The 109,586-nt window shown below is 39.3% G+C and overlaps 2 protein-coding genes across 9 annotated transcripts; one reads left to right on the top strand and one right to left on the bottom strand.

Annotated features, from left to right (window-relative positions):
• Positions 1-4,411: 4,411 nt before the first annotated feature.
• Positions 4,412-13,373, top strand: PRKAB1 (protein kinase AMP-activated non-catalytic subunit beta 1). The gene is made up of 9 exons (XM_032199256.1): positions 4,412-4,460; positions 4,689-4,741; positions 5,582-5,756; positions 6,609-6,775; positions 8,210-8,303; positions 9,285-9,399; positions 10,656-10,789; positions 11,273-11,341; positions 11,424-13,373. Exons 3-9 carry the CDS (start codon positions 5,592-5,594, stop codon positions 11,499-11,501), a joined length of 822 nt encoding a protein of 273 aa, XP_032055147.1. The 5' UTR covers positions 4,412-4,460; positions 4,689-4,741; positions 5,582-5,591; the 3' UTR covers positions 11,502-13,373.
• A 2,547-nt stretch (positions 13,374-15,920) lies between these two features.
• Positions 15,921-88,916, bottom strand: CIT (citron rho-interacting serine/threonine kinase). 8 transcript variants are annotated; one of them, XM_032199346.1, is made up of 47 exons: positions 88,821-88,916; positions 87,919-88,060; positions 86,555-86,730; positions 85,113-85,214; positions 84,763-84,905; positions 83,622-83,715; positions 82,219-82,422; positions 80,874-81,027; positions 73,499-73,679; positions 65,959-66,064; positions 64,938-65,081; positions 63,498-63,617; positions 59,898-60,068; positions 59,574-59,627; positions 58,887-58,940; positions 57,582-57,722; positions 57,122-57,247; positions 54,140-54,235; positions 52,218-52,334; positions 51,672-51,781; positions 48,561-48,735; positions 47,030-47,227; positions 44,791-44,844; positions 36,712-36,909; positions 36,044-36,237; positions 35,433-35,568; positions 34,124-34,228; positions 32,613-32,753; positions 32,324-32,431; positions 31,470-31,587; positions 31,062-31,226; positions 29,842-29,979; positions 29,388-29,568; positions 29,090-29,181; positions 28,706-28,810; positions 27,672-27,841; positions 26,625-26,705; positions 26,280-26,415; positions 24,743-24,882; positions 23,789-23,881; positions 21,385-21,493; positions 21,132-21,260; positions 20,326-20,406; positions 19,628-19,706; positions 19,327-19,506; positions 18,416-18,719; positions 15,921-17,920 (listed from the first exon to the last, which is right to left on the bottom strand). In XM_032199346.1, exons 1-47 carry the CDS (start codon positions 88,914-88,916, stop codon positions 17,897-17,899), a joined length of 6,165 nt encoding a protein of 2,054 aa, XP_032055237.1. In that variant the 3' UTR covers positions 15,921-17,896. The 8 variants fall into 8 exon arrangements, with proteins under 8 accessions (XP_032055237.1, XP_032055236.1, XP_032055235.1 ...); XM_032199345.1 differs by having other exon boundaries at positions 18,416-18,749; positions 26,613-26,705; XM_032199344.1 differs by having other exon boundaries at positions 31,470-31,632.
• Between the last annotated feature and the right edge of the window lie 20,670 nt (positions 88,917-109,586).

Here is a 109,586-nt window from a genome sequence, read left to right on the forward strand (position 1 = left end):
TGCAGGACAGTCTGTGTGGCTTCTGCCTAACCTACAGCTCTTCTGAGACTGAGCCCTCAGTCTTTCATAGGCAGTACCTTCAGGCTGAAACACTATTTAAAAGTTGGCTTTCTGTTACTATCCTCCCATCTCCTACCTCATTCTTAATTAGTAGGTCACTGAAGGTGTGCAGTGCTGTGTTGGAGTAGAGGAGTTGAGAAGGGATGCGGTGGGCTGTCTATGAGTGATTTTTTATGTGCACTCACTATTTTCCGTTTCCCAAGCACAACGGCATGTTCTGCACGCACAGCAACGGCATGCACTCCTGAAATGTGAGTGAGCCTTTAAGGAGGCCGCCCGACTTCCTCTGCATCACTCCCTGGCAACCTGGCGAAATGGGCTAAATTCAGAAGTGACATAAATGGAGGAGCGCAGTAGGAGACGGATCTTTCAGCCACTATAAGGGTGTAAGAACAAACTTGGGAGCCCAGGGTAAGAAGGAAGATTATAGTAAGAATTTTAATGGGGAGGTTTCTGCAGTTTAATTTTTCCTGTCTTGAACTCCAGGATAAGTTCTGCTGCTGCTACCAACTAACTGACTTGTCTCTATGGCACAGAAGCTAAGAGAAGCACCTGCTCATATATCCTTTTTAATGCAGTCTGTGTCATGTCTGAATTTGATCTACCAGCTCATGACTGAGGATAGCTCTTCAGTTTTTGTCATATCAAGCTGCAGAGCTGAGTGAGCTTCCACTTAGCTTGCTGCTACGTCTCTTTGGCTAAGTAAGCTTGTGTCATGTCAAGGGAAAAGAACTTTGCCAGATACCAACAGATTCATCAGGACTTTAAACTGCACAGTTTAAACAGTTTTAACTGACTTGGCTATTACACTTTTTTCAACACATACTCTGGTGTAAGAGGAAGGGACACTCCACTGAAATTAAGGGATGCACAGCAGCTTGAGGGGTATTGGTCAGCTGTAGCAGCCTCATGCACTTACATCTCAACCAGTGTGTGATGTCAGCTTAATTGCCTTTTGATTTAACTAACTCCAGTAGATAACCCAACCCAAACAGGGAAACTGGGATTTTGACCTAGAGCACAGGCTGGTGAGTGCTATCCCTTCACAAGGGCTAGCACAGGAGTTCAGCTTTGACTTTTTGTGCCTACAAGGCTATTGTCTTCACCCCATTTAATCAAAGACACATGTACCCATAATACAGTTCTCTCCTGACATAATTTCCATTCTTTTTTGGCCCTTATTTTCTTTAAAAATTAGTTATCTGATGAAGACAGATGATAAGTTACAGCTTTAGAGGGTAGAGTGACTCAGTGGTAAAGGTGACACTTCACTTGACTCCTCAGCCTGTACTGCATGGAAAGTGCTCTGTCATGACTCTTAGATCTTAGGCAAAGTCTGCCAAGTCTCACAAGTTTATGAGCCAACAACCAAAATCCCTTAAAATTAATTTATGTCTATGTCTGTGTGAGTTTTAATAGGCCATGTCTAGTTCATATTTATTAAAGAAAGTAGATGTGAGTAAGGGAAGAAGGAGCTGACCATTCTGTGTGGCCAGTGATATGATAACACAAAGACCACCTAACTCCTAATATCCTGCAGGTGTTTTACAAGTATCTCCTGTTAGAATGTCACTGCCATATGCAGTGGTATAGCACAGTCATGACACCTGAGAAAGCATTCATTGTTTTATGGTTTTATGGAAGAACTGAAAGTGGACTGAGCTCTTTTTTTTTTTCCAAGTGAATTTCTTCTTTAAAATTATTAAGTTACATTTTCCTCTGATTTTTTTTTATTACCTTGAAGCTGTCATTTGCAATTTAAACTCTCGTTGTGATTCACTGTGCAATTTCCATAATACCACTCTTTTCCTGAGCAGACAACCATAAATCTTAGGGTATTCAAATTGTCGTTGTGATCAATAATACCAAAGTAATTTTGTATTTGTTTTCTGTGATGTCTAAATTTAAAGTTTACTTAAGATGAGTACTCGTTTCCTGGAAATGTGGGTAGTTAACACAAGCTGGGTCCTGAATATGCCAGAACAAAATAATTTTCAGTTCTTTATTTGTATTTAACTAAAAGATATTGCAGTAGTCACTCTGCCTAGCGTCATCTCTATTTGGCTGATGGAAAGCTAATAGCTAAAGGCAAAAGTGATTAAGAGTCTTCTCAAAAGTTATGCTCACAGTTAGCGTTAGAAGCAAGAAAGTTTTTTTTTGTTTGTTTAATTCTTCTCAGTGAAAGTACTGTGTCTCGAAAATATGTCAGTTTAGAAAACCAAAGTTTGTTAGTTGTTAACAGTTGTAATAGTAAACGATTTCAGTAGCAAGTGACACCTCTGACTTTCTCACTAGGGAAGTTAACCAGAAACCTTGTTTGTGATGCAAGAAATAAAGAAGTTTTGATGGAAGAATGTGAACCCGTTCCCCATCTGACAGTAACAAAAGGAAGGTTAAGACAGGTATGTTAAGGGGCAGGAGTAGAAAAGGTGTTTCGTAGTCTTCGTTTGGGATGTGGAGACAGACATGTCCTGGGTGAAGTGGCAGAAGGGGAGTTTTTCTGACCTTCAGGTTACAGATCATGGAAGGAGGCAAAAAATCACAGATGCTATTACAGGGAGAAGCAAAACTCCTGTGTTCCAGAAAATCAGTGGGCAGATGATCTTTGCTGGGCCATCATGGCATGTCTTCAGCTAATCTCTTGCTTCCTACGTCTCCTTTATGAACAGCTGTAAGGGAATTGGGCTCCCACTTAAGCTGATAGGAGAAAACAATACTCAAGTGCTTGTGAGGACCATACATACAGACATGATGATTTACTGGGCAGCCACCCATGTAAGACTGATTGTTTATGGTATAAAGACAGCCAGCCCTCATAATTCGTGGGGACCAGGCACTTAACAAAAAGTTACAGGCTGGTTCCTCCAGGACTGTGCTGCTCCCACCTGTCCCAGCTGTGGCAGTGCAGGAAGACAATCAGTTGGAGAAAGCAGTCATGGGGATAAGGCAGGGAGAAGGCAGCAACATTGAAGCCCAGTTACCAAGAGGCTGAGAAGCCTGTGCCCATTGCCTCTGTCCTGTCCACAGTAACTCCCAAAGGTTTTGGCGTGTAGCACACCACGAGGTGGTTCCTCACTGTGTGGGGAGGAACCATGATATTTTAATACCAAGACTTTAAACTGAGTGATGCTTGGACCTACCATAAACCACTTAATGACAGCCTCATGAGCTATTAGCAGTCCCTATCCAGAGTTCATTACTGGTCTATGCTCATTACACATAACAGAAACCATTGCAGAGTAGAGAATGGGCCCTAACAGGAATGTACCTTTAGGTACAATGATTCTGTCTGGCTGTTGTGCGGGTCATTGCGATGGTCCCGCTGGCAAGTGGTGTGCAGGACAAGGCAGCATGTGGTGCATCTCCAGCCTGCGCCACAGCCAGCTCTGCAGACACTACCAGCACAGGCAGAGGCATGGGTGTTAGTGCCGGCCAAAAAAGAACCGGGGAAACAAAACAATCAGGTTTGCAGACAAAGAATTTAAGAGTGCTAAGCTGTGTTAAATATCAAAATAACAACAGCTGCATTTTATAGCAGTGTAACTGTTCTGCAGGAGCTAGGCAAGAGCTGCCCACACACATTCCCCTCTCAGCCCCTCTGACAGGCTGTCCCGTGCCGAGGTATTCCACCCATGAATGACAAATTAGCAGCAGCTGTTCCTCAAAACATGCTGCAGGAGCCAGTCCTCAGGGCAGCACACGGTGAATCCGTGAATCCGTCTGTCCCGGCAGAATTCCTCCCACCACACCACAGCGTGCCACTAGGACATGCTCTGAGTTGGTACCAAACCTTCTGTCTGTTTGCAGGTTGCATCGACTGGGTAAGGAAAAACAAACCAAAAATCAAAAAACCAGAACAGCACCACCAACAAAAGCAATTCCCTTGTGACGAGAACTACCAACCCGGCAACTTACAGCCCTCGCAGCTTCGTGCCTGTCACAAAAGTAGAAAAAAGACAGCAGCAGCAGATGGAGAGCCCAGGGTAACAGGAGATAGTGCAGTTGGGAGTGCTTAGAGAAGCACATTAGAGAAACGCACACGTATAATTTAATTTGGGAAACATTTATCAGTTCGGGACTTTGCGGGACGCAGAGCCGGGTGCTGTTGCTTTATGCTCCTTGTCGCGTTCACACGGCCGGCTCTCGCTCCGGATTCACCCGGAGCAGCAGCAGCGCCTTTCCCCTAGCTCAGCGCCCCGGGGCTCGCTCCCCCCCCATCCCTAAAACCCCGTGGTGGAGACTGAGGGGGAAAAAAACAGCCCCAGGAGGCCGGCACAGAGCCGGGGGCAGGGGCCGGGGCCTGCAGGGCCCGGCAGCTCCGCGGGGCGGCAGCGGGGACGGGGCCGGGGACGCGGAAGCGGAAGCGAGGGCGGCGGGGCCGAGGCCGGGCCGGGAGGGCGGTGGGTGCCGGGGGCGCCTCTGGGTGCTGGGGGGGGCGGGGGGCTCCGGGGGGACCCTGCTGCTCGTCCCGGGGGCCGTGGGGGGGTCCCGGGTAGGGGCAGCCCCCTCCGGCGCCGTTGGCAGGAGCAGCGGCGTGCGCCCAGCGGTGGGCACGCTCCCCCGTGGTGGTGGTGGTGTTGTTTTTACAGCGCCAGGTGAATCCTTTGCTGCTTTGTTTGCTTCCCCAGGTCCCGCACGCCGAGACTGGTCTCAGAGTAGGACCGGGCTGAGATCTCTGCAGGTAAAAGTCAGGCACCGTCTGAAATAGGAGGCTACGGGGGCAGTGGCCTGTGTACGTACACGCATCCCGTGTGCTCTGCACAAGGCCCATGGCTCCTCATGGCCCCCTGGGACATCTCCCAGTCACTGCCCTGCAGCCGAATGCATCCTCTCAGTAGGATGGGCCGTGTGAATGCAGGGGGCAGAGAGCACCCACTGTTACCCCTCTCCCTGCTGGGGGGCTGCACAGGCTCTGGAGCCGGAGGGTTTGGGCTCTGGAGCAGGAGGATTTGTCACACTGCCCGCACAGCAGGCCCTGGCTGTCCCAGAGAAGAGTGGAGACTGGAGGCAGCCTCATTAGTGGGGCCGTGCCAGCTGTGCTTCCTGACCCCAGTCAGCTGCTGTAATGATCCTTCAGCAGGTCACCACCAGAGCTAACTTTTTATTTTCTACTGAAGTCACATTTTTAACAGGCCGCTTTTGAAGCACTCTGACAGTTAAGTTCTGCTGATGTTTTGACTGATGTAGTAGAACATTGTATGTATGGGTGTTTCAAAAGACAGAACAAGTACTCAGCTTGTGAAGGCAGAATACGAGTGCTGCAGTGACAGATACCTGCCTGCCGAGCTTTTAGAGTGGCTGAATCTTGCAGGGATATTAGGATATTGAATTGTAACACAATTCAAGGGTAGTTAAAAGTCATCATTTACTGTCAGTGTTCTGAGATGCAAGTACATTGGATTAATGGAGGTTCTTAGACTTTAACTCAGAACCCAGGACTACTGATGATCCTGCTTTCCTGCCTAATGGTGTTCTGGCTTCAAAAGTACATGTGTCAATCTGGCTTTTCTTGCTCTTTTAGATCCTTAAAAATGGGGAACACAAGCAGCGAGCGAGCTGGACTGGAGCGTCATGGGCATAAAGCATCCCGAGGTGATAACTCAGGAGGAGCCATCAGTACAAAAGAAGGTGATAGACCAAAAATCTTAATGGATAGTCCTGAAGACACAGACTTGTTCCATTCAGAGGAAATGAAGGTATGGCTGGTTCTTGCCTTCTGACATTACTTGCTTGGGCACCCTGTCCAGCTGTAATGCCACACAGCTGTTAGCAATCTACAGTTATTCTGTGACTGAATTTATACACAAAATGGACTGCTTCCCTCACTTCCCACACTAAGGAAAAATATACCATTGATATTCAAACAGATAAAATGTGTAATGTCTTGTTTTTCAGCAAGAATTAATTGTAAAAAAAAAAAAAAAAAATTAAATGTCTCCGCTTTTGCCCAGCTAACTACAGTGACCCATATTCCTTCAAATCCTTAATGGTCTTGCAGCCACCCACAATGTTTAATCTATTATTTTCCTTATTAAAAGATCTGTTAACTGCCTTTTTGCTCATTATTAGGTGACTGGTAGAAACTTCTTGCTGTGCAACGTGTTTCATGAGAATATCTAACAATAAATTACACTGTTAGATTTTTACTGTTGTACAAAGCCGTGTCCTGTAAACAACTTGTAACCTTTCTGGATCCAACTACAAATGTTGTGCCTACCACGTTTGTGCAATCTAAATACTTCTTAAGTGTATTTCTTCTTAATTATATTTCTTTCATCTCTCTTTTTAACCTAAGTTAGGCTTCAGAGAGAAGGGCTATTTTGCCTTCCACTCTTTCAGTAAATTTGGAAAGCTTTAACAGCTTTGAAAAATCCTTGCAAATGAACAGTATCTAGAAATGCCCACTTTCTAATGTTCTTCTGACGAAAGCTACATTAAACTTATACCTTAGAGAATCATGCCTAAGTGCAAAAATATGTATAGTGAAATATCGGCTGTCGAAGGCTGCCAAGAAGGAATTCATATTGATTAAAATGTTGTGCTTGTAGGCTCCACTGGAGAAAGAGGAATTCCTAGCTTGGCAACAAGATCTGGAAGTGAGTGATAAAACCCCTACTCAAGCTCGACCAACAGTCTTTCGCTGGACTGGAGGAGGGAAAGAAGTTTATTTATCTGGGTCCTTCAATAACTGGAGTAAAATTCCTTTGACAAGGAGGTAATAAACTTCTTTTGCAGTATCAGTGATACTCCCTGAGGATGGGGAATGCTTACAGAAGTGAGAAAGATAGTCAGCTGATAGATTGGTATAGCGCTCGGATATGGATCAGCATAGTGCTTACCACTTTGCAGCTTCTCTCTTCAAGCTCTTGGTGAGAATCTGAGTTTCTCTTCATTTTTTGACTTTTGGATGGCTGGGAATGACAGTTGGGTTGTGTATCAATTTTAAGGAGAGGTCTGTTATCCATTTGCTATGTTTAAATGACCCAAAACAGTTCTTGCTGCACAGAGTCTGCTGTCTGGGACGGACTTGGGCTATATAAAATGAGGCTTCTTTTAAGCATAGTGTCTCTCATGGCACATATACTTTCTTGTCGTATGATTGGTTTTTGTCCAGCTTTGTGACAGTTTGCTCTCCTGCCATTTTCTGAAGTTTCTCATCTCAGTGGGTGTCTGCTTGCACTGTAATTGTTGCAGAAGTGTCTTAATCTTAGGAAACTTGAGGGAGGAGCATGGTGGCCTGATGAAATAAATGGTATTGGATGGGGAAAAAAAGGGTACTGTAGCAGTATTACAGTCATTCTCTAAGTAGAAAGCCTAGGAGATGGGAAATAGTGAAATCAATCTGGAAGAAGGCCAAAAACAGATCTTTACAAAATCTGAAAAAAGCAGGTTCATCTCTTGTCAGGTTACATACTGTGGGGAAGGAGATACCTGAACCTCTTTAAAGGCTGAATAAAATATGTGTTACAGAATCAAATATGCTGAAGTAGAAGAGTTCATTGTGCTCCTTACTTGAACAGGAGTAAAGAGAAATACTGGCACTGCATGGCTTGTTTGAATTGCTCACATAACTTCAACTGCTTCTCAGCTTCTTTGAGATGCCTATAAAGAATCCTGAAGAATCAGGAAGTTCACAGCACAAGAGTATGAAAATTGCTACGCAGCAGCTATTCTAACCCCAAATACCTCAGAAGTACTGAGTTGCTGCTTTCATCTTCCAGTTGCTGTTCATTTCATTTCTGAAATGCAGTTTGTGATGACAAATACGGAAAGACAAGGCAATATAAGTAAGCTGATCTTGTTCCCTTAACAGGAGACTGGCAGATAAAATGAACAAGTAACACAAAGTAACAAGTAACAAAGGTGTGAGAATGACTTTAAAAAAGGCCAGTGCTAATAATTCCTGGATTTCAGGAATGTGGATGCTAATTTTGAATGTGTTGTCACAGAATAAATTATTATTATTAACATTAACTCTAGTTTGAGTATTTACCTTAGATTTTATCAGAGTCTCTTAAACGTGGTGTTGCCTTTTTAAGTTTTCACATATTAAGGAGATTTGTATTCTGTGTTACAATGTTTGTCATAGTTTATACATTGATGCAATATTCAGAGTATTTTAGGAGAGGCTGTTTGTTTTAAATTCCAGTCACAACAACTTTGTGGCAATCCTGGACCTGCCAGAGGGAGAGCACCAATACAAGTTCTTTGTGGATGGGCAGTGGACACACGATCCTTCAGAGGTAATGCTTTCTTCAATTTGCTATATTTAATCATTGGGGCATCTGAAGAGGAGAAACTGAGGGGTTTCTGCACCAGTAGCTGGTCTTTTCAGAGAGGAGGCATTTATTAACAGAAACGGATTGTTTAAGCTGCTGAGATAGCTCTGATCCCTGCTGGCCTAGATGGTGGTGTCAGACTGACAGCCTCAAAGGACAGGAGATTTTGTAACAAATGGGTGACAAGGTCTCTTGGGTCTTCATTTTTAAGAGATTGTGAGCTGATCTTGTCTGGTCCTAAATCATCCTTTAAAGCACTATAGCACTGCTGACAGCCCAAATCCCCATGCTACACTTGCTGTCTGTGCCAGAAAGTTGATTTTGCTGGTCTAGAATTTTCCATCGTCCAGTAATTGTGCCAGTTGTGCCAAAACTTACCAGGTCATTTCCTCCTCCTCTGCTATAAAACGAGTGTTAACCCTGTCCCACCCAGCAGTCCCTACCTGCCTCAGAACTAATGCACAGCTGGTTGCTGTCTTCTTGCTGCTTTGGCAAACCTTGCAGAATTTACCTTACAGTAAAATTAGTTCCTAGAACCCTCTGCGCTGGACTCTAGTCCTAGCTTTAGCAGTACACCTGCAATACCAACCATACCAGACACCAGCCTGGCTCTGAAAGGCCTGCAGAAACTAAAAGTAAAGCCTAGCTCCTTCTGTCCTCACTGTTAGCTTTAGCCCAAACCTAACCCTTGCCTTGTCTATAGCCAAAGAATTTCTCAATGTCACGTGGACCTAGCAAGTTCAACTGACATGAGTCCCTGTCTGGTTCTAAGTCCTGCACCTGGCCCTTAACCCAACACTGAGCACTAGTGAGCTCCTAATCTGGTACCAGCCTATTTTAAAAGCAAAATACTTCTTTCTTGTTAATGCTGATTGCATAGTTTTGAGAATTCTAATAGCCCTGCAAGCTTTTTTATTCTGACTTTTGTATCCTGTTTCTTCCCAGCCAGTAGTAACCAGCCAGCTAGGTACTGTCAACAACATCATCCAGGTGAAGAAAACTGACTTTGAAGTATTCGATGCTTTGATGGTGGACTCCCAGAAATGTTCAGACATGTCTGGTATGAGCAGTACAAAATAGTAATTTTATATCACACTTCTTAGAGCTGTTAAAACTTCTGTCTTCCTTTATGTCTGGAGTTAAAGCTCCAGTATAGATTAATCTCCCCTTTTGTCAGGCCCTTTGGACACAAAGAAAGAATGTGGAATGCACAAAAGGCGCCTCTGACAGAGCACTACAGCTCATAGTAGATGTGATTGAGGAGGAAATCATGTGTGCTTAATAGTTGTTTTCCTGTGAAATGTGAAATGACTGTTTTTAGCATGCTCGGTACTGCATCAGTCTGTACATTACAACATCAAACTGATGTTGACAGCCTATATTGTTCCCAGTAACATCTTGTTCTGCTAAGGAGATGAGCTGAGGAGGTTACAAATTGTGTGTCAATAGGAAGAAATTCGGTACATCTTAGTAATGCTACTATGGGCTGAGGAATATCTCGTATCCTATCAGTTTAGTATAAGTGATCCATATCTTAGATCAGAACACTATGAAAAAGTTACTTTAGTCTGATGATTCAGGTTCTGGTATAACAGAAGAGAGGTAAGATTGAGCTTAATCATCTCTGAAATCAACCTTGCCAGCTATCCTTTGTAGGCCTTTGTAGGGATAGAGACTGTGACTATTCAGTGTTCAGATCTGTCCTTTGGGCCTGAGGCAGAAGATGCTTTTGGCTTGTTTTTGCTGTATACCACTTTGCCCTGGACAAAGCCTTTTTGGAGAAAGTGTAACTTGTGAGACTTGGGCAGTACAAGAATCCAGGAGATTCTAGAACTTGAAGCCCTATCATGCCCCTGCACCTCCCACACGTTGTAAAAGCCTTTCATTATTTTGCTTTAAATTCTGAAAAGCGCTTTCCATTAAGCTGTCCCTGCACTGCAGTAACACTTACCTTTTACATGTGCGTTCCTTTGTGTTTGATACTTCCCTTGCAGGTAACGTTGTGGCTCAATGCTTAATATTAAGTGTTTGCTGCAGAAGTGACAGGCAGAGTTGACAGTGAAGGTCTGGAGTGCAGTAGGCACTTAGAACTCAGCCTCCCAAATCTGCACAGCTACTCTCAGACAGGCTTTGGTCATCTTGTTGGACAGCGACTGATCCTGTTTTATTGCATCAACTGCTGCAGCTCATGTATTTACATGCCATTGATTTATTTTGGTCACGTGTTCCTGGATGTGCAAATCCACTTCGTACCTGTAATGAGCAGATATTCTTACAGAGTATTTTAAGAGTAAATATTTAACATCTCTCTGGCAGAGTTGTCGAGTTCACCTCCAGGACCTTACCACCAGGAGCCCTATGTTTGTAAGGCAGAGGAGCGCTTTAAGTCTCCACCCATTCTTCCTCCACACCTACTGCAGGTCATCCTGAATAAGGACACAGGCATTTCTGTAAGTACATCAGTCTGTTTTTCTGAATAAGGGCTTTGAGGGTGTGAACACATGGGGAAAAATCTGGAAGACTGAAGGAAAAGCCTTACAGTGGTTGCCGTGTTTGTAAGTTTCATATTATATTAAAACCAGGTGGATCCATCTGAAGTAACTTATCTTTCTACTTGACTTAAGAGAACTGGATTGTTGTTTTATGCCATCAAACCCTAATCTTCCTACTGCAACACTACTTAAATGTCACGAGCACGTAAGAAGTAACTGAAATCTGTTTCATGATGGCAGTGAGGATGCAGAGGGTTTCACCCTGGAGGGATCTTGTATCGTTCTGAAACTTTGGTTTTTTTTGATGGACTGTGTGCAAGAAGCAGTATGATGCATTTGACCGTGTGGCTAGTTGCAGATGGTGTTTATCACCCATCAGCTCTGACAAGTAAGCTGTGAGTTCTGTTATTTTCACACTGTCTCACTTTCTCTTTTTTCCAGTGCGATCCTGCTTTACTCCCTGAACCCAACCATGTCATGCTGAACCACCTCTACGCACTTTCTATCAAGGTGAGAGGCCAGGACACATACTTCACACTAGCAGGTTTTAGATAATTATATAATATGCTCACTTGTTTTCAATCTCCTGTAGGATGGAGTGATGGTGCTTAGTGCTACGCATCGTTACAAGAAGAAATACGTGACTACTTTGCTGTACAAGCCAATATGAACATCGTAGTACTTTGTGACCAAGTAATCTGGGCCAGTGCAGTCTCAGAAAAAAAAAATGCTTCTCTTACCAAATGTATTCCTGCTCTGTGCTGTAGCAAATGAACTCTAATTTCATATTGTTTCTGAGACTTCCAGGTTCTCCTATATTTGCCTTATTTTCCCAGTCCCACCTTGGATGTTCTTGGAGACGGCAGCTCCATGGCAACGAGACTGATGGCAAAGGTGTCACTGCCCATTGTCAATTCAGTTGAAAAACACACTGATTCAATAAGGCTGAGAAATGTGAGGGCAGCAACAGATTAAGGACCTTCAGAGAGCCAGATTATAGGAAATAAACAAGCCAGCCCAAAGTCTAGAGAGTTCAGGATTCTTGTGGAATCTTATCTGAGCTCAACATCAGCAAAGGCAAGCCCATGACTGCTTTCATAACTTATGTGCATCAAAGCCACAATTATTTCAGTAGCAAGTTTCACACTTGTATGGCTGAAATAAGGGTGAGGAGTGATGATTATTTTGTAGCGTCTTTTCTAGGGAAAATCATTGACACAATCACCTGCACGTTCCTTTTTATTTTACAGTAGATTGGGGTGCTCTCTTTCTACTGTGAATAGCTCTGTAGTTTTTCTCTTCGTGAGAACTGAAATATAACTTTTCCCCTGTGGAATTTCTGTAATTGAAACAATTTCAGTTGTTTTTACTGGCTGGGTTTTTGTGTAAATCATAAATGTGTCTTGCAGTAATCTACTTTTGTAACCACTTTCCCTTGCTGTCTGATAAATTCCTCAAGCTGGGCTAGGTAGCTGTAATGAAATCAGGAGATTCCATTTAAGGATTAGTACTTCAGTAACAGCTGCTGTCAGCTGACTCAGAGGTGACTGCAAGTTACCTGCATCCCAGCGGCCAACCTCCCGCTGTGAGTGGCTGTGATGTGCTGGATGCAGCAGCACTGCACCTCCCATACCCAGGGCTGGAGCTGGGCCTCCTTGGCAGCAGCACGGACCACAGGTGTAAAACCCCTGGTGCTTCCAAAGCCAGGGCTGTGGTAAGTGCTGCAAAGTTTATTCTATTTTCTCAGTGATTATAGTAATGTAATGTCAGGTTGCCCGTATGCGGTATTCAGAGCCTGCTTAATCCCCAAAGAAATGCAACACTAATGCAAAACTTCCTGCTCGTGTGCCTCGGGCCTGCCTGGAGAACCCACCTCAGGAGCTGACCTGCTGGGTCTGCTCCTGATCAGGGCTGGTGCCTGTGCCAATGACAGGCAGCCCCAGTCCCAAGGGGGAAGAGCACGTGGAACAAAGCAGGAGGGACAGAAGCTGCAGCAGCCAGCATTCAGCAGAACCACAGGGGAGGGTGGTTTGGCATCCTCCTGTCTGTTCACCAGCCTTGTTGCAATACTCTGAGTCGCTCAGTAGATCTGGGTCTAGTGCAATGGTTTTCTTGGAAAACTTTCTTCATTCTGTGCTTTTTATGGAATTGCTTTTGTTTTCAGCCTCTTTAGAACCAAATAAAACATTTTCAAGAAAAGTGGATGATGCTGTTATTAGCCTTCCCATTTCTGGTGACCTTAGCTTCCTTGTGTTGTTACTTGTTACAAGTGGTGCTTGGCTGATTGGCATTTCTATGCCTTGGTAGACTGGGCAAGCTTTTTGTCCAGGGATGCAGCTTGGTCATTTGCAGTTACTGAGTTGCTGATGGATGTGTTAGTGTGTATTTGTGATGCAATGTTTACAGTTTGATGATTTGTTACAGGCTGCAGTGATCAGGTAAGAAAAAAAAAATAAATTGATCTTGGCCTTAAGCCTTGCTAGTTTTGTTAAAGTGACCCATGTTGTAAGCAAACTGCTGTTCTGAGCCTTTCTCCTGGGCAGTGAGTAATGCAGGGGGGCTGGGGCTTGTGGTGTCAGAGGCACACCAGGTACAGCATTGGAGTCAGCTGTGCAATGGAACAGCCTGCACCCTCTGTAAGTTTATTAACATCAGACAATACTAAGTCTGGGACGAGGCTGGGGGTTGCATGAGCAGAGCTGCTAGAAGTGTATGCTGTAGTCTGCCTGAGTGTAGAGGGGCTGTTGAGCTCAAGCTAGTTAGGTCAGTGCTTAAAAACAAACAAACAAAAAAACCAACATTGAAAGAACAGCAAAGGGCAATGGCAAGCAGGTCAGAAAATTCCAGTTAACTAATTTTAACAGGATCGCCTTTTGTTGAAATGTAAGCTCAGTCAAAACTGCCATTTTGCTATATGCATGACAGCAGTATTTCTGGCCATAGTTTCATTAGTTCTTGCTAACCTTTGTGGATTTTTTTTCCTAATTACATATCTGCATGACTCACTCCAGGCTTTTCATCAGTGCTGAGATGATGGAACGACAGGACAGAGCCAAACGTTTTATAGAAAACTGCTTCATTTTTTAAATGTACAGCTTATAGCAAGCTCTCAGAAGGCAAAGGGTACTTATGACATGGGGTACACCTGGCAGTGTTTTATTGCCCCTCCCTTCACACTCTCCCTTCCCCCCCAAAAAAAAGTTTGCTTGTGCCCTTCAGAGCCCAAGGTGAAGGGCCCCATTTTTTTTTTTTGGCCAAGCAATCCAGCCCAGCCCACCAGGGGCTTGCAAGAGTGATAATTCTGTCAGCACATCCAGCTGTGCTTGTTCTGGGTGGGTGAGCACAGCTGCCCAAAGGCTGGGGGCCAATGGGGGGGAGGTCTCCCTCCCAACCCCAAGGAACAGGGTGGTGATGTGTTGTCCTCCAGCACCTGCAGCTTCACCAGACCTCTCCCAGGAGCCACAGCCTTCCTCCAGGTGAGCCCCTGACACACCTCAGCCCCCCAAAATCCCTTCTTCCTCAGCAGGAGGACTGAGGATTCAGTCCCAAGGTAAGCAGAGGTAAGTGGTGGTGGGGTGGTTTCTTTTTGAAGGTGGTGAGGGGCGAGTTGTCTGCCTGACAGGTGAATGAATTGGCTGATCACACATACAGTCCCTTATTATAACGGCATGAATCAAATCCCTCCAAAGGCAAAAGCTGGATGAAGAGTTGGATTTATTAGCTCGCTTACATTCCCCACCCACCTCTCACAGTCTGTGCTGTTATGTTTATTCTTGGCTGTTGCTAGGAGAGCACTTTTTTTTTTTTTAAGGTAGATGCAGAGCCTTTTGTTACTCTCATTCTGGGACTCTGGAGTAAGCCATTACATTCTATAAATAACAGGAACTCTCTTCCCCCAGCCCCCCACCCCCCTAAATTTCAGCATGACATGGGGTGGTCGTGCTGAAGTGGATTTGTGCAGGGTTCTTGATAATCAAAAGGCTCAATAAGTAATTTTTTTTTTACTCCACCAGTTTCTGGATTATTTTAGTTTTGTTACAATTCTGATCATGCATCATAGGACTGCAACAATGAGCTTTAAATAAGTATTCTTTGTGCACAGTAAAATAGAAATAAAGGAACATTTAACAAGTTAGCATTTCATCATATACATCAGATAGTAGGCACAATAGATAAATCAAGCAGCTTGGTTTTTATGTAGAGCATTTTCATGAAGAATGTCATGTAGACCAAAATGTAATAGGAGCTATTAGTAACCCTCCCACACACCCTCCAACAAGCCCTTTATTGGGGGTAAGGGGGTGGCTATGTGCACAAAACCAAAAACACTGAACAGTAGGAGGACAAATTAAGTTACTGTAGGCAGCAGTGTGAATATTAAAAACCTCTTCCTGTGAAAGAATACTTCAGACCCTGTAAAAACTGGTTCAGTTAAAAATAGATGTATTTACATTTAAGTCTGATCTAGCAAGTTTTCCCAGCAGGTGTAAGTTAAGATGTACAGCAACTCTGCAGGTTGTACTCAATCTGAATTAGATTTGTGAATGTTTCTTTTTTTAAAAAGTTGCAGCTATTAGGCCTTAAAGCACCAGCATAATACAGCAGTGGGATGAGTAACTATCTGTCCCCTTTGCTACCAGTACTCTGCTGGGATAAATCCCAAAACCTGTCATTAGATCACACTATTGTTAATTAAGATGTTTTTTTTTTTTCCAGCTCAAAATGCATGGGTCATTTAGCAGGGCCACATTCTTTTTCCATATACTCACACGTGTCTTACCTCTACCCACATCGCCAGTTAAGTACGTGAGGGCAGAATTTAGCTGTAGGTGTTCGCAGCTGACTGCTGCTAGAGTAAAAGAGTTGGAGAGATCCCTCTGGTTTAGTTCGTATGAACATGCTTTGCCTTTGTGAAGCCACTTATGCTACTAGTTCAGGGCATAACGACTATTAAAATGCTAAATAGTCACGGTTAGCTCTTTGGTAAGCTCTGACGCCTATAGATTACACAGCCTCGAATGCTGGGTGCAATATTGGGATGGCTACGGGTTTCTCTGTATAGAAGGAAGCGTTCATTTCACCATGCCAGTCAAGATAGTTATTTGTTTTATTTGGTTATTGTTCAACAACAAAGTTCAATACTTTCCAGATGGAGCTTTGAACTGTCCCTCTAGTTCCCTCCCTTATCAATAATAAAAAGGTAATGAAGAAAATTCCTGTACTTTTAGATACCTAAAACCTCATTTATGCTAACAAGCTTCAGTTGCAATTTAATGTTACAATATTTCTTCATGGGAGCTAGGAGGATTGAGCTGAGGCCCCTCCAGTGTCTGAAGATGGCTGTCCACAACCACCATTAAAACAAAAAAGCTAGTGTTGAAAAACACACAGTTTACAATAAAAAAGTAGAAACCAATTCAATTCCCTTTTGTTACGAATATAAAGTTTCTTGTAAATATGTACAGTCCTTTGAGCTATTTCTATAGCAGGAAGCATTTCACAAACAAGACACAAGATATACACTTTCAGGACTCAACAAGCCCGTTTCTGAGGTCTTGAAGATCTTCCATGAGATGCAAAGATTTAAAGACTGATCTCAGTGACCTTTCAAAATATTCAGACCAGAAGACAAAACTTTCAGCAAGTTTCCTGCCATATCATCTGACCTAAAACAACCCAACAGACAAGAGAACAGAATACAATATTCATGAAACCTGCCAAAGGACACTGACAAGGCATTTGACTTCTTAGGGATTTTTAGAACAGGTTAGCACGGGCTTGCAAGGGACTAGCAGAAGTTTAAGAGGGTGGCCAAGGGAAGATTGGATGCAGTTTTGCTCTTTCCAGTTGTAAAGAACATGGTTGTTCACTTCGAATGTTGCTATTGCAGACTGAATGGTCAAAAATCTGCTTTGAAAATCTTTTGCTCTCTGCTTCATGTTCACAGCAAAAGAGAATAGAAAGCAATAAATGGCTCGAGGTTAGATACGCAGAAGCGAAGGCGAAGGTGTGTTCAGTAACCGCTAAAGCTGTTCATTGTGAGTATCCTCTTGTGCCGTGACATTTGGTGCTTATTGTACGGCAAGTTACAGCTCACAGGGACGAGCCAGCTCTGGGCTGCTCCTCTCCCTGGGGAACGTGGGCTCCTCGTGGGCTTTGAGACGGGGCTGTGGTGTAATTTCTGAAAGGACCATGTTTAATGCTGAGAGGAGAACACAACTGTGACTGTAATTCTTGTCATAGAATAAGGCTTGTTAACTCTTCATTGCCAAATTTCCAGAGTAATTAACGATTATTTTGCAGCGTAATCTAGAGGTTTCAGTTAATTTACAAGTGAGGTACAATACACTACTCAGCAAAGCAACCTAAAAGGAGAGAGCAGCCAGTGATGGTGCAGCAGCATGCAGTGAACTGTCATGCAGAAGACCTGGATAAAGTCTTAACACCCCAGTAGCTTATAGATAATGCACTTTGTCTTGGGGTAGGGCACGTGGGATCACTTAAAGCGGGGTTCTTCCCTCCCCAGAGCTGCTCTAGAGCAAGTTTAGTGAGAACAAAATAACTCTCAGAAGTGGCAGGTGAACAGACTACAGAAGTAATTTTTTTGTGTTCTGTAAAGAATATCCAATCACACCTACTGAACGACCTTGGCCCTTCTGTTTCCAGGCCACCAGGAATTCCCAGCACATCTCAGAACTATGATCAATTATCTGGTAAGGGGTGCTAACCACATTGAAGATCTGGGGTGGGACTCTAGTCCCATTTAATTTCCTTGATGAAGCACTAGGGACTAAAGTGAATACAAAAAGTTCATGAACTGCTTGAAAGAGTAACAGTAGTACAAAGTGCAAAAACAGGAGTGCAGGAAGGTGCAGAGAAATTAACTGAGATGCGAACAATCTTCAGAAGCGTCACATCTCCTGATGCGGAGCTAGCTTTGGCCCAGAAATGCTGTTTGGTAACTGGGCAGCAGACATGGAGTGCATATACTCAGTATATTTCCTTTTTTCTTTTTTTTTTTTTTTTTCCTGCAGGTCAAGATGAATAACTTTGTCTAGCTGAGACTTACACTGAAGACTGGTCCCAGACCTGGCAGGGAAATAAAATGACAGTTAACGTTGCACATATTTTCCTCGTATACGCACAGGTGCCAGAAGCAGTACATCATCTAACTACTGCTCAGCAAGTGCTGCATGCCTACTTGCTTCTAGGTGGCATCATTCTTAAACCACTGACAACAGCAAGCAACAGCACCACCCTGATCACAGCAGGCTCCCACATTCATTTCTCCAGAAACAACCTCCCCCTCAAGTCCTCAGTAACTCAATTGATGTTAGTAAATGCACCTGCACTTTCACATCTGAAGGACTTCAGCCTGTCCCAGGGTCAAGCTGCTTTTGCAATTACAGAACTAGCACACAGGAGGGTGTTCACAGTGCCAGTGAGTTGCACAACTTGTGTGTATGTTTTGACAGAAATGAAGTGGGGTGAAATTTGATTTGCTCTTATGCTTTACAGTCACCAGCCCTTCTGAAGTCCATGTCTTTTCACAAGAACAGAAAAGTTTCCGAGCTCCTGACTTACCTTGTTGACTTGAGCAAGAGGAGTTCTGGCACCACTCACGGGCATTCGTCCTCGGCTGCTCTCGTCAAACAGTCTTCCAGGGGACCTTTCTCTGCGGGTGCTCAGAAGCCGGCCTGGAGATTTCTCCCTCTCCAGTGGTCGCCCAGGTGACTTGTCCCTCCGCAGCTCTGTCCTTCCCTCGCGGTACCGATGTGGTGTGCTTGGTTCTCGAGGGTGGCTTGGACCTTCCGGTGGTCCTGGGCTTGATGCAACCCGCTTGGTTATGTGCTCGTTGTATGTGGGCGGACCTCTCTTGTTAGGGCTACTGTCATTCAAAAATAATGGACGCGAACAGCTGAGCGACAAAAACCTCACGTTAAATTTTCTTTTAGCAAAAATAAAGCTTTATCCTAACAGCCAGCAGTGTTTATGTGAAAAATCATCAGACCTCCTTAGGCCAAGCTGAAAAGTGCAAAGAAGTTTTGATGGCTGAGCATTCCTTACATTAGCGACACTGGTAGGGTGCCTTAATAAATTGCTACTGCCTTAATAAATTGCTAATTGCTAGACATCCATGCTCTTTTAAGAGGAAGAGGTCTTGATTTAGAGATTCTTAAAGTCAATTTTTAGTGTCACATCAGTATCATCTAAGGTCACCAAGTTTTGAAGTCACAGTGGACCAACATTAACAGCTGAAGATCGCAAAACATCTTTTACTGTATCTCTTTTTTGTAGAAGAGATTACCCACATGCTCCTACAGAGTTAATGTTTCTTAGTGCTCTGGATTCTAAAAGACGAGTGACTCCAGACCTTGTTCCATTCCAGAATTACAATAACTCCAAGAATGGAAGGAGGCCAAACATTTGGGGGTAAAAGCTCTCTGGAGTGAGTTTGCTTACACAAGGACCATAACACATTGACTTTTTCATACCTGCGTGTAGCAGAAGATCCTCTGTGATGCTCATTGTTGGTCTCCTTCACCAGATTGCCCTTACAGCAAATCACTCTTAATTTGTCTTGGTAGGAGGAGGCCAAGTAGATAGCTCCAGATGAAATTGCAGGCCCTAGGTACCGTGGATTTGGTATCTCCAAGTGGGCTCGTGCAGGAGTTCTGTGTAAAATTGCAGAAAAAAGTCTTTACAATGACAATTGCCTGCACATTTTCCTGGGCAGTACAAATACATGTATTCTTCAGCACATACTGTTCAAAATAATGAAAAAAAACTACTTACCCTAGAGACGCTCGTGCCTGAATCTCTATCACTTCAAGGGAATTGAAGTGGGTCACAAAGAGATAGGGCTCCCTGTAGGCTGAAAGAACATCATAGAAACGAGTAAAACACAATGTAAAATTCTCTATTAAAAACTTCTAAAAAGCATCAGTGAACACAACAGAGCCCTGCAGCCCATTGGAGAAAAAACAGGAAAACTAGGTTTCCTGTAATAAGACAGATAATATTACTAAACAGAGAGAGAGAAGCTTAGAGAATTGCTCTGAAACTACCTGCATCCCAATAATTTTACTAACTGAAGTATTATGAATTAGGCATTAAATTGTGCTATTAACTGCACAAAATCCATTACATAGAACGAAAGGCCTGAAGGATCCGCACTGGAATGATGTATTCTTGACTATTTCAGAAACTTTCAAGCATCATTAAAAAATCCACTAGCCAGTTTAGTCACTGACAGACTAGGAACATTAAGGAAATACATCATTTAGGTTTATTTTTCCCTAATTGTTTACACCTCAAGTGGTCTGCCATTAGGATTTATTCTAATCTTAAATCATGTGAAAATTTCCATAGCTTCTGGGAGCACTGGGAGAGGGAGGAAGAAAACTGCTTAGAGTGAAGAATGCCTTTCCCACGGGAGTGTTTTCTTCTTTCAGTTATGTCTGTAATCCAAGCGAATGTCCCTCTGCACCTACCAAAAGCTAAAGGTAAGCGATTCCATTTCAGGTCATCTGTCCTACTGCGTCTTCCATAGGAATCCACAAAGACCCCGAACTCTGCCAAGAAAAGTCGTGTTATGTCATAAGCAAGTGCCTGGATATTGACTCACAGTGAGGTGCTCGCTGTCTTGCATGTCCTACAGTGCCTTGACATTGCATTGTCTAGATTTAGGAGAACTTGCAGTACCAAAAGGTACTTAACTTCTAGGTCTCTTTATACCAATTAAGGTAAGGTCATTATTTCATCTGTTTTTACAGCTGGGAACACTATGAGATTCCTACTGTAACTCGCTCAGAATTGCTGCTACTGGGCTTTTGAAGATTTTCTGTGCGTTTCCAGGACACTATGCTAGAGAGCCAATAAAAGCAGCTATATGAAAAAACAACACACCCTCTTTTTATCAGCACAAGAAAATTAAAAGGTCTCGTCTATATATATGGAAATCAGACAAGAATTCCAAAGCTTGAAAACCCCCTAGTGTTTTATCAGGCTGATCAAACACCTGTCTGCACTGAACACTGACTACAATCCCTTCTTTTCTGGGCACAGAAGACTATTTGTGGTAACTGATCCACAGGCACAGAGAACTTTTAAGTCAGAATCAAGCTGATCAAAAGTGCTTCAGCAGACTGGATCAGGAACAGTTATTGTAGCATCAACATCCTGTGCATCTTACTGTTTAAATCATGGGAAGTAAACTGTTCAGCTTTCTATTCCAACAGTACCTTCTGACAGTTCACAAACCAAGAGCAGGTGTAGTACAATCATACAACACACTTACCATGGAAACACAGCAGATATTCCTCCCTCTGCCCCGTTGGGTTCACCTGGATGATACTGACTGGGAAACTGTTGGTGGATGCAGCAAACACAGCAGAGGCCAAAGTATGATCATTTTTATCCAGAAACTCTGCAAAGAGAATGGGAAAACCAGCTTGATCAGCACATTTTTCTCCCCCCCAAAGCAGTACTTCCGTCTCCACCAAAAGAATCTGTGGAGCCATTTGGTACATTCCTTAGGAAATGCCTCCTACCCTCCAGCGTATACTGTTTCATCTCAATTTCATAGAACTTGTTGGTTCCAATGATGATGCTGTAAGTGGTCAAATGTATGCAGCTGCAAGGCTCTGAGGTTTCAATCTCCTGGAGAAGAGGAAAGTATAGACCAATATTAGTTCCCTGTAATTCTTTACAGCTATTAATTATTCTGGAAGATTATACATTGCCACAATTACAAAACAGAGAGTCAGCAACCCCAAAGTCATTAACCATCTCTCAAAAACATGGAAAAGTAATCGTTAGAAGGACATGTTTTTATTTTGTTGCAAGTGACATTTGCTTGAATATAGAATTGTAGGTCAGCTCAACTCCGGGTGCTAACCTTACTGAGAAACTCTTCCTTTTTTTAAAGATACACCATCCTGGAAGACATTCTGCTGTGTAGCTCAGTTTTCTGTAGCAGCAGGGAGTGGCTTGCTGCTTATTTATAGTAGACCACAGCCACACCAACAACTGCACATCTGAACAGTGTGTCTGGAGATGACATATGAGCAGGACTGAGCAGTTAAGAGTTGAATCAGAGAGACGTCACTGTGAAGTATATCAGCTAAATTTGCCCCAGCTCTTCAATAGCTGTGCTAAAACAATCACTTCCTAGCCTGGAAGTCACTAGCATTCAGAGCAGCTGCTAGAAAGGCAGACAGAAGATTCTAAAACAACTGCAGTAGGATTGACCCAATCAAGTCCCAGACTCTTAAAAGGAACAAAACTCTTGTCAGTAGTCATGCCCACCACTGTGATTTGCCCAACAGAAAGAATCAACTCAGTAATGCATCTCTGCTGTGAGCATGGATAAGAAATTAGCTCAATGGCTCATTAACGACGATGACAAACATACACAGCCTTCCTTCCTTGTACTAAGTAACACAGTACATTGTCCACCAAGATTTGTATTATGACTGAATACCTAGGAAAGCTCTGCAGACTAGACTGACGACACAGACTCTAAGATCTTCTGAGGATAAGGCTCCTTGCATAACCCACATTTGCTCCCCAAGCTGCTTCAATTAATCCATAACAGTCCCTGATGGAAAGGTCTCAGAAAACAGAATCCCTTCATGAAAGTTGCTGTTCTCCATTCTACAGTAATGTGTGGCTACTGCCACATTCATTGGGATTTCATTGGATCACAGAATTGGTATGTTTATGAATTAGGATGTTCTAACATCTGTACGTTCCAGCCCAGCATTTTATCCAGAAACCTTATAGCAATCATTTTGATTTGCCTCCATCCTAAGCTGTAAAGATCACTTCAAATACTTCTCTCCAGAGTCAGGCATTTGATCTAGACTTCTTTAATCTCTACTGTCTATTGTTTACCCTAGTTTATCTAGAAATTTAGTTGGCAGCACAGAAGAGTATATTCTGGGCTTTCTGCCATCTTGTTAGGATCTAAATTAAGTTGTCTGGATCAGTGAAGATAAGGAAAACCTGCCTTCTAAAGCACGCCTTTGCACATTCTTCCTGTAAGCCCTTGTCAAGGCACTCCGCACCATGGAGAAGCTGAATGGCAGCACCAGCAGAGTGGTGGCTGTGCATCTTCAGAGTTTCCTGTCGGCTTGTACTCCATTGTAAGCAGGACTCAATATCTGCTACAAAGCTTGTACATGTTCCAAGTTTGCTGGTATCCTCATTGTCTGTGCCAAGATTTTCTCCAGCAAATGTATATTAACTTCCCAGGAGGCCAGCACGAAGAATGCGTGCCTGCAACTGGTAGTCTGAAGGAGTTGCAGTGGATCTGCTTTTCATATCCACAGTTGGCAGAATGAAGCAATACAGGTGCCAGTACCACGCAGTACCAGTGGTGCAGGCAGACATGGTTCCACACACAGGAGGTGTGCACACAGGTATATAAGGTCTGGATCTTACTGCCTTGTTGGCTGGCCAGGAGAAAGGACACGTATATCAGGGCAAGTATAGCAAACAGCTGCCTGTCCTGTGATGGGATAATACCAAATGCACTTTGATTTCCCTCGGAACAGTAAACAAATTCAGATACCCATTACTTCTTTAATTGCAAAGAAGAGAGGTCATTTGTTGAGGATTTCTCCAAAGGCAATAAAGGTGAAAAAACACTGCTGGATAACTAAGAAGAAAGCCTTTCTTGGGTAAACAGGAGTACAATTACAGCTGTATCCAGTATCTCAAAAAATCCCAATTCCCTGTTCTGCATCTCTCCAAATATGCCAACCCTTGGTGTAGGAACTTGCTGCCTGCTTTCTTTGTAGCCTGTACACATTGCAGTTTGCTATCATTTTAGCTGGAAAGCAAATGTCCTTATGGATGCACAAAAAGTTTAAGGTTTCACTCCAGAGCAAAGCAAAGTCTTAGTGCAGGGTGTCAATTGCCTTAGCTACTGAAGAGCATTACTAAGCTTACCTTTCTGATGCAGAACTTGTTCAAGCTCTCGTTATATCGCAGAACAACCACTTTATTGGGCATGGCTGCACAGATACAAAGACCATTCTCCACCTGTAGGGAAGTTTACAGGCAAGGTTTAGGGTGGTAATGGAGTAAATTCTAATGCTGAGTGTATGGAACAGATCCAAATCTCTCTCAACACAAAAAGAAGTTTGCAGAGTAGTAAGGTAGTTATTGCTAAGTGGTGAAATACTGAAAAGCCTCTTCAAACTCAAAAGAGAATGTGAATTTGAACTGCTTCTATCATTTCTTTTATACTTGAAACAAGTTAATAAAAATCAGAAGCTTTTCCACAGAAAAATGTTTCATTAAAAGGAATAAAAACTGACACAGGTTAGGTTTAATTTTACCCCCTCAAGCTGTTATCTTAAACATCTCTTTGAACTGAATGATGTTTAGTTTGTTATCAAAGTAGTCTGCAGAATTAATTGTTAATGAGTTTTTTTTTTTTTTAATACTGTGGCTAGATGTTCCATAATGAAACTGGGAATTAGCAGAAATATCAAACGTTGTCAACTGACACAAGCAGATAAATAAATTTGCTAACCTGGAAACTGTTACATGACATTCAAGAACAAATAGCAGATGAATTTCACTAAGTATAAATCTTAAAATTGAAGTCAACTGTGAGGAGGCATGCTGTGCTTTGCTGGATTTATTATTATGTAGAAGTTTAGGATATACCATCATGCCATCCTGACTGAATTTATTTGTATTTGTAGTAGATCCTCCAAACTGGCTCCAGCTCAGTCTCTTTTCCACCTGTATTTGTTTTATTTCAAGGAAAATATTTTAAAACAGGAATACAGACCCTGGATTTGTTGCCAGTGAAATAAAGATGCTGATTTGATTAATATTAAACTCGGTACAGACTAAAGGGTGGTCTGGGAACAGGAGAGAACTCTATCCTACCTTGCCAGCAGCAAAAAGGTGACATCCTTTGACAGCCTCAAAGACATTTGGTGAGATATCAGGCTGGGCTGGGAGGTGAGACTGGGCTAGCGATTGCTTCACTTTTTTTACATCCACCAAACACAGAGCCCTTTCTTCTCCTGCAGACAAAAGCAGTTACATTTTGTCAAGGGAAAGCTCCCTGTTCTCTACAGGTCTGTTCTGTTACCTAAGCAGCAGCTTATCATTACGGGCTGTTACCACAGTAACAGCCACAATGTACCATGTACAATTCATTTAATATAATTCTTATTAAAAGTGAAACAGAAAACTTAACAAAAAAAACAAACCACCACACAACCAGCAGTAAATCCACAGGGATAACAACCATAGATTATTAATGTTGCTAAGGTCTGGTAGAACATCATTAATAATGACCTCATTAGGACACTATCCAAAATTAGCCAGGAAGTTTTCTTTTATTCTTTAGAACTTCTTAAAGCGAAAGGTTCGTTAACCTTTCTGTGCCAACATAAGTTGCAATGTGTTTCCAAGTGCTCCAACAAACTGCATTACAGACCAAGCCTGATTTCTCACAAGCAGCCTAGGGACTCAGGAACACAGCCTTCTCCTAAAAGACAGAATGCTAGTGTTCCTTTCATAAGGCAATCTTAAACAAGCACAAGTCCCCATTTTGTTACATGTACTAGCATTTAGAGCAAGAAAGGTTGAAAGTTGTTGTCAGCCTTAGGCCACAGAGATCATATGATGGTCCTCAGTTTGTTAACTGTGTTAAGACAACGGTAGGCACAGATTAGGAAGGAGTGTGCTCAGTAGCCAGATTGACACTTTTTAAGCATGCATTGGACTGTTTGCTCTAAGACGGAGTCAGAGACCCTTCTCCAGCCTCCATCACTTTCTGTGGAGCCCCAGTGAGGAGACGAACACTCCAGGCAGGTTCTGATCCTCCTTTACTGCAGCTGCTCTGCAGTGTCTCCTCCTGCTGTATAGCAGGGGAAGAAGGAACAGGCTGATTTTCTTTCTGGACTGCAAAGGGCTCAGAATGGCTACCCAGTTCCATCTGATTTCAGCCTAGCTGAATTACCTAGCTGCTCCACCCACATGCCTATGAAAGTCATATAAAAGGAGAAAATGTAACAAAACAGGTAACTGCAGCTCAAATCCACGGACACCATGAGTGCTAAGATAACAAAGAAAACAGGGACACTTTTTGGAACTAAAACCAATGAAGACTGACCTCTTTACAAACCAAAGCTGGAAACATTTTGTCTCTGTTCCTCACTCCCTCAGCTTTGGAAATCGAGAAATCACTTTCTGTCACTTGAAGGGTTAACTAAGCCTTCAATCAGATATTCATTTACATCAGACAATGCTGCGTTAAGCACAGTAATTGATTCCTGATGATATGCTGATTTAAATAAATACATAGATAAAAAATCTGTAATTAATCTAAAGGAAGGGCAGTGAGTTTCCTCCTACCAATACACAGTTACCACAAAGTTACTGCAGGCATATATGGCAGCAGATAGCCCCCTACCTGCTATCATGAGTAGCTTCTCCAGATCCTTGATGAGGTGAATTTGGAAGACAGCACCCACTCCTGGGATGTGCGTTAAGGAATTCTTTAATACATTCAGGGCATAGAGACCTTCCTCTGCACCCACAAGTACTACCTGCAGTGACAACAAGAAAAAGAGAAAAATAGCACATGTGGTAAACAAGAAATGCTCCAAGAGCAAGCTTGAATAATTTCATTTACCAGTGAAGAGGAAAAAAACAAACCAATAACAAAGTATACAATTGCACACACAGATGTTAAGTTACAATTTTCATGAAAGAACAATAAAATATTCAGTAAGGTTCAACTGACCATTGTCATTACCTGGTCACTAAATGGCATTGTGCAATTTATATCCAAACGGTCTTCACCTTCTAGCTTTAGCAGGGAGTTTCCAAGCAATTTCTGCAAATGACAGAAAGAATTTTTTTTTGTTGAGTTCATCTTGATCTCTTTCTCTACAAGTATTTGAACAACGTAAAATCGTTATTTCAGATGGGAGAAAAGTTTAGCTTTCTCAGAAAAGGAAATCTGTACTAAAAGTTGCAGGGTTTCCTCCTACAAAAGAATTAGTATACTTTCATCTAGAGGAAATACAATTAGAATTAACCTGAACTCAGACAGAACCCATTGTTGTCCCTATCCTTTCCATTTCCCTCCACCTCCTGTAATGGAGCAGTGACATTTTTTGAGAAGGATTAAAAAAAAAGCCCAAATGTCAGTGGGAGCTTATATATTTTCTCAGAGATGGAAGAAATGTTAGCATGAGAGATGATTTCCCCCTCATCAGATGTTCACTACTTCCAGAGCTATCATTTTAACATATAATGCCATAGAATCAATTCTCCCTTTATCAGAAAATAAGGAGTTATCAGTACAACAATGTTAAAAAAGGCTATCCAGATACAAAACAACTCAATTTAACCTCTTATTCTAATCAGAAATAAAACTAAAAGTAAAAAACAAACACACAGTTCCCCCCTCAAGAAACAAAAGGAAAACCCATCTCCCTAAGAATGGAAGAAGGAGCTTTTTGGTTTTTATTTTTTTCTTTCAAGGTTTGCTCATTCCATGTGGTACATTAGATTTAAACCACATCCTAATTGTTGTTTCTTCCTTCTGTTTGCTGGAATTAGAGATCGTTTTGGGGTCCTCTTATTATATGCCCCAAGTCTAATGAAAGCTATTGTAATATAAAACTTCAGTCTCACAAGGAACTAGTTCCTGTTACTCATACCGTCCATCTCAAGGCAGAAATAACTTACCTTCAGTTAAACCTCAGTGTGTCAAATACCAAAAAAAAAAAGTAATTTTCAAACACTCTGCTCCCTCCCAGAATATTTTATTATTAAAAGAAACTTTTATACTCACAGCATCAGCCTCAGCTTTTTCTCTGGAAACTCTCCCACCTGCCACTATTGATTCCAGTGCTGTGACCCAGCGCTGTTTGTCAGGGAAGCTGGGTGCTAACAGGTAGAGTGTTCTACCAGGCCAGCAAGTGGTGTGTGGATGAGACTCCAATTTTAGGATATATGGCACATCTGAGATGTTGTATAGATAGAATAAGACTTAGATTAGTTTTCAGAATATTGTCAGTGGACTTATATCAACACCTTTCAGCGTCATTGGAAAGAAGTTGTATTTAGCAGGATGTGTTACCATGGCAATTTATACATAGGTTTCTCCTTTACAGGTCCTGCATAGGCTAGCCACTTAAAGCTAAGTATTAGACAGAGGTATGCAAACCATACGTACAAGGCTGTCTCTAATAAATAAGAATCATTTCTTGTCTTTTATTCAGAAAAGAAACTTAATGGGAAAGAAGTACAAAACCAGGCACTCAACTAAAGTTTTCCCTGTACTGTTCAAGAAAAATCTGTAAAAATTGCTTGTGGAAACCTTTGTTTTTAACAGTCTGTATCCTTTAATGTTGAAGTCAAGACATACATAATCTTTTCATCAGTTCTATTGAATACATACAAATCAAAACATTAACATTTTTTAATAATGAGATTGTATATACACCCCACAGTGTTTCTAAGTTAATAACTTTTTGGTTAGAGTACAATGGTGGCATGAATTACAAAATTTCACAGTTTATAGCGAGCACTGAGCAAAGAAATTTGAAATAAATCAAGTATGCCTTTAAGTATGTTACAAAATACTAATATTTACTTCCATTTGGCTTGATGGTTATCTTATTCACAGCTCAAGTACCATGACAGAAGCAACCGCCTGTGTATCTAGATGACTGACCTATTCACCTAATTCAGAGAGAGGTAACCTCATAATTGCACAGTTACAAAATGAAAGTTAAAGAGAGAAAAATCTGTTCAGCCAAACAGAATGCCAACTGATGTCAAGCCAGATGAAATCCATTTGACCTCACGTACATAGATTCTCACCTGTCTTTGCTGTATTGGTAAGTTCAGTAGCTCCTACAGCTCCATGAACAGTTACATCACCATCAGGAAGGCAGAGCTCAAATTCTTCCAGAGGCCTCTGTCCAGCTGCAGAGAGAATGGGGAGACGGACTAAGAAGAGCAAATCAGTGAGAAACTACCTGTGATAGCAAAATGAAGCGCATACACCCTGGATATTTCCCAGCTGGATTGTAGTGACATACCAGCCAATAAAACCATTACGGATCTAAAAAAAAAAATCAACTATGTTGCTTTATTACAAAGGATTAACTTAATTAGGAATAGCCACAGCAAACAATCTTTAGGCCTCTCCAAACAATATATGAATATTGCAAGAAAAATTGTTCTTCCTAGAAATGCTGTTACCTTCTCTTGCTTCTGCATCATAAATGAGCACTTTTGTTCCTTCCAGGACAATATACTTCCTGTCCCAGCCCTGCTGCCCACGTTTATTATTCCTGAAGAAAATAAGCACAAAACCACATTGGATTTTCTATCTGGATTATGAACAAAACAAACATGCAAATTGTAGGAAGAGATTTCAGTAACAGTAAGAAACTGTAATGGGCATGTACCAATTATCACCTCACAAGAGCCAGGATAATATATAAAGCTTTTCCAAATGTTTCAGCACCTGATATGGCACCAAGATTCATGTTTATACCTTGGCACTTTCATCCACCCTTCAAGACGTAGACTGCTGCTTGGCTCCTTCAGCTGCAGACCGGGAGAATTCATTTTATCCCGGCAGAATGCTTCAGAAAAGTGTGTGGCATATTCTGCTGGCAGTCCACAAGTAGCTGGCAAGCAAGTTGAGCATTTTGGGTGACACATCACCTGGCATTCTGACAGAAGGACGGAGAAAAACTTATGTAAAATGACAAAAAAAAGCACGGCACAGTTGCTTCAACTTCTAATGCACAACCCCCAGCTTTTATAAGAATTTCCTTCTACTCTAAACCATCTGATGTTTTCTAATGTAGAATGTTTGCACCAAGAAGTTTCAAAATTTTCATGCTTGGTCATTTATTCAACTTTCACTGAAATTCTATTCTAGACAGCTTATCCTTTTTCATTCTACTGCCATGTTACACTCTGCACACACGCTCTGCTCTTACCAAGACATTTAGATGCTTGCCGTCCAAAGTGCACAGTATCCAGACATACTGCACATTTCGTTGCTCTCATATTTAGCCCCACATTAAAACGATGTGGGATATTGTGATGCATTCGCTCTTTCAGGCGCCGACTGTACTCTAAAAGGGACAAAATCTATGATCAGGATGCAAACTGTAACAAGCATGAAAATTATAGTAAGTTTGGGCATTTTAAAGTCAAAGGAATTAAAAAGTGATTGAATATCCCTATCAAAGCCCCAATTAAAATAGACCCTGTCTATTTTTCTTTGCAATCTGCAAATCTTAAACTACATCTCCACCTCAGTAACTACCTTATACAGGTGCACAGAATGTGCCACTTGAGAGCAGACTATAGAGCTGAAACTGCTACTGTTTGGTGTAGCAAGATTATGCCAATCAATCCAGCTGAATTTCAAGTCTGCACTTAACTGCAATTCTTACAATGTGCTAGACTAATCATAGTTTTGCTTATAGCTAACAAACCCTTCAGCACCTATACTTTTGTAGTCAATATACAGCAGGCCTTTTCCATACAGCCTTCATACAAACCATCGGTGCCAGCATATCTAAAAGCATACCTAAAATCCCTGTTAGTGGATCTATTCTGTATTTTTGATCGTTAAGGAACAAAGTTAATCCTTCAAGGCATGCTCTTTTACTGAATAACATGATTCTATTTCCTGACCATGATCTGCCACGGAAGACATCTTCCTATGCTGATGCTATCCATCCTTACAGCACCCTGTGCCTCCCCAGTATCTGTGATGGTGGGACCTACTTGTGCTTTTGGCTTTTCCATTTTCTTCTAAAGACTGGAGGTTGTAGCTCAGAGTCTCTAGGTTTGACACTCATTCCTGAATACCAGTTAAGAATAAAAGAGCAGAGCCCTTAATCCCTTTACTTTTTCTGATGACCCTCTCCCCTCCATCCTTAGTAATATGGAAGGGTATCCCCTTCTTCTAGCTAATAGGGTGTCAATATCTTTGACCTGGTAACTTCCATTTATGCCTAACCCAAGTCTTCTCCTATTACCAAAAATCTTGATTGAATCTTTCTGCTCAGCAGAACAAATCTGTATGCAGCTTAGATAAGTAAAAACCTTAATTGCTAAGGAAACAGCCATAAATCCTTTTGATCAATGCACAGAATAGTACAGAAAACATACTCGTTTGAAAACCAGAAGTTCACCAAGGACCTACCTTCTGGTGTGGAAGATTCCTTCCTGCGACTGGAGGGTGGAGCTAGCAGACTGATTGGAGTAGGCTGATGCTCTGGTGAGCGGACTATGGCAGACATGATGATCTGCTGCCTGGCTGTGGCTGGAGTGGATGGATGAGGGTGGTCTGATATTTTCCGATGAGCAGCTACAGATGAGATAAATATCACTGATCAACATAACCAATATGAAGCACTAGTTCACAGCAGTGGTTCTGTGCAACCATTCAATGGTTACAACCAGCAGAAAACCGTGTAGCCTTACTGCATCTTCACAGCAGTAGGTAAGACTTAAACAACACATTACTGCTCTAGCGGCATACAATTAAAGGCATGTTTTCAGACCAAAAATGTGCGTCTCCTCCAGATTCACCTTTTCTGCTAACTCCTACCTTCTTCACGAGCAGATCTGAGCTCAATGCGTGTTTTCTGTAGAGCCTCCTCCAGCTCAGCAGAACGAGCTTTCTCCTTCTCCAGTGCCACTTTCAGCTCATTGTATTGCAGGGGAACCTGTGTGGGTAAAGAAGGGTCCTCTTTCCGCCGACTAAACAGGCCCTAGCAACAGAAACACACAGACAACTCCTAACTCCTAGTAAGAGATGGCTTAAACTAGGCAAAGTGAAACTAGCTAGTGGCAGTCCGGCCAGAGGGCCTAATGGTAATTCTGATATAAGTACGGATGAATTTTTATCTCATACTGGCACTGGAGAAAAAGTGTTGCGATATGGATTAATTTAAAGAGGGACAAACATTACCTGTTAGTACTCACACCTTGAGTTTCCGAAAGCATCTAGACAGAGGATCTCAAAATATGTGGTTAAAATTAATTTAAATTCAAAATGACAGAACTGCTTATGACACAGATGTGACAAGCCATGTCACCTAACTAATCAATCCTATGCTACAAGACAACCACTCTAGATACAAAATATGTTCATACACACGTACATACTGTTATAAAAAAGAAAAAAGCATGATAAAATTAAATTAAAACTCTGTATTCTACAGCCTCATTGATGTGTAGCTACTGGATTGTAACCTAAGTATTGTGGGAATAACAAAATACCAGAAAGGCCATGTGAAAGACATTCTGCCTTGTAAAGCTTGTGCTCAGTGACTCGAATACTTAGATGAGGACACATTTGTGTTGCACAAAGAAAGATAAAACAGAATATTTTGAATACACAGCACATAACTAATCACAAAGCCATCATTTAACTCCATGCCTCAAACCTTTTTCACCCACCTTTTTCTTTTTTGCCGGTTGGTCCATCTTTGCCTGCAGGAAATCAATGAGTTTGGTTTGCTGAGAAATAGTGCCCTCCATTTTCACTTTTTCATGGGAATAGAGAACCTGTGAAATAAACAAATACGTAAGCAATTTCATCCTAACAGTAGAAACAAATAGACAACTCAATAGAATGAAGTTAAAAATAGTGTATTAGGAAGTGTCACACAGAAACAGTAAGCCACATGCCCAAAGTCCACATTAAATAGGAAGCACAGAGTCCTGCCCACTGTTTCCTCACCCTCACCTGAATGTTTTCCAGCTGATATTCCAGATCACTTCTTTCAGTCTTCAGAAGATCTGCTCGATCTAGAGCCTCCTGTAGTCCTTGAGTTAGGCGGAAGATGTGATTCTTTTGCAGATCCATTTGCTGCTGCAGCTTTGCCTGCTGTTAGTAGGAAAACAAAGGCCAGTGTTTGTTTGTTTTTTTAAAAAAAGTTATTGCATATTAACATTCCTAGTAAATTAAGCATATTGTACAACTTGAAACCAAACCGACACTTTTTTTTTTTAAAAAAGCTAAAAAGCTACAATATTCCAATTTTCCTTCCCTTCAAAGTGCAATATGACTATTTCCATGTAGTGTATTGACATTAATTCATAGCAACAGAATTTCTTTCAACTATGTGTTCAAGCTAATTGCTTTTTAAGCACTTTAAAATTTTGTAATTATTAATTGTACTGCACACACATGAAGTAATTTGCATGCCGTTTCTCAAGTCCTTTATGCAATCACCAAAAGCCATCTCAGCTGTTCCTAGTAAAAACGATCTTTCCTATAAACCAGGATAAACTCCTGACTCTATTCGCATGAGATGAGGAAATTTAAGTCCAAAAGTTTACATCTTTGTCTCCAAACAACAACAGAAAAGAGCACATGATACAACTACTCCTAAGTAGTTTTCTTGATGAGAAAATCTCATCCCAGGTATGAAAATCATCAATGCTGAGATATTATTAAGAGCCAGAAATTTTTCACTGCAATTCATAACAGAATTATCAACTCTATGGTAACTTGTCTGTGCCCCAGGTACATCAACGGGCTCTAACTGCCCTGTGTAGCCTGCAACCACCTTTCCTCCAAAATCTTCCTCTACAAACTCTTCCCCCACTACCTAGGTTTTGGCCTGCATTCAACATCTCTCTGATACGGTGCAGGTGTGTAACCTTGGATCAGACCTCTGTGAACCCAGCTGAATTATGAAAAAAAGAGCCATGAAAAGCCTCACCTGTGGCCTCCACCCCCATGCACCCTCAGCACATTGGCTCCAGAGCTCGTTTTGAGCTATGGTCTTTGCCCTTGCTGCATCAGAACTATGGTGTATGAATGCTGTGCCTGGGCATGGACACTGCCTTGCAGAGGTGACCTAGGATGTACCTTGTCACTACAGGCTTCTCTGATGACCATCAGGGAACCAGCTTAACCCAGTTACTGTCACCAGACCTGATCTGGTCTTCTTGTGCAGGTACTGTGGGACTGTGCCTACGGGCTGCAAAGTCCCTGTCCCTGCCCACCTTGCTGGCAGCTCTTGGCTCCCAGCTCACCTTTCCTTGTGCAGCAGTTCACCTTTACCGCTCCCTGCTGCAGCCATCCATTTTGCAAAGTCTTAAGTAAAAACAAAGCCCCTATCTTCATTAATTCTCCACAGTCGTATATGAGAAGAACAGATATGTAATAACTGCTATCCACACAACTTTCTCCCTTCTTCCCCACACTATGGAGCCTTCTTTAGTTATAACTTGAATTTACAAGGTTACCTCTTCCAGAAGCCTCTGCTTGAGCTCCCTTTCTGTCTCAAGCTTCTGTTGTAAACTGCGTGCATTCATCTCCAACATAGCATGCTTCTTCTCCAGGTCATTGAGCTAGGCAGGTGGGATAGATGATCAGGACAAGGCTAATAAACAATGCTTCACAATCTTAAAATCCAACTTCACAAAACATACACAAAAGAGAAATGGTACAACTACCGTTTACTTACTATAATGGGCTGTGGGGGGACAACAATTTGGTATGTTACTGCTCAAATTAAAAATGTGGACATCAAGTTATTGACAGAATGCATTGTACGCTCCTGGCACAGGTTGTTTTTACCTTCAATTTTTCTCAAAATGGGCACAAGTACAGACTGGGAGATGAGTGGCTGGAGAGCAGCGCTGCAGAAAGAGATCTGGGGTGGGGGTTGGTTGCAGGAGGCTCAGTGTGAGAGGACAAACTGTATTTTGGGGTGCATCACACACAGCACAGCCAGCCAGGCAAAAGAGATGATTATCCCACTATACTTAGCATTGGTGCGGCCTCACCTGGAGGTACTGTGTGAAGTTTTGGGCTCCACAATAAAAGTGTGTGTGTGTGTATGTATATATATATGATTATTTTTAATTTATAAATATAAATAATAATATATATACACATGTATATATAAATATAAAAAAAATACTTGACTGCATCCAGAGGAGGGCAACAAAGTTAGTAAAAGGGCTGGAAGGCATATCCTATGAGGAGAGCCTGAGGACACTTGGTTTGTCTAGAATGAAGAAAAGTAGGCCAAGAAGCGACCTCATTGCTGTCTGCAACTTCCTGTGCAAAGGAAGAAGAGAGGGAGGTGCTCTTCTCCCTGCAAACCGACGACAGGATGTGCAGGAGTGGCACAAAGCTGTACAAGGGGAGGTTCAGACTGCATGTTAGAAAAAAATTCGTTACCATGTGGGTCATCGTGCACTGGAACAGGCTTCCGAGCAAGGTGGTTGATGTCCCATGCCTGCCAGTGGGCAAGAGGCATTTGGATAATGCCCTCAGTGATATGCTTTAACTTTAGGTTAGCCCTGAAGTGGTCAGGCAGTCAGATTGAATGATCTTTGTAGGTCCTTTCCAACTGAATTAATCTATTGTAAAATGAAATCCCAAGTCTTTGGCTTGAAGACAGAATTCTATCCTATTGACCTCCTATCTTTAATCTGCCCCAGCATCTTGAAAAAGCTGCTCAAGACCACATTTCTAGAAGTAACATCTCAATAAAAGACAAATATCTCAGCTAATAATAAAAGTCTCAGGCTGGAAGTTACTTACCTTATCAGAAAGGCTCTCAGCTTTGAGTTTTTGTTCCTTTAGTGCTTGCTGGAGGGCTAGAATCTCTGCCTTGTGTTCTTTGACAGCTAGTTCTACCACCTGGCGAGATTCAGTAATACGCTGATCTGCTCGCACTCTGCATTAAAATGGAAAACACTGTTACCTAACTCCTTTCTGGGTTTGACCTCTTCCTAGCATGCAGTGGCATCAATAACTTTCAGGGATTTGCCTCAAATTCAAGATGTTGCTTTATAAAGCCTGTTTGTTGCGACACTTATATAACCCTGTTCCTGCCCCTGCTAGAAAAGCAGCCTGAAGACCCCACAGTAACAGTTTGGAGCAAGGATTAATTTTCCATATAACAAAGTAGAAGTAAAAGAAAAGCAAGACTTTTATAAATTGCAATGATAAATACCATTCCCCTTGAATTGCTCACTTGTAAAGAAACAAAAGGAATAATATTACTGGTGAATGACTATTAACTAGTATACCATTTTTAGAACTACCTCACAAGAATTTATATTTAGTTCCAACTCCCATATCCTATTCTAAAAATGCTTTGTAGAAGCTCATACAAGTTAATAAAAACGTGCAATAGAGAGAGAAAAGACCTGCTCTGTTTCTCAGTATCCAGCATCCTCTGCAACTCTCTGACACGACATTCAAACTGAGACTTCTCATCCCCTAGAACGTTTCTCCATGCTTCCCACTGACGCTCTTTCTCCAAGAGTTCATCATTCAGGGCCTCCAAGTCCATTACTTGCTCTTCCAGCATTGTACATGTTGTCTTCAAGGCCTCCATAGTCTAAAAATAAATCCTCCTATCAATTCTCACATCCCACATCAAGCATGCACTTTAAGCTTCAGCCTTACCATTTAACTTACAGTACATGCAAATTGGCAGCAAACATTAGCTGGTAAATCACAACCCATTTATTTCAAGGCTTCCATACATTTACTTGTGATTGCCTTTAATGTCATTTCTATCACATTATGAAGATTTTGGAATTGCCAGGGTCACAAACTTAAAACAAATAATTCTAAGTTACAATAACCTCACAGTGCTAAGCATCTAAATAAAATTGCATAAAAAAAACAAAGGGAAATAACAAAAAATTTCAATTCATTCAAGTACATGGGGAAGGAAGGCTTAAACAATAATCGGTCCAATCGCCCCTAGAGGCATATTCATTCCCTGCAGGCTTTCAGATTTAAAAGAATTTTTAGCATTTCAGATAATCATCTAGCTCGACTGTGATTCCAGATTTATGTTGCTTACTTGTTTCTGACTGGTAAGCTGCATCTCTCTCTCCGTGATCTCTCGACGGAGATGGTCAACTTCACTTCGCAACTGGACAACCTCATCATTGGCCCCTGAGGCCTCATCAAGTTGTTTGGACAAGAAGAAATTCTGATTGTTCAGTTCTGCATTGTCTTCACTGAGCTGGTTCAGCTGCTCTTCCAAATCTGTTATCACCTAGAAATAAAAATAAATTGGATTATATGTCAGTGAGTACAGCTTTATAGAAAAAGTGTTCTCCTCTTGCAGAACCATTTATTGCTCAGCAAGCAGACAATACAAGATGCTTTCTTTTGCAGATTTACACGCAGGCTATATTATAATGGCAGATTTTATGCATGGGAGTGTACTTAGATTAGGAATAGCTTTGTTTCTTACGCAAAATGCTGTGAATTATTTTTGATTGGGTTTACAGTATAAATATGCTCCAATGCAATTTAAACGTGACAGTTCTCTCTCAAATAATAAAGTATTGTGTTGGGAGTCAGGAGTTCTGGTTGTATTCTCAGATCTCCTGCTGACTCAGTGTGCCTCTGCCAAAGCAACTCATCTTTTTTGCCTCAATTTCCCCTTAAGTGAAATGAGGCTAACGTTTCTCATAGAGACTTTTGAAGCATGATATTTAAGAAAACTGAGTAAGAGGTGCAATAAAGGCAGTATAATCTGATGAATCTTCCTAGAAATGTTGTTTAGATTACTATAAGTAGCACTATATATAGCCAGAAAAAGTGGAAAAATGCAAGAAATATTTTATCCAAGCGACATCAGCATAGGATATATGAAGAAAGAAAAAAACACGGCAGCACAACAGACTAATAGAAAATCAGTGAAAAGCAAAACCTCAACAAGCACAATAGCCTTGCCTTTAATGAAGTGCAACCATCCATTTGTTAAATCAGAATAGCATTAAACTATGATGCTTTAAACCACATTCCCCTTCATTTTAAAGACAAATACAAACAACAGCGGGCCCTTTTTACAATCCCTTTTCATTTTTATGAATGAAAGGCCATAAACACTGGATGGATGAATACCTGTACCTCTGCCTAACTGAAAAGCAATGTCATCACAACAGAAGGGAAAGGATCCTCAGAATAATCTTGAAAACAGCTTAATAAATAGAATTTCAGAAACAATTAACATTCAACTAAATCTGTTCAAGAGGCATTTTTGCCTAGATGTCAAAGAAAAGTGAATAATATACTTCATTAAATGGGACAAACTAAAATCCCAGAACACAGTTGGCCACACATTCAAATTTAAATGTTCCAATTTCCTACACAAGCCAAGCACTTAAATATATAAAGCAGTAGAGCATAGCACATACGTCTCTTCTCAGCTATCTGGAAAGATGACAACCATTTCGTTTTGAAGAATCTGTAACACATATATTGGCTGCCTTTTACCATGCCTCTCCTAGATCTAAATTAACGTCATTTGATTTTTAAACTGTTGGCAGAAAAAGTCCAACTGCCATTACTCCCCGCTGGGTGAAGGGGAGATTCCCATGTGTTGGGTCAAATCAAAGTGATTCATAATCTAAAATACAACATTGCTGATGAAAATCTGATCATGTGGTTGTTCCTTGAGCAGTCTTACTGTTCAAAATATGCATTTTATTCTGTATCATGCATCAAGTTTTTGAAGAACCCAGACTGTATCATAAGGATGTCTTAGTGTCGTATTGCTGTAGGGATAAAAGCTTGCAAATATACTTAAACAAAATGCTTGCTTTTCCAGTGTTTTACCTACCATTTTTACAAATGACATTGTAATTTCTACTAGCTGCCAGATCAGATAATCTGTTTCTTTTTCTTCTATTTTTATTTTATGTTTAATTACACCACGTATCTTGGGAATTTTACGGAACCTGTTATACAGCTAAGGTTTCTTCCACTTTCATTGCATAAACTAATGCAAGTACTTTCTATAAAGCATATTAAGCTATTTTTGAAATAGAAGAAAGTAGAGATGGGATGGAAACAAAATGAATAAGGTGGCATGCAGATCTAATACTTCAAACTACTTGACTCATATTTAAAATTAGCTGTATTTCAAGTCAGTTTTATCCCTTTAGGACTGGAAGCTAAGCTCCCATTGACCTTTATTCTAAGTTCTAAGATTCTGACTTCTTTCTCTAGACATAACTGAAATTAAACCACCCGGTATTTCACTGTTACATTTAATCTAGTAGGATATTTCTGGAAAATTTCAGACAAAGAACTAAGCAATTAAGAAGGAAGGGTTCCAGAAGTAGTAATGTGATCATCTCTCTTGAAGATTTTCCTAACTGTTTATTTATCAAAAATTCCTAAATGGCTTGTCTTAAATTCCAAATATATTATAACCTATGTAACGTAATCTAGATAGATAAACTGTATTTATTTATTTTAAAGAGAGATAATTGGTTCTTCTCAGTATAATATCCATTTTTTTCATGTAGAAAGGGAAAATTTATTGACTAAATTTAAAAAACCTATCTATTGATATATATAACCCGATAAGGTTACAGAATTTATAAATACTGTAAAGCCTAAATGGTGACAGGTAATAGTGTCACAGGAAAATGGGGCAAGGTGTGATGTAAATGACTGTCCTATGAACCAAGAAGGAAGAAAACAGATCAGGAAAACACATGTGATAGTAGATATCATCTTAGGCATACATACACACAAACTATACCAGAATCCTGTAACTGAAGAGAGTCAATAGTTTTAGGTATTTTTCTTTTTAGTTAAGGAAATCCCCAGGCAAAACAAACAAACAAACAAAAACCTGAGCTATGCTGGATTTAAATTTGTAAGTATATTAAAGGAAAGCCTACAAGGAAACACTATTATATCCACTGTTATAACCTTCTGAAATTACAAAAGTCTTCAAATTTAAAACAACTAAATACTTGAAAACTTCGAAAAGCACTTCCAGGCAGTACAGGCAGCCTTATCTGTGGCACTGTATCACCTCTCACAAAGCCACTGAAATTTTCTCCTCAATCTATGAACATCTTCATCACAGCAAATACAGAAGATTGTGATTATAATCTAACTGGACCACGCTAATCTTGACAGACTGTTCAATACATGCTACATCTAAGCACACAATTTATCTTTTCTAAGCACACAATTTATCTTTATATTGGTATAGAAGATGGTATCTCATTCTTAAATATTATGGAGCATCCCAAGCATAACAACTCTTCAGCAAAGTGATTATATTCAGCACAATTCCCTCCCCACTGCATGGTATCAGAGAGGCAGTGTTTTCTATATTGTGAGATTACACAGAGGTATTATATCTGGCGCAAAAAACTTCTCCAGCCAGAGATCACAAATTAAATTGTATAGCAGTCAGCAGTTCAGGACTGTGAAGATTACGTTTGTATATCAGACACAATGTACAAAATTTAATCCACACGCTCCATGTGTCAAAACCACAGGCAAAATAATGAGGGAAAGAAAGAAAGGAAGCAGTTCTAGAATACTCCCAACTACAGTTCGCAACCTTCTCCAAAACCTTATTCAGATCCTTCAGGAAGATGTCTCAGTTCTCAGATGCTACTGACAAATGTGCAGGAAAACGTTAGGACACACCAAGGTTAACTGCTTCAGAATGCCATCAGCAGTACGTTCTCTGGGGTTTAATTCAATCTTTAGTACAATCTTAATTCAGAACTTCTAAACTAATGCATAGTTTTACCCTACCCATTTCCACTCCCCCCACCATCACTGAGCTTTACCAGAAAGTTAGCTGTCAGAAGGAAGAAAAAAGAAAAAGCCATCTCTCACCCCTAAATTATCATGAGGAGAATGTGGAGCAGGCACCAGCTTCACTTCGTCTTAACCTATTTGCATTTGGACCTGAGATACCAAGCTGTTCTAGCTGAAAATTACCGAGCCTCTTCATGACCACAGCCACAGATGCAGACTTGTATGCAGACAAGCTTGTGTGTCTTCCTGTATGATGGATATTTAATAATCAACTCCTTGCTTTTGTCCTCTTCCCATAATCAGAGAACTTCTGCGACTTGAAACATACCTTACACTGTGAGAGATCTCAGTCTCCAAAAATACAACACAGCTTAGCTTGGGGGACATCGCTCATTAGGAGCTGCAAAGCAGGAGGACACTGCATGGTCTGGGTTCCCTTCCTTCCCACAACAATTCAGTCTTAAAACATACACTCCTGTACTCCTCAATCCTAGTCCTCAGAAGATTAGCTGCCTCTTCTAACCATGAACCTGTCCTCAAAGCATGATGATGTTGTCCATAAAGAAGGCCCCATTAACACCACAGCAACACCCTAAAAGTCTCAGACTTTTTGTTAGATACAAAAACTACAACGCTCCATTTTTGCCTATAAGAAGCAGCTGTCATAACATTTTCTGTGAAATTAAAATCAGGAACAACCCCTCCCAACCAACAGCTAATAACGTAAATATACATACGTGAGTGCATGTATGTATGTGTGTGGATATTCTTGTTTGTTTGTTTGTTTTTCAAATTTAACTAAGCCATATAAAACTTTTTGCCTGGGTATTAGCCTTGTTACAGTGGGCAAGATCTCTTCACTCCAAGAGATAATTTAGCAAAGTATGTAACATGCCTGAATATAATTTTGGAAGTTCTCAAGAATATGTAAAGATTTTTTCCTGTATGCCAGCTAATTGAGCCAATGTGGGTCAGGATCTCATACTCAAGTCAGAAGGACTTCGTGCATGACTAAAGTGGTATGTGTGCCTAAGGCTTGTTGTAGTTTTAATGCCCCACTATCCCATCTCATAGACAAGTGCAGAATCAAGCATCTCAATGCTTATGATAGCAACACAAGACAATCACAAAGGAACCTCAGGGAGGGGAGATAAACCTTACTTTAATGGTGAAATCTTGAATAAATGGAAGTGCACTATCCAATTAGTACTAAAAATGGCATTCTCCTTTCTAGAGTAAAAGCAATAGCCTATACCTGAAAAAAAATAAAGATTCAGGCAGTGGATTCCTGGAACAGCAATAGTATTTTATACTAAGCTGATTGTAAATACTTTATGAGATAAATTTTCTTCTATTTTTTTATAGACATTGCCACTTCCTTACTGAATGTTTTCTTTTTGAAAGAATTCTATGATTACTTAGATAACTTAGTATCATTTTTAACATCAAATGTGCTGATGATCCAACAACAAGCCATAATTAAAATCCAGATGGAAACAACTGACAGAAATGTAAATCTTCCTATTTAAGAAAATGTATTTTATTTCAAGTGTTCTTGCTGATTGCCAGGGAAATAACTTGAATTTTAAAACTCAAATAGATCATATGGTTAATATTTTTGATAGAACAATTCTTTAAAGGTAGGGAACTAGTCCTTCACCCCCTCAACAGATTTGCTGGATAAACTATAATTGTGAGAAGATCATGATAAAATATCACTCTTCATGTGTAGCCATGTGCATCTGTATGTGTGTAGAGCAGGTGCTACAATTTGCAATCTTTATTGTAATTATGTATCTTATTATTTTTTGCACAACTGAGGTCTTTGTACAAGAAAGCAAAAGCTTTTTTTTTTTTGACCTCAACAGTAAAAAAAAAAAAAAAAAAAAAAGATATGTTACAAGATAAAACAATGCAAAGCTTCAAAGCAATTAAATATGAACTCAGAAAGACGTAAGAAATTAAGACCAACAATATAGAAATGGTCTTTATGTACACACCACAAAAGACAGCAAATTTAAAAATAGGAGAACCTAAAAGAGTATTGACTTGGGTCAGAGGCCTCAGCAAAAGAAAGGACAGAAGTGCAATTGGAGTACAAGGAAAGCAGATGCACATTTGAGGTGTGAGCCTCCTCTATAACTGGAAGCTGTGACCTTTGTAAAGCTAGAGTACAGAAGTAGAGTATTTTTATTTATCTTTCGAACACTAAGAAAAATATCAAAGTACTGCAGTCATTCAATGATGTACTTTTTTCCCTCTCTAATCTTATTTTCATTTTTTCTTATGCTGTCCTGGGTTACTTAATAAGATTAACTAAAAATTTATTCCATACCAGAATTCCATACCAAAAATTAATTCCATACCATACTAAGTTTGCCAGAATAGCTCAAGGAGTTTGTTTCACCTCAAAATGGATGTATTTTAAAAACTTGCTAAAAGAATAAACCTACTCATTGCTATGCTGCATAAGTAGCATCATATTACAATTATTCTCTTGAAGTGCTATTTTAAAACGAGTATATATTCTAACCACCTTCCATTAGAATCAAATGGTCACCACGAAGAGAAACCTGCATCATATCGGTCACTATTCAATTAAAATAAGGTTGAAATATCTGGTGAAGACACCATAATAAACGTTACCTGATCCCTCACTGTCAACAGAAGGCTGTCCTATCATTTATCTCAATGGCCCCACTGTAAAGAGGATGGACAGCTAGAACTACAACAGAGAAAGTTTCTATCCATGGTCAATTAAATTATACATACATTCTCCCAGGCTGGAAAGAGAATGTATGATGAGCATGTATTATTCATGTAGGAACTGTTTCATTAATTTCTTATTGATGAAGATGTTTTCTGATGCCTGATCCCACTTATCCCACTAAAGGGCATACAATGCACAACATTTAAAATCTTTTCATGCAGAACATTCAAAGCTCTTGACATTCTTGTAATCCTATGGGTCACTCCTCTCTGCTGGAGATTGCTCGCCACACTTATGGAGCCAAAATCCTACAACAGTGAGATAATGAGTTACAACCTCTGAAAGGCAGCCTACCACGCAGCGAAAAGAAGGTACAGATTTTCCACGCAACTGATTTTTGCCTGCATGCAGATCACATAAGTATTTTCATAGAAAGCTGTCATTCTTTACAAAGGCCAAGACAGAACAAAAGAACAGAAAAAATAGCTATGGATGTAGGATACACGACAACACATATGGAACCAAAATATCAACTTGAGCAAGTGAAGAGGACTACAAAAAGCAAAGTTTCTTTTGCAGACTTTCTTTTAGATGGAGGTTAATACATTTTGGTGAGCTCTACTTCCTCATTCCTTCAACAGAATATAGTGATATTCTATTAACAGAAGAGAAGTTAAGCACTGCTTAGTGCTGAAGAGTAACTGAGGGGAACAGAATAACTCTTAAAAGATATTTTTGAAAGATGAAAACTTAACCGTTAGATACTTATTTAATCCTTTATTTAGTCCTACAGCATAAAAAAAATAATAGGTTTGAGGAAATTACTGGAAGTGGGGAAACAATCGAGATAAAAAAACAGCAGTTAAGCCTTGCTTACAGGGTGGTGTAAGGAGAAAAAGCCTAAGGAGATCAGCAACCAATGCTGATCCAGAAGACTCAACACTTCTGCAGTTCATGTCATTGGAAGTCAGATGTTCTCATCAAGCATCATAAGCAAGTTTGATGATAGTGGTAATCTGCAGGAATACCTACTAATACACAAAGCCTAGGACATCTCTCCTGGACTGATGAAATGAATACAAAAACACATCAAAAGATCTCAAGCAATATAAGGTGCAAATTAAGATCCTAGAGTCCTTTCTGCTCTTTGAGCAGATGACCACATGTCATTGCATCATCTGGAACCATAAATTTTCTTGTCTCTTCAAACAGGCTTGAAATCCTCCTTAAAACCCAGAGTAGCATAAATGCTCTCCCATTCACTCTGGCCTAGATCTACAATGCAGCTCAGGATTTGGACAGGTAGATCTTTCCTTCTCCTTGAGAGTAGAAAAAATCTTTACCTACAATCGCTTTTGCAGCTGCTACACCATTCTTATTAGCTGCACTGCAATGAGATATTTTAATTTTCTTTCTTCTCCAAAAAGAAGAATAGTATTAATTTCATAATCCAAATAAAACCTCACAAGTGAGGTTTACCTAAAGCCTAAAAGGAATCAAATCCAATCACTATCTCCTACTAACACCTTGAAGACAGGAGTCCACATTAGTAACTAATGTCATCAAGGAGTAAATCAGTAAATTGTTTAGTTCCTTATCCTTAATTTCAAAATAATTCAATGATCTGTATTTAATACTCACTGTGCAGCTATTACGAAGGGCTTCAAATTTACGCTGGATTTCATCTCTATGTGCCTAAAGGAGGTAAGAAGTTAATCATCAATTTTTCATACATTAGAATTAGAATCCAACAGCTGTTGCTAAACAAACTGCAGAACAATCTACCAGCAAGCAAAGTTTGGAAGGCAGATGCTGCACACTATGAAAGCACTCTGTAGTGGCAAAGAACTGATTAGCAAAAGTCACATCCTACTTAATCAAATGCTCCTAATTCTGAACTGCTTTAGGAAAATGTACAAACTCAGGAGCTGAATTATATAAAAAGTTCCATCATAAATGGTCACCTGATGATATATAGATTCCATGTTAAGTTTGTACATTCATGAGTTGCTTTTACTTCCATACCCAGATCATTGTTTTGTATAAAATAAATACCGCATACAATTTAATGCTTGCAAAGAAAAACTACAATGAAGCATTATGCAAGCTATCCCAAACAGCTCTGCCAATCTACCTGAATCCTACCATGAAGTACCATTTAATCCTAAACCTCTCTAAGCAGCAGTGGTGAAACACAATAATCAATTCTTTGGAACACAGCATCCAAAGCACTGAAAAGGGCAAATGCTTATTTTAAAGAAAGCAGTATTGCATGCACCATTTTACCTCCTCATTTACAAGCAAAGCATGACAAAGCAAAAGTTCTTGTTTCAGCCTCATGGCCCCTCTCAAAATTAATTTAGACTAACAAAGTGATTTAACAAGTGTAAAATATCATATGCTATCTGAAACCTTAACAAATGAAAGGTCAGTGCACTAGCTCTAGTGCACCAGCTACCTTTCTTTATTCAGAACATTTTTGTTAGAGCCAAGAGACTAAACAGGACAAACTCTTTAGCAGAAATCAAATATGAGAGCTAAAAAATTACCTTACCACAATGTGAAAAATAAAAAAGTATATACAAAAATTCCATATCAGAAATTCTCCAAGCCCACTGAACTCGACTATCTTACAACAGCTGGTCCAAAAGCACTACTATTTTGCCTAATTAGCAGAAGCAGTAACTGCGTGAACACAGGTCATATACATTCATCTGTTTCACTGGTAGCATAGGGTAAAGACATCAAGCACATCATTATCCTGTTAGCAGTGATATTAGCAGTTATGCAAAGCTTTCAGCTGGGAGGAAGATGACCTCAATTTTGAGCAGGAAGAAACCGATGCCAGCCATGTTCTGTTCAGTTTCTCTTACGGCCTGGTATTGCTGCCGTGCTTTCCCAGCACATACCTGCTTAAGAACAGCTCTGCATAATACCCCCATTCACCCACTGAAAGCATCAATCTAATAGAAGCACTATCTCAGCAAAGCCTACTATCCCTTCTAAAAAACAGCAATGGCAGAAATATCCAGAATAATAGTTCTTTTATCAAATATCACTGCAGCAAGAGAATGCACATTTTCAACACTTCAAAATAACTGGATTCAGAGGTCATTGAAGGCTGCTTCTTCAATGAGGGTTAGCTGTCAGTCGAAGTAGCAGGTCATACACTTCTCTCCTCTCTCTCCCCCCACTGCCCTGAGAATCCTTTCTGAAGAAAATATTTCTTAGAATCAAGCACTGTGAAAGCATCTTTTTGTATTCAAGAGACAGCAACCAGCAGCATATAATTTAGAATTTTGTTTCCTGGGAGGGAAAGAGGGGGAAGGAAGGAATTTCTTTTATCCTTTATAGCATTCACACACCCCACCAGAGACTGTAGGATACAGGTGACAATTTTTAATGAAATAAAATTAGTGTGGAATAAAATTAGGGTGTTGTTACCATTATTTTCATAGGATTTATTTTTTTTTTCCAAAGCAAGTATAAAGCAGGTTAACTCGTAGAAAGAAATCATCAAATCATTTATGATCATCAAGTACCTTCAAACTTGTGATAAATTATTTAAATAAGTAAATAAAAGAGCAGAACTCTGTCAATAACAACTTCATATGCAACTTTTACCTCATCACAAATCAGTAACGCACTTGCAAAGAGTCAAGCAGTTTTGGCACCAATCAACCACTAATAGGAAGCACACATGGTTAACGATAATAAGAGAAAGTTTGACATTTTAGCCATTCCTGCCTCTATTAACACAAGGCATAATTCATGTCTTCTTCTGAAAATTAAAAAAATTATATAGTAAAAATTGATATTTAACTTCATTATGAAATGTGCACCTAAATAATTCTAATCGAGTGCCAATTTCAGGGCTCACCGTGAGAGCTTGAATCTCTTCCTCTGCCTCAGCTGTAGTCTCTTCTAGTTCAGTTTTGGCTTCACGGAGCTGATTCTCCAGGGCTGTCCGTGCAGCCTGCAGCCCAGTAATTTGAGATTCCCGCTCCTGGAGCGTCAGCTGCAATTCTGTCAACTGCCTTTTGAGTTCCAGCTTTTGTTCTTCATGCTCTAGACCAACCTGAAGAATGCAAAAGCAGCATCCAGATATAAGTTACTAACAAAGAAAATACAAGCAATGTAATCTCATTTCAAACCTCACTTTAGGATGACATTGCCATTTCTATCCCAAAATCACATCTTCACAGATTGCTTAAGTGACTGAGAAGTCAAGGATGCAGCATTGCCTACTGCCTAATAAAAATAACTTGTTTGCTTTGGAAAAGATCAAAAACAATATGGCATTTTTAAATGAAAATATGGGCACAAGAACAGCTCCAGCTGTGACTCAAATATCACATATTATATGTTGATATAAAAAGCAGAAAAGCTGAAGTGGTTTGTGATGATCTTTCTTCACTGAAGTTATTTTATTTAAGAATCTTTAGGCATAAACATCAATAGTAATCTTTATGTGCATGTAGACATTTAGATTCTTTTTGAAGAAACCAACCAAATCCCCTTGCTCTGGGTTTTCTTGAGGCATCCTCAGTGATAAACATGTCATTTCCAGAAATGGATAAGAAATGAAAAAGCAGCAGAACAGATCTCAGTGCTCAAAATCAATTCCAAACCTTAATACCTTCTTCAGGCTGTTTGCTATCCCTTGTGAATCTGTCTGTTGTGCTGCAGATGCAAGACAAGACCAACAGAAATCTTACAGTGGTCCCAACCAAATTTCCAGCCAAACAAGGACACATGTTAGTCATCCAACCCTCTTAGCTAAAGGCAAAATTTCAGTCTTAGCTGAAAATTAGTGAAGTGAGACTGGAGAAGGTAAAAAGAAGACCTGAAGTGGATCCAAACTAGTTGATACAAAACTAAAAACCTAAAAATAAAGCAAAGCTCACAATTTATTTAAAAATAAATAAACTTTTTCATATTACTGTTATTTTTCTCAAAAACTTTTGCAAAATGTGCATGAAGCAATACAACTCCTGTGTTCTTATAGCACTTCTGTAGTGCCGTTTGATTTCTATTCTGTAGATTCTTTAAGTAAAGCTTTATTTCTCTACCCCATTACCACTCTAGCTAGAAAACATTATAAGGACATTGTACAAAAAAATTATACTCTGAGATAGCAAGATGATCTAAAAGCTTAATACTTATTCTAATGAGCAATCTTTTTTATTTTGTTATTATTTTTTTATTGAAAATTGTAATGAAAATTAAAAAAATAATAACCTCTGGGGGGAACATACTGCTAGACTATAATAAATAATTACATCTTAAAACAGCATTTTTAAGATACATAGAACTACGACAGCTTATTTCTACCTGTTACTATAATAGTCCAAATGGGTTACATTAAAGCAAATGGGATACATTGGGAAGGATTAAACCCAAGCCTTCACCTCTCGTAGCCTAGTCTCTAACTCCAGCAGGCGGTTCTTGTCAGTGTGATCTTGGTGACTCATCTTCTCCAATTGTTCCTCTAACTTTCGATTCTGGGCCTCTAACTTTCCAGCTTGTGTTTCCAAGTAGAACTTCTGTTGCCTGAGCTCTGAAATCATCTCCTCCTGGGCTTTCCTGACAGGAGAAAAACACAAGTGACAAACATGAAATGTCCTTAAAATATGTCCTTTCACTGGAGTGAAGTCGGGAAGAACACACCACAAGCTCCCTATTAAGTAGAACAGTTAGTTAATAGTCTAAATTCTACACCCTTGTACTCTATTACCATCTAACTCTATTACCATCTGCAAAACATCTACATACTAGTGGATTCATTGACATATGCCCAGAGCACAAATATTTCATATTTGCAAGTTGCACAGAAAAATAAGTTCTACATGTGGTTGTCTACAACAGTATTTAAGCTGTACTTAATTGCTTTCATTTCACCAATTTCTTGTTATGTATTTTCCTACGCAGGAAAAATAAATGCTAAGAATAGTTGTTTTCACATTATATATTTCCATGAGATAAGGAAATCCTATGGTTCACTTTTTTTTTTTTTTTTGGAGGGGTGTTTAGTTTGTTTGTTCTTTAAAGCTGTAATGGACCCAGAACAAGTTCTAAACTTGACCTATATTGAAGCAAAGCTTTGTTGTCTCTGATCAAAGTCTCCATCTATAAAGTGAATGAAAATAATTACTTGTGTGCATAAGAATTTTGAGAGCTGGCAATATCTGCTAAAAGCAGCAATTAGAATTTGAAATGCATATCCTCATGCATAACAAACAAACAAAAAACACCCCTACGTTATTTACAACTCCTGGAAACATTTTATCATGCATTGGAAAATTCTGCCTCAGGGTGCTTTCTATTTAGAAATCTCACAAAGCTTTACATATATTAATGAATTAATATTTTAAGAAGTTCACTGTGAGATAAACTGTTATTAATCCAATTCCAGAGAAATTATGTGGGTTGCCCAAGATCAAATAGGAAGACTTAACAAAAGTAAAAATGGAACTTGTCTTCTGACTCACATTTTTGTGCTTTGCACACAAAATCCTAGTCACTTTTTTTTTCTCCCCGTTTTCTCTTTTTTCTTTTTATTTATCTCTACAGACTATTGGCAGCAAGAGCTGTCAATCACAGTTATTTTGCTTTCTACTGGTTCCTGGGCTGCCTGCTCAGGTACTCAGATACTGGAAGAACAAAAGCTAACCAAGTTCCACAAGCCTTTGAAAGGTTTAATCACTAGTTCATCTCTTCAAACATGCTCAGATTAGTTGTAGCTTTTGTAGATTCAAAATGAAGTCCAACAGATTTATACATATTCACCACCACAATTCATAAAATAAGAAGAAACTCACTAGCTATCTGCATATATAAACATGGGCATAATAAAGCATTTTTTTCTTAAAATGACGTTGATTCTGTAATATTACCTACCAATCCTGCAAAATTAAGTTATTTGACAATATTTCTTACCATAAACTATTCAGCCTTTTTTTAAAGCATTATTATATTTTTTTCTTGTTATCTATTCATCTCAAGGAAAGTGTCCTGCTATCAGAGGACGCATCTATCTCAGCTGAGTTCTTACACTCATTTCAGCAGCGATGACTACTTTGCATATGCTTCCCAGGTACATGTTGAGATACTGCTTGTGTTTTATTTCAGGCTGAAGGTGAGTTATGGCTTTTGCCACCTCAACAGATTTCCTGGGTGATTAACTAGAAGTCATCTGGAGCATAAAGCAACTCAGTTAATTTTTTCAGTTACTTCTGTGGATATTTTTGGCTGTTCAAGCCAGAATAACTTGCCAGATATTTGAAATATAACAAAAATTGGAGCCACTACAAATCTGGAGGCATAATCAGCCCTGAAAAGATCAAAAACAAAACAATTCTGCGCCAAAATTCAATCTTGCTTGATTCTATTCAATATTATAAGTGAATCTGTCCAAGAGCTGCCCACAGAGATACTGCCTAACATTGCATCCAGCAGTTGATGGACACTGAAAACATTTATGCAGACAGCCAAACGTGATGAATCTTTTAACTCAGTAAGAGCATATACTACTTTAGCCCTATCTTGCAAGGCATATCGAACAATCTGTGCTTCTTCCTGTACTTCAAGTAGAATGTCTATATCATTTAGGAAGGAAAAGCATTTTAAAGACAATAAAGAAACTGAACTAAAATGAACAGCAAAATGAAGTTCAAATAGACAGGAAGACACAAAAGAGAAAAGGTCCAAGACTTCCTCTGTGTTAATAAACAAGAAAAATTCACCACAAGAATAATTGCTGATGACACAGCAACACAAGATGACATTAGAGTTTGTCCAGTAGTATCCCCTAAAATACTGAACTATTACACTGGTCATTGATGAGGAGAACTAAAGAGAGGCTCAAGTTGAGAGAACAACAAATATACTCGAGTACTAGCTGAGTTATGTAGAAAAACTGAATTGAAACATCATTCTGAAGTTGAAGCTGAGATATCTCCTGTTCCACATTATTTCTGCCCATTGCAGTAAAAAAGATCTCACTCTTTCAAACAGCAATTCAAAAACATACAGGAAAACTCTTGGCTTAAAATCCAGTTTTCATTTTGTTTTCTCAGCCATTGGGTGGGACAGAATGTTTACAATGAAAGGTATGTAATGTTTTCAATTTCAACACTGAGTAACTTCCACAAGAACCGAGGAAAATATAAATATATTAACAATATGCATGTTAAATAAGAATATATGCTTCTATAGAGGTTAGATATTTAATGTATTGGTATTCATTTAATGTTTGGTAAACCTGCATAAAGCACCAACCTCAAGAAAGGCTCCAAAGTAGACACTGTAATACAAATCAGTTTTGCTTGTCACATTTCGGAAAACACAAAATAAGCAGAGAACCAAAGCTATTTGGAGAACAAGCACATTTTCTGCATTACAGGAAAACAAGCAAGGAAGTGCAACAAGCCTGTAACAAAGAATAACTTTAACATTTTGAGAACAGATCTCACTGAGAAATGTTCAGTAGTGACCAATATGATAGCGGTTGCTGTACTTACATGTTCCTCTGGGTAAAAAGGCTGCTATTTGCTGCCAGTTTATTGGCCTCAGACAATTCCACTATTCTTTGCTCCAGTGACCTAATCTTTGAATCCATTGCATTGATCATCTGAAACAGAGCAACATGCCTTTGAGACTGCACAATGGAAGTGATTTTAAAAGCAATGTTTAAAAACAAAGAAGTCTCAGAATTTCCAGAAACAAAAATAAAAGAATATTGATCAAATGACCAAGAAAAATAGTATCACATATACAATTACTGGAGCTGTTTGGTGCTGCTTTCCACTGCTTAAATATTAGGGAAAAACAATCATTAGGTCAGTGCACAAAATGAGTGGTATACAGCAACTTATGCAGCCATTTTCAGAAAGTATTCTTGAAGATTCCTTGTAATAAAATCAACATCTTTAAAATAGCTTTTAATCAGTACATTTCCTTCAAGACAGGAATAATGAGAAACCTCTAACAAGATTATCTTGCTTAGAAATCACAGCCTCAAAAAGCTACTCTTCAAACACTTTGATTTCCAATTCAACTACACATACCGCCTTCTGTTCAGCCAGGACTTTACATTTCTCACGTGCTTCTTCTTCATGTCTTCTGAGCATATTCTCAAGTGCTTCCTTATCAGCAAGATCTTTCTTCATCTGATTTTCCAAAACCTAAATGAAGATACTTATTTTATCTAAATTATATCCATTTCACTGGGCAGAGGGCAAGCAGAGAGAAAATCATCAAGAAAGACAGACTTTTTAAGGAATTCATCACATCTCAAGCAACATTAGACCCAGGAAGCGATGGCATGAAACCCTGGAACAGCAAATTCCAAAAAAGAATGCTCCCTCAGTTACCTCTGATGACTGAATTTAATGATGGTGTTTTTTGAAGACATGAGACAATAAATAATAATAATAACAACAACAATAATAATAATAATGTATAATCTATGCTCAAGAAATATTCCAGAGTACTGCAACAGAAAACAAATAAAAAAACCCGTATCCCAGTGTATAAGGCAGAGGAGGTAAAGAATTGTGCATCCTTTGGTTGCCCTAACAACATGGCTCAAAAGTGATTTTTAAGTTCTGTAAATATGCATGAGAACGTAACTGAGACCCCACGAATTCTTCAGGTCAGAGACACCAAAGAGGTAAGATTTCTTTTTGTGACACAAACATCTGTCATTAGGAACAGGACTAAAGTAAATTAACTGTCTTCTTATCTTCCTTTTTTTTTTTTTTTTTTTTTTTTAAGGTATGTGTGTTCTGTACACAAGTCCAGAATTTTAAATTGGTTGTTAAACTGAATGTCATTTCCTTCAAGGACAGTTTTCAAAGGCACAAAGAACTATTATGGACATGGCTCTTATTAGAGCTTGCTTCATCAGTATCTCTCAGGATACTCTTTAATGTCCCAGTCATAAACATTCAATGTCTTGAAATTCTTTCGTCTAGCTTCCTGATCTACTAAACCCTATATCGTATGATTCCATAAATCACCATCTCTCTGTCTCTTTTTCTTTTAACTTTTTTCCCAAGCCCTATCTTGTTCTCCAGTTTTTATGTCAGCACTTCTCCTTTACCCAAGATCTACTTCTGCTTCCTCCTGCTTTCTGTCAGCCTCCTCTCATTACTGAACAGACATGCTCTGATCTGCCAGGAAATCTTTCTTTTTTTTTGTTTTCCCATCATGTTTCTCCCACAGGAATTCCTTCTTTCCTCTTAAATACTACATCCTCACATATTTAAGCTAAAATGTAAAAGTAAAGTCCTAGGTAAAGGTAATAGAGAAAAATTGCTGAAAATAGATTATGTTTAGTAGAAACAAAGATCCTTACAAAATGCATTTACTGGCTGACGCACTGTAGATTCTATAGAAAAATCCTTAACTACAGCACATACTCCCATTTCCCAATTTGTTTTTCCTAGTTTTAGATCGTGTCTATAATTCTATTTCTAACTGTATGTTAAAGTCTTATGCTACCCTGGAAAAGACAAAAACAAAGTGGGTGGTTTCGCTCGCTTCTTGGCAGATGTTACAGCTCCATGAAGATGGAAATTCAGAAACGCTCTATTATTTACTGAATTTAAAACTTGCAGGTAGGCTGTATGAATACTCTTAAATAAATCAGAAAATCATCAGTAGGAACTGAAATCTTTTTCAGGATGATAGATCCAACACCATTAAGAAAGAATTATTTAGTCAGCAATGAACAAGTTACAATCAGCAACTGGTCTCTGTAATTCTGATTTCAAATGTCACCTGTTTTAATACAATGTTAAAAACAGATGAGGTATAATAACGTGGACTAGAAGAAAAACTCACTCATTTTTCACTATTCTCTCTGAAGATTTCAGCAGCAGTAAGCAAGAAGGCAACTCATAAGACAAAGAAAAGCCTAAAGGCAACAGTTTTTCCCTGAACCCATTCTAACCACAAAAGCTTGTAGGAAGATAAGATATTTTACTTTGAGTTTTTCTTCATAGAATTGCTCCTTTTGTTTCAGCTGCAACTCCAGATGTTGTGCTGCAATCTGAGCCTCGCGATGCTTTTCTTCCAGCTCCTAAAAGTAGCAGAGATTCATATTCAGACAAAGAAATAGGTGTTGTGCGTATGGGTTGCACAGGTAGTGCATATTTGTTGTCATTTTTAAGACTCCCCACTATGAAAATCTCTGGACCATGGCTGTCAGTGAAATGACGTAAGAGCAGTATGTGATCAGTTTTAAGCCTTGCATTATTGCTGCTGACCCATCCACTGCAGAGCCAACACACTGCTGAAGACAATGTTTTCTACTTCCATAATAAGAATTTGTTTCCCAGTAGCTTATTCCCAAAGACAGGCCAAGCATGTTTAATGAAAACAAGTGGTTATAAACACTTTATAGCCGCAGTGGCATCACAGGAAGTTCAGACCTATTTTTATCAAGGTCTCTCACTTGTTTTCTCACAGAAGGACTCAATAACGGGGTATTGCTGTCTCTGCTTTTCATTCTATATTCATAGAGTGGGAATAGTATTTACTTTGCCACATTTCTCAGATGAGTGTTGTCAGAATAACTGTTTATAAATTACTTGGAAAATGAGAAGTACAGGATGCAATATACATAGTAGATGGTACCAGAGTATTTTTAACCTCTTTACCTCATAGCTGATAGTTTTAGCTGTGCACAGTAAGGACTTCGATAATTCTGCATCTCCAAAATTAGCTGTTTTAGTACGAGGAACATTCTGCTGTCTGCATATATTATTGGGGATTTATCTATAAACACCTTTCAACATGACACCTCACAAAAGCTGAGCTTAGAGCTTTATGCTCCTTCATTTTCATATTTGCCATCCTAACAATTTCTTCAGTACAACATGCAGATCCAGGTCTGTCATTCACGACCACTGGGCTGACTGTTGCACAGACAAGTTCAGTTTTTGGGATGCATCCAGGTCTCCTGCCTACCCCCACTACTGCACAGCACAGGAAAATTTCCTGATATTTCTACTTGAGCATTTTCCATATTTTCTCTCTTCCCTCTCTCATCTTGAAAACATACTAAGACTTCCTCGCTCCAGTATTTGCAGTAGACCTCTTTTTCCAGAAGTGAAAATCAAAAAGGAAGTTCACCAAAAGTAGGTCATCTACAGTGCCTGGTACCCGACACTTCTGCAAGGAATGGAGATTGCTGCTTTTTGCAATTGAAATATGTCTCCCAGCAACAAGAAGGACAATTCACCTCCTCCAGAAGCCCACACGTTTCAGGTCCTGGCATAGAATCAGACAACCAGATCAGCAGCAGCTTCAAAGCTACCAGCATCAGACTGCTCATATTGTAGAAGATTCACCAGCTTCTGAAGTGGCACTTAACAGCCAGTGTGGGCTTAAAAGGTAATCTCTAACCGTTCCAGTTCTCACTGTTCTCTATGTAGCTGTAACTTTCAATTGTTATTAGCATCATAGCCATGATCTACTCTTTCAAGTAGTATCTTCCCTAACTTATTTCTTACTTCTTATTTAATTCTCTACAGACAAATCAGCAAGTCTTCTAAAATACCACTAAAGGAGTAGTACACAAAACCAATCCAACTTATTCAACAATTTCTACCTTATTCTATACAATTCTATTTAATTGTATTCTGTATTGCCAGCTCCTTTGCTATCTTTCTGTCCTTTCTATACCAAGAAATGTCAAAAGTGTTTGAGGAGATCAACTTGAGGGAATGAAGAGGGCAGAAGCGGAGAAAAGAAAGGTATTACCCATGGCTCCCAAATCCGAGATGCAAGGGACTAGGAAAGACTATCCAACATTCTGTCAGAAGTCCATTGAAACTGTCTATGAGAACTGCTAAACATATCCCATGGAGTAAAACAATTAGTTAGGTATTTCTGCATTTCCTTCTGGATTTCCCTCCACAGAAAACATAATTGAAACCAAGGAACAATCCCCATATATACAAAAGAGGCTTATGAAACTATTTGAAGTTTTTCACTATTTCTAAACGTAAAGTTGTCTCTGTGCCCATAGTCTCCTACTTAGCATGCACTGATGTTATCAAAACAGTTTGAAAGAAACTCCCCCACCAAAGATCTGATTCTACGTTTTCTTGAGACCCTTCAGATATTCTGATGCTAAAGTTTGCCTGTGCAGCTATTACTCAGAACATGCATGGGTCATGCTTGTCCAAACATGGTTCTTTTTTATATTTCCATTTGGCCTTCCTCAGGTCTGTCTATGCTCAGAATTACTACCAAGAAAAAGTAATACCTTTTTGTCCTTATCATATTAGCAACACAGAAAGAAATGGAAATCAATGTAATTGCTCCAAGATTATGCTTCCTCTCCCAGGGAAGCAAAAGTATTAGAGACACCATCCGTTTGGTTCACTGTAGACTCAGGTACCAACTGACTATAAAGTCTTAATAGGTTTAACAAGGAGAGAAACAAGAAATTGCCAACAAAGCTGTGGAAACGGATTCCTGACAAATATTATCTTTGGAGAAGAACAGTTTAGATGACTTATTTCTTTCCGCTACAAGCTATAAGCACTTCAGGTAGACTTGACCACTAAAATCCTTTTGCAATTTAGTTTAAAATCTAGATATCAATGCTTTTATTATTCCAGTGTCCTGTACAGTATCCTGTTCTGAAACAAAACATTAGGTAATTAATTAAAATACTGATAAGTTGACTTTTAAGTGCTTCTACTTAGACAATTAGAATTTCATAGTCTTAAGATTACAGGTACAGGAGTTAGATTGTAACTAAAGGCGCAAACAGAATTTGCAAACTTAAGGTTTAACAGTATTATTGTATACAAAAGCAATCCCTTTACCCTTTATTCAACAATTTCCACTTTATTCAATGTGATTCTATGTCTTCTCTTCCATTTTTACTCTTTTTTTTTTTTTTTTTTTTACCAGCTTTTAACCTTCATCTTTCATTTTCACCTCTGCTCACCAGAATTTTTTCTGCCATCTGTTGAATCTGTTGAGATTTAGTCTGAATATCTTCCTTTAGACGGTTTTCTCTTCGTTCCACAGTCTCTAATCTCTTCACTTGATTCTCCAGAGAATGGCGCCGCTCCTGCAGAGCAATTATTAACTGTTATTTAGGCTAACCAACTTTGCATTACCACAGAGCAATGAGCGGTCTTTTATATTTGAAAACCTCATCATGGCTCAAATCCCTCATCCTAACCACAAGTCCTTATTGGCTCCTCACTGAAAATGAAATCAACCTCAGTAAGTTTTCCTCAAATTAAATAATTAAAACTTTAATTAATTAAAAATGGATTAATGTCTAACGTCTCTTTCTTGTTAAGAGTTACAGGAATACAAGTTGTTTACAGTCATCCAGATGAGGGTTCCCAGACACATCCCAGGAACTAATTTATACTAGCTAGATATTCTCCATTCACCTCTGCTTCAAGCAATTTCTTCTTCATGCTTTCATTAGAATCCTCCCGATTTTGCAGTTTCTCTAACTCCTTCTCAGCTCTCTCCTTTGCTTGACGGATATTCTGGAGAAGTTCTGTTGCCTCTGAGCTAGCCTTCACAGCCTAGGTCCAATTTAAAGAAAAAAAAATTTAAGAAACACACACATACAAAAATTTGTAACCTCAAGATGGTCAATGTACTGTCCAAAATTGCTACGGAACTTTGACCTAGCAGTCTAAAATTAAGACAGCCTACAAACGTTCAGGAACCCAAATTCTAATTTCTGTTAGCTAATTCTTTTCTGTTTCATAAAAAACAGAAAATCCAGATCTACACATTTGTCTTGCTGTACTGCAATTTCTAGTTTTCACTGTGTATTATGAAGTGTGCCCCTAAATTCAGCTCAAGTTTTTGCAAAGGGCTCACAAAATATTCCTGCTAAAACATTAGGAAAATAACCTTTTGGCCTCCTGATAATTGATAATAGAATTAATTAAAAGAGAAAAAGAGGATAAAACAAGTCCACGTTGAAATATTAAAAATAAAATTTCTAAATAGTTTTGACTGTCTGTTCATATCTCAGACCTTTGGAAATGGTCCACTAACCCTTGGAAATGCCCTTTCTGAGCAGCTGTCAAGGTGAGGATAAAGTTCTCTCGGTGGATTGTTATGACAACCTTTTTCTTTTCTGATAAAAGATCCCCCAAAAAAGCATAAGATCTAGAACAAACAGGTTCTCACATTGTTCTCAGTGACTGACTGACCACAATTGCAAACATTATATTTAATGTACTTCCTTCAGCTTGTATCATTGATGTATTTTAATTCTGTTGTGAAGCCTTATAATTCAACCATTTTACCATAAATAACTTAACTGGAAAATGATTTTGCAATTAAAAGAGACTTTGCTGGGACACTAAATCAAATCCAACTTTTTTTTTTTTTTTACACTAGTGAGATAAAAAGATTTGTCTTCAGAAGCATGGGGCCAGTGCATTGCATACAACACACCCAAACTGGCCTTTCTAATTAGAATTTCTCTACACTACTCCAGTTCTGACTCAGCTTCATTTGTAAAAATAAACACTGTTGACATGTCTCAAGAACCAAAAGCATATCGAGAACACCAATGATTTCAGATACCAGCTCCCACCCCCTTTTCCTTATCATCCCCCATGCTATGACTAATTCTATTTTTGAGGATAAAACAAAGTGCATCCCTCCTCTGCATTAAGGTTTCACTGGAAAATCTCGTGGAAAATTCACTGTCACCACCCAGACATTACCTTTGTCAGCTTTTCCTGCAGCTCCTGGATTTTGGCCTGCTGCTCTGTGTTGATCTACAGTTAAATAGAAAGAAGTGGGGTGAGGGGGAGGGAACGAGGACGGGAAAGGCAAGTGGTAAAACCAAACAGAGAAAATTCTCTCGACTTATGATACCTTATTTATTTTAGTTCACTTTTTAAAAATCTTTGTTTCTCCCTATAAATTCCAATGCCCAAAACATCCCTTCGCAAATCCGCTCCCATTTTATTAACCTCTAGTTGTTTTCATATTTTTGTCACCAACTAGATTGTTCAATGTGACAGGCTATACTCAGCGTTATTTTTATTTTTGATTTTCTATTTTATTTTTTTTTTCTATTTCTATTTATTTTCTATTCATGAACAAAACTCTTATGTATCACAACGACAAATTCAGATTAAACATAATGGCCTGTCTTTGCCTTACTTGAGAGCACAACCCATCAAGCACAGGACACCAGAAAGGAGCTTTATATCAAATCAGTAATAATAATGAGCCACACCAAGAACAAAAACTCCAGAAAAAAAGGGGCTGTGGGTGTGTGTGCAGGGATAGCGGGGGGAGGATGTGAGGCTGTGAATGCCACTGGCTAATCAAAGACATTCTTCGTTTCTGTGCATAGTACAAAAGACCCAGGAAGCAAACTCCAGGACATTAAAGTAGCATACCTTCTCTAATTTGCAATACAACTCTCCTGCTTCATTTTTTCCTTGATCTTTAACCTGTAACTTAAATATAAAATATATAAAAGTCTCAGGAAAAGTTTTAGTGCCCTGGTTTTCTATCCAGGCATCACCTCATGCAAATTAAACACAAGCAGTTACACAAAGCATTAATTATGCTGTTTCAAGAGTAGAACCGAAAGACTTTCTGTATTAGTTGTGCAATGCCACACTAATCTTTAGAGAACTCGCATACAACTTGTGTGTGTAAAATAACACTAGAAAAGCAAGCAAGCATCAACCCCCCTCTCCCATGAAGCCTTAAACTACCTTTTGCAATTTGTTGTGACATTCAGTAGCTTTACGTTTAAATTCTTCAGCTGCCATTCGGGACTCTCTTAACTCCGACTCATAAAGATCACTACGCCTGCGAGCTGAAATCAGATCCTCTTCTAATTGATTCATCATCAGCCTCATTTCTTCTACTTGAGCTTGATATTCCTGTGGTTGTGGCAGAAGGGTAGGAAAAGGCATTGCATTTTATAGGCAACAGAAAATATATGGAACTGCACATCACAGAATGTACTATTTGCCTGATTGCAAACAAGAAGTCCATATAAAAACATGTAGAAGAAAAAGAAAAGTGTTAAATAAAACAATGAGAGCTAAATAAAAATAGTCATCGTGTTCTGGTTTGAGTCTTTCCATTTTCAAGCTAATACATCATAGAAGTTAAAAACACTGCCTTTTTGTGAGTGGCTTCACTATAGAAACACATACATATATCTTCATAAAAGTGATTAAAATTATTTATATTTCTGATCTGTGAAACAGAAACGTGCCCTTGAGTTGATGTCTCTACTAAAGGCACAGATACTCCCTCAAGATATATTTTCCTCAGGCTAATAACATGATAATTACCACAGATCTGCAGTGTTCGGATAAAAGAAAACAGGAGAAGCAGAGGAGTAGCAAGTATACTGTAGCTCCTAGCCATAAGTTATTTTCTCTTGACAGAGTTAAAGAGGAATGCATTGTTCTGTATGGGAAACAACCTAACTCAAATACTAAGAATTGTCTAAAAGATAATAAGTAAATAAATAAACACACATTTCCCATAGAAGGCATTTGTCTATATAGACAAAAATAATGATTTGCCATGCAGCACACTGCAAGAAAGGGCATTTGGATGGGGAAGGTGTGAGAAGAACGTTTGAACTGATCATCTCAGTTGCGACTGGGTACTCAAACTGACATGAGCTCATAAGATTTCTTCTTATGTCTTCATTGGAAACACAAGTCCAGTAAGTATACATTTTTATAAAACGACTGTATGCAAAAAGTATTTTTACAAAGCTAAGAACAAGTAGAAAATAAGCATATCAGGAGTTGGGGAAAAAAAAAAAGATTTTGAAGAACTGACAGTGGGGGAGTCCATCTTTCTTTCTATTTTAATATCTTACAATATTCCTGACTACCCCCATATTCAAAAGACTAATTGTCTCGTGACAAACTCAAGTTTGTCATCACTCCTTCCAGACAGCCAGCTGCCTTCAGATAGACGAGTGATTGCTTGAACACTGACCCTAATGTCAGCCTGTGATTCTCTAGCAACACAAGGACCTTACACTGCTGTTTAAAGAAGTTAGGCCTTTAACAGACAGCTTTACTGACCATTAAAGGGAGCGTGGCAGAAGGGAGTCTTAGGGTTCTAATCCCCAAACTGGCTCTGATTCACAAGGCAAACAGGAATTCTCTCTTTCCAGGCAGTCTCCCTATGGATGATCTTATTTTCTTGCTGGAAGCAATTAGAGCCTTTTTATATTAAATGAGCTCAAATACATTAGCTCAAAATTTGCTTCACACAATTACATTTGTGAATGAAAGAAGCAGAATAGCTTGAAGGAATACATGGTCTGCTCAGAAATCATTATTTGTGAAGACTCTTCCTAAAATACTCAACTTTTATATCATCAAACACTTGACCAAAGAATTACAAGTATGACTACAGTTGCCAATGTGAAAATTAGTGTTTGGGAAGTCAGGAAAACGGAAAGAGGAAAGCAGAGATAATAAGTAATATTTCAGTTTTTCTTGCTTCTTGATGTTTTCAAGACCATCTGTGAATAAATCTCATGGCCAGCTCAGAAAAACAGGCTACTTCACTCATTGAAGACAAAACGATACCTCTTGAATATGCATTTGTCTCAGTTTTAAAACCACAATAATGTATTTAAGCACTTACTAATGGACAGGCAAGGCTTAGGGCAACTACCTGAACCAAAACGAGTCACAGTAGCTACATATGAATGAGCAGACCATATGAATAGACCTTTCTAAAACTATAAAGGTTCTGACACGTTGTAAGTCGATCCATTTGTTCAGGTCTTCACCATGTAATGACCAGTTAACGCTGAGTTAAAAATAAATAAATAAATAAATAAATAGCCACAACACTCTTCAAGTATTCCAGTGAAGTTGAACCTACTGTCCTGCCCTGAAAATACCAAATGCTTAATTACTGCTTTTGAAGGTTCTGATATGCTCTGAGTTTTACTGGTTCTCAAGAGCTTGGGGTTTTCAACAGCAAAACTCTAAGGGACTCATCTATTTCACCTCCTATTTCCCCCAACATAAAAATAACGATCCATGTCTTTACTGGCCAAGATCCACCTGCCGTTATGAGTCAGCAAAAACATTTCTGCATATCTTGTTGTGGTGTTATTGCACACAGGTTTCAGATAGCTCACAAGATCCCCCAGATATGAAAGTCTACAACATATTACAGATCCATTTGTTGACCTAAGCAGCATTTTTATGTCATTATGAATCTTCACGAGATAAGTTAAAAGATTCTGGGACAAAATATTTGATTAAAAAGTACTTGCATTAGACTCATTTAACAAAGAAAAAAATATACTGCTCAACAAGCTATTGATATTTATGATTACCAAAAACCTTCAACATTTCAACATTTAAAGCAATTTTGCTAATGAAGCACCAGAACACAGAGTGATGAATTTAGATCCCTTGTATTACATAAAACAACCATCCAGAAGAATGCTGTAGAAGTCTTTGGAGGCCTGCTCCATCCAGCGGGTTGTTTTTGCATTTCATTACTTTTTACATAAGTGTTGCTCCTATCTGGAGAATTATTACCAAGGTTTCTGGGCTTCCTTGTCTCAAACCCTATGAAATTATTCTGTTAACATTTGTAAAGCGCTTTGAAGATGAAACCCAGCAGATAATTGCAAGAATTGTTTGAACTCCATAGCAAATTTCAATTTCGTTTTCTTAATATAATGTGTTAATTCACAAAACTGAATGGGTTCTGTCTTGTAGATTATTTTTAATCCTAAAAGTGTCCACGTCTGTCACCATATTTTCATTTAATTTTGACATTTTCTTCTTTATGAACAACACTACGGATTAATGAATTTTCACCCTTCTTCTGGTGGGATAAAATTATGAACACCTTTGCAAATGAATAGAGTTATGAAAGGCACAGTTAGACACCACAGATGCTATTTTGAAAGACTACTAATTAAGCATTTTAAATGGCCGGATAAGGAAAAAAATTCAAAGCTAGTTCAGTGCTTTCCAAGGTTACGATTTATGAAATCTATTGTTTTGAAATCTATACAGCTTGACCATTTAAAGCTGACAGTTCATTTCTAATGCAGCATACTAGTAAAGCATTTCAGCTTTCTCCTGAACTGCCTTTACAAAGTACCTTCAGGTTCAGGAAGAGAAAAACTGGAGGTTTAGAGTGTGTGCTTTCTTAAGTAGCTTCCCATTTTGTTTAAAACACATAGACTGGGAATCATTGCAGTCCACCAACATTCAATGCAATCCTGACAACAGAGCTAGAATGTGCCAAGAGTGCATATTTGTAGATAGCCACTCTGCTCCCCAAAGAAGCAGGTATACCTGTTCTTTGATCTCTTGCAGTTTTCGGCTCTGCTCTCTGATATCATGAAGTAGCTGTAGTGCCTTATCATCTTCCTGAGACACCTCCATCCGTGCCTGTTCCAGGCTTCGCTTTAAGCTCTGCAGAAAGTGAAATGTTCAAAATACAGTATTTTTTTTCAGATGGCTGTATAATAAAGACTTTTAACTATGAAAATTCCTCTTTGACCATAGAGAAGCGTTAAAAAAAGGCAGCAATGATGGAACCATAAAAAAATCGTGGCCAGCGTGTCTTTTATCTGGATAGAAGCAGCCCGTTTTATAAACAGCGTTTACTACACTGAAATCTTAGTTCAAATCTCTACTTCCTCACATCAGTTTAGAGACAGAAACCAAACAGAGATCATAAAAGGCATCTATTATTGACAGCATTTATCCATCTTTTATCCAGAACTATTAATTCACAACCTAGATACAATTCATCTTCATGTTACTAACAACCTTGTCCATTTTTCTTGTTACTGTTAAGTGAGTTAAATCCTTTAAATCATCGTTAAACTTTCACAAAGGACAGAATTGCTTCAATATCTCACCACATACTTTACCTGCAAATTTCAACAGACCAGTAGTCCTCCTAACAACTGTGGATTAATCTTCACCAGAAAGACATAAACTTAGTTTTATTTATTTACTTATTTGGCATAGGAAAGTCACTCAACCCAGTTTTAAGACATGCTTCCCAACAAACAAGCCCATCAGAAATGCTTCTCAATTCTCTGAAACAGTGCATTATCTGGATTTTTGTTCTTGCTAGGATTGAGGAAACAGACTAATAAATCCAACTTAAAATACAAAGACTATTAAATGGAATGAAAATACCCTCCCTGGAATCATGCCAGGACAACTGGGCAGACATTCCCACTCCTATGAAAAGTGCCAAATGATATTTGAAGACATGGTTTTAAAGCCTCATTTTTATATTGTATCTGAAAAATAGCAGCTGTCCTAGCATCATCCCTGACGTTATGCTGAGGAACTCGATCTGTCTGTACTCAGAATACCACGGCTTGAGGCAACACCTTCATTTCCTAATCATCTTATTTGCCCTTGAAGACGTCTGTCTAGGTAGTGATTAGGCCCCATCCTCTTCTGGCTAAGAAACCTGTAAGAAGCCAAACCCAAGTATGCTCTAGCACAGCTAGACAAAAAAAAAACACAGATATTTTCAGCAAGACCAGAACATTAGTTATTCCTGTACATTTTAAGCAAATAAGCATGAAACAGTTTGAATAAAATTATCAAACAAGCCTCTGCAAACAATTTAGCGCTCCATTTTCAACAGAGAGCCTCTTGCTTATCTTCTCTCCATCATGCACCCTGCTGAAACCATGATGGAAGAGAAAGACAAAGACCACCAGATTTCAGGCCTTCAGAGGGGAAAGGACTGATATAAGGGCTCACACTGCATTCTGTGATATATGTGGCCAGGTCCTGCTCCAGGAGGGATCGCTGGGTCTCAGAGGCTTTCAGTTCCACCTCCTTTTGGCTAAGTACAGCCTCCACCTCTGACACTCTCCGGTGCAACCGCGTCATTTCCTGCTCCATCTGCAATAAATATCAAGAGGTTATAAAGGGGTCTCCAAAAGCTTTGTTAACTGCTACTTTCAGAGCTCTGTTTGTCAGGAATTTGTCTCCAAGAGACCTCTAAGCTATATTTCTCCAAAAGGCGTTTAAATTCCAATACCATTGTCTCTGCTCCAGGAATGCACAGTTCTTCTTAAGGACAAGTAGTAAGTCTAAGTCACCCCATTCATTCAAGCTGCTTGTTCATATTCAGTCATTCTTCGAACCCCAGTTAGCAAAGAAGCCACAATCATTTTTCACCTGACTTGCAGAGATGGGTCACTTTAACCTTATCCCAAATCCATGCTGGACCAGGAGATGGTTTCCCCCCATCTCCTTGTCAGGAGCAAACGGTCAAATCCAGAACAGAGCAAGGAGAAAAGTAATTGAACTCTCATAAAAGTCTCAAACAAGCAGTGAGTTTCAAAAGACTCCACCAGGTTCCCTTTATTGGAGCACAGCAACTGTTACAAGATGTTCACCGTAACCAGTGACGTGACAGCAGTTATATAAGCAGAAGCTGATGAGTTAGGAAGAGAGAACCTCAGAACAGTGCTGCTGTAATTGTGCATATGATGAAGAGGAGGCACGGCCTGCAGGAAGCAGCAGTCGTCTGTGTCACGCTGAGAAATGGACTGTTTAAAATCCAGAGCCTCTTCTTGTTAAGATAAAAGGATCTAGAGCAACAGCATGGCCTAAATTCATCTCCCTTCGTATTGGACAGGAAGCCACCTCACTGAAGGAAAAGCACTTTGCCCACCACGAATCTGGATGATCAGCAGCATCTGACAGATCCCTGGACATACAGTGGTTGCAGATTCCTTGAGCAATGGAGACGGTCAACTGCATAAATAAATACCTTGTGACACTTGTCCTGTGCGTCTTGGAGTTCTTTGCTCTTGAGAAGAAGTTTCTTTTCCATGGAGCTGACCTTGACTGGAGAGTCCACACTTGAAAAAACAGATCTAAAAGAGCAAAGCCAAACAGCACATGAATATAGGCAAAAGGTGAAGAAATCTGCATCTATGCAGCCTTGGTAAAGTCATCGGACACTTACACAACAGTTAGAAGAATGGTGCAGCAACCACATGCTAACAGCTGTCATTTCAGATCAAATATACCATAAAACCTGATGATACTATATCATTATTAAATAATCCATGCATACTTTAGTTAAATATTAATATTTTCCATCAGTGACTTATGTTAGAGCACTAAACAATAAATCAGAGCCACATTTTTGCATAACTCTTGTACAGATTCGTAAGTGTAACAGAAAAAGCTTTATGGTCAATTTAACCATTTTGGAAGGATAACGTTTTCAGAGTAGTGCTAATTTTTTGTACATCATTGTTAAACAGAATTTTAAAACTATAATTAAAATATGAGAGCCCTAGAAATTTTGTGTCACAATCTGCACCATAAGGAGAATTTCATATCCTTAATTACCTTCCACAACTCAAAATAGAAGTAAAACTTTCCCAACCTAATTCATATTATCCCTATGAACTCAGTCAATATCAATGATTAGTCACACTGCAGAACTTCAGAGTTCCACGTAAGTCTTGTTTGTTTGTTTGTTTGTTTTTCTTTTTTCCCATGAGACACAACTTGCTCAAAACAAGTTGACTCCAGAAAACAGGGAAAAATATTTACACTTTCTTAAGCTTCCTATCTACATTTAGGAAGATGACCCTTTCTGTTAGTCTAAATTCATTCTAGAAAAGGAAAGGAAGCCCCTCAATGTTGTGGAACATATTTAATGATTTGCAGTCTTAAATATGTACATTTTAGCAAAAAAAAAAAAGAAAAAGAAAGTACACACATCAAAACATAACTTCAAAAATCATATTTTGCCTCGCATAAAGTGATTCAAACTAGATACTGAAGCAGTTAATGATGGAACCAGCGTTAACTAATGTGTAAAAACACAGAAGTACAATGAAGGTGCTAATAAAAGATCATACAGTCTGCCCACACATTGCTTTCTGCTTCTCCTGGCCATAGTTTGGTATGCAGCCAGTTATCCCCACGGAGAAAAATGAGCTTTGAGCAGCTCTCTGCATATAGCCACACACCCACACACAGCAGCAGTCTCTTCTTAACACCAAGGAAAGTTTGATTCCATCACCACCATTTTCTGAGAAAAAATCCGTTCCTAAATCCAAATATATATGCAGCATAGTCACAAAAAAATTGATTTTTATGAAAATGGCAAACCAACATGTATGTATCAAAAATAGATCTTCACTACCACCACCTTAAGTTGTCAATAGGAAACACAGCTTTGATATTAGCAAACAAATACATCAAAATGCGCCAACGGTGCCTTGAAAGTTCTAATCTTAATCATTTCTTCAGAAACCTAGTGTGGAAAAACTTAAAAGAAAAAGTCCTGCATGTCAGGACTGATACGGTCAGGACTTAGTAAAAAACAAAAGTTAGAAGTGAAAGCTTTAGTAAAGCATTCCTTTAGACCTGGTGCAATCAGTCCGATCTGTCAGATTATCATATTTAAAAATCAATTTATAAAGCGTGTCTATACTCCTACAGAGAAAAGGCAACCATCTGAGAAAGTTGCATATTAAAACCCTTAACAGCTGGGTGTACAAACAAGGCTAAAAATGAATAGTTGATAAAAGCAGTCTAAAAATACAAATTAAAGCTCACATTAACTAAAAAAGACACTAAGGAATCTGCTTTAAAATGTAAATCAAATATATGTAAATAGCTGCAAATGTATATTGAGACAAGTCTGGAAATCTTTTGATAACTAAAAGTTAGCTTTACAGGCCTGAACTGTACTGGCTAAAGCAAACTTTGTTTTCAAAGAATCATAGTTTCAACACCAGGCACCACCTTTTTATTTTTTTTCAAATCTGAGAGATTACCTAAGAAAACTCTAGTCAGTATTCACAAAACTGATTTTATTTGTTGTTTCTATTTTACCTTCCCAAAGGGGCCCATTTTATTTGTTATTTTCCCTTATTTATTTTATTTGTTATTAAAGCAATCAAAACATAATAGTGCAGGCACCATTTTGCATTTCAAAAATATCTTCTAACCAGCCAGCATAAAGCCCCAATGTGCACTGCAGCCCAGGAAGTACCGGGACAGATTCAGACAAGAAGACCCAGAGCTCGCTCAGCAAAGACACGATGCTCAGTCGCAAGGGATGGCTTTGGGACAGGATGGCACGCAGCAGAATCGCGCTGACCGAAGTTTGAATTTCATGAGGTGACTCTAGAGGGAGCTGCTCCTCAGGGCTGGTGTCAGGAAGGAAGGAGAAGGATACAGACTAGGACTACAGTCTTTCCTTGTCACTCCTGTCTAAAGAGGGGAAGAAATTCCCTTAAAAATACACATCCTAGTAACACAACCGTTTTCCTGCCATGGAAACTAGTATATCTTACCCCCAAGAGCAGCTGATTTCAGTTAGCATTGGACACGCTGCTTTTCAGAGATAGCCTTCCCCAGTAATACTTTTCTTTGTACAAATTACATTGGAACGACTTCATGAACATCCACATAATCTTCAAAGTATCAGAAAGGGGACAGAGAGAGGAAATCAAGAGAAATGGAAGAGTGATTAAATTAATAAGCCTTGTCATGGTGATATAAGCTCTCAACACAGCATGACAAGGTGGAAAATGCCCACCTTGCTGGGGCACTTACGTTCTTCCTCAGTCAGCAGCAACTTCAAAATTAAACGCAAAGTCCAACATCAAAAGCCATGTTGGAAAGCTATCATCTAGGTTGGTACCGTCTCAGAGTATTTCATTTAATTAACTGCTACATCTGGATCAATTATTTTAGCACAACAGAGCAGTTTCTGCTGTTTCCTCCGAAGTGTGAAAAATAGATTAACAAAAGGTAACCAGCATACATCAACAAGAACATTGCAATAGAAGATGGAAGAAAAAAAAAAAAGTCTATAGTACCAAGTGCTGATAGCGCTGGCTGTGCCAATTTACTTTCAAAGGAAGCACTGCCCACACGTCTAAAAAAACAAGTTAACTTACAGCTGATTATCTAGCGATTTCACAGCTAGATCAGCAACAGCCTCAACCATCAGAGCTATCAGAAATGGTGCTAGTTGTGTAAAAGCGCCTCCAGTCTTAACATGGCTGAGGAGAAAAACATCGGTATGGGAAAAGCTATAGGATGATTCTGGGGCATGGAACTCTCTTGAGCCTCTCCTGTACATCTTACCTCTTACCTTCCTTTGTTCTTTTATGCCCCTCTCAAGCAACCAGCTCACCTGTGCTTCTTCCTGCTCACAATGATTGACACCATCTGTCCTAATCCTGGCCCCCACACAGCATGCCTATAATCTCATCCCCCATCCCTCATGCTCTATTCTTTTTAGCATTATACTCATCTGTACCTTCCGCCCCCTCGTAAATGCTTGCTCAGGCCTAAAAAAAACAACCAAAACCAAACAGTGATACCATCAATCTGTGAATAGAGCAAGCTGAAGCAAAGCATATTTTCGGTTTGCTCGTCCTCTGTTTCCTCTCTAATCTATCTTTGGTGAAAGAGTTTACCAGAACCTACAAACTGTTGGATGAAATCAGTGATCTTTCCTTTTGGAGAAATGGCCTCATTTTAACTCTCAGTATCTGGTAACGATGATCATGAATCCACTTCAAATCTTAAATAATTTTTAAAATCTTGAAAAATGCCACTTCTTATGATTCTACAGAAAAGATCTGGGCCATCTACCGTAGCCTTACAGACCACTTACAAGAAATATTAAGATTATATTTATTCTGTGCTGAAAGATAATTTTGAAAAGTAAAAACCCTTATCAGCAACTGAGCTGGGGTACTAGTCCCACTTCTGGCTGTGCCTATTAATATCTCTGAGTTCTGGTATTAACCTAATTTTTGTATCATAAGTAGTCAGGGCCCTTCAGTTCTTTACTCCACATAAGAGACAAGAGAGAAAGGCAAAATTTTACATCATAAACTACTTTTTGTTAGAGTTTTATTATTGTATATTTGGTTAGTCCTATTTTTTATATGCCTTAGGGCTTCTGCTAGTCACCTGCAGGGGACAAGAATAATTTTCTTTCACCACCTGATGCATAACTCTAGCATCTAATGGTTTTTCTCACTTGTTCTAAGTGCTGGAGATCAGCTACAGTTAGGGACAGGAAATGAGGTGGGGCCAGCTTTTAATGGAATTAAACTCTCAGTTGCCTGTTATCTTGTCACAGTCACATGCTCGCAGCCAAACCAGCAGCCAGACAAGTATTTCTCTCCCAGATCAAGAATTCTGAGGCCATGATGGGAGGAGTTAGTTGGATAGATCCCCTGCAGACTGATCCCACTTAGAATCATACTGGAGATTTATTTAACCAACGCTCCACTAGAACAGGAACTTATGGCATAAGCTATGCCCTTGTTTTCATAGAATGGTTTGGGTTAGAAGGGACCTTGAAGATCATGTTACTCCAACCCCGGCCATGGGCAGGGACACCTCCCACCACACCAGGTTGCCCAAAGCCCCATCCAAGGGAGCCTTGGGCACCTCCAGGGATGGGGCATCCACAGCTTCTCTGGGCAGCCTGTGCCAGTGCCTCAGTTTAAAGCCATTCCCCCTTGTCCAATCACTGCACTCCCTGACAAAGAGCCCCTCCCCAGCTTTCCTGTAGCCCCCTTTAGGAACTACAAAGTTTCTGTAAGGTGTTGGAAAATCATGATTTCCCTTGATTGCTTCCTATGACCCATTATTGTTGTGCCTTTTGCTCTTCTGTTTGCTCTCACATTTGTCATAGGGCCACAAATTCTTCCTAGAACTCTTGGTATGGGACAACACACCAAATATTATCATTCGGTAGACCCTTCTAAACTACACGGTGACTATGTCATTTCTGTCAATAGGTCTAAGTGACTTAAGGTGAACCCTTCTAACACTAAGTGGTTAGGAGAAAGAAGATTATGGGAAATGAGAACGTTTTATGCTTCTGTCCGGTTTTTTGAACTGTCCTTTCCCAAAAGGAATTGAAATTCCTACCTCTACTGCAGCTTCTTACTATCCAATGAACAGGGTTTAACCCAAAACTTGGCTTCACAGGTTTTAAATTATGAGCAAGGAAAGTTTCAAGGACCTTGTTAACGACACCCTGCAGTTGCCTGGCCTAACTGTGAGCAGCACTAGAGGCATTAGTTGTCATGCTGCAGACACAGGAAAACAGATCTGCATCACTTAGCAACCATAAGGGATAGACTTTTCAAGGAAAGGTTTTAAAAAGAAAAGATGTGCACAGATAAACTTGATGACTTAGGACTTTGCAGAGAAAGCATCCCAGGATTCACAACAGATAAGCCTGACCTCCATTTACTGCTTTGTTCCCCATCAAGAATGTGATTTTCATGATAGTGTGGACAGAAACAATACTGTAATTTCCTCAGTAAAACACATACCCAAACAATATCTTCTAAGTATGAAGTTATCTTTACCTCCCAGGGTTGCAGCGATACTGAGAATAAACTAGTCACTGCATTATTTAAATACAGACATATGCAAGTCTATGTATATTCTTTGCCACACTTAAATCGCGTTCTTAGAACATCGAAGTATTTACACCTTTTGACATAAAAACAAATTTATCAAGATTGTATTTAAAAAAAAAAAGAAAAAGAAACCACTAAGATCTACTCCTATCAAAGTCATTTTGGAGGAAATTAAGTACATTAATTTTAGCTCAGGAAAGACCAGGCCACACGAAGAAGAAATTTGACTTCAGTCATAATTTCGCCAGAACACATTAATCTCAATATTCTTTTGCTGTAGCCCTTCTATCTATTGCCAAAATCCAAATATAACTCCAATATGCATCTTCGGTACTAGGTCCCCTAAGAAAACGTATCAGTCAATTTGCTACTCCTCTTTTAGTTTTCAGCCTTCAACCTCCAGCACAGTTACACCACTGTTCATGAGACTTTACCTCGGGCTCCTCTCCAGTTGCAGTCCTGGACCCCGTTACATACACGTTTTTACCATACATGTGTGTTCATTGAGCCTCTTCTGACTGATACATGAATGGTCTAGCCTTGATAGATGGATTGCAGAACCCCAGGCAGAAAAGATAACACCATAAGTTATTTCACTTGTAAATCACCGTAGATTTTAACCCTAGGTATCACAGATACAACATTCAATTTTCCTAATTCTGCTGACAATATTAGATCATTTCACCAAAACAATACTTTTTTGGTTGCTACATCCTCTCCCTTCCTTCCTCATTTATCGTAAAAGCAACTCTACTGAAGAGGGACAGCCAAAGACTCCCATTTTATTACTGGCATAACCATCATATAACCTTGATTCACGGTGTGGGCAAGATCAAAGATGTCAACAGTGTCACCAGATTTGGTTGCACACTTCCCCTAGAAGCAACTATCACAACCAATACGATAGGAAAATGAAAACTCAGTTAAGACAGATCAACAACAAAGTCCCTTATGGGAACTAACTAGCAGCAACGAACGATGGTTAACACGAAAACACAGCACAGCGCCTTAGTGCATCGAGTCACTAACCCAGCTAAAGACATCGCATCCCTGAGAGGCCTCTCGGTACTGAGGGAAGGACTTCTCAACTTAACATACTGCACTAATACTTTTTCAATAGCTCTATCATCAGGAACTAACCACCCGCCACACCAAATGGTTTATATCACACTATTTATATTCTTCTTTTTCCTGACTCTATTCTCTATGAAATCACATTTTCTTTTGATTGAAAACCTTTTCTTCTGCATCTTTACCCCTTTCCACAAATATAAACCCTGCATGCTTCACCCGAATCTACAGTCTCTTAACACACAGTGCAGCTCTATCCAATCTTCATATTTAACTCAACACAGTCAGCTGCCGTGGAGCTCTTGTTCCCTGACCCACCACCGCACATTCCCAGATCAGGGGAGCTCCATTTCTGTGTATCACTGATTCAGCCTTACATATCCCCAGCACTGAGGTGCCCACTTTCTGACCCAATAAAATGCCCTCCCCGCTTTTCCATCTTCAAACTCTTTAGGTATTTTCCTTCTTTCAGAGATCTGCAATACCAGTAATGCAATCACCTACTGCTCCCTGGTTAATAGCAGCAACTAATTCAAAGTATTTGAAAAACAATTTTAACAATAACTGTTCTAGAATCAATCCTTCAATTCCTTTCCCTTTCCCTCACCCCAGAAATAATCACAGAACGGAACGACATGCACAACACACAGCAGCAACAGATAAAGCCAGAATCTGGCACCTTCCCTAAAGCACAGCGCAGGCCAGTTAAAACAGCTTTTTTCCCCCCCACACACAACATCCTCACTGTAACAAGCCTTCGTATTTTTCCAGTGGTCATATGCACCTAAGCAATAATTTCCTACTTACTCTGATCTGAGGGCTCCCAATGCCTTGATGAATGAAAACCCCACAAATGGCAAATCTTCACCCGAGAAACCTGCCGGGTTCAACTGGCGCGCAGAGGATAAAACCCGCGAATTCTTCTCTGGTTCATCAAAATTTGAGGTGTCATCATCAGACTTGAGAGTAGGAACGAAGGGGGGAGGAGCTGGTGAAAAAAGCAAGGAGAAAAGACAAAATTCAGCTACAGTTCACTCTGCAACAGTCCCACTCATTCAGTGCTCGCAATGGCACTGCAGCTCCTGCTTTTAATCTTGCTAACACAAGCAGACTGAGCTGCTGCTCTCAAATCGTATTACAGCAACAAGAGATTAACCCTTCCGCTACCAACATGGCTTCCACTCTGCAGGCAGAGTATCTTCTACACTTATTAAGCTGGGTTTTAGGTTTGGGACTTCAGGTTGGTATTTTCTTGTGGATTTTTTTTTCATTTTGTTTTCCCAAACATACACTGAATCAAATCAAAACACCAGGCTAATGAAATCATTACTGCAATATAGCTAGAAGTCATTCAATTCCGATTCATCTAGAAAATGTCTCCAGCCTATCCATTTAATGAAGACTCTATATGAGAACGTAGCCTGAGCTTTTGCTAGTTAGATAAGGGATAATATCTACCCTTTAATATGCCAAGAATCTCCCCAGCATGGGCTTCTAAGCAGCAGTAAACTAGTCTTTCTCCTGGAAGCTTTTAATAAATTACAGCTACCGAAATCTGATTAGTCTTTAAGAAGAGAAGAAATATCAGCAAGATTTTATTTATCCAGAAGAGCTTGCTAAAGATCTGGAACTCTTGTTGGGACACCACTGCAGTCTGGCTCTGATACAATCAGCTCAGAAGAGAGGTATATATAGCTGGAATTACAATGTATTTTCTACTACAGTTTCTAAATTGGTACAATTTAACTTGCTAAGCAGCTGCTGGATTTCAGCTGATTTTCTAACATTTACCTCAGTTTAATTAACCAAGGGAACAAAAGGACAAGTAATTCTCATTGATGTGCAGCACCCCAGCTACCTGCTGGCTTGGCTACGTGTGTGAAAGGAATGAATGCAAAAGCCTGCTGTGCAATTCCTACCTCACTAAATCACATTTTCTTTTTTTTCTTTTTATTTCATCACTCAGGTCCTCACTCACTGCAAATCCACTAATCTCTTTTTTTGCTCTATGAAGGAGACAGCTCTTCAGTCCGTAACTAGAACACAGCCCATTGTCACAAGCTGATGGAAGTGTAGTGTGCTAAAACCGTTACCATGGATCCAGTATAGATCTCCTGTAGCTGAAGGGCTGATGAGAATTGAAGAACCGGGAACAAACATTACAACCCCTGCAGTGCAGGCTCCCTGCTCCTCACTCTCTGCATGCTCTGAGTTTAACCCTACCTGCCTGCATTCGTGACAGATGCTGATGCTTATCTGACTGACACAGGCAGAATGAGTCACGGCTGGAGCTTGCTAGCTCCCTCTAGGTTGCCAAAGCCTTTCACAGCCTGCTTTTTAACTCTTAATTCTCTAGACAAACCTATGCTTAAACTACCCACCAGACCAGTATTAATAGCCAAAAAAATCCGTCTCTGTAAACTGCCAAATCACAACTGCACACGCATGCTTCGTTAGCAGCTCCCCGAGGAGCCATTCTGACGCTGCCGCCGAGCAGGGACGAGAGAAGGAATTCCATGAAGCCGATAGGATGCTGCTCACGTACAGTAGTTCCAAGCACATCAGAATGAGATAAATGGGGGAAAATATACAAATTTAAAAGGTTCAGCAGTAAGCACTTTTACTTACTGGCCCCAGAACATTTAGATTTTCTGTCAATATCATGCATTTATTAAGTTCTGCTATTTTATTGGTTACAATGTGTATTTAGATCCAGTATAATACTAACATCTATGTATTGTAAACATATTTTTGGAACATAGATTGTTTACTAGGATCTTTTTTTTAAATTCACTTAATGTCAGGACAACATCAAGCTACTCTTTCATATGCTCTTTATTAAAAAGATGGAAGCAACATAACACAATTCATAAGTATATCATCTTTAATGCAGATATAAGCCCAAAGTTACAGTTAATTCATAGCAGAGGAGGATAATTACAGGAATTAATATTTTTTAGTTTAGCACCTCTGTTTAAAGAACTTTGCACATCCTCTCAGAGGAAGGGGTTGACATGAGGTTTTTAGTGTTGTCTTTGAAGACAGATTGAGTTGATGAAGCAACGTAATTGAGAAAACAGCAAACTATTCCCTTCATTTGGGGAAATCTAGAATCTTTCTTAAAGAGGTAGCAAAAACCAATATAGCCATGTTTTTATAATGGTATAACATCCCTGTTATATACTCCTCAGATTCTGACAGTTAACTTCAACTTATAAAGAGAGATCTAGTGTCTTCCTTCTCACCAGAAGGTAGCTAAGGAGCACTAAAGAGTCATCTTCAAGCCATTACAATTAAAAAGAAAGTCTTTCTTCTTACCAAGAATAAGAATACCTAGCCAAATTACATGCATAAAAATATACAATTTAAATATGCCTATGATCAGCACGCAGATAAAAAGATAAAATAGATTCAATAGGGGAACAATGGATGCAAAAATGAAAAACTGAATGTGAGGCAGACTAAACCCTTGGGGCTGGTGGGTATCTCATTTAAAGAGCACAGAATTTTACACTACGGTTTCTTGTAATGTTTAATAGATGGGCACAAATAAGAGGAATTTTGAACACTATTTTGAAAAATATTGAAAATGCATTTGCTCTCTATTTTACATTCACTGAAATTCTATGACTGACAGTCCATAAACTGCAACTTTGCAGTATAACCTTGTTACAATACTTTTATCAAGAAACAGTAGTGACTAACGAAAAAAAAAATAGAACAGTCATTAAAAAAAGGGGAGAAGCAAAAAAAAAAAAAACACCTCAAGATGTTAAGTCATTCTGAACCGTCAACAGTGATTGAAATCAAGATTCAGAGCTTCTTCCGAAGTTTCAGGACACTGGAGAAAACCCACTTAGGAATCAGAGGGAATATGTTTATGGGAAAAAATGCTAGGTCCATTCTGTCTGATTACTTGGTAGCTTCTTCTTAGTCCGTTATTCCTAAGACTAAGAAGTCCTCCACCTGATGTCCAAAATGCCTACAGAATAAACAGAGGAGTCTTGTAAAAGCAAGCTAATATGGATATCAATTTGGTTCTCAATGAGGGTCACATGGTGACACAATCTCTAGCCAATCTCTAATAATCCATTATTATTTCTTGCTTAGAATCACAGGACTCACACAGTTATTGTATTTTTGGAACAAGAATGAATGCAAATGGATAGATGTGCTTATCAGTTCCTTCTTTAAAAGGAAGAATCCTTCAGCAGAGGTCAAGATAAGCCTAAAAGAACTAAATGCTAAAACCACACCATCACATCTGACAAGGTGAAAAATTTGCCTTTCTTTCAGGCTTACCCAAAAGGAAGGCAAAACTATTAGTCAAAAAAGACAGTAGACCTGATGCTTCTACTGTTACAAACTGTATAAAGACCTCTTTCTTCCTTTGATTTGTTTCAAATGAACGTATATGTTCTGTTTACCATTTAAAGTATCTTGGAAGGAACTGCATGCTTTAAAAAAAGCCAGTTGCTTGCCTAGATACCTCCCTACTTGTGGAAGGATGTAACCCTCTTCCATCTGTTCCAAAGAATGACTTTCAGAGGAAAAGGGGGTGTTGTAGGTTGCTAAGTTAAACCAAAACCACAATGCAGTACTTTAACCAGTTTATCGTCAAGATTGGATAAAATGTCTCTTCTGGAAAAAAAGGGGGATTCGTTTGGTTAGGTTTTGGTGGGGAAGGGGAGGCCTGGTTTGTTTGTTTTCCCTGCACTAGTGGGTATTTCTGAGTAGTTCAAGGAATATTGCCTTAATTAGGTCCTTCCCTCCTTTCAAAATATTTTCGTGTGAATTCAGAGAAGAGAGCACATTTCCCCTGGGACAGTGAGAGACTTAAATGAAATAGGAAATTTACAGGAAATACAAAACACTTCTAAAGAATAAAAGTGTGTCTTCTCTTGATCTACGAGGTGATCTATATATACTTGCTGGGGAGAAGCATCTGCACAGCCTTTTTAAGTAGGTTAGACATTACTCTCTCGTGTTTTAAGAGGCCTATTTCAGTACAGTGTTATGGAAGAAAAAGAGAAAATAGCAGGTCTAACGGACATAATTTAAGGATGTTTTGTCTAAGGCCACTTGAACAAAGACTTTATATTAGTTCTAAGCCATCTATGTAACAGTATCTTAACATCTTCTCTGTTCTCTCAAGGCACATACAGTTCTGTTAATAAAAGTCATCTTCAAGCTGACATGAAAGTGATCTCCACTTAGAGAGACAAGTCAACACATTTTTTCTGAAGGCAAACAGATAAAGGAAACATCAGAACGTTTAACTGTTAGCATACTCAACGACAATTTGGGGTTTAGGATGAATTGCAGAATTATTACAGGAGATTTAGGTTACTGCCTGTTTGATTTTAGGCTGTCTTCTGCTATTAATCTTCAACACTTTCTGAAGTCCTCATTTGTACAAGACCTTCATTCCTTTTTTCTCATATATTTAGCTTCCCAATGCAAGACCAAATACACCATTCCAATTTCAAGACTTCTTGGAATACAGTTACAAAACAGTTCTTAAAATGAATGACTCTTATATATAAAAATATATAAATATATATGTATATATATATCAGATTGCAACAGAATCTTCTGACAATCTCTCAGATAACCTCTATTAGACAAATTTTTCATTTCAGATTAAACAGCTGATACGATTTCTGGTTTTCAGACAACAAGAGGTGGTTAGCAATATTATTATTAATATTGACAGATTATACAGATTGTATAAAAATTCAAAATATTTTTTTATTTTGTATAAAATCCAAAATATTTTTGGAAAGTTCTGTCAAATTAAACAGTCTTCTGAATTATTAAAAAGAAAAAAAAAAAGAAAAAAAAACTTTTGAAGTCATTAAATAGGAAAAGTTGGTGAGTACAGACAGCAAAATCTGCAAACATGTTTCAATAAAACATTTCTAAGGAAGGATAAAATTACCAGTTGACAGATTTGGTTGAAGTTCACCTTTGGTTAATGACTGGATTCTCCTTCTGTAACTTAAGAGCTGCTTCTGTGGACATGTTAACCGAACCCAAGAAAGATGGGAGCTTTTTGGAAGGTAACTATCTTTTGGAAAGGAGTTTACTTAAAAGTCAAATGTTTCATAGGTTACCATAACAACAAAATATAACACAGAAAACCCCCTGAATTGCACATTCTTAACCAAAAGTGGTGCATTAAGAATGGTTATCCTGGAGCACCCAGCATGATAATTTAAATACTTGCAAGGCATGGGTACCAATTTTTTCCCTACCTTTCTCAGTCTGAAATGGAAATAAAATCATTGCTTTTATAGAGTAGAGGGAAGTCTGAGTGTGTTGACACAGAATTGATTTAACAATGACCTGTTAGAGATAAATTCATATTCTATACCCCCAAAATCTTACCATATTAACTTGAGGAAGTGAGATTCCTTAGTTTAACTATAAATTCTGTGACCCCTTCCAGCACTCACTGGCTTCCTAATTTTCTCAGGCTGCCATTGCTCCAGTTAAACCACACTATCATAGGAGGTCAAGATAAGAAAGAAACCTCTTAGATAGCCTAGGCTGAACCCATCGAGGCTTTTGAATAGAACTACGGTGACACTGCCCTGAATAGGCCAGCAAATGGAGAACCACTGCAGAGAGCAAAGCAATAGGTGACACATTGAATCTGCTACTAAAATCAAGAGGACTGCTGTGTTTTGTGCTAGTTACAATGAGGTTTTTAAGATGTATGAGACATAACAACCAAGTCAGGGGTCAAAACTGCATGAATCTTCACCATAGGTGGATCTGGATATTACAGGGAATGATGCAATCCACTGGACAGCTGCAGGCGAAAACAGGATTTAAAAAAAAATCCAAATGACTATTTTAACCTTTATAATGACATCAGGGCTTGCCCATCAAAATTACTGTTATTACATGAAATGGCAAAAAGACTCTCAATTAACCTGTGCAGTTGTGTAAATGCTGGACAGGCAATTGCCAGGGAAACACAACAGCATATGCTCAAATACCATTTTTTTTCCAGATATAAGATAATATGATAAAAATGCAATACAAAAATTTCAGAAATGGAAACTGGTTGCTTAGACAGGATTCTGGGTAAAGAAGGCAGAGCTAGCTGAAGCCTGGGAAACATACGTTGAAACGATGAGAAAGATTTCTCACTCAGGGCTCAATGGCTCTCAACGGGCAGAAACAATGGCATTTACCAGAACGGCAGCTCCACAAGTTCAGAATTAATGAATCAACAGAAAAGTGAGTAAACACATTCTGTGGAGCTGACAGCTGAAGTGCTGAGATAGTCATCAAAAGCAGAAGCATTGGTTTAGCAATTTATGGCAATTAGAGCACAATCATTGCTCTTACTACAGGGCAGCATATTTTATAAGGAATATACATATGGAAGACATGTTCTTTGCGCCGATAATTTTACAGTCCAAATAACTTAAAGGATATCCAACATAAGTTGGGCAGATACCGCTGATGACCTTGGAAATACTTGTTTTTGCCACAATGCTGACGCCTCAATACTTCCAAATACTAAATTCTGTTATTTCGTTTGTATTATAAACTACTTTCTGCATAGAAAGTTATCTGCTTCACTGATTTTATTCCATTCCTAAAGGAACAGATTTTTTTACCATAAAAATTAGTCATTTATTAGTCACATTAACTTTGAGAAAAAACACCAATGCCCCCTACAACCTCTGACATTTTATCACCTACAGAAGATTAAAAAAAATATATATATGTATCTAGAAATTGGATCACAAGCAATGAGAGAAAGATAAAGATACAATTAAAAAAAAAAAAAAAGACAAAATTAATCAAACCGAAATGCAAAAGGCCTGAAAGAACACACCGATGCATTTTAATCTGATAAAAGACATGTAAAGGCCACTGATTTTCTAGTCTACTGCCTACAGTAATATGGCAATTGCATCAGAAATTCATGTAGAAACATATTAAACTTCATCTTACCTTACAATTTTCATCTAAGAGATGTTAACACATCCTATCCAAAAACCAGAACAAATTGTTTTGTTAAAAACACATACTCCAGAACACAGTCTTGTTTCAATATTAATGGCTCATATCAAACACACTTAAATATTCACATTGCACACAATTTCATGTCATCCAAGAAATCAGGAATTGTTTATGAATGCAGTGTTATTCTACTTACAGTTACGGATATTATTCCAGTCAATTTTAGCAAAGAATGGATGGCAGCAGAGTCCCTCATAACCCAGCCTTTCCTTCTGCCCACAAAGCAAGCTCTGGATCAGATCGAGAAATTCACCACTGACTTTCACGTCCTCTGGGAACTTCAGAAACCTCTGGGATAGAAAGAAAATAATTTTGTTCAGTAGCAAAACAGTCTCAGAACAGTAAGACTCTTAAACTTCAATAATCAGAGATACATCAGGCAAAAGGGATGAATATTAGATAAATATTACATCAGACAAATAGTAGACCCAGTTCACCATCTTATGCTGAGCAATGGTCAATGGCATACAAAAATAGAAGAGTACAAGACACTTCCCCAGAGAATCCTCCCAAGCTTTCAAGAATTTGTGGCTTAGGATTTTGTGAACCAAGGACAATCTCTTTGTATTTGCCAGATCTCAATGCATTCTTCTTTAAAAATTCTTCTGGATTTGTTTAGTTACTTCTTGAAACCATATAAATGTTCAGTAACTGCAAACTTATGCTGGGGAGATCTTTGTCATAATGTGCTGTGTGAAGTATCCTTCTGGGTTTGCTCTGTAGTCACTGCTGGCTACTTTCATTTGATGCCCCTAATTCTCATACTAGAGGATATAATAGCCAATCATTCTTCTTTCACTTTTTTCCCAGATTTTTTTTCCTATTAACTCCTACCATTCGATGTACTATTTTTGTTCTGTTACTAAGAACTAAATGAGCATTTTTCTAGATCATAATTTCAAAATATTTTTCTTGAGCCCACCACTAGGTAAAATTGGGATACTTTTCATTTCACATGCACTAGTTTGAATTTATTTACACTAAATTTCACATGACATTTCAATCCTGCAGACACTCAATATCCTCAAGTCTTTTTGCAGCTCTTCATAGCTAGCCCTTACTTTACTATCCAGAAATACTTAAGTATCATTTGAAAACTTTATCAATTCATAATTCATCCTTCCCATTTTTCTCCTAGATTATTTTGGAGATGCTACAGTTATAGGTCCCTAAAATGGACAGCTATATCTTTTTTAATTCCTGTATTGCAGATGGCTATTTTTGGACGGCTGTTATAAAAAATAACTTTATATCTGCAATACAGAGGTACGTATAAATAAAATACTAAAATCTTTATAAAGCATATATATATATATATATATATATATATACACACATATACACACACACACACTAAATATTTTATGAACATGTAAAAGTAAGAAACATCCATAAGCTCCTTTTCCCAACTGTAAAAAAAAAAAAATATAGTCTTTAGTGACAACCTTTTTACCCAGGAACATGGAAGGAATTCTTTCTACCTGGAAATTCATGATGTTATTGAAAGTTTTTGCTGATGTTCCCTCAGTGAATGGAGATCTTCCATAAATCATTTCATATGCAATGACTCCTAAGGACCACCAGTCACATTCTGGGCCATAAGAAGCTTTGCCATCCCCATTCAGTCCTGTCAGCATTTCTGGTGCCATGTAGTCAGGTGTACCAACAGGCAGCTTGGCATTTACCTAGAAGCAGTAGAAGTAAAGATATTCCAAGTGAAGTTACAGAAAGAGAGCTATTTGATATAAAAAAGGAGTCAAATTATTAGAGCTGTCACTGCAAACTATATGTAGCTGAAGTAAAATAGCAGCATTATAAAAAGCACAGCATTACCGAACACTGATGTTTTGAGCAGTATGCATACTCTAGCATTACCTACTGCTTCAACTGCTATTAATGGGAACAACAGAGCTCAATTTTCAAAAAAGAGTCAAATTTAGACATAAATATTCCCTGCTTTCATTCCATTATGTGTCATCTGTACCTTTTTGCCCTGTGTTCAGGATCAGCTAGTATTCAAATTTCACGAGTGCTTAGGAAAGGTAATTCAGAAACCAAAACTGAAATCATATTTACACTGTCATAAAAAAGTGAAACAAACAAGCAGGGAAACTAACACAGAAACCTGAAGAAGACTGAAAAAACAGATAACGTGAAGAAAAAAAAAACTTACAAGAAAAATGCAATGCAGAGAAACACTGAAAAGGGAAGAACGAAGAAAAATTAAAAAATGATGTAAATGTGATTTGTTCTATGATTGTAAATCATAGAACAAATGAGTAATCTGTTCTATAACTTCATATTCTCACTTAGGTCTATTTCAAAATATTGTTTGAAATTGTATGCAGTTCACTAATTTTAGAATCAACTTATTAAAAAGTTCAACTTATTCACAGCATTGAATACAGTGCCTTTTGGTGGGTAAAGCTGAATCCCTGAACATCGGAATGTGACTCAGTTTAATTAAGAGCTCCCTGTCCTCAAAACTATGCCAGCTTAGTTACAGCAAACATAACTTTCAATCCAATTGCAAACAATTGTAGATCCATAACCTTCTTTAAACACAGCATTCAACAGTTGTGAAAATCTCTAAAAATATGATTTTGTATTGCAATTCAGCACCATCAGAAAGACTTGCCTTTACCCTACTTACATATTAAAATTTGAATACACAAATATGTATTTATTGAGAGCTGCAAAAGATAGCCAAGCTCATGTTTGAAAAGACATTCATGAATGGAAAAAAATCATTGTGAATAGACTCCACATTGGACAAGAAAGGCAGAAGAACAAGGTGTAATCAATGAACACGTATAACATCAGGTCTCTTTTTGACTGGAATATCCAAACAAGCCATAGACAAATCTTAAATCCACATTGTTACCGTTTTGTTTATTGTCATTTTGGCAGCTGACCCAAAGTCCACCAGTTTAATGTGTCCTATTCGGTCAATAAGAACATTCTCTGGCTTGATATCTCTGTAAGTAAAGAATAAAGCAATCAGTACCTTTTTATTCTGTTCCCCACTGACACATCTGAACATCAGTACCTCCCTTTTCAGCTGCACTAAACCATATGCTCAGCTGCATAAAACTTTAACAATGGATTAGGATTTGAGTCTTACTTCCAGTCGTTATTCTGCTTCCAAGTTAATATGAAATTAGTGAAGTTCCCCGTATTTCATGGAAATTTAACAGTCGTTGACAAAAGATGGAAAGAAAAGATGGTTTTGCACTAACCTATTGTGATACTTTGACTATGTTATAACTGAGTTACAGCAAAGTATTACGTAGCTTTCATCCTAAATTTCCTCCAAACTTATTCCGTGCATCTTTCAAATCCAGGCAGCCACCTTGCATTAGAAAGCCACAGCCTGTATGCTCTAAGTGTAACCACTACCGCTGCTTGGAACGTAAAATGCAACATAACATTTTCAAAGTCTCAGAATTGAATATATTTATGGAATAAGTCTTTCTTAAAAAGGGACACCTACAAAAAACGAAGTGTTCAGTTACACCCATCAATAAATGGGATAAATCAACAATGCGATTTTAAAAATGAATGCAGTTTTAGTCTCCATGCCTTGATATGATCTTTAGAAAACTCAGTGATGTTTAACTATTCCAACATACTATACTGCCCTGTTCACCAGTCAGGGTACAACAAGCTTTACCAATTATACTACTTTCCTGTAATGTTTGGTTCTAATAACAACAAGCCTTCAGTTCTGGAAAAGATTTTTCTTCCATAGTGCAACATGAAGGCTTCTTTTTACTAAGCCTCCAGAAAATGTATGTAACAATTCCCTTCTAATTTCAGTTTGAACTTTATATCAAAGTTAATGCTTTTAGCTGCAATTACAGTTGGAGTATGATTAACTTTCTAATTTTCTCTCCTGATACAGCACGTGAAATACTGTCCTTGAAGAGGACAGAATATAAAAAACAAGAATGCATCATTCCAGAACACTATCTGGAACAATACTGATTAAATACTATGTGCAATGCAAAGCAATCTTTACCTACCGGTGTACATAACCCATCTGATGGACACTGTGAATAGCCAGAACCAGCTCTGCAAGATAAAACTGCACCATAGCCTCATCCAGGTGGTCCTCATATCGGTTTAAGAGTGACAGTAAGTCCCCTCCAGGCTGATATTCCATAACCTACATAAAAATTTAGAGGAAGAGATACAGTTTATATGTATCAAAGACACTCAGTTCAACTCTCCCATATTATACTGGACACCTATCAAAGAGCAGAATGGAATGCAGGAAAATTTACAGAAGGTAAGTACATTTCAGCCATCACATTCTTCTGAAGTATAACAATGGTAACAGTGTTCTATAGAGAAGAAACAAAGTATTCTTTACCAAGTAGAGATTTTTCTTGTCTTGAAACGCATACTGTAGCTGTGGAATCCATGGACTGGTACTCTGAGATAATATACTGCGTTCTTCTTCAAAAAATGACACCTATAAAAAAGAAAACATTCAGTTACATCCTGATCAAAATGGGTTAGAATGTATCAGAATTCCCTAGCTTTAGAAAGATGAAAGTTTGTGCCAAAGACACATATCACACAACCACCAAAAAATACTTAGAAACCATTAAATGCCATTTCCTTGTGATATGCACCTCTAAAAGTAATTTTACACCTTCGGCTTTCAGTTCCCCTCACACCTTTTGTTTAGTTCCTTTGCAACTGAATAGTCCCTGCAGCAAAACTCAGCTCTCCTGTCAAACTGGAGAAGCATCTACCAGTTAGGAGTGCCATCCTGACCTAATCTGGATTGGCCCTAATAAAATAAAAGTAATCTCAAAAAGCAAAAAGATGCTGGGACAATTACAGGGTAGCATCTCACAGTTAATTCTGTAACAAATTCATGTAAGATATTGTAAGACAAGTTTATCTTGAAATCCTACTTTAGCAACTATTCCATTATTCATACACGCAGCCAGACAACAATGAATTAGTTTTATTACAGAAATACTGCTAGTTCATTGAGATCAGTGGTCCCTACTTTCACTGACTATGTGTCATATTGAGGGTAACATCGTAGTTTGCTTTTCTTGCCAACCTGTGCCACAGCAAGAGCAATTTCAATTTACTTTCATTTTTGACAGCCACAGACAACGCTAGAGAAACTCAGGAGCAGTGTAACTGTAGCCATATATTGGGAACAACTAATTTAGATATCGCTGTACAAGTTCATGAGGCCTTTCACAGAATCTGTCCTCCATGCCATCTCTCATCGGTGAAAGATTAACTTCTACTTCTCATCAACCCCTGGTAACAACCTCCATTAACTTTTTTTTTTTTTTTATTTAAGTTTTCAAGTAGCACATCTCTCAAGTTAACGAGAGGCTCTCCATAAAAATTCAGTCACCAGTTTGCTTTCACACCCACTCTTGACATTCTACATTGCTCTTTAAAATTAAAAAAAAGAATAGATTGCCTGAAAATTCAAGACATCAAGTTGTTCAACGAGCTGATCAATACAAATTTAATATTTTCTTCATCTATTGTTTCTTGTTTAATAATTACATAAGCTCTTTGAGACAAGGATTTTTTTTGTTTTGAGTGGCACCTCACCTAGTAGATTCATGGTCTAGGACAATGACATTTAGCCACAGCAAAACTACAAACAAATGTGATACTTTACATAGAATGATTCTTCCCATTCCATTTTATATTAAATAAAAATTTGTAAATTTATAAAAATTAAATTAAGTACAATTGTAGTGACAAAAAGGAAATGCTTCACAACTTGCAGTTTATTGTACTACCATCATAACAACAAAATATACATACGTGCTCCTGCGCCAACAAAGACTCCTTGCTCATCACCTTCATAGCATACACATCACCTGTAGCTTTCTCTCTTACTACTTTTACATCTGCAAAGTGACCACAGCCAACCACACTCTTTACTTCAAAATCCTTTGCACTTGGTTGCAGTTCCCTTAATTCAGCTATAGTCTCTGCATCTATAAAAATAAAACACTTATTTTTACATTAAACATAAACACAACATCCACAACAGGGAATAAAAAATAAAGCAGTCTTCTCATTCCAGTCTCTATAGAAATGTTAAATCATTCCAGAATATGCTTCTTTAAAAAAAGTGTATACAAGTACTAGAAAAAGACAGTATTAATGCATAGTTAAGACTGAAATATGGTGCATACAAAAGAATCAGGAAATGCTAAGACAGTTCCCATAGCAACCATAATTCTGTCCCATTCATAACATCAGAGGCTGATAGCCTCTTTTGTTTCTAATTTCTTTCCAACCATCCTTTGCCAACACAAAATATATTCGTTAAATCTGAGGGCTTTACCCAGTGAGTTCCACAAGTCAAGTGACAGGGTTCAGCCCTTTGCCTGTGGGAGGCACTAGTCTATTGTCTAACAAATAACCGTTGGCACTTATTTCAGATGTTTGATTTAAGCTTCCCATTGACTAGTTTCCAACGGTATGCAATGTGATAAACAAGTGCTCTCTGCAGTGTTCTAAAAATTCTTCAGACTCCAGCAAAAAACTACTCTCAACCTAATTAATATCTAGAAAATGTTGGATGGAACTGTTGCAGAGTACATAAGTTACCCTTTAACTAAATTTTTAGTGTATCCTAATAGAAAAGTTGATTAAGCTTTTTGTTTTTTTTTAAAAAAAAAAAAAAAAAAGAATCTGAGCATGTTGTCAGTAAAATATTTCCTCCATCAGGAATTATTTCTGAAGTACAGGCTTACTACTTATAGGTCACACAGGCAAAATAGGCTAAGACATGGAATGTGAAATACTAATTCAAGCTGAAAGAGACATGTATTAGCACATTAATTTCTATACCTTTCCTCACCTTTAGTCACTGCCCTTCTTCAACTTCTGATATAATTCTGTTATATATACTCGGAACTTTATACTTTTATCGAAAGTGCCTCTTCAGCTATAAGTAAAGTACAAGCTACGAAGAGTGCACTTTAGAGTCACAGCACTTCAAAAGCCAATGGGTTTTTGGACCTGACAAGGTTCCCCTTGTAACATCAAGTCTGTCCACAAGGTGCAAGTCCTACATTACAATCATTAACAAATAACTAGAGCATCATTTAAACACGTATATTTTCAAGCATTATCTTTTAAAATTACACTTGAAGATTAGTCTAAAAACCACTTACACTTCCTGACAAAGTTGCCCACAGGTTTAATTTTCATTAAAGAGGGATTTCTGCATTCTTCAAAAAGAACGAATAAAGAATCAAGGATGCCTTCCCGGGAGAGAGGAGACATCTGCTGTTGAGTCACAAAGAGTGGCTTCCCCTGGAATAAAAAAGAAGCAACAGCAGATGGAGTCTCAGACAACAATGAAAAGCCTCAAATCAATAACATATGTATAGAACAGATTATATATTATCTATTTAAAAATTACTACTTTAGAAATTAGACAAATAAGGCAAAAAGCATGAGGTAAATACATCAACTCACTACGTCTATCTGCAAGAGCTGTCACAGGTATTTGACTTTTAGACAAAGCTATCTTGTAAAGGTTGTTCAAGTTCAAATCACAGCTTTCCTGAAATCGCCTGCAATCTACTGCTGATTCTCATCTGACTGGCGTGTTCTTGACATTGTACCATATGTTTTTTTTTTTTCCATGGCACAAATAGTTTAAGCAATCGGCATCAATATTAGCTCTGGAAGCAAAAGCTGTTGAACATCAGCTGATCAAATAGCAGCTGTTTAGGTAAACCCACCTCATGACAAACCCCGGGTTACATCACCATGAAAAAAACCTGCGGACTGGAAGCCACAAAATGCAATATTACACCTTTATGTGGGAAAAGCCCCTCAGGATAAAACATTAAGAGGTGCAGGTGAAAAGACCAGCTACTACCCCCTCAGCTTCGTGCAAACAAGGTGCATGCTTTAAACATGAAGGAAGTATTGTTTCCTTTTGCCCCTTCCTCCCCAACCCCTCCCCAGGCATACTTTGGGTGCCCACCCCGATAAGAAAAGCTGCGTTTGGCACACGGTACAGCCAAACCAGAGCTCGCCAAACCCCGGGCCAGCCACTCTTTACCTGGAAGAGCAAATTGAGCCGGGAGACGCGGCTGGCGATAGGCTCCATGGGGCCGGCCTCTGCCGGCTGCCGGGCACCGCACTTAAACTTCAGCATCCCGTCAGCGCGGCTGCACGAGCAGAGCGCCGCGGCCCCGCCGAGCCCCTTCCCTCAGCGCCGGCCCCGCGTGCCCGGCCCCTTCCCGCCCTGGCCGCGCGCCCCAGGCCCCGTTCCTGTTTTCCCGCCGCCCCGGTTTGAACGGCGCCCAAGGGCGGGGCCTCGCCGCCGCCGCTGACGCCAATGGCGGGGCCGCGGCGTCCCGTGAGGCGCTGCGGGACCAGGCCTGAGGGGGTGGGGTGCTCCTGGCAGGGCGTGCGCTTAGCACCTGTTTTAACGCTTTTTCTGTGTTTTTTGTGGTAAATCTGCAAAGGCAGATGGCTCCTTGTGAGCAGCTCGGGCTGGAGCTGGTGCAAGGACAGAGTGGACGGCACAGCTGGCAGCACCGACCTGTCCCACGGCAAATAAAAACGTTTTCAGCAGTTTCGCATGTTGTTAGAGTGCTTATTTCACCTTTATTCCTTTTTTTTTTTTTTCCTTTTTTTTTTGATAACTGGCCCTTTTCTTCATGTATAGGGTCACCATGTTGCAAGTGAAGCCATGGTGGGAATGCTCCAGCTTGGCACCCCCTCCTGTGTGCCACCCATCCCAATGCCAAATGCCTGCAGCAAGACCTTGTTCAACGCCTCAGGCACAGGCATGGCAGTGCAGAACACTGCATGAAGCACTGATGCTGCCCGCAGTCACACAGAGTGCAGGACGCCCTCTCAAAGCCCTGATTCTTGTTACACAGCGTCTTGGCAGGGTTTGAGCTGGTAACAGAAATCTAGGTGATAGGGTTCCTTAAAAATAACTCTCATGCCGTGGAGTGACATAAAACGACGGTTCGCTATCCAGCAATCATCTTAATTGTGCTAATAGCGGCTTGGCAGCTAGCTGATAACGTAATGCACTGGTGGAGTGATTACATTATGGCTTTATACAAATCATTTTTACCAATTTGTGCTTCTTTCTACCTCTTCCAGTCCACCTCTGGAACACTGACATTTTTAGCATATTTCTTGTCTCAAAGTTTGGGTTCATTTCAAGTTATTAAACCTGAAAGAGCTTTTAAAATCTAATTTACTGTCCACCACCTGCACTGCCAATTTGTTTTTGGATTCCACTCAGGACACTGTCATTGTCTGTCTTACCACAGCTGCAAAGCACAGGAGTGATCAGCTCTTAAAAAGAAGCAATAAAGAGCTTCTTTTTCTTAAACCAGCCAATTTTAATGCTAGTTCATTTTAGTAAAATACCACCTTGATAATTGGAACCCCATCTTGCTTCTGCCCTAGATTTTGGGCAAGTCTCAGCTGTCTGCCATCCAACCAAAGAGAACTTTAGGCTCCTCTGACTTTCCCCTTCTCCAGCCTACCTTTTCCACAAATGCCATTAGCCCCAGCCCTCGTAACTGCCAAAATCACTGTTAAATATCCACACTATTTCTAATGCCACTTGGGAAATTATCATATCTGTACAATAGTTTAGATTTAGAAAATGGGGGAAGCAATAGAGCTGGGTTCTCTTTCTGACAGTTCATTCCCCTATTGAGTTCAAATAACAAGGTGTGTCTGAGTCTCTTTTCATCTCTGTGGGGTGGTGTAGAACAGCCAATCCACAAATTGGATGAGGATATGGGTCATTAAATGTTTCACTTCATCCACATTAGACTACCCTACTTCTACAAGAAGAACACGACCTCTGGGTGTCCCACACAATAACCTGAATTTGTTTAACCAGCCAGCTGAGCTGATTAACAAGTCTGCCTCAGTTTGATAACTGGCCTCTCAACTGCTCAAGCAGGTTCAACTGAAGTATGAAGTTGGTTGCTACAATTTTCATGTTAATAACTTAATTTTCCCTAATAAATTTCTCCTTGTTTGTGTTCTGTTGTGTGTTTGCAAGAAAGGCAGCTGGCTATTCAAAGCATTCTTTGGGACATATTCATTTTTCCTAATAATTCAGGTGAGGGCTCAAGTTAGAGTGGTTCCCTTCAAGAAGGCCCTTAAACAAATACATTTGCTAGAAGCAGCCACGATGACATAAGCAGCAGAACATCACATACAGTTCTTTTCTTCTTTGTTGCTGCATAAGAGACTCACATAAACAAGAATATCTACCTATGAAATGAAATAGCAGCAAAAAATACAACTGTACTAGAAGTGTTATCAAAACATTAAAAAAAAAAAGCTGAAGATGGAATAAGTTGAGAAGCGAAGCTGTACAATTTCAGCAATAAAACCTTAGTAACCATTTCTGATGTCTCAAGTGAAAAGTACATACCCTTTCAGAGAAACATGTAATTATTTTTCCTCTAAGTTGGTGACTTGAAGTCTTCAGAGTGAAAGTGATGGTTCCTTTTTATGTCTGATCTTTTTAATTGAGAGCAAACATAGTACACAATTTCTCTATCTTCAGAATGGCCAATGTATATATCACTTCTTGATCTTGGCAACTATTTCTGTGAATAACCTCACTTAACTTGAAGGATCATCAGCAGACCTGCAATTGTACAAAACAAGGGTTTACTTTCTGCTATTAAATTAATAGGTCATTCAAAAGCTTAACAGAATTTATAGTCCTATGATTTTCCCTAAACAGGTCCCAATACAGTGCTCAACATGTTTCGACATCTCACCATGCATTGATTTGGTTACCATCTGTCTGGCTTTATTATTATTATTATTATTATGAAAGTAGGAGTTTGCCTTTATTTCCCTGAGCAAAATTCTCTGCCCTTATACAGTGCACCAAAGTGACTGTGTTCCAAAGATTTCTTGTCAGTGTTTGTAACATCCTTCAGGCTTGCTTGGGGTATAAGACACTAAATAGATATAAAAGCAAAAGATCAGGTATGCAAGTATGCTAACTTTTCACCAAGAACCTGACACTCATATTCTCACCCAAACTAACATAGCTTTATTCTAATGGGCAGCAAGATGCCAAATCCCACCCTCCCCCCCAACAACATCTAGCTGGGAACCTCTGGATTTACAGCAGCATCACTCTTAAATATCGTCTCCGGAGCAGCTCCTGAGATGTACGTAAGGCTAGAAGGTAATAAAAGGGTTGTTGTATCACAGTTCTAAGAGCTGAGCATTACCAAAAACACTTGTATCTTTTGTCCTACCCTGGAAATACCTCTTCAGCTCTGTTGTTTCAAATCTACTCTGTCCATACAGATTGGTGGCTGTTTGCAATCTAGGCTTCCAGAGTAAGTGAACCCCAGAAATAAATCAGGTTCTTCAGTGATTTTGTTGTTGTTGAATGTTATGGCTGGCATTAATCATAGCTATTCTATATGGATATGATTTATTTTTTCTTAATACATATATTTATTTTCCCTTATTGGCTCTAGTCCTTTCTCTAACCCAACAGTACTTAAAAGATCCTGTAATAGACCAAGCTAACCTTGATCACAGCTGTGTGACCACTTTCTGCATCAAAGTAAAGCTTTAAACTTGTCTGACTTGTGTTCTGGCTTAAACCCTTGACAATAAGTAGCTCTCACTTTTGATTATCAGGACTTAAATAAACCTTAGGTCTTAGGCACAGTTTTTCCACTTTGTTTCCCCAAATTATCACAAAATATCCAACTTAGCTGCAATAGTCATGCACACCTACAGGGAATATACATATTTGCAATATATATATAATGAAAAATCACAGTTATGGAAGAAGTAAGTAACTTCCTTTTAAGATAAAGAGGAAAACAAAGAGAAATAATCACCAGGAAAACAATTATATTGTCTTTCCTCTGCAATATTTTTAAATTTCCTCTGCATAATTTTTGGAAAGAAAAAAAAAAAAACAAAAACAAAAAACACTGCAATCATTCTCCTAGGATAACCAGAAAGGAAATGAAACTTTAAGACACCTGAACGGTTGCTAGGTGTTTCTTCCCTAGACTTCCACTAGTGAGCTACATCTGATAATATTCAAGGTTATTTTGATTGAAATATTAAAGGTGGTTTTTGTTTGCATTAGCATTGTGCTTATGCATTACGTAAGTGCTTATTTTCAGTGTTGTTTAATACAACGTTTCTATTTTCTTTACATTTGCATACCTAAAACCCATTCAAATAATGTTTAAAATAAATACTGTAGCTTTGCCATTAGTTACATGGCCATCATCTGTGTTTTTTTTTTAGTTTTAAAAATGCAAACATTTACACATGATACTCTTCACACCTAATCTGAGCGCAGAGGATTCCTCATTCCAGCTAACACTGTTCAGTGATTGTCCACATTCCCAAACTATCCTAACATTTCAACCCTAGGCTGAATTTCTCTTGCTGGTTCTTGTGCAACCAAAATGAAACAGTAAGTGAATTGAGTCACTAACAATCCTTTTTATAGGCAAACCAAGCATTTATAGAAGAAGCTGCAGGCGAGTCCCAGAATAATAAGGAATACTTATGTCTTAGACTGGTGTGAATATCCTAAGTGATGCTGCCCAGCTGTTCTCTGCAGAACACAGCCCCTGCTCCGAAGTAATCAGGCTATAAGCAAACTGAATAATACATAGAGGTATAGAGGTATAGTTTCTAAGGAATAAGAACTAAAATTCACGAGGCATTTCTTTACAGAGTAAAGTCTCTGTAGGGCTCTAAAAAGCAGCTTTCACTGCTAATATCCACCAAGCACATGTCTGTGTCTCTTACTGATATCGCCATAACATTGGAGAGCCATACTAAATAATTAGAAGAGAAGAGCTGGTAGAAATTAAAGTTTGATATCAATCACATAAATGATTTTTTTTTTCTTTTTTTTTTTTTTTGATAAAGTTTGGGTTAAGGCAATTGAAAGAAGCTGAGCTGAGAAAATGAGGTTATCTTCCTTTCTGAATGCTGTCCTACAGGTTTGCCACCTCAAGCACTCAGAAGCAATTTATACTGGAAAAATGTTCAGAATTTTCTTCCTTCTTGTTCATGAGCCTCACTCTCCTGGCTATAAGCTTCACTTTGGTCCCCTCCTTCTTATGATACAACACCATCTCTCCTAACTTTGCAACTACATTAATCATTGTATTTCTATTTGGTTGTTTCACCACAACTTAAACTCAAAACTGTTGTTAGATTCTGGGGAGTCACATCTCAAGGCTAAAGTACCACCTGTCCCTGTCCTTGCCTCCTGACTGATTTGTAGTATTACTTTGATTAGTCCCGTGGGAATCTCCCCAAATTACACCAGTTGTTCAGCCTTAGAATGTGCTTTACTTTTAGTGTTATATAACATTCAATGAGAAAACTCTCATGCTGAGTCTGATGTTGTCAAATTCTTTTTTTCCTTGATAACGAGACTATTAGTTCCAGCAAAGCTCCATTAAAGTATTTTATACCACTGATGCCTTAAAACTATAAAACTTGTCTCAGATTCATAGAAAAAGGAACAGACTCTTGTACCCCATACCTATAGCTATAAGGTAGTATAGTTGGGTCCCAATAATGGAGATGGAAGATTTCCCCTGAGGTGGGCAAGAAAAAGAGTGTGAAATGAGTGCATCTGGGAACATCAGAGGTGAAGATGCCACTAACCACATGAAAATGAACCTTTTTTTTCTCATAATTGTCTTCCACATCCACTTTTTTTTTTTTTTTTTTTTAATATTTATCCTAAAGCAACTACATCATTAGTTACTGGAGAAATAATTTATTAATTTTTAGATACAGTGAAAAGCAAATGATTTTTTTTTTCAGACCTCAACCTCAGGCTTCCTTTGTGCTATTACAGGAACACCCCTGATTTCACAAAAAATTATTTTATAGAAAGCAATTTATTAAACCTCACGATCTGTCAAGACACATGAATATTGATGTGTTCACATTAACGTTCCCTGCAGCAGCTGAAAACTAAATTTGTCATGACATAGCGGGAATTACGTGTTGCAGAGCAACAAGTGACAGGGGCTTAATTAAAGCAAAACTGACAAAGTATCTGAGCAATTACAGTAAACATTTTTTTTGTTTGTTTTAAATGTAGCTAAAGAACTACTTGAATGTTTTTAGTGAAGTGGAAAGGAAGGCAATATTGAACTCTTTCAGAAGATAAAACCTAGAACAGTACAGGTGCAGTTTGTCATCTGGAAATTGCATATAACAAAATACTCCATTACTCTGGAATTTAGATACAGCAATGGCCATATCAAATTATATTTTACCTAGATTCCCAAAGAAGATGCAAACTAAGATATCTTTATAATTAAGATAAGAAATCCTGTGAGAGCACAATTAAAAGTGATTAATAGAATTTAATCTGCAATTGGTCCTAAGACAAGTGAATTCCAGTGGTTTAAAGGAGGATTTTTTCCTTGCCCTAAATCAACAAATCCACTGGATAGATACCCTTTAGTTCATCACAGCAATAATTTGCTTGCTTGTGAGATGGTCCTCTACGTTTCAGTGCCATTTGCTGTAATCCCATCTAGAAAGCTGGCATTCCCCACCTTCCTGTGGGCTGCAGAGCAGCATGTATCCTGAAAGAAATACTGACTCAATCCAATCCATGTGCTATATTTGGAAACTGGAAATCTGACCGTCATCAAGGGAAAGTGCCCCAAAAGATTAATTCCGTCTTAATATAAGTAGTAGGCTCTTCTTAGTTGATCTCCATCCCTGAGATCAGCCAGAAACAGAGATGTGCCAGACAGACATCTCCACATCCAATATTGATGAGTAGCAGAGCCATGCATACCCATAAATCTCTTTGGCTGACTTCCAGAAAGGTGGAAGAACGAATTAATTTAGGAGCTAGCTAGACAGTGTTGAAAGATACTCATATATCCCTATCCCATTGTGATTTTAGGGAGAAGAAGTCAAATTATTGTTTGGAGTTTTACGGAATAAAATAGGTTAGATTAATGTTGAACCTACACTACATAACAAAACGGCAGGCAGCCAGCTGGGGAGGGGAGTATCACTAAATCAATTTTCTACTGGAGTGGAAAACATCCCCCTTTTTGAAACAGGGACATTTGTTAGTTTGCTTGTTCAAGGTAGGTCAGCTCAGTACAAGTCAGACAGCACAGTTCATTCATTGTAAGTTCACTGTACCTATGCAGATGGGATCTGAAGACATGAAAGTAGAAAATCAGAGCATCACACATCAAAAGCTGGGAGGAGCCTGCTCACATTAAATCCACGCACTGGGACAATCATTCCAGTTGTCTCTGATGTAGAAGTCGTTGGGAAGCATAAGGTGCTTTTCTGCAGCCCAGCGTCAGCTGACAGATGTGGCTACAACATGCTTGATTAAGAGCCCCAAGATCCATTATCTATCCGTTATCTAAAAGCAAAATAGAATCATTCACTCATACCTTTAGTAAAACAAATTTGTTTAGTAAAACAAATCATGTCAGACTGAAACATTAAAATTCAGTATTGAAATAAACAAATTTATTAAAATTATGCAAGCTCTTTTAAAAATATATCTTTTTACTACCTGATGAATAAAGATTTAGAGGTAGACTTGACTTATTCATATAACTGAATGTAGAGAAATTATATTTTTTTGAATAAATCTTCAAAAGAAAAAAAAAGATCCAGTAAACAATCTGTGTACAATAGCCATACAGGCATGATGGCAGGCATGAATAAGGTAGAAAAGAACAATAGCAGCAGTAGTTCAGTGTAAAAATAAAAGCATCAGATGGATTAAATGACAGCTTTAATGCAGAAGGACTTTTCCAGGTAAGACTAAAAGGAATTTAGATATGATTGCCTATTTTTTAATTTGGAATCACGATTTTGGTACTTTACAGATTTAAGATGTTCTTACTCTGAGTGGGTGTGTTCGTTCCTGTCTTGAAGAACTCAGCAATGGCAGCCTACATGTTACTTTATTTAATTCTTCTAGAATTACTTCTCTACTGTTTGCTTGGAGGCCAAGAAATATTTTACAGTGACTATTGTGGAATTGTGATTTTTAAACAGTTTTTCCATGATAAGACCTGTGATGAATAAGTGATTAAGAGAGAGCAGTGACAAAGAGCAAAGTAGCTTGATGTTCACATAAGGACTGAATGACAATTTCTGGCTGTTCTGCAGGTCAAGCTGCTGTTCACCAGACCTGATATGCTATTAGCCTGGCTCACACTTTTATTATACTTTAACGTTTCCTTTGCTACCTAGAAGAAAAAGGCTACAAAACCAGTACATTCTTCCACAAATGGGGAAAACAACAAAAACAAAAGATCATGGTGGGAGGTTGTAGCAATGACGCAATGTTCACGGTCTTCCAAGAAATTGCACTTAGCCCTTTTTTGCCAAAGAGTGGATGCTAAAATACTAGTTTTGAAAGAATGGAAACTCCACATAAAAGAGTTTTGGTGGAATAAATGTTACCTGCAATAGAAAAGGGTTAGGGGCTACTTTTTTTTTATCCTGTGTTTGTAAAGGACTGCAGTTGGATTTCCTTCCTAACATTTTAAAAATCAATTTTTAATAAAAGCTGTTTTCATGCTTGTGTTTCAAATTCTTTTGTAATTGAATGAAACACATAAGTACAAAGGTAGAATATGTTCTACCTTCTGCTCTTCCCAGCACTCAGCTATCCAGATTTCCTCAGTGCAATGAAAGTCTTGGACATCGATTCTCTGAAGTTTCAAAATGGATCAGAAGCAGCATATATGAATTGTGCCAGTGGGTGAAAACAGCTAATAGCAATTACTTTCTTGGAAACAAAGGCAGAGGTGCAGGCTTGCTGAGCCATTGTAAATAATACACTTCTTAAACCTTTCAAACATGAAACAGAAATCAGTTAGCTTTTCATATCAAACAATTATCAGAAAAAGTCTAATGGACAACCTCAAAATGACAAATAGAAATGACAAAAAGGTCTACACTAAGTAATTGTTATTTGCTAACAAGTCTTCTAAATCAGACCACCAGCTCCCACTTAGAATCCTCTAGAAGCCAGCAGTAAAAGCAGTGGAGGAGGTTGGGTTCTGTGTCGACTCAGTCCACCATGAGAAGAGTAACAGGTATTTGGGGATAAAGATTTTACATTTTAGAGTACAAGATACTGGAATAAAAGAATGTTTGCATGCAGGCTGCATAGTTAATTTCTTCTCTGCCCTCTGTATTCTCCTGGGTTTCATTCTGACGCCTTTCAGTACCCCAACATCAGAAGATGATACATCACCTAGATCCTGTGAATAAGAACAGCTACTCCTCTGTTGAAAAGGGCTCTTAAATCCTATTGCTTCTCTTTTTCATCCAAGCTGTCTTCAGTGACAAACTGAGTCAGAGGCACAGCCAGGGTGACGCAGGCTGTGGTGTTCAACAGCTTTCTAGAGTCTGCTAAAGGATGGCTATTCCTGAGCCAGTCTTCCCACCTTCTAGGTAGCTTCTTGGGGCAAAAATACCATCTAGACATTCAAAAATACCCGACAAACAGGCTGACACAGGATATTTATAAATTGTAAAAATGCAGGAACGAGCCTGCCTCACCACCCTGTTGTCAACTGCCCAGCTGTGGTATGAGCAGGAGGACACACAACTCCCACAGCCCGAATCAGGAGTACTAAACACATCAGAAAATGGCAACTGCTAAATACCATTTTTCTTTTCATCTCTAAAGTCTTGTAAGTAGCCATTTCTGCCCAAGCTGCATATTAATTGCACGTTGTTGTAGATTGATGCTGCTCTCTCGCATCATCTGCATGGTGCTTCACGCCAAAACCACGAGACTGCAGGACTTCAATCAAAAAGGAAAAAATAATCAATAAACCCAGGCAGCTTGTGACGCTTAGTGACAAATTTTCCCTGCCTGTATGGCTATATTTTAATTTAGACAAAAATAGCTAACACCACACTTGCATGCAAAAAGAAGTCATCTGCTACTTATCTAATGTGTAATTCAATAATTCCTATAATTGATCCTCATTGACAGTTTATGCAAGCTCACTCACCCACACTGCACATATTGTGCTTCCTGACATAATTCCCAACATAGACTATGATATTTCAACAGAAGAAGCTTGTTAAATCAGGTCAAACAAAATAAAGAATCAGAATCTGCTGCAAGTCCTTACAGTTGTCTGTCTTTCCTGTCCCCTTTCCCCCCTACCCAAAAAAAATAATAAATAAATAAATAAAAGAAAACAACAGCTATTGGTAATTTTTTAACTGGTTAAAAATGCAAAACACAGTTTTGTTAAATGTTGATAGGCTTCAGAAGAAAACCACATCCTCATTTTTTCCCTAGACACCAGATTATTATTGTTTATCAGACATAACTGCCAGTCTTTATTGTTTCCACATGGTTTGATTATCCCTGGAAGTGCCATATATATTTTAACGATTTGCTGAATTAAAAGAATTCTCAATCAGTTTCCAGCTAATGCGATGCTATTTCTGAGATAGGCCAGTAACGGACCTTTTCTCTCATACAGATAAAGCAACACAAAATTGTGGCATTGATAATGGGTCTTCAGGTGTCTGAAAGAGCGATACCTAATTTCAGAGGAACACAAACAACAGAGCCATTTCCACTTACAATAATTGTAAATAAAGAGGAACACAATGTTTCTGTTTTATAAACACAATTACCTAGCCAGCATTGTCCAGCCATTTCAAATGACTGTTTCTCTCCAAAGGACCGAGATACAGAAAGAGTTTAACTGACTAACAACTGCTGCATACAGCTAACAGCAGCAGAAAGCCAGGGGAAGGTGATTAGCAGCATACCGATAAGCCAAACACAAACGGCTGGAAAACCATTTCCAGAGCATATGCTAGGACAGGGGAACCCCTGGTTTAATTTTCTGAAATAAAACTTCAGCTTTTTAAACAAAGAATTATTTGAAGCTCAGAGACGGACACTTTTCCAAAGATTCTGCTACTACATATTCTCTTGCCAAACTCAAGACCTAACTTTATAGCACCTGAGCAAACGATTCCCATAAATAACCTTTTTCACCCACAAGCCTTTCCCCCATCACCCAGGGGTAGCCTCTTAGGCTAATTTACCTACTGTGCCACTGAATGATTTTCCAATTTCTGATGGCTATAGCACTTCAGGTTGGTTATGTTACACCTTATTGAGCGGGTAAGTCATCAGGAGAAAAAGGAAAGCAACCAAGGGTGACGTGTGTGCAGAGGCAATAAAAACCACAGGAGCCTGCTTTTACCATCCATGCCCACAGCAAGTTTCGAGGGAGGTTTTTGCACAGGAGAGGGATGTTGGTATGCTCAAAAGAGTGATACAGTATTTCATGAGCTCTGCAGACTTCTAAGTTTATATGGAAATCTTCTTTTCCTCACAGAGTAACTTCTGAAACACCAAACAAACATACTTCAAGGATAAACCTACATGTACTTGTGTTATTTGTATATAGGTTACTCTTTTGAAATAAAAAATGGAGTAAAACTGACACAACATGTATCTTACCTATTGCTGACACTGAGTAGCACAAAACTGACCCAAGGAATTAGCAAGGAGCCAGCAAGGGAAAGCTCTGGGCAGACTGTGTGGCACAGGCAAGTCATACAGCCTCTTAGGGTAGGATTGTTCAAAGAATGCTTTGGGAAGTAGTTGCTTCCCTCCCTTTTGGCCAAGGCTGAGATTTCTTCATTTAAATGTAAAATTTGGGAAATAATGTTTTATAATCTCTGCAATGTCCTTGAATCAAAGCAGTGAGGGAAAATATAAAAATGAATGAAATTCTTCATATAAGGCTACATCTGACACTTAAAAACATAAAAGAGGATGATTAATGTAGGCTAAATTTGCATTAAACTAAGATTTTCTTTTAATAGTAAAATGTTCCTGGAAGAAACCAGATACCCAAATATGTGAGAGAGAATGCAGACTAGCCCCCATCACTGAAATAATGCACGTAAAAAGACTTGTGAAGCCTCTTCTCCTCCTGCCCAACAAGGCTGATTTCATTTGGTTCAGAAGACCTTGTCAGGCAAAGGGCTGGAAGCTTTATAAAATGACCCGATCTCCACGGGAGAGGTGAACCACAGTCCAAAGCACCACAGGTACAAAAGCACAATCAGCTAAACTGGGCTCTGATGGAGAACCTGAACTGCTGTAGATTTTTATCATAGTCTTGGCATGTAAGTTGAAGGGCTGTCAAATAAGCAAAACATGCCCATGATCCTTTTACAACAGCACATCAAAGCGTTCATCAATCCCAATGAATAATATTTGGCTTCATGTTTGTCACATCCCTCATTTGCCATGTTGCAGGTCACGCTGCCATCATACATCCCATGGGAGAAGCGCGGGCTGTGAACTCAGACCGAGGATGCACTGCATGTTCATAAATGTCATTTGCACTAAGACTGAGCTCACCCAGCCTCTGCAGACAGGCAAAATTTAAAAATCAGAAACAAGAATGGAAGATACTCTATTAAGGTAACATTCGTATCTGAATTTCACCCCCATATAGCTCATGTGTGGGTGAATATTAGATTTAAGCAGTTAACTAAATGCTGAATATATTAGTGACAAATATGGTCTATGCACTTCCTAAAATGTCTAGGAGTATGCAAAGCAATAATATGGGAAAGGTAGGGCAGAAAGACAAAGGAAACTTTTAATCTTCAGGTTTATTTTTAGGTCATATATTGAATGAAGGTTTGCCTTTTCCACAGAACACCCACACCCATGCAACAGAGCAGAGATTCATCAGCCCAGAGTATCACAGCTTTCTTCATGGTGTTGCTTTTTTCACATAATGTAGTTAGTTAATTAGATCTCCTCTGATCAATCATTGAATTACTGCTTCAAAAGGCATTATGATATGATGAGAGTGCCTCGCAGCAGTTTAACACTTTGATTTTTCTGTCCTAACACATTTACAGCTAGTGTGAACTAGGTCTTCCCAGCAGGAATAAAGAAATACTCTTTTTTTAAAAATTACAAGCATGATTTATCTCACAACTTAAAAACTGACCAGTAAATTACTGTAATATGGTTTCATTCTCTCCTCTTCTTCTTCCTTGTATCTAAGTCTAATCCCTTTCATGTTTGCCACGTGTCTTATGTTTTGATCTCAAGCTCTGTGGAGCTGCAACCTTCTCTCTCACACTCATGTTCTATTCAGTTCTTTTAATACCACCACCATAACACATCTGTGACTTCAGCTGTGCTGTAGTATTTCCTTCCTTGGTCCTCAGGAGTCTGTCTCAAGAATCAAAGTACAGTCATCGCAGGAAGACACTATCAGGGTCCCTGTTGTTTTCCTCTTGTGATTTGACTCTTGAAGAGAAATCGTGATCTAAGGGTTAAGACTGTAAGTCACAACTTCAGCGTGAGAGTTGTGCATGACCTGGCATTTGGGACTGTGGGCTAGTGATTGCCTTCATCCCTCTGTGAAATGGAAACAGTAATTACAGCACAGTGTTTCCCCAAGCCTTGCTTCATTTTAGTTTCAGTGAAGAGCTTTGGACTCCTTGGAAAGCAGGAGGTATGGGAAGAGACAGTATCTAGTTTTGGAAGTCTGGTTTTGCTCCCTCTGCAAGAGCAGATGATATCATGTGTAACATTCAGGGATATTCGCATTGTTTGTTTCAGTATTAACATTTCTATCCTATCTTTCTCATCAGTGACCTCCCCAAATGAACACCCCAAGCTAAGCACAGAGTTTACTCACCCACTCCTTGTGGTAGGATTTCAACAACCGCAGCAAGAAGCTGACATTATTTTCACTCTCACATGAACAACTTTTTGCAAGCCAAATTGTGCCAAGCTGTTAAAGCTGTGCCCGCACACAGTCAGCTGCAGACAGAAAGACCAGAGCGTGGACTTTTCACGAGGAAATGAGCCACCAGACCAGCTCTCAGGTTGTTTCGTATTCTCCACCTTTCTGCATACACACTCTTGCTCAGGCCCCCCATTTGAAAAGGAACTATGACAACCACATATGCAGGAGCTCCCCTCAATGTAAAAGATGACAGTCTTTAAATACTTTATTTCTCCTTTTTATACTTTAGCTTTTGCATTACAGTTAATTATTTGGATTACCCAGAAAATTAATTTTTTACTCCAGTTTGTACTTTGTTTTTCCCATCTGAACACGGGTGATCCCCTGAAGTGCCTGTCCTTAAGGCTACTGAGAGTGTTTCTTGCACCTGTGCTACCTAAAGTTCCTGATTAGCAGGTAGTGCTGTCAAAGGTCAGAATTTCTGATCAGTAATTCCTTTTAAGATTAACATGTAAAGATAAACTATAAATCTCTTTACCTGCAAACTTCATTAATCTGCTTTATGCAGGGTCATTTGCTTATCCAACGCATGGTGGTAGTATGACTGCCTGGCCTATACAGGCCAGGGTGACTTCAATCCTGCTGGCCCCAGGTGCTGAGTTCTGCTCCCCTGACTGCTAGAGCACAAAGAATTTTAGAGGAGCAGATTCTAAAACATTAAGAACATACCTATAAATTCACCTTTAATATTGCTATAAAGAAGTGTCTTTTGGCTTAACAGTGCTATACAGAGTTCTTACACTAGCAGTATAGCAGACAGTTAAAAAAGCTTTTAAAGTTATGCTCCTGTTAGTGATGGAAGTCCCCAAATGAGGAGAAAAGATGCATTATTTTTAAGCACTAGAAACGATGGAAAATAATTTACTTTTTAATCCCAAAGAATGACACTTGCCAGATGCAGGGGAGCTGAACAGTAATATAGGAGGTCCTGCAGTTGCCTTTCCAGAAGGATAGTGCAGTCTGCAAGTAATTAAACAACAGAAAGCAATACCCATAATTCAACAGTATGCCTTAGCTATTATTTGGCAATTCTTTTTCTCTTGAAATCTTTTATACATAAATATGAGCTTAAAATGGAAATTACTCCTACCAAGTTTTATTTTATTGTGAAATATTCTCATACAGCAATATGCAACCATATTTGCAAAAAAAAAAAAAAAAAAAAAAATCTCTCACTGCCAGCCAAAGCTGACCTGCACTCTTACAAAGCCTGCTATTTTGAATTTGAATGTGCTACCTGGTATGTGGGCAGCAGGCCCCAGGGAGATGATACACCAGTCTGGCAGCTCTCCATTCCATGAGGCAGAAGGGTGCTGACAAAGTGAAGGGGATTTAGAAACCAGCAGCTAGAATGTGAAAATACAGGATTTTTATTTTTTCTGGAGAGATTCAGAAATGAGTATTTTTATGACAAGACTGATGGCAACCCTCAAAGTAACCCCCACTGATCAGACAAGGAAACAAATTATCAGCTGGCTATCTGCTATTTCCAAGCACTTGCAGTGTTCCCCATGCCCAGGCTGGCAGAGGAAAGATGGATTTCCAGAGGTTCCTGCTCCAGACAGCCCCACAGAGCCACTTCTCCCAGGAAGGTTAACATCCCTGCGCAGCTCCTATCCTGTGCTAGTCAGACACTGCTTCACTTTCTGAAAACTATTTCAGGAGAAATGCGAGTTTTGAATAAAAGCCTCTTGGAATTCTCAAACATATACAATAAGAAGTTACTTCTAAAATTCCCTTTTTCTGTGTTTGTTTCTTCCTGAACACCCATTTCAATCCATAGCACTCTATTCTGGTGAATACTTAGCACATACCATCATGCGGTCTAGTAATAAGAAGCAATATGTGACTTTTCCAGCTTGGACTGATATGGACAAGATGAGAAACAAGAATGTTTCCAAGTACGATCCTATTACCGGAACACATACACAAATCTCACCCTCCCTAACCCCTGCCTGGTCTCTGTGTCCAGATGCCAAAAGATCAGGCATTTACCTTCAGGCTTAAGATGAACATGAACAAGGTAACAACACTCTTTTTAAAAACAGAACTGTCTAAAGAAAGAGAAGTAAAGCAACCAAGTTTGAAAACATGAAAAAGCAGAAAGATCCTGGGGAAAAGCACTGACTGACTCACACTAATGCAGGGTCCCTCAACCATGTAGAATGAGCTTCAGCTAACCAGGAGCCACTTAATTACTCCCGTTCAGTGGTTTTCCACCCACATGTTTATCATAGTTCATGCTGCTGAAAAGCACTGAAGAATCAGCTCAGAGATGAAAGGCTGCTCCTCTCATAGGTAATGGGTGCTACAAAAGCTTATTCTGAAAGCTTCTGCGCTGCCCATATCCAGATGCCTCCATCCAGGCAGGATTGCCTGCCTCCTCATGGTATGACAGTTCACGCCCCGAGAAGATCCATGCTTTGGATTAGTAAATAAGGAGATCCTTTAGCACCATCTGAAACAACAGGGTTTTTTTTAGTTAAAATACCCCAAACCAAAGTCCCTCAAGGCTGTCCATTCCTTTTTCCTAGGGTAAGAAACTAGCAGTAGCTGGAAGGAAATTTTGCAAACACAGCCTGTCTGAAAAGTTTGTGTGGTTGAACAGGAGGTTCGATCCTCTCAAGAACCTCCTGAGCAAGGTTATCAACCTTTTGCAGTCTGCAGGCTCCTAGCAGTCTCAATAGCAAAGGCAAAAGGACACATCACTCCCATCGCAGCCACTTGCAGCTTCAGCCACAGCACAGCCAGGGCAAGTTTTGAAGAGCTCAAGAGCCCTGCAGATGGCACACGGGAATGTTCTCCCCTTCTGGCACAGCAGCTTCCTAAACAGGCACAGGAACAAGCTCATCCGTACTGTGCACATCCACTGGTCTCACTTTCTCTAATGAGGGACAACAACAGGCCAGATCTTGCACAGACGCTAAGGTGCTCCCATTTACACCAAGTAGTTAATGGGCCCTAAAGATTAAAATAATTACACAAATCAATGTGTAACTAATTAAAAAAGAAAGAATCCTGTACTTTTTGCTTTCAAACTTCTTGTTCCCAAGAAGTGAATCAGGCCCCTCGTCAGATAATTTATAGAATACCAGTTTCCATAACAACATAATTGCTCAATGAAGCAAAAATACCTGGCAGAGTTGCCATTGTCATGAAATAATTGACCACAACAGTGAGTGAAGGAAGCTGCTTCACAACAAAGATTGCTTCATGTCAACATGGTCAATTCAAATCTAACGACGCTAGATCAAAGACCATTACTCCCTCATGAGTCACTACAAATCATAGCACATACAGAAGAGGCAGAGCAAGATGGTCCTGAACAAATATTTGTTCCCCACAGTCATATCTAATCATTTAATGGTTGCAGAACTGCATGGTGGCCAACAACACAGCAGGTAATTTTAGGACCTAATGGTTTCCTATAGAGAAATACAAGCAAGAACATCTCTCTCAGTTTGCGTCTCCATATGAGCAAAAGCACAGGATACTGTTTCTTTTTTAAAAGGAGTGTTTGTTCCAGAACGACTTGTCAAATATTGTCATGCTGCAAGATTCAAGAGGGGGTAACACTCACCCACTGAAAAAAAAAAAAAAAAAACTGCTTCATTGAAAAAAGCCACTCTACCTGTTGAGCACTTATTTGCTCCCATGAACCGCAGAAGCAGCAAGCCCAGGGCCAGGTCTGTGTGTACATGCTCTGGCCTAATGCCTCTGAAGCAGGCCTGTGGAGCCCAACCTGCTTGGCCCCATCCCAGGTCTGCTCTGGATCTTATGCCCACTGCATTCCCAGAATAGTTTTTGTTTCTTTGCGGTTTTTCCAGCTGAGAAGGCTTGAAACAAGAAGTGATGCAGCGATCCATTCAAGTGGCATATCTGTAGTACAATGTTAAGGTATGTGGTGCCAATCCCTGCAGTCAAGACAAGATTATATGCGGATGGGAGACCTCCTGAGAAAAGTGTTTGAGCATTGCCCCAGCCAGAGGGAGTCACCCTGAGCTCTCACGATGTCCAGAATCTGCCTGAAGCAAATCCTGCCATCAGTCACAACTGTCGTGTTTGTTTGTTGTTGTTTTTTGTTTGTTTGTTTGTTTTGTTTTGTTTTTCCCTTAGCTAGAACTAGTTAAGTAGCCCCAGGAGCAGAGCAAAGTAGCACATACCTCACCTGGCTCATCAGGGCCAGGAGTAAAACCAAGTCAAACTTCCAGTGCTGTACCCCAGTGAATTGAGCTGGCCTGAAACACTGGCCATGCAGCTCCACAGGCTCCAAGTAGTTGTGCTTGTTCCCGGCACTGTCAGCTTTGCTCTGGAGAGATGGCTCTGGCACACTTCCAAACTTCGCACCTGAAACAGTGACTAAAAGCTGCAGTACACAGCATTTATGCCTCTAACTCAGGGATGTCTCAGCATGATACCTGCATGTGCCATGTAACAAGTTGAATCCATTACCCTGTTCTTTTCCCTTTGCATCCCTTGCTCCTTACACCTTGGCAGTAAGGTGAGCACAGTCTGGTGTTGGCTCTGCCCTTAGGCAGGCCTGAGTCACTCAGGCCATGCGTTCATACCCTCAAGCAGCCAAGGGATTTTTCCCTGGACTTTGATGTTATGAGTCACCTTGGTGTCCGAGTGCTTTTTCTGCTCTAAGTGACGTAATATTGATAACCCTGAGGAACAACAAGCTTGATGGGAACTCTGTGGGGATCTTGAGCCTTGGGAGGAACTAGGACGGTCTTTCAGTTCACTACACGTTGCTTGGCTAACACTCCTAACAGCTTTTTTTTCCCTTCTGTTTAACCAGAAATTTCTATTCTCTCCTCCCTTACCAACCTCTACAAATTCGCTTTTCCATCCTCTATTTCTTCTCCCCAACAGCAGGGAGAACCTGGGCACACACATACCCAGATAGCTTTGGACATTACAGAAGCAAAAAGAAAGTAAGGTCACACAGGAGTCTTATCTCCAGCTTTGCAGTTCTGGCCTGCTTTAAAAGCAAGACACGTATTGCCTTTAATTATTCATTTGGGTAACTGCAACCTCTGAGCAAACTCTCTTAGGCTGCCGACTCTTCTTGCTGCCCATCTTGCAGCAGCAGGAAGCTATGGGACACTGAAACACCTCAGCATGCAGGTACACGAACCACCAGAATAACTAAAACATTTGTCAGAAATAAAGTGCAGTAAAGCAAAGAGAAAAACAAAGCAATTAATCATTCAAACAGATATGAGAGAGAGAGAACGGCAAAAGGAAGCCGATAGCTTGTGCCGTCTTCCTTGGAAGACTGTCAGCCCACTGACAAGAAGATTAAGGATGCTGATGGGAACTCCTCTCTCAGTGCAGTTAGCTTTAAAAGCATAGGACAATAATCTACTTTTACAGGTCTGCCTGTGGCTTTCCCACAATGCGTCTTTTGCTCCTGTTACTCTAAATAATAAAGGATGATCCCTTGCAGTGCTTCATTTCTGGCTGCTGCCCTCACAGCTGAGGTGGAAGTATTGACTGGAGCACTTGGGCATTTATTGGATTTGCAGCTTTTCTGATGTGTTAAATATGTTTTGTCCTGCTTAACTCATACAGCTCTGTGTACACCAGCATTTGCTGGTGTAACCACCAAAGGTCCAGACCCTCTGCCACACTTCCTTTGTGAGAAGACCAAAGGGTGAAATATCTGGAAGGCAGAATAATAATTTCAAAGCACTGGTTTTAACAATGTACTTGACATTGGGCTTGAAGAGCCTGCGCAGCTTTCAGTTCACCTCTCCTTGACCCTCTTGGGAGGACAATACTCACTGCCATATCCGCAGCTTAAGCTGGATTGTCTGTTCCAGGAGCTCACTCCTTTAGGAACCTGTTTAACAGAGAGAATTGCACTGGCAGATTGCCCTGAGTGGCTCCTTGAGTTAAGTTTTCCAACTGTTCCCCTGGCTTAGTTACTGAATTGGGTAATCAGGGGTTGGGGAAAAGCAAGAAGGGGAAATTATTTAGCAACAGAGTCAGTGCTGTCCCTTCTCCCTGTCCAGTAGAGGCTAACTTTTTACTACTTGCTTTTCTTTTACATTCCTGTAATTTTTTGCCTGAGCAGGAAAAGAATGAAGAACACAATCTTACACCATCCTCTTGTACCAATGTTTATTTTCAGCCTTGTTTCCTAGTACCACAGGGAAGGCCTTCATACATCCTGTACCTGTGGGGTGATGCATCAGTCACTTGCTCTGTTTTCTGTGTACTTGAATCAGTCTGTCCTTCCTGCAGCTTCAGAAAGGGGCTGTGCTATCATCATCCCTGTAGTGATTTCCATGCTGAAAGATAATTTATGCTGTACACACAGGAACCTTCACACTGCAAGAGCCTCAGCTCCTGAAACACCTCACCTAGATGTCCACAAGACCTGTCCATTATTTGCAGTTCTTAGCATCCACCTGGTGAAGACTTATACCAGGCATAAGCAGTGCAGAAAAAAATAAATAAATAAATAAAATAAAAGCTTGCCTCTGACTCGTTTCCCTTAACCCATTCATCTTTTTTTCTAGGCTGAGGTTCTCCAAAGGACACACCAAGCCTATGTGGGGGAAGAGGAGCTGAAATAGGTGTCAGGTGTCTGTAGACAGAGGCTGTCTCAGCTCTCAGCCAAAATGCATTTTAGAGTCCTAATGGATAATGCCACTGTATACCTGTAAATACACTGTTGTATCCTTAACTGTTTTCTTGGCTATTTGATGGGGATAACGCATACAACATAAAAACCCAGTGAAGTTTTAAAAGTAATTAATATATTTCTAAAATGTCAAATCAATAATTAAATTCACTAGATTTTTTTCTTGAAATGCAAGTCAATAGCAGGTCATGCTGTGACCAAAGCTTTAGTCCAAGGTTAGTGTAGATAGCACTGCTACGTTTTGCAGTCAGTAGGCCCCAAATGAGCATTAAGGTTGTGTAGGTGCCTGACCGAGATGGTGGCCCATCTGCAATAC

The sequence above is a fragment of the Aythya fuligula genome, chromosome 17, assembly GCF_009819795.1.
Source record: "Aythya fuligula isolate bAytFul2 chromosome 17, bAytFul2.pri, whole genome shotgun sequence".
Taxonomy (NCBI): domain Eukaryota; kingdom Metazoa; phylum Chordata; class Aves; order Anseriformes; family Anatidae; genus Aythya; species Aythya fuligula.

Bases quoted from the DNA above. Each gene is read 5' to 3' on its own strand.
- PRKAB1 (XM_032199256.1), top strand. From the start codon at position 5,592: ATGGGGAACACAAGCAGCGAGCGAGCTGGACTGGAGCGTCATGGGCAT. The intron at 9,400-10,655 runs GTATGAGCAGTA...TCTCTCTGGCAG, and splicing joins GAAATGTTCAGACATGTCTG to AGTTGTCGAGTTCACCTCCA. The intron at 10,790-11,272 runs GTAAGTACATCA...TCTTTTTTCCAG, and splicing joins ATAAGGACACAGGCATTTCT to TGCGATCCTGCTTTACTCCC.
- CIT (XM_032199340.1), bottom strand. From the start codon at position 88,916: ATGCTGAAGTTTAAGTGCGGTGCCCGGCAGCCGGCAGAGGCCGGCCCC. The intron at 36,910-44,790 runs GTGAGTATTAAA...TTTTATTTCTAG, and splicing joins CCCTTCGTAATAGCTGCACA to GTGATAACAGATTTGGAAGA. The intron at 20,407-21,131 runs GTAAGTGTGTTG...TTTTCTTGGCAG, and splicing joins ATATCTGCTGTGTTTCCATG to AGTTCGGGGTCTTTGTGGAT.